The 123,727-nt window shown below is 35.0% G+C and overlaps 2 protein-coding genes and 1 long non-coding RNA gene across 16 annotated transcripts; 1 reads left to right on the top strand and 2 right to left on the bottom strand.

Annotated features, from left to right (window-relative positions):
- Positions 1–12,807: 12,807 nt before the first annotated feature.
- On the top strand, positions 12,808–121,948 carry sona (sol narae). Of its 8 annotated transcripts, none has more exons than XM_069133121.1 (18): positions 12,808–13,051; positions 13,582–14,017; positions 67,169–67,266; positions 77,332–77,395; positions 81,143–81,354; positions 86,898–86,987; positions 88,643–88,847; positions 88,995–89,124; positions 89,317–89,446; positions 92,278–92,420; positions 96,385–96,437; positions 103,457–103,583; positions 106,231–106,395; positions 107,938–108,064; positions 108,897–109,001; positions 109,540–109,691; positions 111,501–111,952; positions 115,957–121,948. In XM_069133121.1, the coding sequence occupies exons 3-18, from the start codon at positions 67,207–67,209 to the stop codon at positions 116,091–116,093; spliced, it is 2,352 nt and encodes a 783-aa protein (XP_068989222.1). In that variant the 5' UTR covers positions 12,808–13,051; positions 13,582–14,017; positions 67,169–67,206; the 3' UTR covers positions 116,094–121,948. The 8 variants fall into 8 exon arrangements, with proteins under 8 accessions (XP_068989222.1, XP_046470771.1, XP_046470769.1 ...); XM_046614815.2 differs by lacking the exon at positions 96,385–96,437 and adding an exon at positions 100,034–100,089 and having other exon boundaries at positions 12,810–13,051; positions 13,791–14,017; XM_046614813.2 differs by lacking the exon at positions 96,385–96,437 and adding an exon at positions 100,034–100,089 and having other exon boundaries at positions 12,810–13,051; positions 13,723–14,017.
- On the bottom strand, positions 25,384–28,972 carry LOC138190468 (uncharacterized). Its single transcript, XR_011176464.1, has 2 exons — positions 28,678–28,972; positions 25,384–27,965 (listed from the first exon to the last, which is right to left on the bottom strand). It is a non-coding gene; the product is annotated as an uncharacterized lncRNA (long non-coding RNA).
- LOC124213448 (homologous-pairing protein 2 homolog) lies at positions 89,153–122,791 on the bottom strand. 7 transcript variants are annotated; one of them, XM_069133124.1, is made up of 4 exons: positions 122,330–122,791; positions 118,468–118,523; positions 92,039–92,436; positions 89,153–90,721 (listed from the first exon to the last, which is right to left on the bottom strand). In XM_069133124.1, exons 3-4 carry the CDS (start codon positions 92,186–92,188, stop codon positions 90,269–90,271), a joined length of 603 nt encoding a protein of 200 aa, XP_068989225.1. In that variant the 5' UTR covers positions 92,189–92,436; positions 118,468–118,523; positions 122,330–122,791; the 3' UTR covers positions 89,153–90,268. The 7 variants fall into 7 exon arrangements, with proteins under 7 accessions (XP_068989225.1, XP_046470774.1, XP_068989230.1 ...); XM_046614818.2 differs by lacking the exon at positions 118,468–118,523; XM_069133129.1 differs by lacking the exons at positions 118,468–118,523; positions 122,330–122,791 and adding an exon at positions 98,466–98,748.
- Between the last annotated feature and the right edge of the window lie 936 nt (positions 122,792–123,727).

Below are 123,727 nucleotides of genomic sequence, written 5' to 3'. Positions count from 1 at the left end.
TCGTCTCCGCGTTTAACTGTTCTTTTAAGTGGGAAATTCTTGTCTTAGTGTATGGCGTTTGGTATCAGTGTACTCACAATCAGTTTTGCCGTTTCTCTTTACTACACTTTTAACCTCGCGTGCTTGTCTTGCGAGTCAGCATCTTCGTGCAATTGAATCTTCCCCAACGGTTTTGCAATGACATTTATTATAATGTGTTGATGATTCAGGATTATCTATTGTAACGTGGTATTTTATACCCCGTTACATGGGCAGTAATTAAGCACTCCTTCCTCCACAGGGTAACGCGAAGCACGAAGAAAGCACGTCTGAGACCTATACTCCAAAGACACGACTGGCTAACTTTAAATGACATTTATTTATTGATCTAATACCTATCTATTTTCTATTTGGAGAAATGGGAAATCATAAAAAAAAAGAAGAGGAACTAGTTTCTTCCCACGTCCACGTCGTTAGTTATGGCTCACGCTAAGAGGAAGAATAAGCGCCGTATTTCATTTTTTATTTGAGACTTTGAAAGTAATAGTCGCTATCTTGGATCCACCATCTTGAATGTTGCAAATCTAATATCAGATTCGTAATCGGCGACTCTAATAACCCCCACACATCAAGTATGAAATGAATCGGTTGATTTTTGAAATTTTGATCGTCATCTTGGATCAGCCATCTCGAATTGCGCAAATCTAACCTCAGATTCGTAATCAGCGGCCCCAAAAACCCGTCTACATCGAATATGGCATAAATCGGTTGACTTTTAGACATTTCATCTACCATCTTGAATTTCGCAAATCTAACCTCAGCTTCGTAATCAGCGACCCCATGAATGTTCACGTTTTATCGAAGTGCTGCGGCGTGAGGACAAAACCTAGAGTGGCAGACCACGTCGGACTGGTAGGTGCAATATGGGGATCCGGTACGAGGGCCATCACTACCAGGAGGTCTCCGAGGGGTAAATCACTATATAAATGTGGCGTACACCGATTATGATCACAAGGATTACACGTAATTATAAAGATTACAGATATTATAACAAGACTGCAAATATTACACCACGATTACATGGATTGCAAAGAGATTACAAAGATTCAGGAGATGACAAAGATTCAGGAGATGACAAAGATTACAGAGATTACAAAAATACTGCAAACATTACACCAATATTACATGGATTGCAAAGAGATTATAAAAATTACAAAGATTACAAAATTTCGGGAGATGACAAAGATTACAGAGAATACAAAAAAACTGCAAAAATTACACCAGGATTACATGGATTACAAAGATTACATAGATGCCAAAGATTACAAAAAATCCGGAGTTGACAAAGATTACATAGAATACAAAAAACTGTAAAGATTACAATAAGATTACATGGATTGCAGAGATTACAAAAATGACAAAGATTACAGAGATAACAAAAAGACCGCAAGGGTAACAAGATTACATGGATTCCAAAGAAATTACAAAGATTACATGGGATTCCAAAAATTACATAAATTACGAAAAGATTGCAAAGATAAAAAGATTACATGTACTACAAGTGGATTACAAGGTTACTCAGATTACTATGATTTACAAGGGATTACGATGATTTTAAAAGTAACAAAACATTCCAAAGATTACTGCACGATCACACGGATTATTAGCAGAGTACCAAGATTATGGAGATGAACTCAGAGGTTACAATAAGATTGGAATTACTGGAAATCACAAAAATTAGAAAGATTTCGATGAGCATAACGATTATGAAATTATTACAGTAAACTTCAGGAATGCCTTCTCTTTCTAGCCGTCTTGTTTCTGTGCAGAGATTGAAAGCTACGCTATTTTCGAGGCTGTTTTCTGTTTTTGCACGGTAACAAGTTAGCCGGAAGGTAAAGGCATACCTGAAATTAGTTCGTCCAATACGAGACAAAGTCCAAGTGAATAAACTCACAATTTTCTGATTCATATAGTATAAAACGACGTTTGAAAATACATTCGAATACCACAGGGAGGCGGTATAGTTATATTTTACAGGAGAGAATGGTTCTTCTATAAACTGATCATCAGAAAATAATTTCATTTCGTGTGAAAGCAAGAGAAAGATTAATTATCCTCTCAGCGTACGTCGTATTGCAGTTCCTCTTCCTCAGTCGTGCTTGCTTGTTTTAGGTGGTTCATTGAATCTTGATATTCTGGTTCTCCAGTTTTTGAACCAAAAGTGGCAATGAGTTTCCTCAACATCGCGTAGTGACAGAAATCTCGGCAGAAATAAAAACTTTCACCGTTACATTTAACCACGTGGAAACTAGAGCTCTCGCCAGCGGTATTACGGCAAAATTCGACACTTCAGCAGCGTCTGATTACAGAGATTATAAACATTACTAGAAATCACAAGAATTTTAAGTGATTGAAAAATCACAAAAACTCTCGCAAAAACTTCAAGAATTACAAGAACTATGTGTGATTACGAAAGATTACATTGATTACAAGTGATTACAAATATTACAAGGATTGTAATAACACAGGGAACACAAAAACATTGCAAAGACTGCAAAAGATTGCAAGAGATTACGAGAGATTACAAAGACAACAAGTGACTATAAATATTAAAAAGATTTCAAGGATTTCAAGGATTATAAAGATAACATAAAGAATACAAAGAGATTGCAAAGACTACAAAAGATTACAAGTGATTACGTGAGATTACAAATATTACAAAGGGATAATAGAGATCACATAAGATTACATAAGATTACATGGCGCATGTACACCTCATTACAATAGTGATTAACCCTTCGGACGTCTCGGTACGAGGGCTTTCATGAGCCACTACCGAGGTATAGCGCCAGAGAAACAGTTAGCACGGAGAAATCGTTTGTACCCATTGGTACCGACGATAATATCATTTGTACCTCATTGTACCACCGAGAAATCGTTTGTACCCATTTGTACCAACGATTATATTTATTTATTTATTCATTAGGGAAATAAATTAGGGGAAAAAAAATTGAAATAAATTAGGGAAATTATGGGAAAAAATTCGATTTTTTTTTTCAAAATAACATGGGTACAAACGAGTACAAACGATGCTTTTTACAATAGCATCAACGCAAAACATTTATCTCAACATGAGTTGCGGACCAATTTTTCTTCCCCCTATATTCTTTTTCCCCTTGAGGTACAAACGAAATTTAACGTGGTACAATCAGGTACACACCGAGTACAATCGATTGAAATTTAAAAAGATGCCTTTCCGTTTAGTGGATTGCCAACTTCACATAGGTCAAGGACCTGAGTAGCGCACGTAAGCTAGAATTTTCTTATAGAGTTTTTTTTCAGGTCTGTTTATTTGATTTCGAATCGCGAAGAGTGAATTTTGGATTATTCTTTTTTTTTTGTTTTTGTATCATCGCTGCGTAAAATATATCATTTTATTTCATTTTGTTAAATAACGTGTTGTTGTCGCTCTCTCCCCAAAAATCACCCTCCCCTCTCCGCGGTACTGAGCTACCGAGTTAATTGCCGAGGTCTCGCGAATTAACGATTTCGAGGCGTGTTAATCACGCCAGGCGCTCAACAGAATCTCGCGATATCTTTTGTAAGATCCACGTCAGCTTACATCGCGGGCCGCCGAATTATTTTGTATACGCCGCAAGTTCTCGGGCGTTTTCTCCGAGTGACCGAAGAACGGCAAAAATCCACGTCACAATACGTGTATTGGAATACTTATACAAAAAGGTCTAGTAGCGCAGGTTTTCAAAGAACGCGTTACCATATTACGCGCTTTACCGACATTAAGTAAAAAAGTAGATAGAGATGATGTCATTAGAGTTCGAGCGGGCTCCAATCTCACTACTGTTATCGAAGCTCCGTTCGCCAATATACCGAGTTATACCTTTAGTGCGATGCAAGTGTCTCGATTGTTACACTGAAGCGAATCACCGACGTGTTTTCTTAGACGTCAACTACAACCCTTTGACGTCAGTGGGGATAAAAGCTCTTTATCAGGCAGTTGCATTGGGCCGATACGATCCCCCAGAATGCTGTGGGCTTTTGGGGACGCGTAGAATCGAATACAGTTCACATTTGTTTCTGAATGTCGATACTGACAGAAGTATCAGAGAAGCACTTCGTGACGTGCCGCAAAGTTTGACATTTGCCAATGGAACGCAGTACAAACTAGCTGGGGTCATCTAATATCAAGGGCCAAATCGGATCAATTGCCTAGGACAATATATAGGCTATTGCTGGACCGGAAATCATTGTCTGAGATGTAATAATAACTGACGAAAAAATGTTACACCAATTGTAAGCCGTGACATTTCGGTAGAAATTCACGCTTGTATATATACAATACAGGACAGAGCGAACAAAAAATTTGATGCATACACGATTGATATTGATTGTGGAATACTCCAATCGAGTAAAACTGGACATATCAGATAAGATGGAATAGAAAATATACGAGTTACAGCCAAATCGAAGGATACGTAGAAAGAGTTACTCTAAAAAAATATAAAAAAAGTAGTACAAGCCAAAGTCTGAAAATTAAAATATTGAAAAAGAATTATAAAAACAAATATATATATATATAGAACTAAATGAGATAGAAATCAAAAGAGAGTTGATGTGTGGCCTACCTGTGAGTGTGAACCCACAATTGAAAGTTTGGAGAGAAATGAAAAACAAACAGAATAGAATAGACGTAAACAGGATAGTAATTAAGAAAGAGTACATGTGTGCGTATCTGTGAATGTGAATCGGAAGTTGAAAGATTGAAAGGGAAGATATTCAGTTAGAACTGAATACGACAAAAATTAAGATAGCATGCCTTTGTGCGTATATGTGTTTGTGAATTCCTGTATGAATATGGATCTCGAAATGGACATGGATTATATAACATTATATCACAAATCAACCATAGACTTATAAAGATAGACTGAGCGCTCCTATAAGAGGTACTGAAGCTTACATATAAAGGATAGAGATATGTCAGGAGTACCGCTCTCTCTTTTCAATCGGTTTCATACCGGGAGACAAGAGCGCAGTGGAAGTGAAACAGCTATAAATATAGGCGCATAATTTCGCCTTATTCTCATCTACCGCCTCGATCCCCCCCACAAATATCGTCAGAGAGAGAAAGGAGTACTCCCGGCATATTCATGTCCTTTAAATGTTTGCTTCAAGCGGCTCGTAAGAGCGCTCAGTCTATCTTTATAAGTCTATGAGTTCGACTCACAAACACCCACTGCACCTCCACGTGGTGAGATCCGGGCAACATAGGTAATTTTCTGTTTATGGGAAACACGGCTCTGGGGCCGGATTCTGAACATCAAGTGAGTTCGTGTTCATCTTTGTGAAAATGGATATTTGGAGTGTGATGTCAATCTCTTCTTTCCTGAATAGTGTATGGCTCAGGAAGTTGCGGTCTGTGCCATCTAGCGGCTAATAAATCGTTCTCTATCTGCTCGTGGTAATTGCCCACCCACTAGCACCCCGTGTGTTTTCTATTATTTTTTTGCCTGTGGTGCCGGTTTCTAACGTAACCTCGCGTTGAGCACGCAATATAACAGACTACTTATCCGAAAAATAACTCTAAAATAAGAAGTATACAGTATATTCAGCACCCAACTTTTTGAGAAGGAATAAGAGGTTAGGTATGGTTAATACAAACAAACATCAGAACATCTATTTTTTTTTCCTTTCTTAGCTATCGCCCTCTATCAACAGCATGTGCCACTTCGTAATAATATTCAACATCGATAAGCTCTGTACCACAGTCTTATAGACAGATTTCGCACTCCGGCTGTGCAACCGTGCTCGAAAATGAAGCCGATGTTGTGAATTTTCGCCGCTAGCGCTAGTGAGGGATAAGCCTACTTATCACGCAAGCGCACGGAGAAAAAGACGGCTGCCCTATATTCCTTTCATTGTTGCACACCGGCCTCGGAGATTGCAGCGCTCCGGTCTTTGATGCACAAATTGAGAAACACAGGCTTCAAGACGGACATGCTGCGTTATGTAGGAAGGGGCGTGGCGTGCCCAGACCTGTCTATAAGACCGTGCTCTGTACCGACCGTGATGTTCATTAACCATCGACTATAATAATAGTATGGAGAGCGGAAAACCGTAGAACTCACTAACTCGAACTCACTTGATGTTCAGAACCCGGCCCCTGGCTCGGGTGGCGAGCGCGCCAGGCGGCGGTTCATGGCACTACGGCCGCTTGCGGCCGAAGGATTCGGGATCTAGCGGCGAGGTAGCAGCAGCGGGTTGGTTTCGGTATTTTCGCGATTCTGGAAATCCGTTTACTTGTCACCGGCCCGACGGTCACAGTGTTGCCAACTCAGTAGTTTTTGCACTAAATCTGGTTGTTTTTATTCTGGGACGGTAGGAAAAATTCACTTTTAGTAGTTAGTAGATTTTGTCAGTGGTATGGTTGGTCATCAGTTTTTACACGTTTTAATTTCTTAATCATCAGATGACAGCATGAAAAGTAAATCTTTTTTCCTTTTTTTCTTATGGATGTTACAATTTATATCGATAATAAATATTCATGTTCTAATAACAGTAAAGTTTATTTGTTTTTTCTTTTTTTATTCGATTTTATTAGCGGTATATTGACGTCCAATGCTAATGTTATATTACCATGTATTACAAAGTAATAATTAGATCCAAATTCTATTATAGATGTTCGTTTAATACATACAAATAGGATAATTATTTTTAGGCAAATATTCGCGCACTAAATTGAAATAAAATTTTTAATACAGTCCACCAGGGGTAAGTTTAGTGGTTTTTCAGTGGAATTGATTGGTCGTCTTAGTGGGAGAGAATTCAGAGTGTTGGCAACACTGGACGATCAACCGGAAGTACCCCATAGGTTTTGTAGAGTGAGTTTGCGGCTTTAAAATTATGTTGCATAAATTAGCGTATCTTTTGATTGCGTTGACTTAGAAGCTTGAATCTTTTAACCTTCAAGGGATCGTGGTCCTTAGTATTTGATATTAATGTGAACTTGATATCCCTACTCGTTCCTGAGAACAAGGATCTTGACAGACGGACAGACAGACGGACAACCAAGTGATCGCATAAGGTTTCCGTTTTCATCTTTTGAGGTACGGAACATTGAAAACGAGTCTGTTGTTAATTACACGGAAGATTTCTATGTTATTTGATTAATAAACGTTCCAATTTGTGTCATCATATCCTGACGACGTTTTATTATTTTCTTGACCCGATGACCCTTAACATTACTACACGTGAAATACGCTATTCACAACCAGACAAGTGAAATTGACCAATGTGGGGTTGTTGGCTGATTAATGAAATAATTGACACCAGAAATCTTGGTCTGTAGTAAAAAGTATAACAAACAAGTTTATTCAATGAAAAAAGTGAAGTCACAGAATGTTGACGATTAACTAATAAGGGTACAGAAGAAAAACGATTAAAGCTAGCTAGTTTGATGCGTATGTTACGCGAGCGCGGCAAAGACTGGTGAAAATATGAAAAAGTGCAGGCTCACCCCTAAGCCGAGGCTTAGGTTGCGTCGCGCCATAAATAACGCCGCATGTGTGGAAATTCCAGACGCGGTCAAACATTTGGCTGTTAGCTGACGAGGCGACGCTTGGACACTTGAAAGTTGTGTACAATACGCCCCTCAGTCTTAAGTCTATCTTTATAGTTAGCCTCCCATTCATTGGCTTGTTCTGTTTTCTATACCGTGGACTACATACTTTCTGTAGTGCATGGGGTTTCCCTGTTGTTTCCCTGCTGTACGTCCAGTGAAAGGAATAAAACCCATATGCGGCCAATTTTCATCTCTCTCAATTTTCTACTTCGTGTAAAATAAGAGAAAGATCAGAAACTTGGATATTGGTAGCAAATGCGTTCTATTTCTTCACATAGTGAGACAAGTTTTCGGTCTAGATGAGCTACCCATGCTCCATGTCTATGGGATGTCTAATTACCAATTCGTAATGTCAAATAACTGCTGTGCACCGCTATCCATCATATAAGGGTGTTTACAAGAGGTGATGTAAGAGTGTGATAATATTCGAGTACGGACTACGGAACTCTCAATCATGAATGAGCAACCCGTAAACAGTATTGAATTATGTTTTCATGGTTTAGTAGAATGCAGTAGACACCTAACCAAGCATCGTGGCCAAGACCAGTGATGCCTGACGCAATCCTACAGTAATTCCGTAATTTTACTTATTGTTAGGTATACTCTTTTGTCATTAAACATAACAGAAGTTGTGAGCTAAAGTTGAAGCTATACATTGGTATAAGAGGCCGCAGGTAGTAGCCGAATGTGTTGAAATTCTTTTGCCTTTGAACAATGCTGACGATTTTATGGAGATGTTAAATTTCCATGATTAATTCTTAGGCTTCAGTACTCTTTTGCAATCTACATAATCCATGTAGCCACTAACTTCAGGTTCATAACTGCATGCCTGCATCTCTCATTCGAATATTTCGGAAGAAATCAGTTACGATCAGATATCATATCCCTCTTTAGGAAAAGGAATGTGAGAAATACATAAATACTTATCACATATCAAATGGATCCTGAAGGTGGTCAATTCGACAGCAATTAAACGGTCCAAACTATTTTACATACGTTCGTATTGTTACTAAAGGTGAAATCAGCCGTTATACCCCCCTTTTCTGATTTAGTAGTTATCGTAGATAAAAGAAACAGCTAAACTATCAAATGTTATACAATTAATGAGGTTGCTACGTCAACCCTTATTATTGTAAAAGAGTCCTGTTCCGGACTTTAGACCGAAAACACGTGCTGCCAATAAAAGCATTTTTCTGGCTTAATATATTTGTGCCTGTTTGATCACTTCTTTCGCTCAACGAACCCCATTATTTTCTCAGTAACGCCCGAAGCATTGCAATATTATAGATTACATAATATTTTTTTTATAAAAAGCAGTTTAGCTGGACGAAAGTAACCAATCTCATCTCAGTGTCGTAAATATAGGTTCGCGCATGCCCAGTCCATAAGTGCGTCACTTTCGGCCCTTGGGGTATAACTTTCGTCCCTACGCAGAAGACATCAACCAATTGCGTCCCGCAAATCTACCACGCAAAGCCCCGCCACTTTTCGTTCACTTGTTATGAAAACTATCGCGTATGACTGAGGCCGAAAGTTGGTGATAGCGACTCGTGTGACTGCCGCCCTTGCTTTGCTCAGGCACAAACTTCACACTCGTTGCAATCGTCAATTTTCGTCTCTTGTAACACAATATGCTTTCATGTAACGCAGGCATGTTTTATGCGTTTTCCATACCTGCGTTACCAACTTAAGGTAGTCCTTTTTGCGGAAGTAAAGAAAAAAAATCGAAATGTCCTAGTCCTTGAAACTTCTTAAATTTGTAGTCTACGCAGACGCATTTGCTATTGAAACGCGTACCCGAAAAAAAAAAGTGTGGACCGTACTTTTGTTACTTAAAGTATCGTGTGCACCACGGAGGCAAGGTCTTTTACCCCTCGACATACTTGTGATATTTAATTTCGGATCCTGTTGCAAACTCATACTCGGCATAAAAAGACCTACTTTGCCTCCTTAGGTGATACATCAGCGAAGCTTGATCATTTTTCTATTTGCTTGAAATTTAAACTCATAAACCAAGTGATTTTTACCCGGTATCGATCAATTATGTGCCACACGTATCTAGATATCATTTAAAATAAGGTCAAGAAGTGGGATTTGTCTAAAAGCTCCTGACAGTACGATCATTGTCATACATTTTTCAAAAAACTTAACGGTGAACCTAGGGAACAAAAATTGCTAAGGAAATTGCGATCCAACAAGTTACCATCTTTTTGCGCCTATAATTCGCAATTGACCATTTATTGTAATTCATAAAAATTGGTCCAACGGTTGTTAATTGCCGTTTATGGTCACAATTATGTAGTACCTTATCGCAACGCAATTTTCCATAACAAGTTTTGCTCTCTGGGTTTCTTTGATAACCGTAAAACTTTGAAAAATTTTGCCACAGAAATTGTACTGACAGGGGTTTTTGAAAAACATCACTTTTTGACATTATTTCAAACAATGTCTGAGCACATGTGGACCACGGTTGATTAAAACCGTGTGAAAATCACTCACTTCATGAAGCTTCACTACGAGTTCGAATTTCAACTCAATCAAAAAATTGAAAATCTTCATTGATGTCTTCCCTTAATGGAAACTCTGCTAAAAATTGACAACTAGCACAGAGTAGTTTGATCCGTATTTTCATCCGAAAGTGCAGTATGAAAAATAGCGCTGTGCAATGATAGTGAAGCAAACAAAATTCTGAAAGAACGGGTAATTTACAAAGATTTTTTATCAAAATATTTGTAACTTTTGTACATTAGAGATCCATCAAAACTTAATTCGGTATTGTTTGTTTATTTTTATGATATAATTATAGCAAAAGTAATCCAGGGCCTCGTTACACTTTCAAATAATCACAGTGAGCAGTTTCCTACTAAATTATTTTGAGTTTTAAATCGACGATTATGGATACTCTGAAACCCGTTAAGGCCATAAAGCAGTTACTGGTGGTTCCTCCGCTGATAAGCGTATGTAGTGGGTACTAAACATGGAACCTATGTAAAATTGCGAATAAATATCCAATTCTCACTAAAGCAACATTATTATGAATTATAAATTTAATATCAATAATATTGTGCTCATTAACCGAGGGGAAAATAACTCGCTGAATTGATGTGATGTGTCAATAGCTTTGTGAATTAACCTAATTCACCTGGATGAATGAGATTTAAATGAATTATTAAAAATTAATCGAAATAATGCGAGATAACTATTGAGAATTCACTGAGAAATACCTAAATTATGGAAAATTAGGTCAAGCGAATTAAAATGAGTTTGGATTCGTGCCGGCATTATCTGCTTAGAGTGAAAAACAATTAAATTTTAGCAAGAAAATTAGTTTGAATTGAAGAAAAGTCAGTTGAATTAACAGAAGATACAAAACAATGAATTGAAATTTTTTGAATTTCACTTGTATTAGAGTGAATTATCGAAAATTATAGAGAAAGAAATTAAAATTCATGAATTAATATGAATTAAATTGAGTTAATCACTAAAATCACGAGTTATTTCCTCCTCCCGATTAACAATGAATTAAAAAAACAATCATAACCCGTGTCGTCATGATTTACGCTTTGTTTTGTTCCTGAGAAATGAGAACTGTGGCAGCGCTGTCATTTTCTTTCTTCGTCTATATTAGTTCTCTGCTTTTCTACAGTCTGCTGACTGCATCTCTTCCCAAAGGTGTACGAAAAATTTTATTTTTAAATGGATTCATCTTCTATGCATTAAAACAAAATGTGACGAACACGTGATATGTCGACGAAAAATATAGGCGGTATATTATATACTACTAATGAATTCGAATCTGGTGCGACTTTGATGACTGGCCTTACATAAAACGACATTGTCAAATACTTATGCACTCACGACTTGTCGCGTTCCGTATACTTTTTCCTTACTTTATCATCCAAATATTACTTCAGAAGTCTGAATTACTCATATTTACTTCTTAATCGATAAAATCCTAGTATTTCAAAGTGAACATACCTGGTTTATTGTGTAAGTCTCAAGTTTGTTATCGTGCCGGTTATTCAATTAAAATTTTGAGAGAGACTGCAATGGTCGGCCATAACAACTTCCGCGTCAGAAGGTGCGGCTTCACTATTTTTCTAGATCGTTTATTGCTCTTATCTTCCCGATAACTAGTCCCGAAATTTCTTATACATGAACTATACACTACTTTTTGAATCAAGTTAGCAAAGAATAAGACATCCGGTAAGTCAATCGGTTAGTGAGAGAACCACCTTACCAACACGAATTACATTTAACGTTGACGTACCGAAATATGAATTTTAACCGTTTAAATTCACCCTGGGACGCTCAATGTCCCACCTTTTTCTTGCAGCTTTTTATTTATTAAACTACTTTTTTGGTAACAACTGCCTAGTTTTTTGGTTCCCATGGTCCCTGAAATATTTTTGAATCTGATAAAAATATTAAATTTATCAATTTATATATTGCAAAAACAGCACATGTAAACAAATATTCGAAATTTCCACTTCTCCACGAAAAAGTGCATTTCCTGCTAAACCACCATAAAAATCCGAATGCCAATTTGTACAGAACCTTAATACAAACCAAAAAATTTGACAGGATTTTTTCAAAATTTACTAGTGATTTTTGTTTGTCCACCATATTGGATCAGCCATTTTGACTTTTCGAATTTCGAGGTGAGATTCGTAGTAAGCGACCACAAAAGTCCACGCACACAAAATTTCAAGTGACTCGCATGTAAGGAATAATGTATGCATAAGAGGGTTAAACATCATCACATCGTTTGCGGTTTTAAACTCTTACAGTTTGTCAAGAACGCGAGTGGCCCTGCGCCCGTTCCGTTCGATCTGAAATAATCGGTGTAGCGTATATGTACGATATAATTCAGTTTTATAATGAGAAATTGGACGTACGGAAAGAGTGCGCACTGAGTGTAGATTCCCTAATATTCAGCCAATGAAAAGGCAAGCAAATTAGTGAAACCAGATTCAGTGCGCCCACTTTTGCTGTTGGTCGAATCCGTCATAACGTAGCGTGTACGTTACATACCTAGTGCAAGATTCGAAATTGCGCGAACGTGCCTGCGACGGCTGCGTTTCCCACCTAACCTAACCTAACCGAAGCGACTAGCCAGCATGCAACCTTCTCTCGTGCGCTGGTAACACCATCACCGGCCCCCGTAGCGCGGCAATCCTTCGGTTTTCCCCACCTTCGACGCCGTCGGTGAATGCCGCAGACGGCAGTCCGGTAGAGCCCGTTGTCGCACAAGCATTCGTTCGTTTTCATCGACGGTTTTCGGCAAAATTTTTTCCAAGTTCCTCCGCTATTTGCACATCCAACTCCGCGCCCGTTTACCTTGAAAACATAAAATAAAACCTCGCCAAAATGTCAATCGACTCCGTAACTTTACCGATTTTCGGACGCACGCCAATCGCGTGAGAACGCCTTGTAAGTGTATTCACTGGTCTTATTCAAACGCGCGCCAATACGTCGATCACATTACGATCTTTAGTCAGCAGTTCGAGCATGTTTTATATAAAAATCGGTTCATTTGAAAATCGAATGGTTTCTCGTCACTGTTTACAAAAAAATGCTTTTCCTCTGTTTGGCATGAATAAAATATAGGGATAACGAACAAAATTTTGACTGTTATGTGAGCCAGTTCTTTTTGAAGCTTTCTTTAGTGAACGTTTTTTTCTTCTATTTTCACTGTACCGTTTTTTTCTAGTTCTCGCACACTGTGTAACCAGAAAAATCTGAAGTTTATCTGTCATTATTATTTTTGCGTAATAGTTAACTGACCAACAGTTGCAGAACCAGAGGAAACTGCAGTCAATTATTGAATGTTGCGTAATCATTGAATCAGCGTTAATCTGTGATCACCGATTTGACGACGATAATTACCAATGATCGTCGCTAAATCTGCGACACGAAAGTGGCGAGAAATCTTCGATAGTAATGTTTAAAATCCGTTTCAGTGTCGCGCAGAGCGTAGATATAAACGGCGAGCGTATTTTCAAATTTAACAAAAGATAACATAATTATAGTATTTTGGAAGAGAGAGAGGGAGAGAAAGTGATGTGAAGTGCGAATTTCAGTTTCTTCGGGTAATATTATAGTGAACGAGTGATTGGATACAAAGAGGAGATAATCAATTTCTGCGCAAATATTTTGTCACTTTATATAGATAAACAAAATAAATCACGGAAAAACAAAATATAAGCAAGAAACGTTAAAGAATCTCGATTCTCGACGGCGGTTCAGTGTCATTTAAATGCCAAAATCAAGCTAACCACGAAAATGTTGAGTGTCTTTTGCGCGGAGATGTTACACGAAACATGAGGAACGGAGTGACTTCTGAATACTGCAGCGAACCCCAGCAGTTACCACCCGATAGCACAATCCATAAATGACGTAAGGACTTTTGATGTTTTAAAAAATAATTTATCCAAGCGATCAGCTCAAATAATCCAATACAGTGCATTCGATTTCGCGTCTTGACACCTGTCGTCAATGCCTCATTGATGTACCCAAGGTGCAGGGGCCATTTATCATGGTCAACTGGTATACTGGTAGTAAAATAGTATTGTTGAATATTTTTTAACTACCGTGCAAAAAGATTTTAACAATTTTTCGAAAGCTCTAATTATTCCACATCTTACTCTGGTCGCTGTCACCTTTTTCGAACACTTTTTGATATTTGATTGGCGGACAAATTTACAAAATGTTTTTAGATTTTTTCAGAGTCCCCATCAAAAATCGAAATCCACAGGCAATTTTAGATGAAAATTGAAATGAAAATTCTTTATAAAAATCTTTCCACACAACAGATACATCATAAAAATAGTCAGTGATTTTTCAGGGAAATTTCAAGCGGCTTTCTTGACAAAGTTTTGAAATATACAAAAGTTGATATTTTCGGCAAATTTTGTGCCAATATGTACATATAAAAAATTTCTACCAGATTTCCATCAAATTTTCCAAAGTCTTCAAATTACGTCAGAGTAATCAGTTAAATTAATAAAAAGTAATCAGAGTCGGTGATTCAAAATTTTTATAATCCGTCAGAATCCGATCTTGAAAATCTTCTCAAACAACATATCAGATATATTTTTCTATCTTTTCATCTCTTTAGAAATATTTACAATGTTGTATATGAAGCATTCCCAGTAAATTTGGCCACCATTTACTTCTGTGGAATTTGGCGTTCAATGATGACTTTCTGCAGATAAGTTTAGATCTCTCATTTAAAAACATTTAGAGAATACTACATCATTTTGATGTAAATATGCCTTCAATAAAGAAGACTAAAGAAATTAAGTATTTTTATGTTTTGCCATGAAAAATTAAGTCCACAAAATTGCTAAGACACATGACAAACAGTTGGCTCAAGAATTTACAGAAAACTACAATATTTTTTCACAGAGATATTTATTTATTCAATGTACAAAATTTTTCAAGGCACTTTGACTTGAAAAAAATTGTCATCACTTTCCAAACGGTGAGATCGAAATATTAGAAATAATTAAGAGAAAGTCTTATCAACAAGAGCTGCAAGAGTTGGCAAAGTTCCGCTAAAATTCAGCGTAGACATTGGAATAAGTTGCTGCAACTTCAATGAGAATACATGTATCATACAGAATCGAGGATGCGTGAATGAACAGTAACTTCATAATCGGTACTTGTATTTTTTTTTTTTCTTCAAAACTTCAGGCTTCATTAAATAATAACGCAATCCATTTCTCTGCTAACAATTAGGTGGCATAATCTACGATGCAAGTTACACCATTTACATGTTATAACAATGGAGCAATTCCGAACTAACGACGCTAAGAAGTTGAGCAGAAAACCAACACAGAAATTGAGCAAATGCTCTTGCCTTTCTTTCTTTCGTTTTTTTCCATACTCGTTACTATTTACTCTTATTTAAAACTATCGCGGTAACTTTCACTCCAGTGTTTGAAATAACGGGTGTAGGAGCACAAAAAAATTATCATTCGAGCTTATCGTGTGCATTTGTAAATACTGTGCGTCTTATGATGGAGAAAATCTGCGACAATGTACGCGATATTCGCCGTCTTGAATCTGGATATGTACTTTCGATATTGACACACCCTGCAACACGTTCGAGTTACGCGCCTTGGCGATCGCGTCGAGACATTACGTTCACCGAAGGTCGGAAGGTCACGACAAACAGAGAGACAAAGATAGAGAGAGAGAAAGAGAGAGAGATAGAGAGAGAGAGAGAGAGGCGAGGAAAAGAAATACGACGAGAAACAGATTTAGCGGATAGTAATCTGCCGGCTCTCTCTTTCTGCCAGTCGATTCGTCGTCCTTGACTATTATAACGCATGCGATTGGTCTAACACGTATCAATTGTCTAATGAGTCGATTATTATCTATCGAGGGGGAGACAAAAGCGCAAAGAAACTCTAACAAAGTCAGGAACTTTGGATCTTCGGTTTTCATGCAAAAATCCTGGAGCAAGGTCTGTTAGCTAGGAGTTAGACAATACCAGTTTCTAAGTTTTCATAACTAACCAATTAGCGCAAGAGACGGGCTTTGTTGATTGGATAGAATTCAATTGACAGAATCGCAGTTCTTAATTGTTCCAGCTCACTGTGGTGGGAAACCTAGCCTTAAAATTTTTACTTTTGTATTTTTTTTTTTTTTGCTATAGTTATTATAAAATTTTAGTAAAGTGGGTATCGTTACAACAACTGTTTAAATATTTTTAGAATTATAAATAAATGAGGTGCAACTAACTACTTGTGCGATCGTAGTAAACAGTATTACATTTTCTAACACTTGCAACGCAAAATCAATCTGTTTGGTTTATTACATTTTTTCTTTAGGCAAATAAGGCCTCAACATCAATTCATTGTTGCACCATCAAATTATCACAATAGATACAAGAAAATATAGTACAAATGACCATAATCTAGAAGAATAGTATCAGATACTAGATTTTCTGGTCACAACTACTAAACAAATTTTCATTCTTTGTCCAGGACTATACTTCTCGATTGTGGTAAAAAATGAAAATAATTAAAGTTTATGTAGTCCCCGTAACTAAAAATTTCTCTCGGTATACAAATTACACATCATGCCAAAATATTTATGTGTACTATATATGCAAGCTCTTCGCAGAAATCATTTCACTAAAGATCCGTGATTGTAAAAGCGAATGAACTGTCGATTAATAGAATGGTAAAAGTGAAAACGTTAGTATTTAATTGCATCGTACCAGCTTATAAGCTGTCTAGCTGGTATTTAGACTAATACTTGAACTAACGACATTGCAAGCGTAACTGTAAGTTATGTAGGTATTCGGTATTATACATATACGAGTAGAAATACAAACGTATTTCATTTGAAGGATAACAAATTCTGCTTTGTTATATATGTTTTATCTCTTACCTGGGCACAAAAACGAAAGCCAACAACATTTTTATTGTTTTATAAAGTTATTATTCCCTGATCAATATCTGGGTTACAGAAGAAAAAAAACTGACGGATTTCAACCCGTCTGGCTGTCTATCGTTCATTACTACACCATAGGCTAGAAACACGGAAGATAGCTTCGTGGAAATGAAAATAACATATTCTGTTGCGAGTGCGAAAAGTGGGTGATTTCCGTAGAGCGTCAAGTTCGCTCAAGTCGTGCGCTGTAATCATACGAGTCAGATTTCACCCATCTGCACTTGTGACAAACGTTACTTTTTCCAGCATTTGTGAAAGAAAGTTTGATTTGCGAAATAACAATGACGCCATTGGACATGTGTAAGATTGGATTAGGTACTTTGGGTTCAATTACACAGTGCGTAGTATTGAGTTGGTCAAGAGTGCGTATGCGCCAAAGAACCTCTTAGTGTGTAAAATATAGCATTTCCGTTGTAAGCATACGTCAACGCTATTTTACCGCGCTGTTTGGGAATGGGGGATTTTACGCACGCACCACAGGCTTTAACAATCGAACTTTGGTGGTCTTTTCCGTACTCTGAGCATCCGCATTTGCAGACCCACTCTACCGTCATAGAAACGGGTATTTCGTATGTGGGGAACGCGCGTAAAAAACACGTACAACATGCTCGCATTGTATAAAATAAATTTTCTGCACAGCTGTCGAGAAAACCACAACTCTAGCTTACCAACAATTGTAAATGACTAACGGCTCGTGTTCAAATTTCTTCTGAAAATATTGTCAGAGGCTAATTTCGATGCACACCATTGTAAGGTTGTCGGACAATCCTTTTTAAGCCAAACCACGCACTCTGTCGAAAATGTTAATATTCTAAGCTCAGCTATCCCGCAGTAGGTAGTGTAATCGTTGATTTCTGGAGAAAATACAAATTTGGTTATAAATTTGATTTGGAAAACGATACCGAAGTCGAATGACTCGACTTATCACATGCTAATCCATTAACCCTTTAATTCACGCTGGCACATTCAGAGTTCCACCTTTTCTTTTTGCGGCTTTTTATTTAATCAACTACTCTTTTGGCAACAACTGCCAAATTTTGTGCTTCCACATGGTCCCTGAAATATTTCTAAGTCTAAAAAAAATATGAATTTTATTCCTTTATCGGAAAAATATCACGTGTAAACAAATGGTGGAAATACTATTTTTCCACGAAGAAAAGCATTTTCTGCTAATCTACCATGACAATCCGAATGCCAATTTTTACACAAACATAATAAACACCAAAAAATATTACAGAATATTTCTAAAATTTTTCCTGTTCTTTTTGTTTTTCCGTCATACTGGATGAGCCATTTTGTATTTTTTAATTTCGAGTTCAGATTCGTAATCAACGATTCTATTGACTATGCATGCAAAATTTCAAGTGAATCGCATGTAAGGAAAGATATATGCATGTAAGGGTTAAAGCAGAGACTGGTCGTGATGGAAATCGTACGTACGGTTTGTCTTTTTATTCTGTAATATCACGCCGGGCCAAGGTCAGAAGTTTCGCTCTAAAGACGATGTTTGAATACAGATTAAGACCTAGCCTGGGCAAGTGGTTGACTATGCATTCCCGCGGGCACTCGACACTGTACCTAAACTCTCGTTTACGCGTTTGTAATGCAAGTGATCGGTGATCGGTGATCGGTTTCGAATACGTATAATTTAATGCATTATATAGTGTGTATGTGTGTATATATATATACACACGTATACATTTTTTATATTTTATATATATATATGTATAATATTTAAACATGTATATGTGTACATATATATTTTATACCATATTACAAGGCTATTTCACGACGAGGATATGCCTTACCGATCTAATTTCGACATACAATCAGCCTGCGCGACACCGTTACCTGCAAACTTGACTTGTACGAACCGACTGACGAGTAAAAATCGTACTTTTCACTTTTCTTTCTCTTGAAGGATGAAATTGTGTGAAACTCAAGGAAATGATTTACGTAGTATATAATTGTGCATGGATGAAAATTGAAGAAAGATCGAAAAATTGACGGAAACAGTGTGATTATACTTACAGCTGATTCCCACTACCTTTTCAGCGTAAGTAAAATCATTAGAAATATCTGTGTAATTATTAGTTGAGAAATTTCTCGTAAATATGCTATGGTTTCGGACAATTTTATGATAAAATTCTTTACCATTTCTGGAAAAGTTTTAATCGTTCTGATTGTGTATGGGAGATTTCGAAAATTCAGAGTTTCTAAAGATAACTGACGGTCTTTCAGAAATTCATTTTTTTGTTGGAAAATTTTGAATACTCCGAGTTTTCGACTTCCTGACGATTTGCGACAGAGTTCAGTTAGAGGTAGAGGCATTGGACCGATACGTATGTATGTACGTAGAAAAAAAAATTATTTTTCCGCAACTTCATTTTGTATCACTAATTGACACCGAAAGTACCGCGTCGTGAAAAACTAGATTTCTGAGGGAAATGGAAAATTAGTAGGAAACAGTTTGAACTAACTTTTCCGAAATGAATCTGAAAAAAATCTGTATATATCTGTGAAAGAATATTTTCAACAATAGAATTGAGAAAACTATTCAAAAATTCTCAAGAAATATCAAGACTGTTCCATACATCTGCCGAAATTAATTTTTCCGCCTAGATATTGATATATTTCTATAAAATTTATAAAAACCATTCGAATTTGTCAGATTGCAAAGAAAAAAAAACGAGACTCTGCCAGAACTTTACATCCTAAGAGTAGATTCGTTGACACATCTGAAAGTTTGTGAAAGTAAATCTAGCAAGAGGAACGTCCAAAATTTTTCTAAAATACGAAGCTATGAGCATCGTATTTTTTCTTCGACATTAAAAAAGATTATTATTGTAAATGACGGATGCAATTAAATTTCACCGATTCAGAACAATTGTTGCCTAGTTTCGAACCAAGGCATATAATTTATTTTAATTTTTGTTCAATAGGAAGTAGAAAAAAACGCGACCTATTTATTTTAGCTTTCTTTGCGACTTGTTACGCTATGATCAAAAAATTTTACATGCAAAGGCCCAAAGCGAAACGATGTCGCGATTTAAAAAGCTGCAGCATAAATCCGTGTTCAAAGTGTAGGCTAGGCGGAAATATGTAATCGACATTCCATGCCAATATGATCGATGCCTGATCCGCAGTATATGTATACATACATTACGCATATTTGCATGTAAATTCAATCGGTTTCCTAATTTTTACTCTCACTTCTGTTAAAATGACGGGTCTTAAATCGATATTAAATGTACGGCGAGTAAAATTTCTGGAATCAAATGTACACAAAATAACAATAGATTTCAATCTGAAAATTAATTGATACAGAGAATGGGAAAAAAATTAGTGCATTGCTGAATAACAGTTGAGAAAAAAGATATCGACGAAAATAAAAACATGAGTGTAAAAAGTATGGCTCAGATCTTGCATGGTGAGGGTCAGACGTTTGTCCTGTTGGCACAGAACGCACCATAATTATTTTAGCGATTTAGAATCATTACGCAACTCGATAATACCGGGTGCAGACTTTATTTCGCGTAATATACACAAAGGTATAGTATTGTACCTAGAACTATAAAAGAGATCACTGACACACGTAGTATACTTGGCTATGTTAACATGTGTGTGTGTGTGTGTGTGTGTTTGTGTGTGTAGGATACCTGTAAAATGTATACAAGTTGCGTACAATGGAGACTTTCATAAACCAATGCGCGTAGAAATTTATACCAGTGTTTATGTATGAGTATATTCTATATAGTACATGTACATGTTAGTGCTGATATGGTGAAAGTTGATATTTTGTAACATTGCTGCGGTCTGCTGCGTGGCATATAGCTGTATGTATGTATACGTGTATATATATATATAGTCAGTCTATTTGCAGGTAGAGGCAATCACGTATTTATATAGGTATATTATATGCAAAGCCTACAACCGACTCACTTTTGTTTCACTGGTGGATATAAAAATGGACGAAGTGGATAGAGCAGCGAAAAGAAACGAGTAAAAAAAAAAAAAAAAAAAAAAAACAAGAAAAAGCTGTCGGACACGTTTGTTCCTGCATGCACAGCATGACTTATCAATTCATTCTCTTGCCGAGATCGGTATGAGTTATAATTGTAATCGTAGTATATTTATTTCATTTTTTATATTCGTTAATTGTTTTTGTCTCACTTTTTTCATTGATATCTTATTATTCTGTACCGCAGCGCTATTTTATAACTACGGATGTAGAAAGGCTGCTGGCGCCGTTTCCCTTACGACATTTAAGATTTATCTCTGCTTCCGCCTGTTCAATGACGGTTATTTTGTGTCCGGGTCGCTCGGACGGGGGATTAAAAAAAAGTAACAGTCTTTGTCTTTATGTTGATCGGAATTCATTGCCCTGAAGTTCGGAAGATTTTTGTATTCTTCACCGATTCCAATTTACCAATAATGTGCTCAGTGAGCGATGGCCACTAAGCTGAAAATAATCGATTCATCAATTAATCAAGTCCAAAAAACAATTGAATACAAATCGATTGAATCGTTAAAAATTATTCGATTAATCGATTATTTCGTATTTTTTTGAAACGGTGCATTAACAAAATAGCGTAAATTTCAGTATTTAGTTTTGATAGCGGAAGAGTTTTTGATAATTTTTAGTTTCGTTCAAAATGTTTTAACGTTAATGTAACGATGCGTCTTTGGAAAAAGTCGTTATTTTGCGACTTTGTGATTACTTGAAATTTAGTAAACTGTTAATACGGCAACAACAAACTCAGACTTTGTAAATCCACCTTCTTCAAATATTCGAAAGGTGTAAAATAGTAATTTTGGTTCCAACGTTTCGATACATTAACGTTACTATAACTTCAGCCTCGTGATTTATTATATCAACAACCGTTGTGTTGGAAACTGACTTACCCAAAATGCATAATTTTTAGACTTCGGATTTGCCAAAAAAGTCAAGGATAAAAAAATGAAACGCTACGTTTTGTTGTTGATATTTGTATTGCGTACAAAATGGTGCTTGGCACAAAAAAAAAACGATTTTTTTGTTGAGACTTTAACCTGGAGAAATGTAGGTTTAAGGTATCGTAGACGTGTGATAAAATTAGGTCTTCTATTTACACAGGAGGTCAAGTCAAGTTAGGTTGGATCAGATTAACTGAAAAATACAACATTATTCGTAATGAGTAAATATTATTCGTGGATATGAACCAATACCGATGTCAAGAAACCAATATTCATCATTCGTAATGCCTGGTTTCTCATTACCAAAAAAAATCTCAATCTTAAGCAACTGTTACGGCAAAAGTGATGAATAAGAATGTTGGAAAATTATCAGTCTTACTTTTTTCAATCTGATTAGTATCGGCTGGTCAATTTGAAAATTGGGACAGCTGATCTTTTGCAGAATATACGAGTTGATTATTAATCCTAGGAATTTTCAAAATGATCCAAAATCGAGGAGAATAAATAAAAATCATGATAATAAACCTGAATAGAAGTGATTCGAAAAAAATTCGGGAATAGTGATTGATTTACTCAGAATTTGAATTTCCAACAGATTTATCAATTTTTCTAGAAAGCTCAAAAAAATTCTGATAATTTTGTGGAAATTTCATACAAATATACAAATTACGAAACAGAAAATTCGTTTCCGTAGGTTAGTAGAAAAGCCTTGCATGTTTCTTAGAAAATTTCGGAAAACTCTTTATATTTCTAGTTTTATTGTAAATGTTCTTTTATATGTATACATCCAAATTTTTTCAACTGCATTTGATAAAATTGAATTCCAACTGTGTGTTGAACGGTTTTAATTTCTTTCAGAAATCCATTCCAATTTTCGATAACGTTTTACGGTCAGGAAATACACAAAATCATCGTAACTCGAACGTTTTCAGATTTATGATGCAGAATGACGTTTAGAAAAATATGAATTTTTTCCAAAAGTTGGATCGATTTTCACGCACAAATCGCTCACAAATAGTGTAAAAGAAAAAAAACCAGTTTTTCAGATCTTCCAGAGTTTTATAGATTTTCGGCATGAGAAACGAAAGTTCCGATAGAATATGTATTCTTTCCAGAAACCGTCTAGAATTTTGTTGAAATACCTCGCATACTATCAAATAACTTAAATTTCCCTCTCAGAAATAATACGGAATATTCCTTCAAGTCGACCGTAAGAATAACATAATTCTAAGAAATTTCTGAAAAAAAGTGATGATAAATTTCTAAGAATTTTTTTCTGCAGGGAATTAATCGAACAGATATTATTATCCGGGACTAGTATAAGTCTTGGATTGTAGCCGCCGCCGTGTTGTCCGATCAGGGGAAAGTAAGAGCTGACTTTGAAAGGGAAGGGTGAACCGTAGTGAACTGGTGAACTTTTGCTTGCGCGGGATTGTAATAATCCGGCTGAGCTGAGAATCAACCCAGCTTCATAGTTTCTAGCTCGTACACGACGACTTTCAAGCGGCACTGCAAAGTCCTGAAAAATTCACTTAACTTTAGAGAGACTAATTATACAAGACCTAACTCTTGCGTGACGATTGTAACACAGGTTTGCAGAAGAAAAAAAAAAAAAAAAATTATTTTTCAGCTGCATAGGATGTTTTTGGTAAATATTATGTTTTCGAGTGGGCTGAATCCAAAAATAACTTCCATTTCCCTCCATCAAGTACAATATTCCTGCAAAATACAAGGTGTTTGAAAATAGAAAAAAAAGCATAACAATAATGAATAACTACCATTTTATTACAATGAACTAAACAATATTTCTTATAAAATTAGACAGACAATTTCTTTATGAAATATGTTTAACATTTCATGTTCATTCTTTTCGCCTGTGAAACCTTTTCTTCTTCTTCTCTTCGATACATCTCCGAACACGCTTCCACTTTCCATCTTCTGTTTCTCTGTTTGTATTTATTCTTGAGTCTCACGCTAATACATATTAAATTGAAGTAAGAAATCAAGTAAGAAAGTTTTGCATAGGATTTTTAGATTCAAGAATAGCATACCAGATGTTGAATTAAACGAAAGTTTCACTCTAAATGAAACTACAAACACAAGTTCAAAAAAAAAAACCTGACGTTATGGAACTTTTTGAGTATTTTTCCCCGTTTCGGTGAGTGAAAATCTATAAGAAACAGTATCAAAAACCTGTGCAGTTTTTTCGTTGCAGACCTGTGTAATCCAAGTAACTCTACGGACCCCGATGATAAAACAGTTAGCTCCTGTGTATAAGCATAGAAGATAATTGTTTTATCATCGGGGTCCGTAGAGTTACTTGGATTATAATTCTCACGCCAAAGTTAGATCTTTTATAATCAACCTCTCTAAAACTGACTAAATTTTACTAGAGGCCGTCAAAATACGCTGACAAACTCTGCAATGACTGTTTTTCTTCAGATACTGACCATTTTTCCTCATGAGATATTAAGGAGGTTCGCTGGGTAGAGAAAAATGTGGATAAAAACTTGAAATTTTCTTAACATCCTACCCAGGACTGTAAAGTACACCTGAATAATTTCAGAATTTTTGTCTACACCGTTCACTCGAAATAAGGTGATACGTGGGCTCTTATAGAAGACGTAACTAAATATTACATTTTCAATTGAAAATAATTGGTCGAAAAGAATAAAGTTGAACTAAAAATTATTGAAACTGCAGAGAACGTATTCAGAAAGTCGCATTTACATTTCGGTATCTAAAGATTTCTCTCATCTGTAGTTCTCCGTGCTCCTTGTTGATCGAATACTTTCACAGATTTAAAAAATGATTATTCAGATAATATCGCAGAGTTGTAAAAAAATTAAGTATAAGAAGTTGTATTTTTTGAAATCTCAATCCTTGTCCAAATCGATCTTGACAAGTTTATGTAACTACTACAAAATCTCGGAAATATGTTTTGTCATCCATTGATATTCAAGAAATTTTTAGAAATAATTTTATTTTCAATATTTTACTTCAAAATTTACTATGAATGTCGATATTTGTTGTTGGTGATTCCTAGTAAACAACTGAAAACTTTTTGTCACATCTATACACAGTACGTATATACGGATCGATCCACCAACTTTCCGCAGGCTATTTAGACTTGAAATTTGCATTTCGCTACAATTTGAATATATTATAGTCTACACTAAGATACTAAGATTCTCCAATTTTCAGGCCGTTAGGCCTTACCGCATATGAAAAACACGTTGATCGATGTTATCGCGTTTTGAAATTAAATTGAATTGCCTTAGAATTTTCAGCACTTCCTGTCATCAAGAAAAAAAATTGCCAGATGATTTTTGTGCAAAAGAATCTGGTCCTTCGGTGTATTGAATCCATTTTAAAGTAGATCCTCAGGAATTGCAAAAAATATTTTTTTAGTTCCAGTTCGTATATGCGAAGGTCCAAAAAAAATTGTTTCACTTTTATCAAGTCCAAAAGTACAGATTTTGGAATACATCCTAAAGTTTTTAAAGTGAGATGAAAACTGTAGCATAATTGAATCAGTTTAAATATTCCAGGAGTATAGAATATATTCCGAAAAATCTGAATCTTTGGAATATCTTCATCGATTTAATTATGATGATCCCATATTCCTTCCACTCTAAAAATTTCATGATATATTCAAAAATCTCTACTTTGTAACACAAAATTCCAACGACAAAAAGTGTAAAAATTAGAACAGTAAGATTCGTTTCAAAAACGTCATAAAATTGACTAACGTGTTTCTCGTAAGCGGTAAGTCCTAAGAACCAAAAGCTGGAGGATTTTCAAATGTTGTGTACAATAGCTATATAACATGTCCATAATTACAGCTAAATAGAGATTGTGATCCTGAAAAGCCATACATTTTAACTTTCCTAATTTGTTCGGATTACGAAAACTAATCCATGCTCTCGAAATCTTATTCAGTAAGAATTTACTGATTCCCAGTTACAAGTATACAACTGGAAAAACTCAGTGTATATACACTGGCACTCGTTCTCAGTGAAAAATTAGCGAAAAGTCATTAAATCTTATACTTAGAATTTGGAATCAGTGAATTGTCACGGATTCAAAATTACAGAGTGTAATATAAAATCAAAGAGATGTAGTTGAATATTGTGATAAGTAATCAATCGTTTTCTTTCAAAATGGTTAGAAATATTTTGCCGCAACTAGTAAACGATGAAAATACACTTCGCATCGTCTAAAATAAAGTATAAAAATTTAAAGAGAAAACCATGCGAATGTCAATGTAATTTATACAGACTGTATATCGCGCTGATGCCGGAGAATCCAGACAGACCTATGAAAGGTATAATTAGCAGTGTTACGCACTTTCTCTTGCGCAAAGCAGCTGCTGCAAGATTCCGCCATATTTAATACTTATCGTCAGATTCCGACTTACGATACGCGTCTCCTTAAGGATAAATCAGCCGGATCTCTTGAATGAAAAGTTAGAAAAACGTACAAAACGTTTTTTAAACCTTCCAGCAATGTTATTTGCGCCAATTGTGGTGAACTCTAAGAAAAATATTCTTACTATGCGATAGAAATAATTCTAAGCAAATTCGAACACAACGTTTGATATCAACGATTTTAAAAAAGATTTTATACTTAGGACATTCAAAACTATTAAAGTCCCACGTTTTTCGTCCGATTCTAATATTTTGTCGCTGATTTTATTCGCTGACCCGACCACCGCAAACTGTGCCTACAATATTCAAGAAATCCTACATTATAGTACATATGGATAAATGATGCAAATGTAATTGTTGACGAATATCTGTTGCAGTGTATTTGAAAAAATTGGTGTTTATGAACTCTGGCCGATTTCAAAATCTGTTCTCAAATTATTGTTGATCAAACGAAATTATTTACGAAGAAAGTTCGTTCATAATTACATTATTGCCTCGTTATGGTTCTTGCCAAATGTTTATACTCTCGCATGATTAAATACATATTACACATCCAAGTTTTAATGAAGTTTTCAATCGCCTGAGTAAAGTGGAAGGAAGATTCTTTGAAAGGCTTGTGCATAGATACCGTACACTGTACCTAGGTATCAGTGCCATATAAATATATAAATATATACCAGTGCACACATACTTATTGTTGCTGTTGCTGCTGCTGTTGTTTTCTTTGTTATTGTTATTCATTATAATAATAATACGATGAAAATTTTTTTTTGTTTAGAACTATCGTTCCTGCCTATGACTTATTCATTGGATGACTTTAGTCGAAAATGGATGTAGGTATATCCTGCTCACGACCTAACCAATCACAGGATACTATTCTTAGAAAAACACATTTCCGATGGTTTCCATAAATACTTCTTTCTCCAGGATTTTCATTGCTCGTCAGCTTATCGCTGTGGATCATGACGAGCGTTTACCTCCACGCCGCTTTTTGTCTTATACGTTTTTTGCACAAGCTACACAGGTACGACCAGGAGCAGTATGAGATTCCAAAAAGCACTAATCAAATATCATTTTACTGCCTTAGATCTGTGTAAACCATTCTGAATATTTTTTTTTTCGTCGAGAAGACCATTGTAGCCGCTTTGTATTGCGTGAACTTGCACTGTGCTTTAGAGACGGTTTTTTGCCAATCCATGCTTAATAAGTATTAACTTGGGTGCAAGTACTCTGCACGTTTGTGCACGTAAGCTTATTGTACTCGTCGAGCCCGAGGCAATATAGGTAGTTAGGACCGCATGACCTTTGAACGTACTGCATTAATCACAGATTACTTTCTCATTGTTAGGTTAATTTTTTTAGAACAAATTGAGAGTATTTCACCGATAGTTTTTCATCATTGTTAATTTTATAATCGATGCTGAGGTACAGATCTATGTGAAAGCTTTCATGTAGCCTGCGCCTACGGGATCTGCACATGATCTGCAGCTAACCTAAAATCAAAAATGATATCCCATTGAAAATGACACGGTCGATTTGCTATCTTACGAATCATGTCTATGCACTGTTCAACGTTTTCGTATCTCGTGCAGACTTGACTTTATGGTTTCCGAGCTATGTCTGAGTTGTAATGTCACGAGTGAATTAATATAATTCCTTCATAAGTGTTATTGATACGATCTGAATTACAGCAACGTGCCAAGCGCGTTGCCAAGCGGGGAGAAATCAAAATTTACATATCTCGTGCACTACCTCCAGTACGTGACGTTTACTGAAAGTTTTAAGCGTCGGCTCGTCGTATCGGTGTGACGCCTCATTTGCGTTCTGCCTGTCATATATATATATATATACAACAGTTGTGCATTTAGTGCTGTGCCTGGCAAACTTACAGAGACCCAGACAATACGAGAATGTTGCTCCGAATAAGGCGAGATGCAGTAAATTACAATACGGCAAAAGTATTTCATATTTTCAAAACTTAACCACTTCGCAGTCACTACAAAATTGCAAAATAGTGATTTTTTCCCCCCAATATTTTGATACGCTAACGTTATTAACTTCAGCCTCATTGCTCTGAGGAGGCTGTATGCAAATTACTTAATAGCCCAGGTTATCACGACTTTCAATTACCCTCGAGCAAATCGGTCTCCGTGTAAGTTTTGACCAGGGTTTTGACGGAAATTTTAGAGAATATATAATACTTACTGGTAGGGTCTGTGGCGAAGTTATGTGTTCAGGTCATGCAGTACTCTTACCTTTACCGACCGAGCAAACTCACCCTTTTTCTTCCTATATTAAATAAATAAACCAACGGTAAGGGTTCTTGAGCGTGCTTTGCACATTCGTAAACGGTGTTTAACTAAACTACTTATGTGGATTCACCGCCAGATACATTTTTCTCGTGTGGCGTGTCCTATCGCTGGTTTAACACTAAGACTTAATGCCGCGAGGTTATGTACCAAGCATGCTTAGCGCTTCACTTAGCTCACTCATGAACGGGATGTGCTTCCACCAAAGAATATACTATAGGTATTTAAAAGAACGTTTCCATTGCGACACGTGGTGTCAGAGATTTAGGGATAAAATTTAACGTGGTATGGCGCCACTGTTACAAGTTCAAACACAGCCCCCACTCGAAGCTGCCTGTGGCAAAAGTAGGCGGAGTTTCTGAGCAGCCGTTTGGCATCCGTACTCGGCGGAAAAATACGTGTATGCACGTGTTGTTACCTTGCGGTGAAACAACAAGAACGTGAAAGTTATACGATAGGTCAACGCAGCAATAAATTACAAGATATATGCATTTTTGTTTGCAAAAATCAAGTTACCTTCCTACGTTGGGTACTTCGAATATCCTCGCTTCTCATATTATTAAGTATTAATCATTCGTGCTCACTTGAAAAAAAATAACGAGTAAATCGTGAAACGATGAAAAATGAAGAAAACCAAAAAGTAGAGCAATTTTTTTTCGTATCTTTCGGATAGGCCCTTTTATAAGTACAGCTGCTTATCAATTTTTTGCTCAAATAACCTCAACGGTTCCTGCGGTGTATGGTTCGTAGTAGCAAGATATTTCTATAGTTAGTTTACTTGCATCCAATCAGATCATACTGTGTCCAAAAAATGATTGTACCCAAACTGTATTGTAGCGTACAAAACATGATAAAGTCGAAATTTCTAACGTGAATCGTTACTTGACAACTTTAGAATTGCGTCAGATTCAATTGATATGAATAACATAAAGCAAACTCATATTTTGTAAACTCAACTTTTTCAAAGTCATTCTAAAGTTACAAATCCATCGTTGTTTTTCCAATGTTACCTTATTTTCTCGTTACCAACTTCAACTTCGTGAGACGTTGACATTTTCTAATTTTCTATTCGTCTAATAACACGATTCCAGAACAGAACTTGCACGAATAACCATATAAATAGCATGTTTGATGAGGTACAGAAAAATGATCCGTCTACATAATGTCAAATATTGCATATTATATTAATATTGGTTGTATTATCTTACGGTGAATTTTATACATATTTATATCTAAGATCGAATGATTTGCGTTTGGAAAGCAATGAAAACTCAATCCCAGCCGATTATTTTGCCGTTTTTTGCAGCCTTTGTAGGTGCAAAAATTAATTCCTACAGTTATTTCACTCTAATAATGTAAGCTACTTCCCATTTAAACCGTATCCGGTCACATGCAAATTGACTCGTGCGTCGGTCAGGACTAAGGGTGGCTTGTTCCAACCTCCACTTAAAGTATCAAGTAGCCTACTCAGCGGGTGAATGTCTATATAGCGTTTTTCCAACTTTCAAGTAACGTAATCTGGCGGGTAAATGGCTCTACTCGGTAGGTAGTTTATAACCATCCAAAAAATACCGGCTAAAGCTGTTTCACCTCCCGATAAACGTGGGTAAAACAGTGGCGGGGGTAGAAAATTTACTTGGCCGTTAGCTGACGGATACTTTACTTGGAGGTTGGAACAACCCATCCTAGGCTAACACCCACTGATAATAAAACTCTGGATGTGATATGGAGTGCGTGTATGAAGGACAGAGAGGGTAATAGAGAGGCCGACCTTAAAGATTTTAGAAACGATCAGGTACACATGGCAACAGTAATTCTGAACCGGCTAATTTTAGGGACAAGTCATCTATGTAAATTGACAATTCGAAAATTTGGTGATTTCGAAAAATTAACGACGGAGCCAGGAATCGAACCTGGCGTCTAGAGATCCTTAGCCGGAGCGTTACTCCACTAGACCACCTAGCCGCCATGATAATTTTCAACAATTATCTTCTCGTGATTAATGATTTGCACGTCTGCATATCATTTATTAGACGGCTTTGCCCGTCTTGCGTGGCTTCTCATCAGAAGCAAGAATTCAAAAAGGGTAAACATATCATCTACACAATACATTCTTATATACAGTGCTTGAAGAGACGAAAATTCTTATTCACAAGTCATTTATGTTGGCAATGCAGAATCAACCCGCAGCGCCACTGCCGGCCGGACGCGAAATAGGCTACATCTTCGTAAACACAACGTAACCCAACATTGCAAAACTCAAATGGATGCCCCTCATTTCTTTCGCACTACGTCTGCAGGACTTTCAGACGCTACGGGTATAGTTAACCAAAGAGTATGGTAACTCTTTGTAGTTAACTAGCTCAACCGTGGTTGCGACGCTCAGATGCCGGAACTCGTCCCTTATGGTCCGCCGCTTCTCTTCTGTCTCCTGAATAGTTCTAACTATTTTTCCCTTAACCTGTAGCACACGTGATCGCTCATTCTTGTTGAACATCCCACATCAAATTTATTTATTGAACTTGCACAGACTGACGTGTCTAACGTGTCGGTTTTACCGGCATCACAAAAGGTAAAGGTACTCGCAGCGCGCGGACGAGACAGGACAGTACAGGTGACGCAAAATTTAACCGTAAAACTTTGTGTGCATGGGCTTTTGGGGTCGCTGACTACGAATCTGAAGTCGAAATTCGAAAATTCAAAACGGCAGATTCAATATGGTGGATAGACAAAAACAACAAGAAGGAAAATTATTTGGTGTATATTGAGTTTGTGTTAAAATTGGCATTTGGATTTCCATGGTATATCAGCAGAAAACAGTTTTTTCGTGGAATAGTATAAATTTCGACCATTCGTTTACATGTGCTATTTTTTTAATGAATAAATTGATAAATTTTATATTTTCTTACACTTAGAAGTATTGCAAGGACCATATGGAACCACAAAACTCGGCAGTTGTTACCAAAAAAGTAGTTTAATTAATAGAAAGCTGCAAAAAAAGGTGGGATGCTGAGCGTCCCAGCGTGAATTAAAGGGTTAAAGGTTCTAAAAGTGGGGCTACATTGACAAGCACGAGGCCAATACGTGTAATTTTGAAGGACGAGACAATTAGATTCATTATTCGTATTACACAGTAAGGGTGTTTACTATCATTTGTGTGAATAATGCTACCACATAAATGTGTTTGAATGGTTTTTTTCCTTCGTCACCTTCTGATTCAGACCCTACCGCCCGTTCCTTCTTAAAGCCTTACATCGTTTACTGCACCAGTGCATGCAATGCATGTATATGTTGCACATAAATATGTACATACGTACAACGTTATTATGCCTGCAGTCTGTTTATCAATCGTATCTCTATATGTGAATCTTTGTTGACGATAAAATTATATTAGAATATTCGCAAGGCGAACAACTATTTTAATATTCTTGTCCAAACAATAATCGCACGTTTCCTGGTAGGTACAAGCAGCTGCAGATGCAACGAGACGTATATATTTTCGGTTTAACAAGACTCAATGAAAATGCTTATAAAATTGCTCTGAATTTAGAATAAAAAACCTTTTCAAACACTGAAGCGTAGTTCTAACAAAAGTTTCAAATTGGAAATAATTTGTCTCATATATAAGATCTGAAAGAAAAAAATTAAATTATTATTTTAGCAGCATACCTTGTATATTCACTTACATTTTGATGATGTTTGACGCTTATTTAATAGTTAATGATCTATTAATATAAGAAGCATGTTTCGATTTAACCGTTTTCATAAATTTCAAACTTTTTTAGGTTGTAGTATCACTTCTTGAACTATGTAGGTATCTGCCTGAGTGATGGCGAGTGGAATATTTTTGTTATTCTTCAAAAGATGGAGAACCCGCTGCAAAGTTTGTTAGTTCGGATGCCTGTTCAACATAGAAATTTTCTAGCAGGTCGCTTATCCCGGTATGATAAAGATCTCCGAAACACATCAGACTAGCTTAGTCAACGTAATAAATAGGCTTGTCGCGATGGACCGAAGCAGTAACCAGTCAAGAGCCACTAATTATTTGTTTAAACACGCGTAAGGCGGAGAAGAATGTAAGGTACCTGACCTTGACACACGCCATCAGTCTTTGCAGTGCTGAAAAAGAATTTTTTCAATAAGCGTTGGAAAGACGAATTATTGCTTACAATTGTCGGTGTAGTAAGAAAAGACTGAAATAGCTTACGACCAGAGGCTTGGCGACGGCTACCAAACAGTCAGCGTCAGCTATACTGTAATTATGAGAATGATAATTGTTAGCTGGTTTAGGTTGGATTGGGACCTTCCGATCGGCCATTCAATAAAAAAGCAAATATTTGAAGTGTTGAAACTTTGAACTCTGTCGATGATTCACGGCTGGAACTCTCGGGACTTAAATATCATCACCGCACTGAAGGCAGATTTTCAGATTTCCAATTACATATGGCTCTTTACCGCATTGTGAAATACCTCTGGTGTGAGTCGGTATTAGATAATCTTAGAGTAAATACGGATGTAAGAATTTGTTCACATCTTACTGACCGCGTAGAGAAGTCATTTCAAACTTTAGGAAATTACAGCCTCCATTTTTAGTTCTCGCTCGCTTGAAGATTATGGCATAGCTGAAACTCATATTTTTCATATCCCCAGATCAAATTTCTGGGCTCATTTCCTTAACCACAAAGTGTGATCAGGAATGCTGTTATTTCCCGACATTACATCATTCAGGAAGAGAAAAAGTGTAAAATACGAATTTCGGAATTTGGTAGTAAAAGAGGAAGGTCTCACACTTTCTTAAAAATAAGGTTTCGTCGAAGCGACTTTGGAAATTTCCGTAGGACTCATCGTATGTTGAAATACGCGGCACAAATTTCAAAGTACATACCATGCTTGACCTACGTAAACAATGCATCATATCTTCTAAACCGCTCGATAGTTTTCGACGAAATTTCGGTGATCAGGAATCCCAGTTACTGTGATCCCCCGTTTTGAATATCGAAAAAATCATGTTGACAGTTTCCCAGTTAGTACGAGAATATCGCATCATCCTATTATACCGACAAATTCAACAAACCGAAGATTACGATTCGTAACATGACAATGTATCGAACGGAAATATTATTTTCCTAAATTAAAACTTCATATTAAATTGTAACCATTAGTCGTCAGATACACTTCTCAAACATCAACTGGAGACTTAATATTACAAATGTGGGTGTTCTTTGCCATGTAAATTGATATTTTGATTAATGTAAGCAAGAAAAAAATTTGTTGCTCACTATTCACACACTATCTTCATGAAGGAAAAAAAAACAATGTTAAAAAATGAAAAATCATATGAGGACGATATTCCATATAACGTAGACTCATCTTGTCCAAGAATCTATCTTTCAATCGAAACAAACTTTTTAGGGGGTACCACTTTGGAAAATTACAAATTATTATTTTCTGAAACACCCTGATAGATAGAATTTGTCGTGTCACGAGTGCAGAAAGTGGGCAATTTCCATTGAGTGTAAAGTTTGCAGCATGAGCCAAAGCGAACGCTGTAGTGACACGATTCAGATATCGCCCATTCGCACGTGTGACACACGCTATTTTTCCAACACTTGTAAATAAAAGTTTGAGCTGAAAAGTAACGACGGTGCCACTAAAAGCAAGTAAAATTGGGGTTCTGTGACGTACGCTTCATGACACAGTATTTAAAATTGATTTGTTCGAAAGTGTGCATGCGCCAAAGCAATAACTAGTGTGGGAAATCGAGTATTTTCATCTTGCGCAAGTGTCATAGTGGTTTTACCGCACCGTTCAGACATGGGGCACTGTAGTTTTCGAGCAGGTGTTGGAAAAACGATGGGATTTATGATCGCGCTTGTGTGATCATTGAGGAAAATTTGGAAAGTTGATGAGACGATACAAAAAAGGTAGGATTCCAAAGTAGATTAGCGCGCTATAACCTCAAATATACTGTTTCTAGGAATTCCCCGAACTTTCTTCAATGATCACACAACCATAATCTCAACTTTATCATTTCCCAAAGTTCGAAACAATTTCAATACACAGGAGAAAAACGTAGTACAAAATACGATTTGCCTACTCCGTCGATAAGTGAGGAAATTTTTACTTTTACTTATTACACCGCAAGAGTTGAATCAGTTCTGTCGTGAGTGCCTTGACTTTTCCCGATCAGCTTTGTGGAATTCACGAAATTAAAAACCAGCCGCTGCGATAAATCTACCTGCATAAAACGAGTATCGGGTTTTATTTCTGGTATCTTACGAGTCACATTATCGTGACAACTGTCGTTGCATCAATTTGGGGAAACCATATAGATCATGTTGAGCCTGCAATAAGTTTCTTCAAACGTGAATTTCTGTCATCTGCGTGATCAATTGACATAATTGTTTTCTGTTCACAATGCTGAAGGAATTAATATTTTTGAGAATTCCAGGGTTAGCGATTTTCTTCAAAAATTAAAAAAATTCGCAATGTGGTATTGCGAATCGAATAATTATCTCCAATCAAAGACCGGTTGAGCATAATATCTCTATCTGCAAGCAAACCAGCATAAATTGTATAAAAATATTCTTCAGTTTCTTACCATATTTCAACCAACACTTCTACGGTGCATGTCTGTTCAGACATGCAGTCGTTGCCAAAACTCAAAAACTTGGGAGGAATGATCCTTTAAATCTGAAGTCTGGTTTTAACCGCAAAGAGAAAAATCTCTGCGTTAGGTCTTCGGATCTTTGTTTTACGTATAATACAGAAAGGCAGTTCACTGTTGACGTATTTTTTGCTTTATTTTTTTACATAGTGTATTTCAAGTTCGTTAACTCAAGTAAATGGTTGCCCAATTTGCATACTATTTTTCTTTCGACATAAATTGCCACGCTCACTTTAACGCATTTATTATACGCGATACTGTCTCCCGGCTTGCTTTTAATCACCATATTATAATGTTTCCTTTACGTACGATAAGGATGATCGTCTTCGTCTTTCACTAATAATAATAAATGTGAGTTTCGCTGTAAAATAAATCGTGGTGCCGTCAACGAAACGAGTTTCGACAAGAAGAAAACATAAAAACGGAAATTTGACCAAAAGATTTTAGACCCCGTGAAAAAGATGGCGATCAGAAACTCGCAAAATCGTTCCATCGGCATAATTCGCGTATTACACAAACACGTGCATAAAATTATAAACCTAAAATACGCGAAGGTGAAATGGAAAAAGAACACACGTGTCTAGTTTGCCAGACAGATGAAAACAGAGTCTAAGATCAACGACTTCTCTACGAGGCAACGAACCCTTAGGGGATGCAAAAATCACACCATTGCCGACGGCGTCTTTTTTATCTTTTGCATAACTCGGTCATTTTCATAGATTTCAGAAGTAACGAGAAGCAAAATAACACGTCGCGTGACTATTCTCATAAAACAAATAAACCGTGATTCGGAAGTTCAGACTCAGTCGTTAAAGGTGAAACCGTTACACGTACCAATTGTTGTTGTAGGCCGCGTCAAAGGGTTGACCACACTTAATATCTCGCGTAACATAATGAAATCATTTGAAATCTCTGGAATTTTCCGAAATCCGTTGAAGTCCCGTGAAATTTCTTGAAACCATATGAGATCTCCTCTTGTGAAATAATCTGAAATCTTTGGTCTTTTAAATCATGGAATATGAAATCCCTGAGTTCTTCAACATTTTTTCAAATCCTATGAATTCTTCTGTAATCATCTGGATTCTCTGAAGTCTTTCAACTCACGCAAAGTTCCTGAAACTCTCAGAAATCCATTCTAGCCTAATGAAACCTTGTAAAATCGTATGAGAGAATTTGGTTTCCCTGCAATCTTCGAGGCCATGTAAAATCATTTGAAATTGTCTGTTATTTCTGAAATCCCTAAAATTTTTTGAAATCCTTTGAAATGCCATCAGATCATGTGAAATCCTACAAAATAATTTGGATTATCCTAAATCTTTGAAACGATGTGTAATCTTCTGAAATTGTGCAATCTTAAAACCTGTTGTGCACAGAAACTGATGACTAGTTAACCCCTTGGGTGTATTCGAAGCGGCGCGGGCCCGTGAAATTCAAATCTGAAGGTGTTCCTTTTGTGCTCGGTGCATGCAACCACAAGGTTTCGGGCCTCGAGCAGAAACACGAGAGATAACCATCGCGATGATCCTCGACACAATTACAGGAACCGGAGGGACATCGGAGCCGTCCTTCACGTTTCGTCGTTTCGTTTTGTCCGCTTCCAAGCGAACTGTTAGTCGTGAGATTTCTGGACATCCGCCTTTACGGCCCCGCATTTCTTTCTTTATATATTCCGGTCTTTCTCGTGGTGTAAGTATACATGGTGTGCCTAGGAGTGCTTCTTTCTCTAAAAAAGTTTCTCTCTCGCGTTGGACTGGACTTTGTAGGAAAGTTGTAGGAAATTTGTGGATCTAAAAGTTAGATTATTAGCATTTCGTTGTTTAAACAATTATTCGGGGAGATATTGATCAAAAAGTCAATAAATGAATTTTGGCAGTCGTATAAGTTGTTAATAGTTAGTGATACAAAAAAAGTTATTCAACAAAAAAGATAGGAAATATCATTATCTACAATAAAGGTCATTATTATTTTGGGCCTAGAGTGCACGGTTAAGAAGATATAGGCCGAAACGGTTTTTCTCAAAATGGCGGCACTTCCGCCCTTAAATTTTGTAAGGATTTTGTGTATTTACATTCAGTACGTCATACTGAACCTATTTATGAAAAAAAATAACTCCTGTAATTTAGTGCATTATGGACAAGAGTAACGGGTCCCCTATTGCCTGTACTAGTACCAACGGCTCGAAAATACCCTAGATCGGTAGTAATTAATGGTTGTGACATTGAAACTGCATGGGGAAAAGATGAGCGGGTCTTTTAAGTATCTGCTGACTTGTTGCGGCAATGTTACGGGATTCGTGTACCGGAGAATATACTTAATTTTTAAAACATTGAATAATTCGAATATCAGTGCGAGGTACTAAAATTAAATTACGGTAATTAAATGTTACGCAATGTGCAGGATTACTTCCGCAACACTGCACAATACACGAATACACCATTTCCACTATAAACTTTACATTCATCTTCGATTAACATTTGAAATAATCTATTTTCGATTGACACCACAAATAAAACCTGTATGTTGCACAATACATAACCGTCAAACTGTTACGACCGTTGTGTGTCGTGTACTCCACACGATGGCGTTACCGAGCAGGGTAGCGTCCGCTGGAAAAATAATTCCCTAGTAATATAGGGATTTCTTCAAACAGTTGGTACAAGATTACTCGAAGGCTTTGATCTCGAAGAAAGTGGCGCGTCGTAGGAGTTCTAGACACACCATGTATAATCACATCACGGTCTCTCTTAATCAACCGTATAGCGTGTATCCAGGGATTACGCTTCTTGGATGCGGGTCAAGGCCGTTGGTGACAAAAACTTCATGGGAATAACGATGGCAACAACCCGGAGAACCGCCGGTTGCCAGTCGAAGAAGGCTGAGTCCCCCAAACTCTGATTCCCGAAGCTTCTTGGCCATTTATTGAAAGAGCGTTATCTGCCTAATTCATTTCATAATCGGTGAGCAACTGCACGGGTATTGTTTGCTTTTTAATACGGCCGTATGTAATTATTGTTGCCTTCAAATCGGCATCAGCTATGCGCCTTCAAGGTTCTTCTTAAAATCAAAATAGGCAATTAAATTTTTCCATCGTACAGCGGCACGAATAATAAGTGTATTTTATCGGTTATTTGAAGGGGAACACATCACGCCTTAAATGGGGAACTTCGAGTGAAGGACTCTGATGATCGTTCTCTTACAATCATTTGGAGATCTTTAGTGAATGATCAACAATTACACAAAAATACATTGGCATCGATTTGATTTTTTTTCGTACCTACTCAGATTACATTTTAAATTTGATAAATAAAGCGTACATACTGGCATGTATGAGGCATTCTATGTCATCTCAACTCCACCATTTTTGATGAAACAAAAATTGAATTTATCAAATGTAACTAATTAAAAGTAAATAAAAATCTTCTCTGACGTCTTCATTTTTATTTTACCATGCAGTCATTTTTGAGTCGGGCGTAGTCAATAAAAGTTACGAGCCTACTTGTTTTCGATTCTTCGAAAAAATTCTCATAGGTTTCAACATCGGTTAATATGATGGGTCGCTACAATATTTCATCTTTTTTTTTCTACGATAAATTATGGATTTAAAAAAATCAAAGCTGAATCGTTTTTCATAAGGTTGTTTTACTTTTTTGTCAGTACGCCACTCGAGAACTAGTTTTACTTTTACCGAATCCTCACATCAACCAACAATTACACTCCAAATGCTGATTGAATTTCTCGTAATAAAATGATAGTGTGAAAAAATTTCCGTGAGACACGCAAGTCCTTCGATCTTTGAGGGGCGTCTTGAGTCTTTATAGGTTAATTCTACTGGGTCGCAGCCTCCGCGTTCTCCATTTTGTAGCAAGTAAATTCATCAGTACTCCATGTTGAAATTACCGTTGAAGAAGTGTTGGTTGAAAAAATCTTTTCACCGTTCGAATATAAAATTACGAAATCTTTCTCTCCTAGCCTACATAAATTTACAGATAGGTATATATTTAATTATTTGAATAGTTTATCGTTTTATCGCGCGTCGCTACGATGTTGGGGTTAGTTTCAATAACTTCCGAAAAGAGGCCTGATTTTCAAAGAATTCTCCATATGGCAGACTTGTTGTCACGACCGCGAAACGTGAGTATTTAAATCCACATTGCATCTATTCATATTTACATGACACTGATTTATAATACCACTGCATGCAATTGGTACAGCTTAGGTAATTATGCACCTTCGAAGATAATTATCCAAAAATCTCAGCGTTCCAAACAGTTGAAAAATATGCGCCAATTATCGAACTGCCTGCATCTTATTATTATTGCCAGGCAAAATCGGGCTCGGTGATTACCGTCCTGAAGGTCAAACCTGGTACTGGACAGAGACGAGTGTTCCTTTCTGCGGCAGCATTGATATCTCTCTGCAGCGTGTGCGCTAATTAAAGAACGTTAAATCCCGCATTGATGTCACCCGCATGTTGACTCCGTGTTCTATTTCTGCAACGATAAGACCTCTACTTTCACTTCTCAAATCTTCTTCTATTATTTTATAATATATATATTATACGTATCAGATTCGGTATATAATGATATTTTTATTAGAAACTTGACAGGTTATCGAATAAGATCAGTGTTTACATAAAATGAGGTGTTAAACTAACGAACAAACTGTTGTGAATATACAAAAAAATTACAAATTTGAAGCTGACTCAACGTTTATAGACGAATATCTCGTAATCGGTTAGAGTTAGGAAAATTCTATCTCAGTACTTTTGTACAGAGCGTGAAATCTCCTATAAAAATTTGCATTTAGATAGTTTACAAGTCGAGCTGTTTACGAGATAGAAAAAAAAAAATACAAAAATTTGTCCATTTTTTTAACGTGTTATATAAATGAAAAATGGAAAAAAGGGCACCTTTGAATATCGCTGTAAAAAAAAAAAAAAAACATATCGCCAAATACAAACCGATTCAATTAAACCTAGGAAAACCGGTTTTATCAGCAATAATCACAATAATCATTTTCAGTCCCATCATACCCTTACAGGTATGTATGTCCCGATAAACGGATATCTTTTGCAAGGTGAGCGAAGAGAAATCTCTCACAGTTTTTTTCTGGAGTTACTCAAGAAAGGTTATTACTGTGAAAAAATTCTATCTATGTCGTGCAACAAAATACAGTGACCATTTATTTTTGTGATTGGTAAATAGGGAAGAAAATAAAATAAAGATAAAATACTCTCATCGAACTTTAACCTTAGCATTAGGTTTCGGTGTGATCATAAAAATCCCTGTATAAATGATATATCCTCGTTTGAAATTAAAATAAGTAATTACTGATGCTAATGGGCACGCTTCGTTAAGTGCATTTATCACTATCGATGGAAATAAGGATAATAAAGAAAGGTTAAAAAAAGCCTATGTTAGTCTTAAAAACTCAACTTCATATATTATTAACCTGTTACTGACAGTGTCTATTTTTTGCTTTCTTAATTTTTTTTCTTGGTTAATACGGCTATGAAATTCGCGTGACAAACCGTTTGCTTCGCAGTGTTTTTTCCGCACTACGAATGTGTGGGTGTTTATGTTCTTACACAAGTTTCATGTTGTAAGGAAACCGTAGCACACAGTTTGAAATTCTATGTATAACGTATATACAACTACGTGTTCTTTGTATATCATTCGAGCTTCGTTACGAAATTGAGGAGATCCGTTGGAAATCAATACTTTTTTTCGTCACTTTATCACGAGATGATCACAAGTTGAGCGCTAAACAAACTAATATATTCGCAGGCTGCGGTGATTTTCCTATCAATATTTCATGGAAAAACTACCGAAGTTACAAAGATCAGATCAGGTACTGAGTTTTCATAAGTCTTTCTAAAATCGGAAAAAAATGCCACATACATTCGTACTGCTTCACTCTGTGACAAGTCGTTCTATTCTGCGCAAGTTTATTCCCTACGATTTCACTGATTGTGAAACACTTTTCTCCATCACGTTGACATTTTCAAATGTTTAATTTTCATGATTTAGTTTGGTAAATAATAATAGTTATATTATAATTTGGCTGTCGAAGGAAAACAAAATCTGTTTAATGTATCTACAAAAAATTATGACGTGAAGTAATTTACTAGATTATGTACAATTTCAGAAAAATTGTTTCAGTTTACTCTAATGGAAAAATCAATTTGAAAAAGTTTTTTTTTTTTTTTTTTTTAATACTTACTGGAAATTCCTTTGGTAAATAAAATAAGTCCGAAAACATTCGAAACGGATGAGAAACACAATTTGAAGACCAGGACCATGATGGACCGATTTTTTTCTATTTTTTTCCAGTGATTTTAATTTTTTTGATCAACCAAAACATTATTGAACCGGTCTAAAGATTCCTAAAAACTAGTTTAGAAATGTTTGAAGTGAAAGAATAGAAAGATTAAAGTTTTGAAAATTTGTCGAGAATTTTCAGACCGTTCAAAAAATGCTTTAATTGATCAAAAAAATTACAAGTGCTAGCAAAAAATTTTAAAAAAAAGTCGGTCCATCATGGGCCTGGTCTTGAAATGTCCAAAATGAAAAATACGGGTTTTTGAAATTTAAAAAAAAATTTTAATATATAAATAATTAACCGGTTGGATAAAGAATTTGATGTAACTCAAGGTTCTGTTTCAGAGTTAGGACAATCGTATAAAAATTTTTGAACTAAATCTAAAATGGCGAAGATCAAACATTGGTCGGGTTCGCGTGGAATTCTCCATATGCATGTATAAAGCAATCAAGAATTTTTAGGGTTGGATGATTATACTTGAAATCCATGCATTATACATGCTTATTTCAAGATTAATGGACCATACTATCTGAATGAACCATCTAAATGTACAAAGTGGTTAAAAAGGTGAACAAAAAAAAAAAATTGTTTTTGAGTTTATATTTGGATGAATAAATTTTGATTCTATACATCGAATAACAACCAAAATTTCATTTCTTAATCATAAAGTTTGCTTTTGCAAAAACATAGCTATCATAATATACATATATATAGAATAGAACGTATCTTATTATACCAGGGTTGGCACCCAAAAATATAAATTGAGTAAGAAACAAGGTGACAGACTTGGAAGATAACTTCCGAGTAAAAGATCTTTCAGCGTAGTACTGTATTGTAGATAGAATAATAATAAGAGAAAAACTATAACCGCGATAAGGAGAAAAATTTAAGAGTGTGAGAGAATGTCGGGATTGTTAAGAATTTATCGATTATAAAAATTAGAAATTAAGGTTGTGACGGGAAGAGAGAGGCAGAGAGAAAGAATGAGATTGATTGACTGACAATGATAGTTATTTTTCAAGATTAAATAAAAAAATTCAGCTTTCTGCCAAACTACCGAATGTGCATGTTGAATGACTCGACCGTGGAGAGTAACAAAAGGGAAAAACAGTACAAGCAGACAAAGAGAGAGATAGATAGATTGATAGATAGATAGATAGATGAATTGATAAATAAAAGAAAATATTTACATGCAGAAGATAAAGTAAAGCAAAGGTACAAAGATACACGGAACACTAGCCCGCAGAAAATAAAGCCCTGTACGAGGCTTGCTTGAATTCGGAAAGAGAGAGAGAGAGAGAGAGAGAGATACATCTGGCAAAGCCATACGCTAGAAACGTGTTTTTCAGAAACCTGAACGTGGAACACCTGAGGCCTATTCATTACAATATTCACTAATTCGTCGCGATGTGAGTCTGGCAGTGAATTCCTTTTTTTCACCTAGACACTTTTCGTATTTAATTATACAGCGTTTATTGCGGGGAATATTCCGTAACAGGCTGAGAAACTGAATTGAAAAGGTAATATGCTTAAGGCGTTTTGCCTCAGCGTCGACGTCACTACACGTCCATTCATTTAATTACAACAGAGATGTTATGTTTTATTTGACGAACTTTGATATTTTTGGAAAACTTTTGTCAATATTTTTCCATCCGTTTCGACAGAAGGAGAAACTTTTTTTTCAAAACTGTGTCATCATTCCCGTTTTAATGTTAAATCTTGTACAAAAATATATAAGACGTAATTTATCTCATCATTTCTGTATCTACAAAAAAACGCTCGATTGTTATTTTATGGATGTTCAAGAGTTGAAAATACCTTTTCTTTTTACCTCAAGTACGTATGAAATTATTATATTGCGTATAATACAAGCAAAAACATATACCAAAATTGTAAACAAGCGTCGATTAATAATTTTAATTCACTCTGAAACGGTAAAAATTCCACTGGATACGTACAACGTAATTTCATGCAGGCGCCTTCTTTTTTTCAAATATCAACTATTTGAAATCCAGTTTTTTCTTTTAATGGTCAATTCAACATTAAGAATCATTATACGTAGCGTATAAATAATCCGAAGCAATTTCGTATTTTTCACGCTCAATTTACAGAAACATACCAAATTACGTTCTGAATCGTTTACATAATTAATTATTTCAAAATTCGTATTCAACGTTTATGTGACAAAAATACATGTTCAATAAAAAAAAAAAAAAAAATAAATAAAATTCATTAGTGATCACGGCAGAAATGAATTGTTTGAAGTTTATTACCGTGGACGAAAGCGAAATAGCGTGAAATAAATGATTGCGTAAAATGACTCACGTTTCTTTTGCCCCCCCCCCCCCCCTGTATATGATACATCATTTTATTATTCATTTGCTTGTTTATTTATATTTAATCAATTGCGACGCTCAACGCTCTTTACTGTAAATCCCCGCAACGAATTTGCACACTTTCACTTGTCGCTCAGTACGTGCGAAACAACGAAGAATGAACTTATTGTTAGAGACATTGTAAATAGAGTGTTACGTCTAAAGATACCTAACTTACATACGTATGTTATTTATTGCGGTGAAAACCTTGAGCTATTTCATAAAGTTTCTTCATTGTTATTCGCGTGTATCGTAGGCAGCATTACCGATTAACCCTTTCGTCAAGTTTTGGTAAAAATTGGCAATTGGACATTTACGGTAGATTAGCAGAAAATACTTTTTTTCGTAAAAAAGTACAAATTTCGACCATTTGTTTACACGTGCTGTTATTGCAATAATAAATAAATAAATTCTGTATTCTCCTTGTGCCTGGAAATATTTCAGGGATCATGTGGAACCAAAAAACTCGGCAGCTGTTACTAAAAAAGTGGTTTCATAAATAAAAAGCTGCAAAAAACAAAAAGTGGAACGCTGAGCGTCCCAGGGTCAACTAAAGGGTTAAAAACTCATCTTCTATAACATTAAAGTCACATTATACATTGTACGTGTGTGAAATGTGCGCGGAGACATTTATTATAACAACAAGATCAACTACACTAAATATGCAAAATCTGCCCCAGAGAATGAAAGCAAGATAAATGATATCTCACGCTAGCATCAGCAATGTAAATATTACACATCATTGCGTGCAACTTGCGCCCATATTTTCACTCTTCTAATGTATAATGCGATATGTAGATATTACTTCCTATTTTCACTCCGATACACTAGCCTAGCCATTTTTTTCCGATAAAATCTACACGTTTGGCCGAAAAATCTGTAAATCTTGTACCAGAATAAAATAAAAAAGTCTCTTCCGAAGAACGATAATATTTTTCACCCTTTTTAACGAAAATACAACTTTCCGAAATCAAGAAAAATGAGGCAAGAAGAAATTCGTAATAGCGGTTACTAAGAAAGTGAAAGTTACAAAAAAAAAAAACAACAATTTTTAAAGTATATTTACTTTGAAAAAAATGCGATATCATCGGTACTATTACGTAGAGAAAATTGATAAATTGAATTTGAAAAAATCATCTTTCATCAAATGCAAACTTCATTTGGCTAACGATAAGCTGAAATGTATGCAAACAATTATATTCGCTGAATGGAGAAAAAATGCTTTTTAAATTATTGTTCAGTCAGCTGTAAATATCATAAAATAAAATGATCACTAATGAGAAATAAACCTTTTTTGAGAATAAGTCCATGAAATTCATGTTTATAAATAAGTAATAAATAACTTAACGAACAATCGACACATTATGATACATGGCTTCAAATTCACGGAAAAATAAATAGTGATGAAATTTTTTTGAATGAATAAAATGAGACTCTTGCGATGGAAAAAAATTAATTAGTTTAAAATTCAAAAAAAGTGAGTGATTTTTGCATTAAATTTTTGTCATATCATTTTTATGAATCTATGCTCCAACGTGTAAAAAAATCCATCTGGACATATTTCAATATCTTATTTCGCCTTGAATTTATTCATTTAAAAAATTTAAATAGGAAAATTTTGGCATATTCATAAATCGACGTAAAAATATGAAAAGAATCGCAAATGATTCTTCCGACCGATACAATGTATTTGAAGTAAACGACGCCTGTCGAAAATTCTACGCTAAAATCTTGTCCGATGTCGAAAATAATGCCCCGTATATTAAATTGATGAATATTTTCTGCCGGTAAATTAATGCCATAATTTCGTTAGACATTATTCGGCTCTTTATGATATTCTCCGTGACTTATTCCGTTGTCTAATCGAGATTTTTGAGGCATGAATGAAACAACCTTTTCAAATCTACGTTAGTCACCGTGCTTACTTACTTATCATAATGAAGCCACATAACGAACACGAGAAACAAACTACGTGGGTGATGTTACGTAATTTCTACTCTCGACTTTTCACGTGTAACGTGGGTTTCTAGTCAGGTCCATGAGAGTTTGATTCTTCTGTAGCTGTGGGAAAAATCGTCGCGTCGTAAAGTCTGATGTGACTGTAGATTGCGGTTTGTCCTTACACAACAATTCCGCCGGCGAATTTGTAGAAGTAAATTTATTCAATCCACGTATTGCCGTTCATTTTAATTTTTAGAACTAATGGACGTTAATATAACGAGAGAAAAAAGATATTTGGCCATAAAAACGGCTACGTGGAATTTTCCACGCTCTCGATAAATAGAATTTGCGCATTTTTATTGATCACGTGGACTGTATAAAACACAGGGAGGAACATTGTTGAGAAGAAAGAGAAATGTTGACTGTGAAATATTATGACATTTGCAAAAGTAAAATAGTAAAACGGTGTAATGAGACTGTAATGTAAACCAAATTTGAAATTTACGGAGTAACAAAATGAATTATAATTCTCGCGTTCAACGATTTGAAACTACAAGTCGAGTGAGGTTTAATATAGAAGTCGATCGAAATTTGATAAAACTTACTTGCTTGTCAGTGACAGGATGAAAAAATCAACTTATTGCGGCAACATCGGTTTAGTTAGATGGTGAAAATAAATACCGTTCTTCAATAAACGGATGATTTAATAAATTGAATTCTCCTTCTTGCATTCAACAATTTTACAACCGATAAAGTGACACTCGACATGAAAGTCGATCGAAATTTAAAAAATTTGTTTGCTTTTTCAGCTTAACATGGAAAAAAAATGTAACCTCTTGGAGCGAACGCCATTTTATAGTATCTAAATAGCTGAGCGAGGAAAGGAAATTTAGTTCGGTGCTATTCCGAATGCCTGCAGTCATGTAAAGTGGAAAAAGCTTGAAATGAAAATCTTCGCTTGAAATAGACTTTGGATCGCAAGCGGCTGGTTAGCCGCTGGTCCTCGGCCTACATGTATCAATAAAACATTATCCTCTACACTATGATTATTACGCCTCGAGGGGCTGATGTCACGTGCTGACACGTGCGCTTCTACATGTTTTTACATTCACTTTGATCTCGTCGAGTGCGAAATACGCGCCAGAATTTAATTCACCGAGCAAACTCTGGGCGCTGAGCGTCTGGCTGTGAGTTGCGGAAAAGAGGGGGAGAAATATCGCACCGCGCGTTTAATTAAGTACTTACCCTAAGATTTATAGTAACGTCTTTCGATATCGTAGGTCAGAGACAGAGAAACAAAAATCTCATGTTACGTTTTCTCCTCAGAACTGTAAAAGTACGTGGTGAATTCCACGCTAACTCAGCAAACGGTTGACCATGACGCTTTTCCATTCGACCAAAAATTTTTCCTACGTTAGTACGAGCCTTAACAAGATTGGAAAACAAATTTCAACAATTTTTGATCACCCGTCTTTACCCTACGATTTTTTGAACCCATCTCAAAAACCCCAAAATTGATTTTTATGAAACAAGACAAAAAACATTCGGTTTCCAAAATTAAACGTTTTCACGCAAGATTCAGAGTGGAATCTCGTTTTTTTCTATTTTTTAAATTGTTTTTTCTATTTTCAAACCCGTCAAAAATCCATTATAATGTATACCGCATCTCCGATTTGATTACTGATTTTCTTTTTATTGCTATTCTGGTTCGAAAATTTTTATCGTAGATTTTCAACAGGTATGAAAATATAAAAAAACGATTCACAAAAATAGAAAAAATGATTTTAAAAAATAGGAAAAAACGAAGTCCGACTCGGAATCTTGCGTGAAAATGTTTCATCTCGGAAACCGAACGTTTTGATTTTTTCCTGTATCATAAAAATCACTTTCTGTGTTTTTGAGATGGGTTTAAAAAATCATTGGATACGAGTGATTGAAAAAATTAGAAATTTCTTTTGTATCCTTTCCACGGGTCGTACTAACGTAGGAAAAATCCTTGGTGAAATTAAAAAATGTTATGGTCGATCGTTTACCGAATTGACGCGGAATGCCACGTATTTTATTTACAATCAAATTTTAAATATAAACTGTACAACGATGCGAAAAAAAATACAAATCCTTTTAATCGGAGTCGACTCATGTCCAGAAGAGCGAAGCCAGGTAGCAACTGCAACGATAATGTAGCTAGGTTAGATTCATCATTCTTGTCAAAATGCTTCCAACAATTACAACAACGAATAAACATTGCAACATCCTTACCGAAAAAAATGAAGCGACAAACATCTGCATTCATCTGGATCCTTCGGTACCATGACTGTCGTACTGATATTTACGCAAATTCGAGACGACTTTTTAACAGTTACCGAACAGCTGCGTGGTTGAAGAAAAAAACAGGGAGCAAGGGAGAAGGAAATTGACAATATCGATGAACCTATGTGTAAGCTAAGCTAAACATGGCGTCAAGTTCAATAATTACCTTAAGATTGTTGTCAATAATAATCACATACTTTGGTTCGTACAACTTTTACACATATAGAGGGGATACGACGACGTTTTCACGGTCCCAATCCGGTTGAGAAATCATGTGATATGATATGTCTCAACTCTTCAACACATTTTCTCAATGAGATCGAAGAGATACCGATGTATACTTCGTCTCAACTTTTCCACACAATCTGCGGTGCAATCTGAAATTCGAAGGAGCAAAGGAAAACATTTCGGCATTTCCTACCTCGTATCAGTTTCTACAGTCAACCTTGACTTCAATCACTGAGCCAAATCTTCGTGTTGTTTTAAACATGTTTACTGTTTTCAAAATATCTCTCAACAGTTTCCTACGGAATCCGTGTAATATTCCTATCGATCAAACAACCGCAAATTAATGGCACTCCGTGTGAGTTAACGGAACTTTTAAGGTTATCAATTTGTTGTTTCGAAATTTTTGTTAAAACACGTTCCTGGATAGTTTGATTTTCGAAACATGTGAAGCGTACGTAAAGTGCTCCATTTTCAAACAATTCGGTGAAAGAACTTTGGCGCATGCGCACAATCGAAGTGTTCGATCTGACACTCTAAGGCTTTTTTCGGTGCAAGCGTACTTTCGAATAACTCAATTTTACGCACTGTCAGTCGCATCTTCGTTGCTTCTTAAATCAAACTTTTTTTCACAGGTATTGAAAATATCATGTGTCGTACGTACGGGCAAAATTTGACTAGTGTGGTTACAACGCTCATCTTGGCTACACTTATCGGATTTCGTCCACTTTCCGCACTCGTAACACAATGTATTATCTCTTCCACAGCCGTTGGTCAGGAGATCAAATTTTTTTCTTATTTTCGTGTATTATTATACTGCATGGTGTTTATTGCATTTTGAATTTTTGGCTCATTGAATTAGTTATATCTGCCATGACGTTATACGTAGCTATACATTATACTACATATCATATATTTATTATAGAACACGTCGAGACCTTGCAGTACCTATAACAAAGAACAAAAATGTCTACTTTTCTGAAGATAGATGAAAAAAAATTGACAAAAATAGAACAACTTCCAGTTACAATTCTTACTAGATTATAAATCTCCGTTTAACAGAACCGTGTGATATATATTCAAATGGATATGTAATCCGCTTTTTCAAAAAAGTCCTTCCTATTACCGTGCGGTGAAATAAATTGTCAGAAACTTAAAATAAAACTCTGAAGCCAAAGTTGATGTATTCCTCGTTCCAACAATTCTCACCAACTGTTTTATTACATGCAATTCAAGATACCCTGTCTAAAGAAAAAAATCTTCCTGAAGTAATAAATTTGAAAAAACATCCACCGAACTCTCGACGTGGTTCTCTCTACTTTTGAAGAGATTAATTTCTTGTATGCGGATTGAAGCGTGAGAAGATGTGTAATTTACTGGCCTAAAATTCTCAGTAAGCAAAACTGTAAGCGTTCGTCGTTTCGATTAAGTGCTTTGAGCGAACGATCTTATGGTTCTCAGTATAGTTATCGCATAATTAATGAACCAGTGTTCTTGCTTGGAATCACAGGTTCACACATATTTGGGTTTAATTCAAACCTCGAATATATATATACATTCCGGGTATATTTCGTGTATATATATATAGATATATATACACATACATACAGGTATACGAAAAAGAAAAAAAAAAAAACAACAAACAGCAAGATCTCAAGTGGACAGGTATAATTCGTTACCGTCATGCACGAATGGAACTGGAAAGAGAGATAGAAAAAAATATTACATAAAAAGAAAATCACATGTAGCTTGAAACACTTTCGATATATCGCGTTACAAACTCAACTCACGAAACGATTCATCGTGTATGGGAAATTCCACGACAATTCGATCACGTTTCGATTTTTCATTTGAATGAAAATTGTTCAGGTCATAGCAACGCTTCTGGAAGCTCTACATTTTTTGAATTGTTTTATTTCTTGCAATCATATTAGAGTCTTGAATATTCAGCCCTTTTTACTTTATACTTTTACATTTTTGTACAGTTTTCAGCCTACGAAAGTTTTACATAAAATTAATAAAATCGGTAACACTGGCTGAAAAATGAAGAAAGTTGAATTATCACCAAACATAAAATTAAAATTGAAAACCTACAAAATCTACTCATGTTTCAAAGTGTTTTTAAACAATACGTTTCTATATCTCTAACAGTGCTCGAGAGTAAATTAACGGCTCGTAATTTGAAAATTTGAAGGAATCTTTCTTTGGGTCTTTGTCATTTTTGCAAAACATTTAATCAACTTTGACATTTGTACCAATATTAATAACGGCGTAAAACAATTAATTTTGAATACGTCGTGTTTGCTGCATCGATACAAAGAAGGAAAAGAAAATTTACATTTATTTCCTTGATTATGACTGAAAAAATTTCCTACTACGAAAGCATAACGGTATTCATTCGACAACAGAAATCAAGGAAAACAGTGAATGAATATTGAAAAATTGCTTCCTTACAATTGGATTCCCTTTTGTAGCGTTTGAAATTGAACGATTTTTTTCAGCAAGTATCTTTTACAACGAATGGCAACTGAAAATGTTTCGGTCAACGTGACGATTAAATAGGCTTGAGAGCTTATGAAACAAACCCAACCAAATACCGTAATCGTAATTGGGCAGTCGTATTTTTTTACCAACGATGAGAACCAATTCATTTCTGAAAGTAAGTTTTTCGAGGCTTAATCAGAACTTTCGCTTTTCGTTGTTATCGATCATTGACTCACTCGTTTGAAAGCGGATATCATTTGATACCCCGGATCTTGTAGATCCGAACGAAGGTGAAAAGATTGGTAAAAAGTGACGAATTATAGCTGCATGAATACCGTCACCAGCAGATGGCTAAATGCATCTGAGTATCAATTACGAGGAACATACGACCTGGTGATTCTTATAAAACTGAGGACACTTTCCGGCCACGTGATCCTTGGTAAGTCTGAAACTCCAAAAATCATGTACCGGAAACTCAAGATTACGATTATTTCTTAGGTGGGTATGACAAATTTCTACACTTTTTTATAAACTGATTATTTCTTAGTTTATTCTGATCATCAGATAATTCGAGCACTTCTAGTCTTGATAGAAGAATTTATGGAGTGTTTTTACAGGATCAGAGACCCGATCAAGAAATTGAAATTCGAGATTAATTTTGGAAAATTGACATTTGAAGGCAAATTTACAGAGACGTATTGGAAACAGTTTTGGAACATTAAAAAAGTTAAGACGTTTTAGATTTTTTCGTTAAACTCGTGCGTCCATTTCTCAAAACTGTTTGAAAAATTTCCACCAATGTTCAGTCAGAATTTATGAGTTACCAGAACTTTTTAGTTCATCGAATTATTTTACAACCTTTTTTTTCAAGTATATTCCGGACTTTTGCAATACCATTAAAGGGGTGTTGGACCTCCGTCGAATGAGACAGATCGTATTTTACAATTCTTACTCTTTACGAGTAACGAAATCTCTTCAAGCTTTGTCAAACAATAGGGTTCACGATTGTGCATGTGGGTTGGTAAAGAAAACTTCGGAAAATGAATGTTAAAGTGCAAAAAATATCTGATTAAGCTGCAGCAGTGTACCATAACGTCAAATTAATTGACAACTAGCTGTAAATACTGTAGTGTTAGCATCAAGTTTCTAACTTTTCAAAATCGATCCACGAGCACAATCATAAACCCTGTCATTTCCGAAAGTTTGAAAAGATTTCATTATTTAGAAAAGAAAGAAGTGGACCTAAAACAAGATTTGTCATATTCGACGGAGGTTGACATACCCTTAACAACGATGGCAAATGTTCGAATTTAAACTCAAATTTGTTGTTCCCAATACACGGACATCTTTACTTCGATAATTTGTTTAAAAACTAGATAAGAAAAGAAAAATTCTCGATAATTGTTCCAAGACGGGATATAATTTCAATTATGACCCCCTGGAATGAAACTACTGTACAGATTAACGACCCTAATTGTAATTGGCTGTGTTACGTCCACTGTTCAGCCCTCCAATTAACACGTTCCTCCAGCTTTTCCACATTCTTACCCTACACCCTGCATCCTATTCTTATTTTCACCCAGCTAACTCGGTCTCTACACCAGTAATCCATACTTAATGTATGCTGACAATGAGTATGGAGTTTCCATACCTGGAAAAAGTTACGAAACACATCTACAGATTGGACATTATTGGTAGGCGAAGTCACTTGAATGGAATGAAATCAAAAACTTTCGAAGATTATTATTGAGTCAGTAGTTCACCGACTCAAACTTTCTGCGTATCTATGGCTACGACATACTTTACCCATTCGCATTGCATCCAAAATTGATTTCTTTTTTTTTTTTGGTTGAAAACTCATATCTTAGATTAATAATGGTATTTGGATTAATTAACACAGCGATCCTTTATATTCATGCAATAATAGTAACAGAAATCGATCAAACCTCCATCATGAATAAGTGAAATGTTGGACTTTAAGCTGGTTTTGGTTTTATTAAAAAATTATATAAAAATGAGGTTCATATCTTTCGAAAGTGCAACGATATAACGTTAGTCAAAATACCATGTAACTGTAATAAAGTAAATAAACAACCCCCTTCCGTTCTCAATACTATAACGAACTCCATACCTGAAAAAAGTACAAGTCAGTTTCATACCAACATCCTTATTCCCATACCGTGAATTCCTCTGGAAACGGACCCTTTCATGTCACGCGGTCATCGTCTGCGACGATGTATCCGCAAACTTTACCTGAACCGAGCGTAACGGAGAAATACTCTCGTTGCAAAGTGAAAGTTGTGCATGCTCTGGTGTAGGCGGTGACCGCATGGCTTGGAAAGGCTTGTTTCAAGAGAAATTCACGGTATATTCATTCCCAAGTCGTCTTTCATTCGGCCAGCAACTAAATTCACCGCTCGCCCGAAAAACAGACCAAATCCTTGCCGTTTCCCTCCGACGAATAATTAATTTCTCCTCCACATCTTCTACGCATAATACCTTTTTTTTTTTAACAACAAGGCGATTATACACATACCAAGTAACCGCTGTGATAAAAGTCGACGAAAATCATGAGAAACATTTTTTATTACAATTATTTCAAATTCGGATTCGATTTATTTATTCACTTATTTTATTTTCATACTGAATTTTGTCCAAGGCAAAAGTAGTAAAAGATTTGTGCATTGTATTTGGACTGCCAAATTTCATTTAAAAGAAATGTGATCTGTACTCTTCGATAGAATTTTTGTCTACAAATTGTTATAAAATTTCATCAAGTAATGAAAATAAGTGATTAATTTGCCTGACCTTGATGGTGACAGTCCAAGAACTTCCAGCTGGGATGCTTTCGAGAGCCTACAGAACATTAACAAATGAAATTTTTTTATTGAAATATGTCAACAAATTGGTCAGTTCTGCGTTGAAAAAAAAAACCCCGCTGATTGAGACCAGAATCATGTAAATCCGTTCATTTCTTCTCCAGATATCGTCAAACAAAGATTGATCAACAAATAATAATAAACAATTTATCAAATGCATAGCATTGCAACTACAGCGAAATTTTTTCAGGTACGTTAATTAAAAGTTCCCGCATGTTTAATCGCCCTTGGATCAAACTTTCCCAATCTCACACAATTGGTTTATTTAGATTTCAGAAATCTTGGGCAGATTTTACGGAATAAGTAATAATGAATCAATAATTTGGTAGTCGAAGTTGTAATTACACGAAACCTATAATCACAGCTGCGAAATTGTTGTACGTTCCTACCGAGAGGTTATAAAATAATGTCGGCCTTACGACGTCTGCACGGTCTTTTTAACCAGTATGTGAAAGTCCGTTTTTTGCACACGATTTCGAGCTAATTACAGGTGTGGCAACAACAGAAAATTCATGACCCCGACGTGAGACTGTAGACAAAGACGTGGACGACGCCGTAAAGAAACCTCTGAGTTTTCTAGAAATACCTATCGAGAACCCGTCTAATTTTTCTACATCCGTTACATATCCTACACACTGAACAATAACTCATTTTCATCTTCTAAATAACAACTAAACAAATATACAATATAATAATATATAAATATCGGGATATTTAAATCGGTACATTGCTCACTATACCTAACCTAACTTTATGTTATCGTTTTAACCTATACGGAACTGAAGTTTTGATACTGAATAATATGACTTGACAATTGCGTTGCGCAATTGAAATCAAGCGTCCGTTCTTGTTACTCTGACGCAACGTCATTTTTGGGAGATTTTCAACTTCCTTCCAAAGTGCGTTAGGTAGTTTCTGGACGGCTCTTTATCGATGAAATAACCGCTAGTACCCATTGTGTAATCCGAATATACCTGTGTATTTGTGTGATTTCTTGTAACCTCAATTTTGAGTTCACGTTTCTTTTTGCTCCCTGACGAACATTTGTTTTCTCAAACTTTTGCTAAAAGTCTTAGAAATTGATTACTTCGTACCCATTTCACTGACAATGAAATTCTGTGAGTCATTTTTTAAGTTTCAAATTCGCAGAACTTTTCCGAGTTCTTCAAGAAATTTCAGAGGAAATTTAAGCGGTTTTCATTGCAGTTACGGAAACCAAAAAACCCACCACAGTTGGTACGTCACAGAAATCTTCGGCAGGGAATCAAATCACGTCCAAAAATAGAACCTTTCGAAAAACATAATTTCAGGATTCGCGAATTATTCCTATATGCATCATCACTTGTGCGTTGCGTACTAAAAAAAGTCATAATTGCTACTCACGAAACCTGACGCGAGTGCAATTTTAGTGAAAGTAAATTCAATCTAAATAACAGTTTGCTGCAAAAACTTTCCCGAATTGCCGCTGACAATCTCACTAGCATAGTTTATACCGGATATTCCACGCCAAATTGACCAACGTCTGACTCTGAACGTCCTGATAATTCTCTTCATATATGTGGCTGTATCGATAGTGATTCCATATGGTATGTACTGAAGTTACAACAAAATTGGGATTAAAAAGAGAATTTTCCGACCTTGTCGAGTTATAGAACGATCCTTTTTTCAGTTTAAAAGGTCAATTTAAAAACCAGTCAAAAATGCTTTGTCGTTACAGCCGTTTGAGGGGTCCTACATTAGAACTATAATTTATTTACGACGCAGAAAATATTATTTATACAATCGAATAACGGGTGGGGGGCAAATAAAGTATGGAGCTGAAAGAGAAACTAATGTTCTGTGCAGGGTTGTAAGTAATGCATTACTTTTTTTAATGCATTAATGTTCCAATAATTCTCCATTTTTAATGCAAATATACCCATTAGCCATTAAATTTTAATTTTTGTTGAAAATGATTTCCATTATAGAATAAAAAATTATTGGTTAATTCGTTAATTCTTCGCTAAAAATTTCACAACCCTGGTTCTGTACGCAAATTGTGTGATACTTACATTTGAATACATGGACTGAAAGCTTGAAAGCGATCAAAAACGAATCATGTCCAGTTTCAAAAGGCTAACAGCCGTCATCTATAACAACGACGATGGTCGCTCTCATTGCAATACACCGAAAATGTAACACTCTGTAAACCCAACTTACCAAGAAACGAAGAATAGTTTTCATTTGCCAGGCTATTTAGGGGCCAATGCAACGAGCAATGTTTTTCTTTTTATTCTACTAAATACATTATCTTGCTTAATCCTATTCTGGCGTCTTTTTTACCGAACGTATCTGCAATGAGCAATTAATTGTCTGTAAATTTGGCAGCAATGTAAGTATAAAATATCATTAAGGAAAAAATAATATCTTTTACTTTCAATTTTATACGAAAATTATTTTTTTAAGGTACGTGAAAGCGTGCCAAATACAAATTGATCGAAAAATTGACACGCTTTTTATTCATTTCGCTTGGCAAAAAAAGCCACTCAAAACGCTAGGATGCTACAAAAAATTGGTGATAATTTATAGATGGTTTTTCCGTCTTTTGCAGTCGCAAAGTTCAACATTCGAAAAAAAATGTTGACGGCAGTAATTAGAGGTCCAAAGATACAAATATAGGTTTTGGAACAATAGCACTGGGGAGAGAAATGTAGAAGAGCAAATGTTTAAAATCGACAGATAATTACTGTTGTAACGAACTGAACACGCACTGTACAATTATCGTTGGACTTACGACAATGACACATATTTTATACAGGGAGGAAATGTTGTCTACTTCGCAATCAGCTTCTCCTTGGCTGCGTGAGAGCAAAACCAGTTACCCTTTACTCGCGACTGCAGCCAATCGGTTTGTGTAAGGTATCTACATAACACGTGTATGTATGTATGTATGTATGTATGCATGTACTTACGTATGCGTGCAATACTCACGTGTCTCACAATCAGCGTTGTAGCTCAACATGCGACATTCATAATAACGAACCAGCACTTCTAATATCTATTCGCATTTGCAATTCGCAGTTGTTAAAACTCTTGCACACTGATATTGTGTACATGGGGCATTCCGTGCCAAAGCAACAAATTTGATACCTCGCTGTTTTTAATTTGGTTGAAACCTGACCTTCTAAAATAATCGGAAGAAAAGCAATTTTTATGTACCCGAACGAGAATGTTTGAATAGAAAAATTTTTAGAAGATTTTGACGTTTGTAACTTAACCTTTTGAGCCAAATAGTATTGTGCTGGGTCAACTTTTACAGCAAGATAGTATTCTATCGTTTTTCGGGTCACTGGTAACGAATCTGAAATCAGATATCAAAAATTTAAGATAACGGATCCAATATGGCAGTCGCCATACTGAATTTTTTCAAAATCCGATTTCAGATTCGTAACCAGCGACCCCCGAAACCAGAATTTTACCTCCGGATTCGGTCGAATTTGAAATTTTCATCCGCCATATTGGATCCACCATCTAGAATTTTCAAAATTTACCGAAAACTTATAATTTATGTAAAACATGTATATGTGTAGAGGGATAACTTCCTCGGAAATGAATTCCTTCAATTTTCAAAATTTTTTTCAGTCAATTTGGCTTTAACAATAATAATTTAGGTACCGTCGCTATAATTACTCTCGGCTATTGAAAACCTATTAGTATACTATCAGAAATAGTAAAAAACCGCAAAAAAACGTGTTGAAAACTTCTCGAAATATACAAAAAATGAATAGAAAATAGGTGATCAGAACACTTACCACTGTGACTCAAAGGGTTAAAGGGGTGCCATGGTCGATTTCGACCTTAACGTATATGTCTCCAAATATCTCACAACAAGTTCACATATTCGAAACTCAAAAAAAGGCTTATCAGTCCCGTTCTATACGCAATCCTGAACAAAAACCCTCCAATACATTTTTATTTGATGCAGAAAAGTGTTTCAAATGAAACAACAAAAAACGGGTCAAATATGATAAATAAAATGTTAGAAAAAACGACGGCATCGAAAACGGAATGCAAAAGTTGAAAAAATTTTGTGATTCGACCCACGGGTTTCGCACTATGTCCAAATTTAAAAAAAAAAGTCTCCCGACGAAATGATTTCTCTCAGATATCTGAGAAAAATTTCGAAATTCCGATGGACTTCTGAAATCATTCTGCGAAAAGTGGCACAGTTCACATTTAACGAAACCCTATGTATGCCGGTGAAAAACTTGGGTTATTCCATTTGGTAAAATGGTTAGACAAAACTCGGTTACATTATTATGCGCGAATGTGTAAATTCGTTAGTCGTTGTACCTGTATACCTTATGTTCGTTTACGTATAAAGATGTCGTGGAGTACGTACAAATCTTGATTTCCGCCCTAATATAATGTGTACACGTAGACACAATAATAAACGAACGTAATCACGCGTTTTACGGCAAACACTTGCAGACAAAAATATTGCTATGTATTGCAATGAGTCGATATGTATAAAACTCTATTCTTTTCGAATGCTAAGTACTTATACATACATATTATTTACATATTTACATAAACTATTCGTGTAAACATGTAAAAGGCAGTTGAAGAGATTGACTCGCAGCGGGTATGTACGTCAACCTGAAAATTCCCAGGACAATATTCCCTATAATTGACCAGATTTTAGTTACACTAATTTCCAAGGAGAAATCCGGAGGTTTTTGCAGACATTCATTTGTACGTTGCGTGGTGTTTTTTCATATCTTATGTATGTCGTATATGAGGAATACCACGGAGTTTCACCATTCCCGATATTCTTAATTTCTTTGAGTAGTTGCATGTATAATTAGTGGTATTCTCAAGTACAACCATCCACATTTTTTTGATTCTCGACATCACACCGTTTGACCGTTAGAAACAGATAAACTTTGAATTGTCTGGCCACTTTTAAAAATCTGTAAAAATTATTGCAAAATTGATCCCAATCACGTAAAATTTTAAGAAGATCGATCGCATTTTTTTAATTATATAATTAATTACAAGTTACTCGATGTATATAAATCGTACTTAGAGAATACTTGTTAAAATTCGATTATCAATGGGAAGATTTTAACAAGTTATGCAAATTTTATTACTAATTGTAATGTTGAGAAACTTTTTATTTGCCTAGTGAAAAATATACTTGATGATGTCGTAATTATTTCTGTAAATGCGTCGTGCCATTTCGAGTACAAAATAATGTTATCAATGCTCCAAGATATTCTGGAAAGAAATAGTATATTGTGTTACTAGGGCGGAAAGTGAGGGATTTCCGATACGTGTGAAGTTTGCCACTTAAGCCACAAAGGCGAGTGCTGCGTTCACATGAATACGAGTATGAAGTTGGTGGCACGAGCCAGAGGCAAGCGCTGTAATCTCACGAGTCAGATTTCGCCCATTCACACATGCTACTGTGAGTGTGACGCATGCTGCTTTATCCAATACCTATAAAGGGGACTTTTATTTGAGAAGCAACGAAGGTTCTACTGCGCGTAAGTTTGGTATTAGGTAACTTACGATCAATGGTGTGTCAGTGTGCGTGGTAATGAGTTATTCGAAGGTACACATGCGGCAAGGAAAGCCCTAGTATGTAAAATCGAGCAATTCAGTTGCGCGCATGCGCTTGTTTCGTTGTTTCATCACACTGTTCGGAAATGGGGTTCCTTACGTATATTCCACAGGCTTTAACAAGCTTACTTTCCGAGCAAGTGCTGAAAAAAACATTTTGTACAATGTTAACTATTTTCTCGACCTTATCTTGACAATATGTGTGGAATTCTCGGTGTCGAAGGTCAAACGATTGGAAGTCAATGTTTGACATTTCGGCCCTGAGAGGGGCCCTCCGCGGAAAACTATAAATATTTATTGTTGGATAAGGTAACATAGCTAAAGTTACAACAAGTTATTTGTCGTACGATGCACGGTTCACGAGATATTTGAGAAAACGTATTTTTCAAGATGGCGGCTGAAGCTCAACCTCCTCCTTCCGCCGACTTGAGTTTACATTCAGGGGACACCCCCGAACATTTTACAACAAGAAAATCAGTTTGGTCGAGGATTTTAGAAAAAAAAGTCCCCGGCTCTTGGCCTATTAGTTCACACGCTACTGACGTATGATACACATGCGCCCAAAGTCATCTGGACAACATACCAAGAGTGATGTAATGTTATGCTTGAGCATGTTCAACACTCGTAAGTGTGTTCAACGCAAGTAAGCGTGATCAACGCAAGTTTTTGAGGCACCTGTCTTATAGGTTAGAGAGGACCATGTCCGTCCGGGACTACGATAACGGGAACGTGTTTAAGTTGGCTATAATGTATGCACTGTTGAATCCTGTATAATATACTCGGATGCTCTTTTGATTTTCAAAACTTTCAGCAACTTGGTGGGCTGTACTGCGTTTGTTGATAAGATTTATTTTCATGTCCCCGATACATAGAATGTCCCTTACAGGCAACTACGAACAGTTTTCGACAGCATAGTCCATGGTGAGTTAGGTCAATAGATCAGTGACGGCGAGACTTTTGTGTTGGCTATTGTTAACTTTGATTGGCTCAAACTTTTTGGCTCTACTATCTCTGCCTTCACATTCGTTTGCAGGTAGTAGTTACTCGTTTATGACCAATGGAACTTATCTGTCGTGCGTTTCCTTTACCATTATTGACCGTTGCTCGGGCTTTTTCCTATTCATTAATTCTAGTCTATATTGCTATGTTTATGTTACCTGTGTTGTTGTTCTGTTATGTGATGTGATCATCCCGTTTATTGTTGAAATAAATGACATTAAACTTATTGTTAAAATTAAAATTAAAAAAGTGAAAAATTTAAGTTGCTAGTGTTTTATGAACTCGAAATTTTATGACCTACACTTGTAGAAATTTTCTTTTTTATCCTGTTACTTCCAAGTTACGCTTTGGATGATATTTCATTTTGATGAAATGGTTTTTTTTTCTTTCCATGATGGTCTTTTTATCGTTTCTTGAATTACCATGAAATTTCACTAACACTAAAATTCTGTGTCGTAAGTCTAAAAATGTGCGCAACGAGAATTCGAGGAAAAATGTAATTTTTTTTTTTAAATCAATAAGCACAAAAATGGACTACGCGAAAAAACAAAATAAAACATTGTCTCGAGAGAACGGTAAGATGATTCATTGTGTTTACAATCAAATTACCGTCATTTCGTTGTTCGAACTGCTATTTTTCTGCGCTGCCGATGAGCTTTGTTTTATTTTTGTTCTATTTTCTCTCTTTTTACCTGCTAATAATGACGTACATTGCTTATTTGATATCACATTGCAGGAACACGAGATTGTTGTAAGACAAACTTTGTTCATTAGCAATAGCAGTGATCTGCGTATTGTTTTATGTCTAGTCAGGTATTCTTCTTGTACGCTGTTCTTGTTTTTTTGTTATCTTTTTTTACCCGTCTCTCGTGCCTCTTAGAAATCAATATTAGGATTACTTTTTTGTTTTACGTTTTGTTTTACGTTTTTTTTTTTAGACATCGCTTAATTTAATCACAACTCGATTCATTACTTATAGGTAATTTATATTTATAGCTATATTGAAAACTGAAATGTGATAATATGTGAAACAAGTGGTAGTATTTTTTCCATAACCAATGGAACTTTCAGGTCTTTTTATGTTTATTTGAAGTACAGTCCGATCTCATCAAATATTGATAAAGGCAATTCCACGTCCAATTTTACAAGAATTGACTTCGTATTCTTCAAATCGAGCGACATTTTTTTTACGCAAAAAATACTTAAAAAGGGAAGACACGTGTATTTTTGTCTGTCCGGAAATTTTTGCTCCTGAAAATTACTAAATGTTTGCTGAAAAGATCGAGCGTAGGCAAATTCATTGAGATTCATTTTAAGGTCAATAGCATCGGTGCTCCTACGTATTTAGGCGAATTACGTAAAATCCCCTTCTACCACGGTTCCAATAGAACGGATATAGATTTTTTTAAATTTCGAAAATATTTCTTTTCCGTATATCCCCTCTGTAGATTATACCTGAAAAATAAAACCATCCTAAAAAAATGGCGTCTAAATAATAAAAATTTTTGAAAAATTGAAGTCGATTGTTATTAAAAAAGTAAGCACAAATTTTTGCTGGCACGTTTTAGGTATAATTAATGCGTTGTAGTGTTTTACAACTTCTGTATGAGAATTAAAAAAAAAAAAATTTACATCTCACGCGGTTCTTTAGATATCGTGGTAAAGTCCCAGAAATATAGTCTCGAGAAAATTGCGTTGAAATTTTCGATACATATTTATATTAGAACTGAGTATAGCCGTAGGTATTCAAGCAATTTGCAAATCTCCTGCACTACAGCATGCAATTTTCAAAGCATGAACTTTCGAATCACAAGTATATTATGTTGTATGTTTCGAAGTATTTAATGCTTTTAGCGGTTGTTTTTTTGTAGTATTTGTGATTATATTTAGTACTTGTGTCGCTTGTGTGAAGTAACAAATAAATTGAAATAACTGATGCAACAAAAGTTGATGACTGATCCAAATTAATAGATTTTCAACGTTTTTCCTTTAGTCTGTTTATTTTTAAGGTGACTTACACCTTCCCCATTTAAGATTTCTGTTTTCATGATGGTTCATCGTTTTGCACTAAACAAATTTCCAACCCGTGCGATGAGAAATGAATAAACAGAATTTGTCGGAATAACATGACTAGATGTGATAGTTGTTGCTTCCAATCAGTGAGCCAGATCGAGGTAAATGTGAATCTGGAAACCGATCGGAACATTACGTACCATTGTACAATCTCTCGCCAATATTAGAGACTGTCCTCTAAGCAGCAATCTCATCGCCAAGTTACATTTCATGACCATGCGCAACAACGAGTCACAAAGCGAAATACATTCGCTGCTTAATATACATATACATCTAAGCTAGAATTCAGCATTAATAAATATCAGATTACGTTGTCACGAATATCATACCACAGTGGTAATATTTTGTAAATCTAACACGATTTCCCGAACTAACATCAACAGACTAAACGCTTCATCAGAACTACAGTCCGAGGAAGTTGTCGAATTTTTCACACTCCAGTGTATGAATTAGAATATTTTCATCGCCGGCCCCTGAATGTATTTTTAATTAGGGATTGAGCTTAGATTCGATATGATAAGACTCTTTTTTAGATTACAAAGAAAACAATCATGTAGTCTTCTTCGAGTCATTCGTAGGAGAATTATTAATAATGCATACTTTGATACCTGATGAAAGGAAATACATCATACGAAGCATTCTGTTCTGCGTTATATACATTTTCTTCTTTCATGCTGAAAAGAATCGTCAGACCATTGAACTTATTTATGAGTAAAATAATTTTTCGAAGCTTAACCGATAGGTAAATCTTTTTTGCTGTGAGATCAGATATCGCTAATCGTTCGATTCACCACCTTCGTAATACGCAATCTGTGTGGCTAGAAAACCGGGATGCCATGAGAGCGTTATTAGCAAAATTGATTGATGGTTCTCTCCTTGAATCTCGTGTTCACATACATGAAACCCTTTCCTTTTCTGAGCAGGATCTCTTGCACTAGGTGCGTGGCTATGCTAAGCGGCACGACTTTAAATATCTCCGGGCCAGGCGTGAGGCAGTTTTCTCAAGAAGGATACTGGAGCTAAGCTTTTACGGATTCGCTCTTTAGATGACCTCCCGGCTGTTCAGCCTGAGCAGCCCCTTATCGGCATTCGACCTTTGCGTGTGAACAGTGGTCCTCCTTCTTTATCGTGTGAGCTTCCGTTGACTCCACCAACTGATCGTTCTGTTTCATCTGGTCGCTGTCACGGCTACTTGAAACTCTGCCACTCTAACGTTCAATTCCTGGTTGCTCGTTTTCATAACTTTGCTAGCTACTTTAGAGACTATTTTTACGACACGATGATGTATTGCAGAGGCAGGGTAGCTGTATACGTACATTCTAATCCAAGTGCTTGAGTAATCCTAAGGTTTCCTGGCCAGTATTGCCATAAGCCAGAATTTATGATATCGGATATTGCTATTCCAATTGCGTCCAAGTTACGGTTTTCCGTTGTGTACCATCTTCGTGAGATTGGGTGTTTGAGTGGATTCGAGGACACTTTTTCTGAACATGTTTACCAAAACCTTGTTATTGGTGGGGATTTTAATGCGAATCTCTTGTCATGCTCCTTCCACTCTGAGCAATTGCTGCTATTATTTACGTGTAATAATTTGTATGTCGTTACGTTTGAGCCTACGCATTACACTGAAGACTCTTATACGTGGGTGGATCTTTGTGTAGTTGACGATAGTGAGAAGATTGTATTCCAAGGGCAGTCGGGTGCTCCGTTTCTGTCAGGGCACGAATGATTTTGTGTTGGCTACCCGCTTAAGTTACCTCGTCCCGCTCCTAAGTCGTTCAGTTACCGGGACGTCAAGAAGATCGATGCGCAGGCCCTCCTTAAACCAAAACAGGACCTCTGTGCTGGGTAAGGAATTAGTCGATAGAGTTGGAATCGCCGATAAGCTTGCCTTGCTTAATACGCACTTACTTGACACCTTGGATAATCACGCCCTGTCCAAAACGTGTCACACTAAGCGTACTCCTGCCTCTTGGCTAACTGACTATATTCGGCGTCTCACGAGGGAACGTATTGATAACTTTAAAGTATTTAATAAGGCTCTGTGCTTGGTGCTGTACAATAGGTACAAAACCCTCTGAAATCACGTCCAACTGCTAACTCGGGCTACTGAGTCTACCTGTTACAACATCTCTTTTCTGCACTCACCACGCCCAGATCCTTATGGCGTGAATTGAGACATTTCGGTTTGTGTAAGCAACGCTAGGTTGTGCTTCCTGTAGATCTGACGCCTAACCGTCTTCACGCCTATTTTGCACAGACTAGTACCTCGGGTCTTCCTTGCCTTGTGGTTCCAATTGTCCTTGACTCTGAGTTTAACTGTAAACATTTTTATTTTCAACACATCACGCCTGTCTACCTTGCTGAATTAGTTCATTCATCCACTTCCAAAGCCTCCGGCTGTGATGGCATAAGTGCTAGACATCTGCGTCTTGTAATGAAATCACTGTTTCCATTTGTACTGGAAATCTGTAATTATTCGATTACTAATTCTGTTCTTCCCCTTTTATGGAAGAACCTTTGGTTCAACCGATCAACAAAACTAAGAACCCTGTCTCGTGGGATGATTTCCATTCCATTCTTATTCTGTGTGCACTTTCCAAGGGTCTTGAAACGATTATGTATTATCAGCTCGCCGGCTATCTGGAGCGCATGAATTACTTGATCCGTATAAGTTGGGTTTTCGGTGTAAATATAATATGTAGTCAGCCCTGCTCAACTAACTGGTAAGGTCAAATAAGCCATGGATTCTCGTATGGTCATTCTGTTACTTTCTGGGCTGGAATTAAATCAGGGGTTCCTCAGGAGTTTGTGCTTGGCCCGTTATTCTTTTCTATCTTTGTAAATGATCTACCGACAGTGATGTGTGATTGTGAGCACATTCTTTACACAGATGACCTTCAAATTTATTTCACGTTTTCTTCAGTGAACATTAATAAAGATGTCAGACGAGTTTTTGAGGATGTGCTGGCCATTTCTGACTGAGCTTTGAATAACTGTCTCAAAATCAACTACGACGAGACTAAGGCGCTGTTACGTGGTACTGTGAGGTTTATAAATCAGCTCAATGCCACTCCCCTACCTCCTATTATAGTCGGAAATCATTGTATAAATTATGCTAATGAAGTTAAGAGTCTTGATCTCGTGTCGATGCCTACTCTTTCCTAGAACGAACGTGTTACAAAATCTGCAATAAGATCAATACCGTGTTACATCATCTCGACTTTGATAGGACGTTGTTTTCTGTTACACTTATCCTACAGAACATGAGGCTCTATTTTATCGGGTGTTACTTATTCAACGTTTTGCACTCTGGCAGTCCTGCTTACCTGGCAGAGTCTTTTAGACCTGCGGAGTCTCGTTTGCCACGTAAACCCATCGCTTACAAGTGTTGTTCTGCCGGACGGTCTGTTATGAATGGTCATTTGTTGTTACGGCATGCTGCCTACAGAATTCTCGAAGCTGAAGTTAGTAACGTTACGGTAACGAAACATCAGGGAAATCTTCTCTATTGTTTAATTCGAGAGTAACTTTCAATGAGTTGGCTTTTCAAAATATAAATGTGTTTTGTTTAGTGTGGTTCACTAAACAGACAATCCTGAAGGTGCGAAGTACCGATCTTTCCTAAACACGCGTCGTTACAATAACGTTACTAACTTCAACCTCATTCGTATTCGCTGCCTACTGCAATTTTTGAGGTGAAAACTGTAGGGCTGTTCAAGGTCAACATATTTACCTGTTTCCTCGATCTCAAACGACGATCTTACAACGCTGTTGTCTAGCTTTATTTTCATTTTATCCGCTGGTCCATTCCTTCTGCATTTTATTTATTTATTTACGTTTACTCCTTGTTAGTTATTTTTCTCTTATCTGTCACTGCTGTGTGTATGCTTACATCTATTTCTTTGCTATTACTTCCGTTTTTTACTTTATTTTATTTTATTTCATCGTTACGTATGGTAACTCTTCATGCTGCCTTAGAGGACTTGTCCCAAGGTAAATCAATTGTAGTTAAACTGCTAATTTCTGTGTAGAACAGTGCCTCGCTATGTTATCTTTAAACTCATACAACTTTCAAGCGTATCTTATACATCTAGACTGAAAGGCAGACGATGAAAATTGTTAAGCCAACTGATGATTTTGATGAGATTAAAAATATATCAAATTTTATTCTCAGCTCTCCCCTTATTGATTGCATCGAAACAGATCTCAAATGTAAGCTCTTCCTGCCAGCTTTTTGAATAAAATTCTCAAATGTTGGAGTCAACCGTGAATGGAGAGAAATATGTGATCATATTTTCACCGTATATGCCAAGGGCATCTCTTAGCGATAACAAGACTGCTTCGACTTACGCGTAAATTTTTGTTATTGACTCTCGTACACAAACATGTATGCATAAATAATTGTTATGCGTCCATGAATTTTAAAGCTAATTGTATGTTTCTGCACATGCAGTTCCTCGTTTACAGGCATGCACAAATAAAAATCTGTTTTTTTTTCTGTTTCAGTAACTTGGCGCACCCGAATTGGGATATTTCTGTACATCATGCTTTGCACTTTAGTTTTACTATGCATGGTCAGCCAAACTCTTGCACAAGGCTACAACGTAAGTGAAAATCACTACATTTCGTAAGATATTAGATTAATTACATTATTGTATTCTTACTTTTACACTGATACTCAATAGAATGGCAAAATGCTGGTGTATGGATAAATAGATTAAAAAGTGTAACCAATCACTTAAAAAAAGATGCTTCCCAGCTGATTGTGAGAGTATCTTTCATTTACGAAATTAATGTAGGTAGTTCCTAGTTCTTGTCTAGCGATCTTAATATTGCATGAAAACAGTCTCACGATGGATTTTCGCAATCATCGTTCTTCCGGATTTCCGCAAAGTGACTCAGCTATGCACTTTTTGGCCCTTGAAGTGCGGAAAATGTGGGAATAGCAACACGTGTGAAAAAAACCACACATTTTTTTGCCGATTTTCGGGATATCAGTAACTTTCCTGAATTCCGGTACAAAAGGGCGATCCACCGTCGAAATTTGAACCTCTTCCGTTCGTTTGTATATTAAACATATCAAGAAAAATCAAATATCGTTTCAACGAAGTTTACGCTGATACGCGTAAAAGAATAAAAACTGCAAAGCTTTCTGCTGTAGCATTCTCGTTTTCCATATGATCTTGAATAGTACATTACGCAACAATGGAATAATCGACTTTATTCCCGTTTTGCGCATAGAATTTTATTCCTGACTTAACTGCGACCGCCATATTGACTCGAAAAGTGGCTACTCCATTAGCAAATAACCGGGAAGTAAAAACGTTTCTGACGTAAATGCAGGAAAAAAGTATAAGAGAATCATATGCTACTTTTGTCCCGCTCTTCAGGTCACTAAAGTGGCCACTACAGTTGAGTCAGGAATAAACTAGTTTTGTGATGTTTGGTCTAATGTCGACTCAAAACTCAATTGCATTAGGCAAGTGTTGATCAAAACATCTTAATTTATAAACTCGAGTGTAACGAATTAAAAAAAAAACAGTTTCCTCGCGCTGTAGTTTTTACTGAGCGTTTAACCGATTAGACATTGTTTTAGAAAAACAAGTCAGATTTAAAGAATATGGCCACTCTGGTATGACACTGGTGATAACATAATCAGACATTTATTAACGCTGAATTTCACCATGATCATGTAATCATGTAACGAATGTATCTCACTGCTTGACTTGTCATTTGGCACGATCATGAAATTTAGCTCACCTGCATTCAGCGACTAGCAAACAGAAAGTTTCAGATCCAACAAAGTTATTCCTACACTATGAGTTGGAACTTTTTGTCTCACGCGATTCAAGCTATAAGGTTGGCGAATAATTATTTTAACAACATTCATGATCAATATATTCTTAGAATTATAACTCCGAGTGAAAAACTGTTTGAAATATATAATGCCTTGTTTTGAGAAATCTATTTTCACATCACAAGGATGTGTAATGGCGTAACGGAGTACATCAAGATGAACCGATACCGAAACTTATTAGTGAAACTCATTTCACGAGGTTCTCATGCCAATATGGTTTTTAATAGGAATTTTTCGCGATATCAGTAATATCCTAGCGATATAAAAGCTATGTACGAGCTTTCACTGAAGTGAAATTGAACACGGACAGCGAAGGTATTTCCAAACGCGGAGTACGCAGTCGTAGGATTTAACGCCATTATCGTAGATTTTGACGAGAAAATTCTTTATTGAACTTCATGATGCGTCAAAAGATGTTTCATGATATCGCTTCAGTAAGGCGTCAAATTTGCAAATTTTCAGTATCTAAAATCAAATCTTTCTACTAAATTGTGGTAACGTCAATGGAAGAGAGAATCTTTGCGTCAGTTGATTTTAAGCAATTAAATGTTGATCTCTTCAAAGTAAAAGTGCAAACAGCGGTAAAATAATTTTACATTTGATGTTGTGCTGCTTTTTATTATCAAGTATTGTGCCATGTAACGTTTATCATCTAAATTTGTTATTTCCTGGTGTTAGATTCAGAAACGAGATGCAGTTTGAAGTTCCGGCTAATTAACTTTAATCAAAACATCAATTCTTTGACAATATTGAGATTCCACGATAAACATTTAAATGATTAATGAAACTTGGGTAGCTGGAAACTGTGCAAATTCAATGAGCTCGATCGATTAAAACTTCAGGACCATGAAGCGAGACACATAACATTGAGTGATCAATTTACGAAACATAGCCACGTGAAAAAAGCCAAACTAGCAGAGAGATTAAAGAGTATAATTATAACTGATCTTGTGGGGGCACAAGGTACGAAAAGCTTCGATCAAGCAAAGTGAGCAATACGAATTTTTACACAAATTTCTAAATTTTTCATCAGTGAACTGTTTCCATAGACTAAAAGTAATATAACTGTTTTCTTACAGCGTTAATGAAAATTTCTGAATACTGATTCGACTTGTGTAAGACGAATAATGAAAATGAAGTTCATGTGTTTGATAGTCGCGAATAAAAACTAACAAATCATTCCTGATCGTCATACACTAGTTCAAGTTATTTTTATAAGTTGTAGAACTTTCGATGAATCTAGACGCATAACTAATAGCCTTGCAAACAACAAGTACCGAAATTCATCAGAAGCACCTCCAAAAAACCTTGCACCAAGTACATCAGAGTGGAAAATAACGACAAGAATTTACTTTGCAATCTAGAAACCAGCAAAATAATTACTCACCAAGATTCATTTTTAAAAATACCTCAATAAACACTGGCGAAAATAAGTTGTCTACAAAAAAAAAAAAAAATGTTTCAATCCATACTCATTGCTAAGCACGAATACATTTGGTCTGCCAGCACATCTGGAAACAGATCCAATTCCACCAAAGTACAATGAATAACGATGCAATCCCTGGGGGCCATACGCATTCAAAAGTAGATTTCATCCAAGGCTCTACGTTTGGATCCATAAAGGATTCTCTCTGCATTCACAACGTAATGTTGAACTCTATTTATTTTTTTTTTTCTTAACTACCATTTTCATACTTTTACAAAGTTATGTGTAATCTCTCGGCTAATAGCAATGGAAATTTCTTTTTGTGATTTGGAAAAACCTATTTCCATAATGGCGTCTATATTATAAAAAGAGATTCTTCAAGGTATGAAATCTGCAACACAATAAAAAAGAAGGAGAAAAACTACGATCAACATTATGCAACGAGTGCGAAGCAGAGTCGGAGATAATTTTTTTTTTTTTTTTTCAAAATCTAACGAAGCTGCCTTCTTCTACTTTGAAACGGTATTTCGATCATTCGTTCATGTTTTGTCTTTGACTGAGAGATCCAACTTCTTATCCCGATCGAAAACTCAAAATGTGATCCCAAAATTTCGGATGGCACTGTGTACGTGTAATATGTCACGTATATGTTATAATATACAAACCCACACCGCTGTAGGAATTTCACTGCCAATGGGCAAAGTCCAGAGATAAAAGTTAACGAGATTCTTCCGACAACCGGATTCCGTCGTAGTCCGAGCTCTCGCTTACGATTAAAAACGATCTCTAGCTCTCTTATTTGAAGCCAGAAGCTCAGGTGTAATTATGTACTTTCTCAATTTTTTTTTTTTTTTTAATTGATCAACTATCGACTAAGGTTCGTCAATAGTTTCATTTGTTAGGAAAATCTGAAGCTTACGAATTAGGCATATTCGAAAACGTCGATTGAGCAATCACACAGGTCTGCAAACAAATATTTTTGTTTCAGCTGCATGAGAAGTTTTTGGTAAATATTATGTTATGATTGTGCTGAAACGAAAAATCAGTTCCATTTCCGTCCATCGCGTACAATATTCTTGCAAAATACAATATCTTTGTTTGAAAAAAGCATAACAATAATGAAAAAACGACAATTTTTTTACAATGAACTAAAAAATATTTCTTATAAAATTAAACAAACAATTTCTTTACGATATGTATTTAACATTCCATGTTCATTCTTTTCACCAATGAAACCTTGTCTTCCTCTCTTCGATACACCTCCGAACACACTTCCGCTTTCCATTTTCTGTTTCCCTGCTTGTATTTATTCTCGAGTCTCACTCTAATACATACTAAATCGAAGTAAGAAATCGCTTTTGCATAGGATTGTTAGCAACAAGAATAAGATACCAGTTTTCTAGTTAAACGGGAATTTCACTCCAAATGAAACTACAAACACTAGTTCTAGAAAAAATCTGACGCGATGAAACTTTTTGAATATTTTTTCCCGTTTCAGTGAGTAAAAATCTGTAAGAGACAGCATTAAAAAAAAAAAAAAAAAAAACCTGTCCAGTTTTTTGGTTGCAGACCTGTGTTATCAAAGTTGTTTTCACAGTACTCTAAAATGCCATTCCTATATCTCTGCAGCTTGGTGTACTGATTCTATAGGTGAAAAATATAATATAGTAAGATGCACGCCTGCTACATTCACTTTCATTTCTGGTACAGTTGTCAGAGCAGTGCTACGTATAGGTATAATACCTACTTAACAAATACCCGGGAAAGCGTAGTCTTGCAGTCTATTTTACACACGATGTGGTACTTTTAATAACGGTTCCTTACCAGCTCGGTAGTAATGGATACCTACAACTATCTACATGTACTGTTCTCATTTTTCGCAAGGATTTATACGTTCGGCATGTGTCGGGCGTACAGTCCAGTCAAAAAGCGTGGAAACCGGAGAAGTTGAGAAACACAGGCTTAGAATTAGTAACCGAATTCAGCTCTCGCTAGTTTTGTTAGTTTTGTGAGAAAACTATCTCCTTGGTTGATAGAAAAATTGAAACTGCGAACCTCTTTCGTAATTAACCCTCTAGTCACCATAGAACTGTTCTTTTTAGTCTAAAGTTAGTGAAGTTGAATCCTCCGAATGTCAGAAATGTACGAATAACGAATATGCTTGACTAGATAGGATATTTTTATTTCGGAACAAATTATAGAAGAAGCAATGTGAAAAGTGGGATCTTTTACACTTTCTTTTGTGTTATTTCTCTTATTCCTCGCTGAATTGGAAAAAATCGTATGGTTTCTTAACCTGCAGACTTCCCTCAACAAGGCTGTCAAGTATTTTAGTATCTCTGGGCTCCGGGATTCAACTACAAACACATAAATTGAATTTGTATAGTATTGTATTATACAAACATGTGAATTTTCCCGTAAATAGTTCTGCCCCTTAATTTTGGCCCACTGAACGGTTTGGTGAACTTATCGGTGAATCCGAGAACCGTGAATGAAGGTAAAAAAGAAGAAAGAAGGTTAGAACAATTACTCGCGCCTCATCGGTTCGTCAACGTTTTTTTTTTTTCAAATTCTCTTTTTTTCTAACAAATAATGTCCAGCTTTTGACGATCGGTTAAACAAAGCTGATTCGTAGTCTATTACGAATTCTCTTGTCCGTGTTTCAAGTATAATTTATAATATTGTAATAACCAAGAAGATAGGTTCTGTACTCGTCTTCGAATAACGGTTACAGAGCAGACGACATCAATCGTAGTAAATTTCCACCGTTAAATTCGAGAAATTCAAAATCATTTAAGCATTCTCTCGCTTTATTTAACTATAAAACCCAGCACACATCGTAAGATCTCGATAACCTCGGCATTTTATCGTTCTTGTGCAATGAATCGGAATCTATGGTCATGTTCTATTGCTTTACCGACCTTTTCAACCCCATTCTTCGGTATCTTTTATTTATATTTATCGAAGAGCCGCGATTTAATCACATTGCAATAAAACACATATAAATAAGTAAAGTTGTAACGTAGTTGTACTAAATAAGTAAATATACGACGCAGTTATACACAAATATTGCAAATTATTTTTCAATAAGTAATCGATTATGGATAACTAAACTATACAGATGCAAAACCATTAACACTGATATTTCTTTCGATATTTTAGAATTAAATTTGCATATTGTTTGCACAAATTTTACTCGGCTGGGGTTTTTCAACTTTGAATGAGTCGGGATCAATTAAATTGAGTTATCGAAGCTGGTGGTTTTCGAAATGACGTGAGTCTGATCTGGTCGAGTTGAATTATTATTATTATCGATATTATAGCTATTTTCGTTCGTGTTTTATCTTTTTAAACTTTACAATGTATAAAATGATTATTGCTCTGATAGTTGCAAGTTTTTTGACAAAGATGTACACGGTATAAGTGTAATTAAATTACCCATGTAATATTTGTTGTTTTTCTCATGGCTCTATTTTTTTCTTTTCCCTCGGTTTCAAAGTAAAGACGCCGCGTAAAGTCTGTCTTTTATCCATGTTTTTTTGACGTACAGGTGATAGTTTTGCGAATTTATGCGCAAACAGTACGCAGCCGCAGGAAACTGTTTATATTGCTTACCTAAAATTTTTATATTTATTTGCTGTACTATATATATACATATTTATTCACGACAGCGAAATGAGACAAGTTCCAAGTAATGTTTTGCAGACTACGCGTGGGGAAAAACAAATTTGTCGCGCAGTATTGCAAACGGTGAATAAACCACCTGAATGCTTCTAATAAATTCCTCAATAATGGGAGACGCGATGCTCAGAAACGAAATCGTAAATTACATTATATTTTCTTTAATACAGAAAGTGATAAATAAATACACACCAAAAAAAAATTTCTAGTTGTGGTTGCTGTAGCGTACTTGACTGTTTTTTTTTTTTTTTTTTTCTCCTCTTTTATTCACCAAAACCGAAAGATGTAGTTCTTCGTACGTAATGATAATTAGTTTTGTGGCAGTAACGAGAATATATATTCATACTGGGTGGTTACTCGATTGCACCACATTTTTTCGTAATTCCCACAGATATTGAAACCGCTTCCAAAACGATACCCATTTCACTACAATATTTTAGCAACTATAACTAATGAAATTTCTCACAGTACATCCACTGCATAATTCTGATATAACGTAATATAAAGACTTGGTGTATACTTTTTTTAATGAATAATTTTCTATAATCAGCGTTCAACCGCATAAGGGAATAAAAAAGAAAAGAAAAAAAGCTAACGAACGAATCGAGTCTCAATGCGAGTTAAAAATCGTGAATCGCAACTCGGCGATTACCCAGTTCGTTGGTTATTTCGCCAGCGTGCCTATTATGAAGCCATTGACTAACTGGCTGCAAGAGTTTCAACACACGTTAAGCATAATACGTACACCGATGTGTGCAAAGATTCGATTCGCTGCATTGTGCGGTGGCGTTGAGTTTCCAATCGCTTCACAGACTTCGCGGCTGTGTTTCTGTTTCAAGGTCTCTTTCAGTCATAGATTGTACAAATGAAACACCTAACCAAGTACGCAAACTAGGCACAAGTGATAGGCCAAGAGCCAGGGACTTTTTTTCTGCAATCTTCTACAGGATTGATTTTCTTGTTCGGAAAATGTTCTCGGGTGTTCCCTGAATGTAGATTCAAGTGTTAGGCGTGAGCTTCGGCCGCCATCTTGGAGAACACGTATTATCAAATATCTCCCGAACCGTAGCGTCGTACGAGAAATTCACTAACCTTTCTTGTATATGGGTAATAAAATTTTCTGCAACTTTTATACCGTCCTTTTTTCTCTATAGCGGATAGATTTTTATACATAGAGCGGCAAACTATTTCCAAAATCGATATTGCCAAACATATACGTAGTTAACGGTTGATGAAATAGTAAAAATGGCGATGATGAAATTTGTAGAACATAAAACTTCCCATACATTTTCTTTTTTTTTTTCCCCTGAAATCGCTTCAAAAGATATTTCACAAAACGTGTTTTTCAAGGTGGCGAATGAAGCCCCCCTCTTCCGACCCGTCAACTTGATTTTACATTCAGGGGACACCCCTTAAAATTTTCCAACAAGATAATCAATTCTGTAGAAGATTGCATTATGAACCTTCTTTTTCAGCACCGGCTCTTGAAATATGACTACCGCAGGTGAACGTTATTGAATCAAGTTCTGCCGGTTTTCCCTCAGGAATCCACCTACTACGTATGGCCCATTCCGCCAATTCTTAACCAGAAAACTGCTCTCAAAAAGCCAATTGGTCTGCCATTCTAACATCTTATTGTATGTATAATGTGACGAGGTGTGATACACTTGTTGCTATAAATATTAGTTTCAAAACACCGACGATGATTAAGATTTAAACCGTCGATACCTGTAATGCAAAATGGTTTTATTGTCGTTTGTAAGGTGACATTTAAAACCTTTCCATTATCAGTGCCGAATCAAGGCACGGGCCCCGATATTAAAATTTTATTTGTAACGAAATCAGTTTATATATGAAGTTTGTAAATTTAGTTTGAGCAGGTAGGCAAAAATAAAAACATAACTTCAATTTTATTTAAAAAAAAAAAATCAATTTCATCCTTAATTATCAACTTTACCGAATGAGAGCTACGTGTATTTTTCTTACAGGTCTGTTACGCTTATTTAGAAAAGTGTGATCAACCAACAATAAGCTTACATGAAAGTATACATTAAGATGGTCCTTAAAATAAGCCAGGGACAATTTTGACTGAGCCACCCTCTGAATCAGTTCAAAATAAATGAAGAAAAATCTCTTTCAAATAATAATTCTCCACGTTAGCCCTAAACGATCACGAAAAGGAGTTAGGTTGGCCATTCAAAATACATCGCTTTGTACAATATTTATAATTATTCCACTGCAGGACTAAATTTTTGCAAAAAAAAAAAAAGAAATCCGAATTTGTAATGAATTAGTGTGCATTGATGCTAATGGGTACTGGTAACCTATTAAGGTACCAACATCTTCTCAACAGGGTCGGATACCTGAGACGCAAGAGCATGGAATGATAGTGCAATGAAAATTTCTCATTTTTCTTTTACTCCAAATGATACCATGTTTTCGGACAGTATTGAGAAAAAATTGATATTATTCCCGGAAAAGTACAAATTATTTTTAACATTTTTTAGGGATTTCAAGAAATTTTAGGGTGTTTTTGAAAAAAAAAATTTTAACCTTACGGGACTTCACTTTCGAATAAAACTCCCTCGAATGAAAACCATATTTTTTAAGTTTTTCCAATTTTCCACGAACTCGATATCGAAATACAAATCGAATCAAGTTCTGGGAGCAGCTTCGGTTCTTTGCAAACTGCTCTTTTCAATGAAGATCTCAAAAGGTCCGAGTTTTCGGTTTCCTGACCAAGTTGTGCGAAAAATCAGACCAATTTATAGAGAAAGCTCATATTTTTTCAAACCTTCAATCCACATCACAAGTCCGCAAAAATCCGAGTCCTGGTACTTCTGTGTATTTTATACGGTGTCACGTTGTGAAGACCTGAGATGGATTTCTGAGAGGAAGTGGAAAGTTTTAAAAAAACAGTCGAAATTATTATTTTTTTTTTTCCTTTTTGTAATGCAGTTTGAATAAGTATGAACGCATCAGTACACGAATATTTGGAATAACACTAGGATCGTGAAAATGTTTTTAAAAATTGCCAAAAATATCAGTTTTCCTACAAATCTGCTGAAATAAAATTTTCTCACAAAGAAATTCATATATTTCTATAAAATTCTTACAGAAATCGTGCGAAATTTTTCAACAGTTTTACCCAAAAGAACTGTAAAACTATCAGAAATTCAAATTCGAAGTAAGATCGGTGAAATTTTTGAAAGGTTCTGAAAATTATTTCCGCCCCTTTCAATTGATACAAAGTCTTCGCAAAAATTCATCTCATGGTTTCTTCTGTTTTGTAACCTACTATCAACTTGCTTGAAACCCGTTCCACCTACTCCGATCCGATGTGAACCTGATGATTTACTGTGATATTTTGAAACTTCGCAAAGTTTTACTGTTTGTTTTTTAATAAACTCTGTCTGCTAAAAATTTATATCTGTTTTGAAGCAATGACTTTCAACAGAAATATATGCGATTTGGAATTTTTTTTTTTTTGCTTACCTTACGAGGTCGACGACCTGGTCTGAAATTGTGTACACGCGAGAACATGCTCTTCAACTTTCATGTATACCAAAATTGAAATATTTTCGCAGCTAAGCTAGCCTTAACAGTTCATCATTATTTTACACCCCAATGCATTTAAAATTTATTACAATCAATAAAAAAAGACAAATTTTATTTAGCTAAAATAAAATATCATTTATGTTCCAGATACACAAACACATGACAACGGAAGAGATGCTGTCAGTTTTCCACACCGAGCAACAAGATTTGGGTAATGATTTGAAATTACAGTTGAAGCGTAAATTATAAATACATGGTCAAGATTGCTTGCAGCGATTTTTTATTTTTCCTTCTTTTTTTTACGCTATTTTGTTTTCGTAAGGTGAAGCAAAATTTATTTGTAATACAACTGTCGTGAATCATTCCGATAATGAATCAATATTTACTCGTCAAATATCGCAGAACAGTTAAATAGCGAAAAGCAAAAATTTGCGCGTCGACATTTGTCAGAAATTCGTGGGAACGTTGACGACAAACTGTTAACTGACTGACAGAAAAATGTCCTATTCGTAGCTCTAAACAACGCATGTCATCTCCATCAGTCTTGCAATTTCTGCGTAATTCGTATCATTTGCAGATTGCGAGAGTATTGACCCATTAGAGTCGGCGTTGTGCAACGTGTGTTTGTTGACGAAGTATCTCGTGCCAAATCACCCAGCCTACCGTGACTCTGACGATTTGAGATTTTGTCTTGTCCATTTTTTTTTTTCGCTTACACTGTTCACAAAAACTAACATTTGAAGCATAAATTTTTCCTTGCAGTCAAATTCCTTGAAACTGGGTATATAAGGGTTTTCGAGGTCGCTGATTTCAAAAATGGGGTTAGATCTGACAAATTTACAAAATTCAAAATAATGGATCTAATAGGCGCGAATCATCAATTTTTATATTTTCAGTCCACCATAGTCAGACCACCATTTCGAATTTTGAACTTCTGATGTTGGATTGCTTTCAGCGACCCCTAAGACCCAAGATTACCGACTTCCAATTTTTCAGTCCCCGCAATTACCTTCTCACAATTATAAGTATTCTGTAAAAAGATGCATTTTCAACGCATTTGCCTCAAATGGTTTAAAAAAGTGTTAGATAAATCGATTTATAGCTCGAGGTATGAGCTTCAGTATAGTTATTGTATATTGGGCTATATCATTCAATCATTCAACAATCCTTTTTATTATGATTTGCATTTTCATGAATCGTAAAAAAATTGTCCGAGAAATTTCGTTCAATGTTCGTTAAAATTTGAAAAACGGGTTTTTAAAAAGATAAGGAGAAATGGATAATAAATGATTTTGCACCATGCAGGCGTTTGAGTTAGAAGTTAATTTTCAATAATCTCGACGCGAGTCGCCTTAAAGAGATATATCTTTGCAAAAAAACTGGTATAAACCAAATGCACCATATGCATTTTGAAGTTTATGTCTCTAGCTTCAAAATAATCATTTGAGAATTTTTTTACACACGTTTTTCACTTAATTACGTACATTTGAAACTTGGACACTTTCAACATTTGTACGGACCTTTCATTTTCGTGAACAATACGGGATAGACTTCACTCCATAAACTATCAACAAAAGTGTATAAAGCCTTCTTTAACCCTAATAGGTCACTGGAGGTGAATTTCACCCCAAACATTTGTCAAACTCCTCGTAGAATCCCTTAGTCGTGGAAATGGACCTCGTGGCACAATTCTTCATGCGAAATAAAGACCTTTTTTCGACATTTTTGGCACTTTCTTTAATTAATTTCGGTGAGGAAAACTGAGTGAAATTTTTCTGCGATCCTTAACCAATGACTAAATATTTTTTTTTTAGATTTTTAGAATTCATTTTTGAAGCAACATATTACGTTTGTGGCGAATTTCACCCCGTGTGAGCGTTATGCGATACTACTGAGGCGTGACCTACTAGAGTTAACCATTTTTTTGTGAAAATTATGCAAGAAAACTGAAAAAGAATTATTTAATTTTTGCAGAAATGCGTACAAATACTAAGACATCCAACGAAGATTGAAAGACTAAACCGAAAGTGGGATTCCGTTTTTTTTTTCAATTTTTCCAGGAGCATTAGCATTTTTTTCCCAATAAATTCGACTTAATTAGTTGAAAAAACTTTTGTTTCTTCCGTATTATGATTTAATTTTAAGAAACCTTAGAAAAGTTTGGCCGTAAAAAATACTTGTCTAAGTAAGTATGTCGAAATTATTAAGATCACAAATTTAAATCCTTCTGAAAAAAATTGAAAAATTCGGATCCCATTTTTTTATTTTAGGCTTGAAATAATCGTTTTATATCTTACAAATTGTGTAAATTGTCTAATCATCGTTTTGGTAGAGGGCTCGAATAATTTTTAGAGAAAAATTATTGAAAAAATCAATTTTTAAAAACAATTTTGTGTACTTTTTCGGGTGAGGACTGCCGTGTAATCAAACAAAATAAGAAATTTCAAAATGATCAGCGTCACAGACTGGGTTATTTTACGTAGAAAACCCAATATATTATATAAAGTATAGGTATACGAGTGGACGGCTGGAAAACAATGCGAATTTTGGGAAGTTATACCTCGACAGTCAATTATTCAATTCAATTCAATTAGGTTTGTTTTATTCGAAAGTATGTAAATTGAACAAGTAAACCATTTCGATGGGTGTCATATTTTGCAGTGCCCACATCTCAAAAACTGCTCAACCAGTTTTCTACAAATTTATGCAGTATTCATTGATAGTTTATTCTCTGTGATCTACATTTTTTCTCAGAAAAATGACCGCGACTTAAGCTGAAATTCGATTTTTCGTCCAAGACATACGAATTTTCAATTTAATTAACAAATGAAAAATTCGACACCTAAAAAGATGGGGTCATGGCAAAGAAGATAAACTATCCAAAAATACTGTTTGTAGATTTGAAGTAAATCAGTTGGCATAACCTGTCACCCAGCAAAGTAATTAAGGTCTTATTGGACGGATATTCCCAACCAAAAATCAGTTTCGGTGAGAATATTTCGTGATGAGATGAAAATCCAAAAAAGATCAACCATAACCAAATTGATAAGATAATTCGTTTTGAATAACAATAATGCCAGAAAAATGTTGACAAATTGTTCAAACAAAAATTTGTGCAACAAATCTCTAATGAGATTTTTTAAATTTCATGCAAAATGAATATATTGAGTTTTCTGAATACCTATGCATTTTTTTGGCATTTTCAGCGATTTTGAAAAACGGATCAAAGATCTGAATTTTTTTATAGGGTTTCGTAAATGATTATACATTACACTGAAGAAATTTTAGAGGTATGTAACGAATTGTTTCATAAATAGAGCGTTAGAGAATTTTGGAAAACGGAATTATTCAAAATCGCCAAAAATTCCAAAAAAATTCATAGGTATTTAGTATAACCAATAGATTCATTTTGTAGAAATCAAAAAATTTCACTAAAAATTTGTTACATAAATCTTTGTTTAAACAATTTCTTAACAACTTTGTAGCATTATTATCATTTAAAACGAATTGTCTTATTAACTTGGTTATGAATCATTTTTTTCATATTTTTAACTCTTCGCGAAGTGTTCAATATTCTCACCGAGACTCACTTTTGGTTGAGAATACCCGTCTAATAAAACCTTAAAGTTATTGCAGATAACCCTCTAATAATAAATATACTTCCTACTGATTGATGTTAGTAAGAAAAAATGTAAATAAGACGCGATCTACATAGTTTTGAATAAAACAAACCCGAATTGATTTTAATGGCTGATTGTCGAAACACGAATTTTCAAAATTCACTCACTTTTGTGAAAGACAGAGAGTATTGGAAGGGTAAATTGAATAACAAGAACGTCGAAGAAAATTACACAACTAACAAAGTTTAACTCATTATCTTGAGAAAAAAAGTAAAAAAACCAAATAAATATACAGAAAAAATAAAACTTTTTTTTTTGTTTCTCACGATCATTTTCAGTGCCTGAATACGAGGTGATACCGATTCGCCACACGTTGCCAAAGAGGAGCATCAATTCTGAGCCCGAATTGCAGCTTCAAGCTTTCGGAAAAAATTACAATCTCTCCTTAAAGCCGACACGTGGCCTTTTACCTGCGAAGGATCTGCCGATTTGGACTGTCGAGAAAAACAGTTCCCAACCAGACGGTCTTCATTACGTTGACGTATCCGAGGTACTGCTGAGAAAATATTCTAATTACACTGTTTTGTTTTTGTCCTGTTCTTCTTACAATTAGCCGGATCGAAGACTTGTATAAGTATCGTGTACAATAAAAACGAGACGTAATTTTTCATTGTAGACTAAAAGGAAAGTTATCAGACTTGAAGAAGTAACAAATCGTTGAAATTTTTAATTCGTTTCAGGAAATTTCACACTTTCAACTAGCTAACGACTTTTATGGACCTTATGGAATACTTCCTTCCATCTGCGAAATAAATAATTTTTTAATCGAATGAGTCCAATTTTCATTGCCCAGGAGGAATCGATCACTGTAATGATCGATTGAGTTGACAGCTTTTTTTTTACAGATCCAGTTAAACTTTGTCAATCCGACTGAATAATTTATCATCTTACAGTTATGAGTAAAAGTTTCTTTTGGTAAAATCAAATTTAGTCAAAGTTTGACCGTTTCACATGAATCGAATAAGTGCAAATCAAATGCTTGGTTTTCTCGGTGTATACCTACTTTTTTCAAGCTGTGCGTCAGGGTATCTCAAAAAGAGAAAGAGAAAATGTAGATTTTCCATGCATCTACCCCTCAAAACCTGAGTTCTCATAGAACAAATTACCCGCGCGTAGAGGGAGCTCTGTAGCTTAAGTGGAAGCCGCTGCTCATTATTCTCTTCCCATCAACAGCCAATTAACGTCTATGACCAACTTTCTCGAAGGAAAAATTTCATCACAGGGATTGTATTTCAAATTAAAAGAATAAAAAATCAAATAAATACTTTGTTTATTCTAAACTTGCTGATTTTTTATAATTTCTAAACGAATAAATCCAAAAAGTTTTTGCAGAGCTCCCTCTTCGCGAGGATGTTTTTTTCTATCAAACCTCAAGTCGCGAGGGGTAGGAGCATGAAAAATCAAAATTGAATTCTTTTTAAGACACCTCACTGTACATATTTCGTGATTCACAATTATAATTCACAGGTACGAAGAATGTCTGAGAATTAAACATAAACATCTGACTCTATATGTATAGTATGTATATTAGAAAGGGTTCATGATTTGAAAACATATTCATATATCACAGATGAAAGTACAAGTACAGTAATAATATACTCCATACCGTAACAGTCTCAGGCAACTGAACACTCAAATGCAGATGCACCTAGTTTTTCCTTTTTTATCTAAATCTTATCAGCGAGCAGGTTATTTACCAACTCAAACACTACAACCCCAAAAATACCTTTGATCGAGAAGTAAGAGATGGACAAGAAAGGCAAATCCCATAAGTCTTTCGCCTGGTATACTCATAGAGATATTAAAGTAAGTGTACCAGTTATTGACACGTTTAGACCCAATTATTGGCCCTTTCATTTTCCAAAATGATAAATCAACGGCACAAATTGTGAATTTCTCGATGATGTTACGGGATAAATGATTGAGATCGCGACGAGCGGCTATTGTTTTGAGGAATTCAATATCAGAGTATATAATTGATTTATTGTCAAAGATATGGAGAGTGCAATGGAAGAAAGGTGAATTTAGATGTTGGCCGAATGAAAAATTACTTAAGAGTAAGTACTTGGGGGGGAAGGATGCAAAGGACTGGTTAGTGGCAGTGGAGAAGTAGAGGGAGCATTCTGCTGATACGGTATGGAAACCGAGCGAGTGAGATGAAGGTAGCTGTAAGGGTCTGGCAAAAGAATCTAAGGTCTGGAGGACGTAACAATGACTAAAACCAATTGCTGGAGGGTTAGACGCTGCAAATTTATTTTTTGATAATTTTAGAACTACAAGCATCAAACAGATACAACAAAAAAAGGTCAATAATTGGGACAGCATCAATAACTGGTACACTAATCTTACTTGTTTCCTCAAAAACACCTCACGTGCGAAAACCATTCGCCAAATACACTAAAACGATCAATGCTTGCATAAATTTTTATTTCATCTCGAAAAACATGGGAATAGCTAGTAGGGTGGTCTTTAAAAAGATTATATTTGAGTTTCAACTGTCTCATCCCCTAAATTGGCTTCAAATAATTCAAAAATAATTCCCTCATTTTTTCAGACTTTTGTCTCAACTCAAACACGTGCTGCAAGAGAGCTGATTTCCTTATTCAAACCTTTTTAAGGGAACAGCAAATTTACCAATTCAAAATGGCGGATCCCATATGGCCGACAAACATCCCAAAAGTCACTTGGTAGCATTCTTCGATCCGCCATTTTGAATTTCAAAATTTCGATTTCAGATTCGTAATCAGCGACCAAAGAAAAATCCTCTCTATTTTAAATTTCGTCGAAGTCCGTTTGGTAGATTTACTTTTCCGTTGAATGGGTTAAATGGGAATATCAACCCTATGGCAGCACGGATTAGAGTTGAGATAAAAATCTAAAAAAAATGTATATATTAATATGACTGCCCTAATAGCTAGCCGCAAAAATACTTTCTTGATGTACAAAAAATATTAAAATCAGATTTGATGCCAAGTACATGATTCAAATCTAAGGTTTAGACGCCGCACTCCGTAAAGATTGAAATTGAAAAAAAATTGCAAAGTCTTCTTGTAGCAAACGAAATTATGAATCAATGCAATATTTAGCCATAATTTCACCGTTTCGTACTTACAATAGCTAACTAGGTATCACTCTCAAAATCGAGAGAAATCTAAGATAGAAATTCAAACGTGGAAATTTGAATTCACGATCAAACTTGCTCGATTGGAACGTCAGATACATAATATACATATTTTAATATTATATCGCGGTGCTAATGCCAACAGGGCGTATATTTCTTTTTTTTTTCATTGCCAACGTTCAGTAGACTGGTTTTCAAGCTAAATATTGACAAAAATATATACGCCCTTTTGGCTTCAAACTTAGATATACACCCTGTAAATTTTTTTTTTCAATCTTTAGCTTGAAAAGAAGTCTACGGAACGATTGGCAAACAAAAAAGCACCCTTTTGGCTTTAGATAGCTCTCTAAAGCCAAAAGGGCGTAAAATAATTATGAGCCGTTTTGGCATTAGCACCGTGATGTGTTACGTTACAGAAGTGAAAAACTATTTCGTTCACCTAGCAAAAGTAAGAGGTGTGAATTGGGAATATGAATTATGGTATTCATATATTGAGTGAACAAGATTTTTGGGCACAGGAAAGAGAACTGGACTTTTTATTTGCGAAATCTCTGTGCGTATATGTATTATATATCGAAAAGCAGTTCGGTACTTACCAATAATGTTTCGCATCTGATTCTGTATAATCATCGCGTATAGCGACGGAAAAAAAATACAGCATATGGAGAATTGTTTGTTTTTTCGAATCTTTATTTTTAAGACAGTGTATTCTAAAAAATTATCAAATTATTATTACCTATCTTCCTTATAAATCGACCGTGGAGAAACTTTTGTAAGAAATTACAATGTTTACTCAAAATTAACCTGGAATATCGATATGTTAGTCGGTACTTTGAAAACATCGGAACAAAACCTTCTGTAAAATATTGTGTCAAATCTTGGAAATTATTCGTACAGCGCGAAAGTAATTAGAATAAAATGACGAACGATTAAAGTTTGTGGAAACGAAATTATCAAAATATTTCCGACCTTCGTTAAACAAATAGTTATTCAGCACAGTATATAAATGAATTAATCTCGGTGCATAAATTATTACAAACTTCAAATTATACGTCTTGTAATTCATCCGACATTTATATTTTCCAAGGAAACGTCGACGCGTCTACGCGAAATGAATTTAAATCATCGAACTCGCAATGAATGCCAGATTTCTCTTTCCTTCCCAAGAGCTGTGACGTCACTCTGGAACATTACTTAAGCCTTTTGTATTTCTACTTCGCTTGTTTCGCGCACTCCTTCCGTCACGCATCTGGCCACGGAATTTTCACTTTTACCATTCACCGGCACGTTTCATTGCAAATACCGGCTGCCTACATCTGCACCTGGAAACTCCCGAGTCGAGGCAAAGTTGACAAAAATCACGGCATACATTACATGCTTTACGGCTTTGCTCTTTTTATTCTCCAACCGATAATAAATGTACAAACAAATGGCCTTGGGCAACGCGGAAAGTTATTAAATATCACGGTTCAAACCTTAGGCAATATATTTCATGATTATAATCGCTATTTTCGGGATTCTCTATCGCCGGTTTCACGCTTCAGGTAGAACGTTTTTACAACACTTTTGTTTTCTACCTGCGGGTGAAAATATATTTCTATGCATTATTCTTCGATGAAATTGAAAGATTATGAAAACTGTACGGCAAACTCTCGGCGTTTCTCATAATTTTCACCCAATTCCGCGGACACTGTTAGAAATTCTACAGCGATCCAAAACTCTGACACAAACTGGTCCAGAGGTTTGCTAAAATTTGACGGGTATTGCAACTTTCTTAATGCTTCAGAATTGTTTTCTAAATATATTTGAAGATTTTTCTGGACAAAATCTTTGAAACACTTTTATACGATGAATCGATTTTTTGAGGAGGAGATTTCAATCTCATTTTCTCACGAAAGTTCACTAAAAAAATTTGTTTCAATTTCAATAACTTATTTTTCATTCATTTTTGAGTAAAAAAACATGATTCTTGTCAAACTGGCTATTTTCAATTTCTCATTCAATATTTTTAATAATTCCATGGGAAATAAATAAAATTTCAAACCATGAACGGGAGTGGAACAATTTTTAATAATAGAAGTTACGGCTGTTTTACTTTAGAAAAATTGATAACAAATGGTTAACCCCTTCACTTTAAAATGAAAATGTTACCTCAAAATGCCTATATTTGAGTAAAGAAACACTGTATGGACGATTTTTAGATGTTTTGAACATGTTTCAGAAATTGAATTTTTCTCTCAATATTTGCGTTTTTCACGCAACCTGAGAATAATTCTGCAAAATAAATTAATCGGCTGCAAAAACTGATATAGTGTGTATGTCAACAAATGAGTAATTAATTAATCAATATTAAAAAGTAATATCCTTTCAGTTTTCAGTTACCTTCTAAATAAAAGAACTATAACTTATATAAAAAAAAAAAAAAAACATTCAACTTCTATTCGTGGCTTCAAATTTTCGTTGTGTAAATTTTCTGAGAAACAGATTTCTTCGCTTCTTATAAATAAGAAAAATAGGTGGTATACATGTTACGAAAGTTTTAACTGTGTGATCAATTATTTTTTCGGACGATATCTGGAGAACGAACAAACGGATTTTAGTGGTTTTTTCTCTATCTAAGGAGCTTTTCTTAGATCAAAACTTAGATTTCATCGGTCATGCAAAAAATGTTAAGGTTTTTTTTCGGATGATATCTGGAGAACGAACAAACGGATTTTAGTGGTTTTTTCTCTATCTAAGGAGCTTTTCTTAGCTCAAAACTTAGATTTCATCGGTCATGCAAAAAATGTTAAGGTTTTTAACTAAATTTAAATTCTTTCTCACTCCGACGTTCTTCACGACCAAAGAATTACCTTGCGTTTTTTTGAAATATCGATGTGGCGTCCTTTAATGAAATTTATTTCATTTTCCAGGGAAGCGTTGATATAGGCGATATTTACCAAGACAGGAGCAACATGGCGTCTATTCTCCTTCGGCGAGATGAAAATGGAAAAGTTCTCGTGGTAAGCTGCGCTCCGTATTTCTCAATTCAGTCTCGAATCGCCATTGTATCAAAAGGCAATAGTTTTATAACGCGTTTTTAATAGGTGGGGCATTATTTTTAAATTCGGACAAGATTTTGTTATCAAAATTTTTGATACGCTTCATATTTTCTTTCTTTCATGCTGTTTGTTGAAACAAGCATTTATTTTCTAAAAAATTTACCGCGATTATTGTTTATCATATTGTGAATTTTCGTAAAATTTCATGGTTAACTGTTTCTAATGAACAATTTCATTTCGTAATTTTTGTTGAACCCATGACTAAAGACGAAGAAAACATATGCTCACTTGTTTTTAGTATCTCATTTCGTTTTCAAATTATATCTGGTTGAAAAAATCGAATAAGAATTCTCCTGAAAGTTCATAACTCAGGAAAAAATTGTTATAAAAATGTCAAATAATCATGAATCGTTTTTTAAAAATATACTACAACAATTATGATTCGTCTGCTTTCTCTGCAATCTAAAAATAATATGTCGATATAGGTAATAATATCGGTTGGTTAGGACTGGAATACTGGAGATTCGGGTTGTTGGTAATAATTTACAGGGCACAGACACATTGTTAAAAGGCACTTTGATCAGTGACTCAAAGTGTCTTGACCTTTCACTTTCACTCTCTCTTTAACGCGCCTCCCGCATCTCTCAATCTCGATACCGAATCTTGATGGACTTATACACGACGACGGCGACCCAGGAAATACCGAACAACAAAGAACACTTTTCAATGTTGCATAAAGTGTTTGGTTCAACTGCAAAATCGATTACGACAGAGAAGATTCGTATTTTAGCATATCAAAGTTGAAAAGCATGTTCTCACGTGAGCGAAATTTCATAGCAGGTCATTGACCTGATAACAAATGTCGATAGCCGATATTGGATTTTAAGGTCATGTAGTATTCCTACCATTACCGACCGAGCAAACTCACCCGTGTTCTTCCTATACTAAATAAACAAATTATCGGAAATGGTTCAAATTTCAATGGTGCATCGCTCTTTTGTAGCGGGATTCAGGAGAGTTACTCAGATCACGAAAATCATCAAAGCAATGTGTGGTTTTTTGATATGTGTTACTATTCCACCACACGACCGTAAGAAGCATCTTTTATTTGCGAAATTATTGTAATTCCTACTTCTCGTTTAGCGAACCCAATATTGCATGAAAACATTCTCACAATGACTCATTTTACGCCTCATTCTTTCCGCATTTGCGCAAAGTATCTCAGCTATTCACTTTTTGGCCCCCGAAATGCGGAAAATGTGGGATTAGTAACATATGTGAAAAAACTACACATTTTTTTGACGATTTTCGGGATATGAGTAACATTCCGGGATTCAGCTACAAAGAAGCAATGCAACGTCGAAATTTGAACAATTTCCGATCATTTGTTTATTTAATATAAGAAGAACAAGGGTGAGTTTGCTCGGTCGGTAATGGTAGGAGTACTACATAACCTTAAAACCAACACGGCCGTATTTTGCGCTTTCGAGACAAACAAAAATTGCGTTCTTAAGTTACCTTAAACAAATATGGCTAAAATAATTAAATTTTTTATTTCACGTATCCACGAAATTAATGTACCTAGACATGGATGATAATTTTAAGATTATTTACAGGAAGGAAATATAGGGTCAGAATTAGTGATACGACCGTTACCAAAACGAATTTTAAAAGATGTTGTGAGAAATTCGCAAGATTCGCAGCACGGGAAATCAAAGCAGGATGACGTTACACGTACGAAAAGAAACCTAAAGCACACACATCATCACGTCATTTACAAGAGATCGCAGCCACTGCAAGACGACGATTACAGTGATTTTGGTGGGTATTTCGAGTATTTTATTATCGCCATTCTGAACATTTTTCACCTTATTTAGTAATGTTATAGTAGAAATGAATTATACGCGTTATCAATCAACGTGTCTTTGGAAATCTAATGAGCATTACATCTAATATTTTGTATTTCAGCGTTCATGGAGCCTGATCATCTGGGAAAGAGGTTTAGATCGAAACGATCGATCGGTAGTAGATCAAAGCGCGAAGCGCCATACGCCATCTTTCCGGAAATCCTGTGTATCGTAGATTACGACGGGTACAGGTAAATGAAATATTTTTACAACCGGAAATTTTGATCAAATTCACATTTAATGTACTATCAGAATTAATGGTTCATTTCATACAAAAATATGCAATTCACAAAATGAAGATATTTCATGTGAAAAATTTTCGTCACCATTTTTCCTCTCATATAATATCTGTAATTAATACTCAAGCGTTAATATTTTCTTAGGTTACACGGCGGAGATAATGTACAGATTAAAAGGTACTTCGTCTCATTCTGGAATGGAGTTGACTTGAGATACAAATTATTGAAGGGTCCAAAAATTCGCATCAGCATCGCGGGTATTATTATTTCAAGAGTAAGTTACTAATTAATCACGAATTTAGAATTTATATTTCTTTTGTTTTCCTTAAAAACTTAGAGTGACTTATTTATCAAACATATGAACATATGTGATACTCTTTCAGGTTGTCATATCACGTTAAAAAATATCTTATTTGATCATATTCTGATTCTAAATTAAACTGCTTGAAAAGAGTTTTGAATTACAAAATACATATTATAATTTTCTATTCGTTGAATAAAGGAAAGTAGGATGATTTTAGCTAATAAAAGACGAGAAAATTTTTTACGACGAATTCAACGCCATAGATTTTTTTCTACAGTTTTTGTCTTGTCTTGTCTCATTTTCGGAAATTTGCAGATATTAGAAGAATCTTTGTGGAACGGTAATCTTTACAGTTTCAAAGTAAAAAAAAAATAAAAAATAAAAAGGATAGGTGAGAATATGATATTAAAAAAATTACCAAAAATGTTACATGATAATTCATTGTCACTGAAAATCTCAAGGAAAAATGTACTGTGCGATGGTTATCGTAGCTTAAAATAAAAAAAAATAATATAAATATCGAGTCACCGACTGTCCTGCAATGTTGCGTTTATTCTATTTTTTTACTCAAAAACTGTTGAAACTATTTTTCTAAACTTTCCACACTCTACTGTGAAGTATTCAGAAATATTTGTGGGAAAAAAGTCGAGGATATTGAATTAAACGACAAAAAAAACACATTTTCAGTATTTTTTGCTAAAAATAAATATACTCCAAGTTCGTCGTGAAAAAGCGAAATAAGAGATAATAAAAATTGTAATAAGATAGCAGTATTATTTTTTTAAGTACGAATCATCCCAAATCTACAGTTTCAATGCCGATTTCTTCGTACAGGCCTTTTTTTGTCCCAGGAAATCCTTCAAGAATAGATTCAATTATTTCAGCACAGAGTCGTTTTCTCTTTGAATACTCGCGTGTATAATTTTCAATTTTTTTAAGCAAGCATGTTTTCACTTCGCCAAAATTTTCGGATCCATTTTTGCTAATTATGGTTTCCAATTCATCTTCCATTTTCTTAATTGAATTCAAAAGTCTAGTATTTTCATTTTTCGCTTCAGTAAGTGACAAGCTTGACTTCAGCGCTGCAAGTTCGGCTTCTTTTGAACGAAGCTCTCGTTCGAGTTCCAGTTTCTTCGAAGTAATTTGCGGCAAGTAAAGGTCTAGTTCCCTTTGAATTCGCATAAATTCTTCTGGCTCCTGTATTCCATCCTGAACGACGCAGTAAACTTTTTGCTTCCCATAAATCTGGAACAAGTGGAAAATAATCCATAATTGTTTTTTGAAGAAACTTACAATACTATTTTATATTTTTTATCTGATTAGAGAATAAATAGAAATTCGTCCAAAGCAAACATGAATTATTTCAGGTTTCACTCAAATCAACAGTAATGTCTATAACTGTGACAGGTGTGAAAAAATTGGATCTGTTCTGTACCAAGAATGGACAGATCTGATAAACTTTGACATGGATAAAATGCCAGAGTGTTTCCACACTGTTTGATTTATGAGTTTATGAATTTCGGAGAACATAAAGAGAAAGTATGAACATAAAACTATCACATGGATAAAACCAGAATTATAAAGAGTTACATCAAGTATTCAGCGGTGTTAATTTTTTTTAGAATAGGCACGGTTCATTGTAATTGTTGATGAAAAATTTTTCGGCGATCTCTTGAGATCCTTATGTTGAGCAAAATAAGCTCAAAAACATTAGAATTAGATGAAAAAAAACACTCGGGTTTTATCATATTGAACGTTCTAATTATAAAATCATTTCGAAAATTATTGATATCTCAGCTTTTGTCGTTCGAATGTACTCAGATTTATTTCTATTACATGGTAGGAATATTGTTTCATTTGTATTGACTATCACTGGCGCAAATAATATTACTAAAATATTTGTCAAATCGTTTTATTTGTGAGCTACAAAGATATATTTGTAAATATGAAAATAGAGAATACTGAAATTATAAACAAAAGCTTAGCTTCATTTCAAATTACTTCAAAATAATTCAAAACTCAGGAGATTAGTTTAATTTCTCTCTGCGATGTTTCATTTTATTCAGAAGATTATTTTCTAGCAAAACATTGAAACCATCTTTTTATAACGCTGTTATCGTTGAATATTTAATTTGACAACGTTGTGTCATTACTGATTGTGATCAACAGATTTCAATATTGAATAGACCATGTACTAAAAAAAATGTGAGGAAAATATTTTGTAGGAAACATTCTTCCCAACAAAATGGGGCCTCAAAGCATGGAATTGAACCAACCTATTAGATTTGAAACCATTTTAAAGCTATTAGAAATGTTGCATCGATATTCAAACGCTGGTTCGTGATTACAATATTTTGGATATGTGTATTATTGAATGCCGTTCAAAGTTTCGAATAATCAATAAACCGAATTAGCACCGTTCAGAGTTTGAGCAATCCGCAACTTAGACGAGCTCGAGTATTGTCAAACATATCTTAACTGCTTACGGATATAATAATTTGATAAATGATTTTTGGCCAATTTTTTTTTCCCACTTTTTCCTGATTACTTTGACGTACGCACCTTTTCGAATATTTTCTTACTCTCGACCAGATTGTCTAACGCCTTATGGACATTGGCTTTACTGAATTCCTGCAAATTTGATGTGATGTCGTTCGCACTGTAAGGCCTGTTCTGGACTTTGAGAAATTGGTAAACTGCGTTCGTAGCCATTTCATTGGGCGTCGCAGTAAAGCGAAGACTTGAACCGTCCGCAGCCTTGTTTTTGACTTGGCGCAATTAATGAAACTTCTTTCTTCTAGGGTAGAGACGCTACACCGTATTTGGAACAGAATCGCGTTGGTCGAGATGCTATAGATTCAGCAGCTGCCTTGACCGATATGGGGAAATACCTTTTCCGCGAGAGGCGACTTCCGGTCTACGACATTGCAGTAGCGGTTACAAAGTAAGAGTGTTCACTTCTGAAACAAAATAAACACAAAATCAATACCCGTTAATAACAAACGACAATTTTCAAGTAGTTCGTATCGATTTTTCAATCATCTTACAAAACAAATGTGCAAACAAATTTATTTGAGCGCAAAACTATTCGCATTACTATTCAACTTTCGATTCGAAATTTGATTATTAGGTATGCAAATTTATTCGAGGAATCTTTTGTTGTACTGGTTTCCACAAAGTTGAGGATGCGATTTCAACTATTCCTCAAACTGCTGAGCACGTGTTAATATTCATAATCACACGTTAAATTTGTGTGTGAAAGTATGCACGGAGAGAAAAAACTAGAGCTCAATACAAAAGAATTTGTGGGATTCACACAGGGACTATTTGCCGTTCGATCACCGCAGGCGTCTCTTGCCCATTCCCTAGGACCTCATGGGCTTAAGGTCATGTAGTACCCCTACTTTTGCCGGCCGAGCAAACTCGCCCCCTTTTCTTCCTGTATTATAAAATCAAACAAACGGAAAGGATCCAAATTTCGACGGTGCATCGCTCTTTTGTAGCTGAATCCCGGAATGTTACTCATATCCCGAAAATCGTCAAAAAAATGTGTAGTTTTTTGACACGTATTACTATTGTCACATTTCCCTCTTTTCAGGGGCCAAAAAGTGCATAGCTGAGATGCTTTGCGCAATTTCGGAAAGAATGAGGAGCAAAATGAGCCATTGTGAGACGGTTTTCATGCAATATTGAGGCCGCTATACAAGTATTACAAATTGCAATAATTTCACAAATAAAAAATGCTCTCACGGTCAGCTAGGCGCACCGCCGAGCGTTCCTTGGTTGTGGGAATAGTAACACGTGTCAAAGAACCAAACATTTTTTTACGATTCTCAGAATATGAGTAACCTTCCCGAATTCCGCTACGAAAGAGCGATGCACCTTCGAAATTTGAACCCTTTTCGTTCGTTTGTTTATTTAGCATAGAAAGAAAAACGCGGAGTTTGCTCGGTCGGCAAAGGTAGGAGTACTTCATGACCTTAATGCGCGACGTATCCTTTTTTTTCTTAAATGCACCAGCGCACATGCGAAGATCTGAACCGATTGGATTCATAGCAACGTTGCCTTTCGCTAAAACAATGAAGTTGTCCGAAGGATATTTCTAAGAGAGCCCACGGACTTTTTCCGTGAGGCTCCTTGCGATTGTGTTTCAAGCCACGCCTCTTATACTGCAGACGCTTCGCTTGAAAAGCAATCGCAACGAATCTCACGGCAAAAATCCGTGAGCTCTCTTGTAAATATCCTTCGGTTAACTCAATGGTTACAGTGCATGACAGCCTTGCTATTAGTCCAAGTGACTCTAGGGACTTTTCACGAGATTGATGTTTGTAACGATACCGTAACGAAACAGAAAAAAAATTTCCGTTTTCTCATTTTTCCAATTACAAAGATTTCAAAATATGAGTATATTTTGTTTCATTACGGTTCACTAAATTTCTAACAATTCCAAAATTGCGAAGTAATGGTTTCTCCTCAGCATAAATCGTTAGAATAACGTTACTAACTTTAACATTGTTGTTTGTCCCTATACGCCGAGCTTATTGTCCGTGGAGCCGTTCTTTGCGATGAGCGGAAGCAGCGCAGAAGCATATTCTAAAAGAAAAGCTTGCTATCGAGGTATCCAACGTTCGTTCGTTGAGGTAGTTGGGTAGCGACAGTAAAGCCATTCGATGGATAATTGTGAGCACTGTATTCCTCAAATAATAGAAAATAAATTTAGCAACGTCACGTGATTTTCTTGTATTGTAGTCTGCTTGAACCTTTAATGTTTACCTCGCTATAACCTTTATTTTTGTGAATCAAAATGTCAGATCAGTTACGATTCAATGGGAGATTTGCAAAAAAAATACTAAAAATAAAGTGTTTTAGCAATATCATGTACAACCTAACCAAAATTACAATCGTATTTTTTTTTATATTACGTTTTTAATTATTAAATGATGGTCAAAATTCGCAAAAATTTGATATATTATTCCTAAATATTCATTTTATCTTATTCAATACTTCTTCCCCGTTCTAAACATTTTCTTTTAAAACAACCAACTCGAAACTCAGTTTTTAAACCAGTCCCTATCAACACAGTATAAAATAGCTCAACTTTAATATCAAAAAACTCAGTAACTAAACGGTAAATCATTTTAAAACTTTACAGGATTATTTAGAATTACTCAAAAAATTACATAACTAATATTCACGTGAATTAAAGATTTCCAAAATTACTGCCCAACTACCTTAAGCTCTAGTTTTTTCTCTCCGTGTAGATTCCGTACAGCCACTCTTGAACAATCGCGTTCAATCCAAACACTCCATAAACAGTGCAAGCAAGCCGATATTTCATCATTTAATTTTCTGTAGGAGTAACTCATTTTTTTTCTACAGTGAAACTTCCCAATAGCAGACATCTTCGGGACTAAAAATAATATCCGTTATTGAGGATTGTCCGCTATTCAGAACAATACTAACGTGTAAATTGTGCTACTAAAGATTTTTAGACTGTCCATTGTAAAAAGGAATCCGTTGTTGAGAGGTGTCTGTTAAGAGAAGTTTCACGGTATTACCAAACGTGTAAAGAAGTCTAACACAACATCACTGATGATCAAGAATTCTTGCTTTCAATTTTTTCATTATATTATACCTGTATAGGTATACATATTGCACATACCATATAATAAATTTGCAAGTGATTAATGAATAGTTGAATACTTTTTCTGAAGGAATACACACATCAAAATTTATTTTTTTATGCAATATAAATTACAAATACAAAAATTACCTTTACAGTGAACCTTTCCGTAATCACATGCTATAGCTACATGTAATAAAAAAGTTGAGAAATAAGAGTATATAAGAAATAATAATATTATTGTTTTCGAATTAGAAAGCAAAGTAGTAAAAAAAAAGTCCGTGATGGATACACACCTCTGATTAGGTGTTTTTTAAACGTCAATCTGTGACATGAAACAAGTTAGAACAAAAGACGGAAAACTCTTGAGCAGAACATGTTGTTTTTCTAGGAAATTGCTCTTCGCAAGTCCAAGAAAGAAATGTCCAGGTGTTCTTTTCACGAAATGCTATTCAAAAATGTGATAAAACTAGAAAGAAAAAAAAATTAGCAAATCCCTCACATTTTCACAATCTGCAGGGCATGAAATATTTCAATAACTGACGATCACTTCTTGGAAATATTTGCTCTATGATCTCTGGAATATTTTTAACAATATTACTGAAATATTTTAGGAAAACATCTTGGGCTATTGTTAAAAGTTGTTTTAGAATATTTTTGAAACATTTTCTATCATATTCCAATACGTTACTCTGTAATATTGTTACAAATGTTTAAAAATGATTGTAAGGCATTTTCTTCAATCACTACCGTGAAATATTTGGCACAATTTCTATAAATATTCTGAATCATTTATTTTCTCTTTGATTCGCTAATAACGTAAGATTATCTAGTTTTCTTCTTAGATTTCTGACGAATGCGAAATTATATTGTAACATTGATGGAAATATCTTCAACTTGGTTTCTTTATATATTGTTGAAATATTGCTGTAAAATATTTGGTAATATTTCAAAAAATTATCATGTATTTGTAGGAATATTTCAAAAATAGTTCCACCAAATTAACATTTCTTGATATATTTCATGCCCCTGAATAAATGAGCGGAAGCTTATCAATTTATAATTGTTTCACCACAAAACGTTACTATTTTTTACCGTTTCCTAAATTTTTTTCAAACTTTCTATAGGTACTTAAACAATCGATTTACCAGATATCGTCCTATTTGGAAGCTTTACAATAATATATACACACTCATATTTTTTCAACCCTAATGTATAACTTGTTCGATAATTATGTATAAAATTAATAATTTCATACTTTCGATCTTTTTATTCTGAAAAACAGGTATGATATGTGCCGCCGTAGGAAAGGCGGCCGCTGCACAAAGGGAACAGCCGGTATGGTTTATTACTTAGCGATTAAGCTTTTTTCCGATCTTTAATTTATATTTTGCGGATCCGAAACATGTATATATATCGGAATTATGCTGATTAAATTTTAGATTATTTAAAATAATTTGTATATACATAAAAACAGTTAACAACCGGGTAAAATGCAATAATTATTAGATTTATCTATGAGGGCTGCCAGACGATGAATTGTGCAATTTAGTAGAAGAAAAGAAATTCGACGAAACTTATTCGTAACTTATAAATTTGATATAGCCGAAACTTGAACCACCCCGAAGATAAATCTAATTCATTCATCACAGCTTATCATATTTTATACTACTGGGCTGCAATGACACCGTACGGATCATGTAGACTAATGAAATAAACTGTCGCGTGGGCTTTGTAAGTTTAGATAGTATAATAATACAATGATATTGTATGGTGAGTTCCATGCCAAACCACCCGGTCTGTGACCCTAACCACTTCAGATTATTTTTTGAGCGTATTGCTTAGAAAAATTAGCGAGCCATGCGTTTTTACTTGAACAAATTTTGTAATTTTAATGTGGCGCAACTTTGCAAAAAATACATGCAAATAAGTGTTCAAAAAGTCATTTAGAGCTTAGAGTATCTGTCTTGAAATATTTTTTGCCTATTCAGTCTGCATCGTTCAGAAACACTTCTACGATGAGTTTCGTTACGTTTCATCAATGTTTATCATAATTATTTATGAAATGGTTTATGATGGTAAATTGAATTTTTGAATTATAAAAAATTGTAACAAAAATTACCATTCACAAATGTATAACTAAGTGTATCGAAATTTTTGAAATGTATAGTTTAAATCCCTCTGGAAAAATACAAAGAACGGGAATCCTACTTCAGTATTTTACATCATAAATTGTGTAAATCGTTTCAAAAATTAAATCATCATAGTTTTGAGATAGCTTGAATAATTTGTTAAGAAATGTTAAGGAAAATATTCTTGGTCCAGTTTTTTATTTTTTTTTAAATTTTTGTCTTTCAATTCTTGAGCTGACGACTCTGAGTAAAAAGGGAAACAAAAGGAGAGACTCACAGGCTGGATTATTTTGCATGGAATGACCTATATATCACTCAACTAATTCAACATCACTCGACTCAAATATGGGATATAACGTTAATGCCACCTGTCTTTGACCCGACAATCTACGATTGAACTAACATGTTGTAAATTAGAAAAGAAGAAGAGTTGTTACACCATTTATTCAACCATCTACAACTAATAGTGCGCTGCTGCCATTTGATTTCAAATTCGCAACATACAAGTTAACTTTGAATAATAAGAAATGTAAGGGTTAAAACCTTTTTTTTCTGAAAGCTAAAGTCAGTCATTTGATATTCTTGGCAACATTTTTCCAGGCATGATGTGTCGATAGAAACTTGATGTTTAAACATTCATACTTTGAAAAAATGTTGATCTGGAATCCTATTTTTCGCCGACACATGTCTTGAAGATTACTATTTTTGCTTTATTTAGACAAAAGAGATAGTCGTATTTAAAAGCAGAATATTAAGAAGAAAAAAATTGGAAACACATTTACGATAGTTGTAATAATTCTGTTAAAACGGAGATAAATGATTCAGTAAACCTTAGCGATAAGCACCAGCAGATAGGCAACCATTTATTTTTTCATGGCAGGAAATACCGAAAACGTAATCAGTTTCTCATTCGCTGGAAGTTGAAACTGATCGACAAGATGCACCGAATCCTCCAGTATAATTAAGAGCGTTTGAAAACAAGTTAATAGTTTACTTTTGAAGTAAAATTTATTATTCAAAAATTGCAGCATAACAGAATATTTTCTTCATTTTGCATTCTGCTATCAAAATTCACTATGTTTATGACGTTTTCACACAGAACTCGTAACTTATTATTGGAAGCAAAACTTTTAAGCCTTAAAATTTTTCATGACTAGGCCATAAAATGTTACTATATGTGGCATGCCCGTTAGGTAGATTTTTTCAGGGCAAGGATAATAATTGAAATTATTACTGAAATCATTATTCGAATCAAAAATAGTCCACGGACGCGTCCCATACAATACTTTTAACGGCACAGGCGTGAAAGAGTCGACAAATACGACACGAGATGATTGAGGTTATGGCGACGTGTTAGTTCGACGGCGTGATAGCAGTACTAGCTTTTGGCTCGCCTTCAGCTCGTACTGAGATCATAATCCTTGCTCTAAAAATACCTAGTTTAGCGGCATGCCACATAAAGTACTATTTCATGCCTCTGTATGCGCTCGTAAACCGTTTCTCGGTTCGAGCGATGTTTTCGGCATGACCCGCCTCCGTCCTACGGCTGGTGAAAACATCGGTCTAACTGGAATAGACTCAGTTTACATGTATGCAGTGTTGCCAACTCGGATTGTCGTAATCCCACTAGGGTCCTTATCAAATCCCAACAAAAACCGCTAGGCTCGTCTGGACAATTTCTCCCCAAAAATAGAGGAACTAGCTACGTTATCCGCGAAAAAAACGCACCAAACTTCAAAAACCAAACCCGACAAACCAATCAAAAGGCGTACATAAAACCCTACGAAAACGAGCATGCTAGCGTGACCAATTTCATTTTTTTGTGTTTTATGACAAGAAATGTTCTATCTGATATCAAATTGGAAAATCTGAATGTGAAATTTACAAATAATTGTTTATGCATTCGAATTTTTATGTGACCTGTTTGGGGTTTGTTCATTTGAGGTTTTGTCTGGATGTTGGGTTTGTTTATTTGAGATCATATTTGACTCGTTATTTGGGTTTATATTTGATTGTAGTTTTAGTTTATTTGGTTTCATATTTCACTGTGGGTATAGTGTATTTGCATTTGTTATTGTTCCTTTGTGTTTATTTAAATTTTTGCAGAAAAAAATGGTGTAAATATCAATCCATTATGAAAAAAAATCGAACCATCAAATTTCCCGGTAAAAATGTGAAGTTGGCGAAAACCACAAAATTACCCGCTAAAAAAGCCAAGTTGCTTTCAAAATCGCCAAATTTCCCGCCAACCGCTAAACAGGTAAATATTCTCACCAAGTTGGCAACACTGCGCATGCTACGAAAAGTACTATTCTAGCCTTTTCATTGTCAGTTAATATCGATAGTTGTAACTTGGAATAAGCGTTTTTGAAAATTGTCGATGATCGGGTTCCACAAATGGATATTACTATAAAATTTCATCGAAGCGTAATTGAAGGACAATTTTGCAGTAACGGTTATAAAATCCGATTAACACGCAGACATTGATGAGTTTAAATGATGTTTTAATTTTCAATACATTGGTCAGCTTTATGTTGTATTCACCAGGTACGATTATTGGCTAAAATAATTTTTTTTCATTATTCTCATTCCTCAGACTCTAGGCGGGCTGCCGAGATTGACGAAATTTTTTCATTACTGAAATATTTGCACTTGGAATAATTATACTGTGAATCACTATTAATATTTTTATGACTGTTGTTATTACTGTTATAATTAAATTGTCTCGTGACTTTGGGAAACGAAATATAGTCACTATACTTAATTTACAGGATAAAGAACATTTTTGTTGTTGCGTTGCAGATTAGATATGTGCAGGAGGCAATACGCGAATGACGTGTGCAATAGAGGAACTGCAGGTACGTTTCTCAATAAAAATCAAACGTCGATTGCAAATTTTCATTTTATTTTTTATCTCCGTACACGTGTTTTTCTTTTTATACTTTAATTTCGTTCAAATCATCCATTTTTTCTTATAACTTGAACGTTGTTCAATTTTCTCACTGTCAACAAATAAATTTCAACTGATTTCTTACCTTTTCCTTACTCGTTCTCTATAATGTTATACTTCTGTTTAATACACGCTACTGCAAGTGTGATTTCTGTTTAATAAATCTTTCACCTTTTCCATAATATTGCCAATTATAGTATAAATAATGCAGACGATATCCTATCGCATTTTCTACAACTGCTTCCTCGATTCTTCGCCATGAATCAATGTCATAAAATCGAAAACATTACGATTTGCAAAAATGCGCCTGCCTTTCAGCACTGCGTTATCACAGTTGTCGCGAAGAACACGGAAATGGGAAATAAATTTGCAAGTTTCAATTCTGTTTCGGAAAAAGTGACCGCAACTGAAACTTTTAGAATTATATTTACAAAAATGTTTGATCGATTGACCGTATTTTCATTTCTTTATGACACGCTCTTTTGATATTTACGATTTATAAAAATTCATGCGCGAGATGTCGACAGTTTCGGCATAATAACTTGTAATGCACATTAGATTTTCATGACAAAATCCACAAAAAGTCGATAATGAATGTATACATCAATTTCAAAATAAAAGTCCGATTAAACTTTTCTCGAAATCATTTTGTTCGAAAAACTCATCCATTTAATCGTTTCAACGGAGGAATTTTTTCAAAAAATTTGTCGATCAAAACGAATCCCGAAGAAGTTTAATTAATAAAACGGTTTGCCAAATTTCTTGTGATAAAAACTTTTTTACTAGTGTCTTGCTGTTATATGTTACTAAAATCTAGTGTAAATCATAAGTTATGGAGACCAAATTATTGAAATCGACAGTGAATTTTTTCATATCTCGATGTGGATATTGTGACCGTCAAAAAATCTAAAACAACTGATTTACTACACGGAGATTAGAAATCAATTGACTGCCCGCTCTAGACGTGAAACAAAATTGGTATTGACAGGACGGTTAAAACAATAGTTTTCAAATCGTTATAAAATATTCACATTTCACTGTATTCTACCTGCACTTATATTCTATGTACTCTATATTTCTATACTGGTTTTAATAAATGTCTCTCATCTTTGGACGCGTTTCTGATAAGGACCGTGCTTGGTAAGTTTTGAGACTGAACGTCCTCTTTATCCAAACTCGGAATGAATAATACTGAACTCAAAACACGAGGTATTCATATTTAGGAAAAAAAAAACTCGTAAATGCGTACTAACAATTGTCAGTATTTGCCGTTGGAAAAAGAATGAAATTAACTACGAAAAATGTCAATAATTAGGTAGAGTTTTTGAATGTTGGATATCTTCTCTCATTCGCGGGTAACATTGAGATCATGGGTCACTCGATATTTATCAGTCGTTACATTTGGCTGAAACGTTTTGAACTAAATTTACACATATATCTATGATTGCGCCATTTTTAGTGTACCGTTCTTTCTAATTTTCCTAAATTAGATGATTTTTTAAATATTTCTATCGAATGAAGTTTTGAAAATAATTGGTAATAGGGCAATTTTTTACAATATCAATTCAATGTCAATTATTCCCGTAAGATTTTTATTCTATCATTGAATTCAAAAAAATATTGTTTTTTGAAATGACTATTTTTTACTTATTATTTAAATTTTTTTTATAACATTGGAGAAAGTGTATAAAAATTCAGATCGTGAGTGAAATGGGAAAGAATTAATCTTGATGGAAGTCGTGACATTTTTACTTTAAGTACCCAAGTTAATAAAGATTTGGAAGAAATTTATTTTTAAAATCAATTACTCGACAAACTAGAGCCAAAAAGTGTGAATGATCTCACTTTCGTGAGGTAAAGTAAACGGTGATCCGATCTCTAAATAGTGTACAATAGGGCAGAGCGCAAAAAACAGAATTTCGAAATCAGTCTTCCTTGTACGCTGATATTAATAATATTTGTAACTATCGATAGTTTGTTATTACTACTACAACGTAATAATAATTCTGATAATAATTCGACGATTTTGAAAATCAATCTTTATTGTGTAATAATAATTAATAGATTTTGAATGTTGATCTCTTGAATTACTTCATCAAAATCAAACAGCTATAATTTCAGTGAAAAAAATCAGTCTATAATATTTGTTATTTACAATGAAGTTGTTTGAACAAATCGAGTCAAAAAAGAAAAAAATTGGCATATTATTTAATTATCTGTACAAAATAATTGACCCATGCTCTCGACATATTCCTTCGAACTTAAATTATTGTTACAAAGGTACTTGATATACAATCAAACTTGTTATTCAAAATTTTCTTCCCACACTTTTACCTTCTTACGATAAAAAACTGAAACCAGATGCATGTCGCTTGCAAAGAGGCCTGCTTCAACCAACAAAATGAAAACTTTACTTGTGTATAATAGTATATAATACGGGGAATACTTTTATATTATATACAGATAATTATTATTATATACAACGTATACGGGTCACTAATTCTGCTGCAAATAATCTTATACTATTATAATGAATAAACCTTCTCATTTAGTAGACTACAAACAATTAACAATGATAAATACCTGGCCCAAACGAGAAAACCGAGATTAATTAACGAAAACACACCTCATTTACTTTGAATACGAAAAATATTTCTATTCACTAATAAGTTGAATTATAACTCACATACTTGTGGCAAATTCATACAAGAAAAAGACTGTTGAATTTTTAAAGATATTTTTTCCAACACTTGCTTGGGAGTTTGATTTTCGAAGCATATGGAGCGTGCGTAAAGTGCCCCATTCCCAAAAAGTGCGGTATAGCAAAGTTGGCGCGTGCGCTCTTTCGGATAACTCAATTTTACGCACTGACTTTGAGCGTAAGTTATCTAACATAACCTAACCTAACCTAACCGGAATTTTACGCGCTCTCAGTGGTACTTTGGTTGGTTCTGAAATCAAACTTTCCTTCACAGGTGTTGAAAAAAATAGCACGTGTCACTATCCGCACTTGAAATAGAATATACTATGGCATATTTCGTGTAACTATTTTTTTTTCGAATCTCAGGTGATAACGTTTGGGACGGCAGCTAAAGCAATTAACAAATTTCATTGCTCTGGTATTAATTCAACATATCATGTCGAAAAAGCTTATAATAATGATAAAAAGCCCATAAACAACAACGAAATAACAAGTGATAAAAAAAACACGAATCTCAACGCAAAATGATATCCATAATTCAGTAGGGCTAATTCGATTTCTCCTTCCCGTATAGGTTTTGCATATGTTGGTGGAGCCTGCGTCGTTAACAAACGTCTTGAAAAAGTCAACTCTGTCGCGATTATCGAGGATACTGGAGGCTTCAGCGGGATTATCGTCGCAGCCCACGAAGTTGGACATTTGTAAGTTTACTTCTAGATCATCTTCGTTGTGAAAAAAACTGCGTCCCTGCGTTTTAGTGAAATCATCTGGATTTTTGATATGTTGTAGATCTTGGCATTCTTAAAAAGTCTCCGCGGACACGACCCTCTCCTATGAATAGTTTCGGCGCTAGTGACCAACAAACCTTAAAATGTTCATCCTATTTCCAGTCTTTCTTTGCGTAAGACATAATACGAAAAAAATAATTATTCCTAATGAATAAAACTTAGGCATGTAACCGGACATGATCACTTTAAATCTATGGACTCATCCCCTCCTCCAACGTCGATGAATTTACCTGTAGATGACGTTACCTGGTGGGACCTGGTGAGAATAGGTGTTTTTGGTTCACTGATGGAAAAATGGAGATCAGAGAGTGCCTCATATATACATATGTCTTTCAAAACATCGCGGACTCAATCCGAGAGGTCAAGGGTGAGACCAGGTCGAAATGGTATGGACTGCCCCATATCCACATACATATATGTATAGTTTGTACACATATACACATACATACATACATTTTATACAGGGTGAGTTTTTTATCTTGAGACATCAAAATATCTCAAGAAATACGCATTGTACAAAGAAATGTTCGAGACTAAAACTGTTTGATTTTGATAGGGAAAACTAACCCCGTAAAATTCAACCCTCCACCCCAACCCCTGAGGGCGTGAGGGGTAGTAACTTTGAAATCTTAAATGGAAACCACTATTTTTTATTGCAGATTCAAATTGTCCATGAGAAAATACACAAGTTTTATTCGAAATTTTTTTTTCGATCGGATACAGATGGCGCTGTAATTATTAAAAATCAAATTTTCCATGAAGTAGTACGTGTTAAACGGTTCCAAGAGTACGATTTGGAAACTATCGGGTTGCTTGTTTCTGAGTGATCTTTCACATCAAGTTCTCAAAATGGTGACCTTCCACTTCGATGCATTTGTTGATCCGCGCTTCGAATGATTGTACACAACTGAGAAGTGTCTCTGGTGTTATTTTCGCACAAGCATTTCTGATTCGCTGAATCATGTTCTCACGAGTCGTTGGCACTTTTTGATAAAATTCACCCTTTAAATAACCCCACAAATAAAAATCCGGTGACCTAAGGTCTGGTGATCTGGCAGGCATTTAAAAAGTTTCGAATAAAACTTGTGTATTTTCTCATAGACAATTTGAATTTGCAATAAAAAATAGTGGTTTCCATTTAAGATTTCAAAGTTGCTACTCCTCATGCCCTCAGGGGTTGGGGTGGAGGGTTGAATTTTACGGGGTTAGTTTTCCCCATCAAAATCAAACAGTTTTAGTCTCGAACATTTCTTTGTACAATGCGTATTTCTTGAGATATTTTGATGTCTCAAGATAAAAAACTCACACTGTATATACATACATACGTATACATAGGCGCTCTCTAATCTCGATTTTCTAATCCGAGAACCAAAAACACCTATTTGCACCAGGTCACACCAGTAACTTCATCTACAGGTAAAGTCATTGAGGTTGGAGGAGTGGATGAGTCCATGACCTTAGAGTGGCCTTGTCCGATTACATGCCCAAGTTTTATTTATTAGAAATGATTTTTTTGTTTCGTAGTTTCCGTGCACAAAGGAATACTGGAAATAGGATGAACATTTTAAGGTTCGGTGTTCTCTAGTACCGAAACTATTCATAAGAGAGGGCCTTTATTTAAGAAAAAAAATTTTGATCATGTTTTACGGTACTTCTAGCAACTGAATTTGTTTGTAACGTGATGGAAATTGCGTAAAAAGTACTGTTATTACGGCTTGTTTTCATTCTATGAATTCAATATTCATTAGATATTTTACGTATCATAAAAGGAAGATACGAAAAAAAAAATCAGCCTATTGGAGAGACACAGGCGTAGAGAAACTGCATTGTTTGCAAAATAGTATGTTGTGTATCAAGGAGGCAAACTCGGGTTTTTCAAGTTGCGCGTGATTTTGCAATATGAGTCGTACGTGAACCGAAGACGGATATTGCGAATACGCGAGGCGAAAAGACTGTTTCCTCCTTGTTGGACACGATTCTTTATTTGACAAGAGTATGTTACGGATTTTTTCACGAACCACGAAATTGAGGTTGGAGTCGTGTAAGTCAGATTTGTTCGCGACAGCGCATGCGCACAGTATGAAAAATTCCACTTTTAACTCCTAGAACTAAAAAGTGGTCTTTTCTGTATTCCACGCATGCGCATTCGCATTCGCATTTCATCATAGTAGGCTGAAAACGGGATTTTACATCCGTGCCAGAATCATAAAATCCCGTTTTACGTCAAGGTAGGCCGAAAAATATCGCTTGCATCACGGGCATAACACTTTACGCCGTTGATACGAAAACATCTATTGTGTACATGAGATATTTCACGCCATCTGAACCGGATATTTCTTTTTCTTTCATCGATTTTCATTTCAAAAACATTTTACCTATTATTACTATTACTTATCTTCAAATCTAATATAAAAACGCCCTAAATTTACTTGGTATTTTATTTGACTCCTTTTTTTTTTTTTTTCCAATAAAAATCTGGGTCGATTAGAAGAAATAAATATGAAAAATTCGTTGCCCGCAATGCTGACCGTTTTGACTTAATTGTAAATCTTCCCATTAGGCTTGGCGCTGTCCATGACGGTTCTCCACCACCAAGTTATCTCGGTGGTCCTGGCGCCGAAAAATGTCGTTGGGAAGACGGCTACATAATGAGTGATCTCAGACACACGGAAAAGGGTTTCAAATGGTCCCACTGCAGCGTCTCGTCTTTCCACCATTTTTTAAAGTGAGTCCTGGCAGCTTCGATGACTTGCATCGAATTCATTACCAACGAGACGACGTTATAAATATTTTTTTAATGATCGCGATATACTTTTCGTTTTCAAATTTTGTAGAATGTTTCTGAAAAACTTTGATTTTTCATCGAAAAAATAATTGAGTTACCATAAAAAGACTTTGACATATGCATAATTTAACAATTTTGACAGTGTTACATAGATTTGATGAGTACTTTATGGCGGTGTAAATAGAAAAAAAAATTACAAGTACACAAGTTAGATTTTTCAAATTATTTCTTCATATTCTATTGTATCTTCGTTCGAAGAATTGAAGAAACGAAAAATTATTTACGGCTATGGCAAGCAAAAAAATGTTTCAACTAAATCATAAGCATATTATTGAAATTCCCTAATTATATAGCAATGAGATTTTTTTGCGTTTTATGTTCGCATTACAATAAACATGGTTGAATATCTTTCTGTTCCTAGACTGTGGATTTTTGAAGGAATTAAATATTATTCGATTCAATTAACATGTTTATTAATGATCGATGCACCTGTGGTATATTTAAGGGGTAATACCACTGTAATAGTAAAAGAAAAGCACTTCTTTGACCTTTTTTTAGATGAAAGGAAAGGTAATAAAATAATAATATTTATGAAAGTTATTAGGCACGTATTTAAGTGTAATACAAAAAATTATTATCGACAAATATTTAATAATGGCGATGCTGGAGCCATTCTCGCGAGACATGTTGAATTTTACGACACGCAGTGTAGCTGGTATAAATTTGAATCTAGAAAAAAAAATACTTAATCCACATGTCTATAGCTAGAGAAATAGGTAGGAGATTTTAAAAATATTGATTTTTGTGCAATTGGCGAGTATTTGAAAGAAAATGTTCAATTTTCGACCAAAGAAAGGGCACTCATCTGCTAATTAATAATGTTTAAATTAAGTTAGCAAAAATCACCTACGTATTTCTGTCGCTATTAATATGTAGATTAATTGATTTTTGTTTTCCAGATTCAAATGTGCACCAGTTACACTGCGTGCTACATGTCTCGCGAGAATGGCTCCGATGTCGCCATTTTTGAATATTTGTTAATAATAATTTTTTTTTTATTATACTTAAATATATGTCTAATAACTCCCTCAAATATAATTATCGTATTACTTATTCTTCCATTCAAAAACAAATTGTACATTTTTTATGTTTTTACTGTGGTGTTACCACTTAAGATGTTATTCGTCCGTCTAGCTCAAACAAAATCCCACCGGAGGTCATATTACAATGCATAATATTTATTAACGAATAATAGACTTTTACATTTTTTCACATTACGCGTTTCCTTATGAGCTGACGCCAGTTGGCGGTGACCACAGAAGGTTGGTTATTTAGAGAAGACGTCCGATACATACACGTGTCTAATGTGTCCATCGGAACTTGGTAGTCTAACTATTTTGCATGCAGGTTACAACACACCGAATATTCATTTTAAGAAAACGTCAATTCTATTGAATAATAATCTATGATATTAATTTTCAGTGGGGACACAGCTACGTGTCTTTTCAACGCGCCACACGAGGACGAAGCACTGCCCAGAGTTCTTCCAGGAAAGCTGTTATCTCTTGATGCGCAATGTCGAAAAGATCGCGGCACTAGTGCATGCTTCGTGAGTGAAATACAAGGGATTTCATGTTCATACCCAATTCGCTAACCTGTGACCCCGACCATTTACTTATTTTTTTTTCTTTTTATTTTTCTCATACAGACACTGTTTGCAAAAATTAATGCGCCATTCATTCAGCTTTGCAAAAAAAAGCAGGCATAAAATGTTCAAAGTAGCATTTTCGTTTTTTCCAGATTGAATGAACTTAGGCAAAACCCCGTCTACGATGATTTCTTCGTCTTTATCTTCTTCTACTATAACTTTTGTTAGATTTCATCATAGTTTTACGAAAATTTTTTCCATAGATGGTCAATAACAAATTAGAAAGAAGGATTTTGAAAAGGGCCGTTTATACTTCAAATTGCTTCTCTTGGAAATGGGACAAAAAAAAATTTCCTGTGCAACTTTTAGAAGTCCAACTTAATTTTCACAAATTTCAACAGATGCGTTTGAGGTTTGAAGAGATAACTTTGAACGAAACTGATGTAGACCAAAAATGCGAGAAATGTCTTGAAGCATGCTTTAAGCTTCAAAATGATCTTTTGAAGAATTGTTTACATACATTATTCACAAAGTTGATCGTCTTCGAAATTACACGCTTTTTAAAGTGAATATGGAACCTTAAATTTTTATGAACAGTGTATGAAAGTCCTAGCTTTAAAAACTAAGAAAACAATTGTTGAGAAAATTTGATTCCAAACATTTTCTTTATCTCATATTCCCATCATAAAATCCTATCGTACTGAAAATGAACTTTGACACAAATATATTGTATTACTTGCCTGTTGGCGATTTCGGGGTGGAATTTCAACTACTGTAATATGTATGATTACAGAAAGATGATCGGGTGTGTGCGCAATTGTTCTGTTTTGATGCTGGTTCGGGTTATTGCGTTGCCTATCGACCAGCAGCTGAAGGATCGCCTTGTGGCGATGGGCAGGTAAGACTTGCGCTCCAATTTTCAAACAACTGATGGAGTTGAGAGAAGAAATTCAATGCAATGTGGTTGAAAATTGTAGAAAATTGAATTTGGTATTGAAAAGGAATTAATTTGCTCCAAAAAACTTGTGTGTGTAATACATAACCTAAATAACAAACACAAATCAATTTTCCAGTATGAAATACACATGTTTTTACAAAAACTTGCGAATTTAAAAATCGAAGAACTTGAAATTATTTCATCTTCCGAAACCAATGGGTACCGTGAATGATCGAAACCAAAAGTGAAACTTTCAGAATTTTTCCTCAACTGTAACGAAGACAAAACTACAAAAATGTTTGAATATTTAAAACTGAAAAAACATTGCATGAGAAAATAAGAAATTGAGTTAATAGGGGGGATTTTTGACTTATTGTACTGTAATAAAAAAAAAAACTTTGAAAAAAATTAAGAATGGTGTTTCAAAAGATAAGCTGAACAAATTAACATGATACCATTATAAAACTGTATGGTAGCGCATTTTGTTTTCTGTCCGCAGTATTGTTTAAATGGAAGATGTGTAGCAGAACATGAAAATATAATTCCTGATTACACGCAAAATGTACCGACGTATATCCGCCGAGAAAATGTCTACAATACGGAGCCCCAAAGCCGTACAATATACTCCAACTATAACACTACAGAAAACAGGTAAACCAGTGGCAATTAACAATAATTAATCTTTAGGTATACCAAAGCTTATGATAAATGAAAATGTTTTCAATCCGGTGAATATCGTGATCAAAAAAATCAGGTGAATGATAAAAACAATAGAGATGATCGTGAAATTATAAATTCATCGTTAAAACTTTTGTTTGCATCACTTGCTTGGACAGTTCAATTTTCAAAGCATGTGGGGCGTGAGTCCATTTCCAAACAGTGCGGTAAAACGAGGTTGGCACATGCACAATATTCAAATGCTCGATTTCAGAACAGAAATTTGTAAATAACTTTTGTTATTCTCATTACTTGTAGTGAAAAAAGAAGAAATTTCACGAAAATGAATCCTTTGCAGTATCCGTTATTCAAGGTTAATATTCAATTTTTGAGGTATCGCTGTCATTATTTTTTGTATAATTGGACTTGTAAGATGTCAATGTTGATATTTTAAGAGGAATCATGATGATTCCACGAATATAATGAGCGCTATAAATAAACAAAGTGTTTAAAATGCCTGTTTTTACGGAATAAATGTAATTGTAGGAAGATTATGGGTATTTAGAAAAGTGAAACCCGGTAATCTTAAGTTTTTGGGGTAGCTAGAAGTGATTCCAGTTTCAAAATTTTACAATTCAAAATAGCGAATCCAATATGGCGGACTGAAAATATAAAAATTGAACTGATTCGTTTGAAATACTCGAGGGTTTTCGAGGTCGTTGGAAACGAATTCAACATGAGAATTAAGAGGTTCAAAATGGCGAATCCAATCATATTTGGTGACCCAAAAAGACTCCTAAGTGTGCATGTTCGAGCCATTCCGATAATTTGCACATTTTTAGTCCGCCATATTGGATCCGCCATTTTGAATTTTGAAAATTTCTCAGATCTGACTCCATTTTTTAAATCAGCGACCTCGAAAACCCTTACAAGTCCAAATTCAAGGAATTTAACTGCAAAGAAAAATGTATGCTTCGAAAGGTCAACTATTAACAACAGACTACTATTGATGAATCACAAAAAAATTAACACGTTCACTGCCGATGACAACTCTTGGGTCAAACTAGAAGGTTAAAACTTAGAGTTCGACCTCTAATTGTAAGAAAAATATTATACTCACATTTTTATCGGTAGCAAATTATTTAATTTGATATTGTAAATAATTTTTATAAAATGAGTTTTGTTTCCAAAAACTTTGTGAATTATAATTTCCTTCACGACGAAACGGCACAGGAAATTTTTCAGATTCCTGGCAATAAGCTCTAAAAAACATACAAAAATTCCTACATACTGAAAAAAGCCGAAATTATTCCAAATTTGCATATCTACGTAATCGTTATAGGGTTTGAATTTTTTCAATAAACGAATCAAATAAATGACTCGAGGCTATGAACATTGCAATATTCTTCAGCCTTCTGAGATAAGAATGTCGTTGTTCAGTATGACAAGGAAAAAAATGAAACAAAATAGTGAACGCTATAGTAAAATAGATATCTCATGCTACTTTGAAATATTGCTTTATATTAATTAAAAATTGCAATATTTCTTTTATTCAAACAATGTAAACATATTCTAGTAAGGTATTTTTCTAACCTTTCAAAATATTTGATTTTTGGGAAATGAATTTCAGAAGTTATCGAAGGTTAAGTTTCACGTATTTCTCCAACACCCGCGGTATCTGTAAATCAATTTGCAAAGTTTGCGATAGTATAATTTGATGATTCTGTATATTATTTTCCATAGAATAGATGCTTATCGAAAAAAAAATTCTTATTATATACTGCAATGTTATATGCCAAACAGGTACCAGTGGGATTCAACGACACGCAGCAGTTTGCCACAAAAATATAATTTTTCACCAGAATTACCGAATGTCTATACATTCACGAGTACTAACAATCCGTTTAAATATTCCTATTTATTCACATCACCAACAACAACGACAACGACGAGACTCAGAGCACCAGAAACGCAAGCAACGCCTGAAGTGTTCTCTAAGTACACACAAAAAATCGCAGAGAATTTATTGACAGATGTTGAGTTACCGAAAAAAACGTATGGTTACTCAACTTATTCAACTATCAATTTATTCCCACCAACAAGAACAACAATAATACCGCCGGCAGTAAAGAATTACAATAGCCAAAATGATCTGAATTATCCTAATTTTACACCCTTTGAGTATAAAAATTCATTTCCGTCGACAACATTCGGCAACATTGGAGCATTTAATGGCCAGCTAATTCATAGTCGTGGTAAGATTGAATGGATTACAAAAAAATAATCATTCAAAAGGAAAACACAATACTTGTACCTAAGCATGGCAATTTCTATGACTGCAACTTTACCTACTGTATTTCTATGTACAGTAACTTGGATTGATTCTGACACATTCAATATCCCTAGAAATTCTACGACCCACGGTGTTCGATGAGCACCGTTTGCACTACCGGCGCGCGCACTGATTTCTGTTATATAACCAATAGAGATCAGTGGCCGCGCGCCTCAGGGCGTGCAGCAAACAATATAATCTGCAGCGCGCAGTCGGTAATGCAAACGGTGCTCATCCAGCACTGCGAATCGTAGAATTTCTAAGTATACCGAACGTATCAGAATCAATCCAGGTGTCTGTACCCCGCCTCAAGAATGAATGTGTTGTACCGTTTGTATCAGAAGGTAAAAAGTAGAAAAGTAATAGTCCCAAGGAATGTTATTCACACCAATGATATTGAACACGAATGAAACAACATCCCTACCATGTAGCTAATAGAAATGATTTTGAGTAAACTCGAATAATAGAAGCTCAAATACCAAGAATTTGAAAAAAAGGTTTTACTATCCGAATGTACAAAATGCTTATAATTTGGCATCTTTTATACGGTTTTAATGTTTTTGGGATTATTTTATTCATAAGCACGTTATAATATGGTTCGGATTTTTTTTTGTGATTTTCAGACAATGGGGAAGTTTCAGTAATTTTTGGCCGCTCGGTGACTCTGCAGTCAGTGTCTTGTTTGAATGCAAAATTCAAATTGGTCATTGGACTGATTTCAAAGAACGTTGCAAAACAAACTTGAAATGAGCTATATATTGCCGTTCAGTTAACAATTTTTCACCATTTTATATTGTGAAGCAAATATACAATGTAAACAATAAACATACATTTGGGGATGAAATATGTCAAAGTTATAGCACAATAGAGAAAATGTCCTTACAATAACAAAAACATACATTGTGAACGAATCAGAACTTGAATTTTGGCAAGATACTTCTTAAAAAACATATTTTCAAAGTTTAGTTGTTGAAATTGAGGACATTCCATGGCGGTGGGTAAATTTCACAATTTATGGGAACCTGGGCAGCGAGGAGAAAAACGAGCCCAAACAATTTGAGAATGACTGAAAATCACAGAGTTTAATCATTGATATAATATTCATTTTTAGATATTCTCTCTGATTCTTGATATCTTGGCTTCAGTTATTCAAATTTGCTGAGAATCATTTTTATTACATAACATGGATACTATTTCAGTGGTGTCCAATATCATTGGCACAAATAACATTGCTGAAAATTTTTTTGACTGTTAGCTTCTCTTTTCCGAACTTTCAATTCAGACGGCACGGCCGATTCATCCTCATTGTGTTTTTCCAAATTTATTATGTACTCAAATTTTTTCAACATTTCCAACAATTCTCACCTATAACATTCTGTGTGTCAGCTACTTTTGGCTACATTCTGACAAATTCAATTTTTCTCCATGCTGTAACACAACATCTATATGTATATAACAACGACATTGAACACGAATAACAATTCTTTACTCATTTCAGAAATAAAGGATCTCTAAAAAATAATAGGAAACATAATGATGCACAATCAGTGCTGTTTGTAGTTGTACGGGGCCCTGGCATTGAAATTTTATTCCCAGTGGAATCAATCATAGGATCGCGAAAGGAGGGTTGATTTCGCCATTTAAAATACATCGCTTTGTATAACATTTTTAGTAATTTCACCACAGAGTTAATATGTACCAAAAAAAAGAAATTTGAATTTGCGATTAATTAGCGAGCATCGATGCTACTGGGTATTTTACAATTTAACCATTGATTAGGTCAGCACGCTCGCAAAGTAGTAGGTGATATGCAAAAGCGTGACGAATACGAAATTGTCTTTTGTCAATTTCAACCTCCATTCCTCCCACTTCGAAATTGGTTGCAAAACTACACACTGAGGTCTGCAGTAGCAGACGAGCTTAATTATCCGTTAGTTGATTTTTCAATTTTTTTGTTCCATCTAACTTGATTGCGGTGTTTCTTTCAAGTTTCCATATGATGTTTAAATAACAAATAGCTATAAAATTTTTTTAGTGGACAAATACGTATTTCGTTCTCTTCTCCCCCCAAAAATACCGACTTTCCAGCAGGGTCGGATTTCTCAGGCCCGAGAGTGGAAAATGATAGTTGGATAGAAGTGAACAAAGCGTTCATTTTTTTGTTGGGCCACTATCGAAATGATTGTTAATCAATCTTTGCGTACACTGTTAGAAAAATTTTAAATTTATAACAAATTTACAATGCAAAGTCATATGACATTTAAAAATTAGGTATATGAAATGAGCATTTATGCCCTTGTATAGCTAAATTCATACTCGCACATAAATTTTCATACATTGATGCAAAGTTTAATACACACGATAGTGGAAATCAAAACCCACCGAGACATTTCCCAACCACCCATTGCAATGATACATTTTTTACTGAAAATTACGATATTTGTATAACCTATTCGTAATCAACAGAGTATTGAAAATACAATACAGTTTGAAATATTAACGGTGGTCGAATTAATAATATGATGCATGTAATGTGGAATATTACGATACAGGATATTCAATATTAAAAAACAAGTTATGAACTCGTTTAAGAATTTTCCAAACACGTAATGTAATAATATTGATAATCATACAATATTCGTCTGTGGTAGGAACATGCATCGCAAGCAGTCTTGTTGAAAATTTTCACTCTTAATAAATTGTTCGTTAACGCTATTGAAAATGTTCGTAAATTTGCCACGTATTTACTGAATTTGAATTACTCAGCATTCTCATTAAACTTGCAATCAATTTTTGTAATTTTGTTTCTTGCTTACGAAAACGCAAAAGCGTAATATGAATTTATTAAATTGTCGTGGTATTGATAATTTATATTGATTTTCATGTACTTGCAACTTGAAATTCCTTACTGTCTAAACAGTAACTCTTGAATAATTATTTTTTAAAACCTACATGCACACGTCTTCGCTGTTATTCATCGGAGAGATTAGAATAGTGTTTGCATAGTGAAAATATGTGGCGTGCAGTTTGGAAGAATAATAGTGACCCTGACCCTACTTTTCAATTGAGCGCAAGAAAATCGCTAATTCCGTACCGGACAATAATTTCTTGAGCAAAAACTATTGCTGATTATTTTTAACGAAGTTGAGAACTATGATTATTTATGATTCAAATCTGACTACTTTTACACAATTCGAAAACTTTCGAAGATCTGGTGGGGCTTGACAGAGGGTTTTGACAGTTTTGATCAAGAACTCGAAATACAAAGTGAGTTTTGGAAAAATTCAAATTTCTGCCCAAGTTTTTCAAATTTAACTGAAGCGACAGATAAATGATACTAATATTTCTGCAATTTTATAAAAATAATTTGCGAGACATTTGGCAAAAGTTTTGAACCATTTTAAAAAGTTGATATTCTTCAGAAATTGTTGTCGAATTCTCTACGAATGTCTGAAAACTTCCTATAATATTTCGATGAAATCATGGAACATGTTGACGATACGTGAAAGTAATCATAAGTCCAATTTCATTTGACGACCAAAACCGTAAATAATAAACAATTAGCCACGAGTTTTTAATTCTAATTTTTCCAACACGTTTGCAATCTTCATCTAAACTCTTATTAGTATTATGTAATTTCAACTACTTTACTGAATTAAGGGAAAATGAAAATATCAGCGTTATACAGAAGACTCAATAAACGCTGTATCCAATATCAGACTATATTAACATATGTATCACTCTTCATTTCTGTTCTTACTTTACTGTTTATTTCAGCCATTTCACCACGAGACAGTGAAGGCGTTCTTCTCCATTCAACTTATTGCTTACACCATATATTGAAATGAGTTTAATGAGTATTCATACGCAGCTGCGATCTAGTAAATGTGTATAAATGAAAAATGAATATCATTTCAATTATTTCAGAAACAAGCGGCGATGAATGCATAGACTCGGGAGGTGACTGCGCAGAGTTGATCGGCAGGCTGCGGACTTGGCTGTGCCATTTGCAATCTGTGAAAAAACGTTGCTGTGCATCACTAAAAGTTCTTTGTGCTACTTAAGAGCGAAGATTCGATACTCATCGACAATTGATTTTTGTTTTTTCCTTTGGTTTTTTTTTTTTTTTTTTTTTGTTTTAAATTATGTTGACAAAACCTATTGAATAATATGTCTATTTTTAATTCGTAATTCGTTTCAAAAAAATAAAACTAAATTATAGCATGCAATCTCAAGGGTGAATCAGATTTTCCACCACTCCTACGAGTGTGATAGTATTTATTTCTGTGTATAATAATATGTAATTTTTTTATAAAAAAAAAAGTCTTGTTAAATTTAATCATATACAAGATATTGTATACAGGTTTATTCATTCTTTCCTGAAAACCAGCGATATGCCAATGTGGAAATTGGTAGAGATTCGTGGTACTTTAGATCAAAGCCCGTCCTAGGATTGACTGGCGTAGCTGTCACGTGGTTCGAACCAAAGCCACACGTCGTACGGATGTTGAGTTTCCTAGCCGTGCGGTCATTATAGCTGCGACAATGCTACGACAATGACCGCCCGGCTAGGGAACTTAAGTTCATGTAACACTCCTGTCTGTACCGACCGAGCAAACTCACCATTTCTCTTACTATAAATAAATAAACAAACGAACGGAAAAGGTTCAAATTTCGATGGTGCATCAATTTTTTGTAGCGGATTCCGGAAAGTTACTCATATCTCGAAAATCATCAAATAAATGTGTGGCTTTTTGTTACGCGTTGCTATTCCCACATTTCCCGCATTTCAGGGGCCAAAAAATGCATAGTTCAGATACTTTACGCAATTCCGGACAGAATGAAGAGTAAAATGAGGCCATCGTGAGACTGTTTTCATGCAATATTGAGGTCGCTAGACGAGAACTAGGAATTACAATAATTTCGATGGTAAAAATTGCTAAGCTGATCGTGACAGCATCGTTTACTTACGAAATTACTGTAATTCCTAGTTCTCGTCTGGCGACCTCGATATCACATGAAAACAGTCTCACGATGGCTCATTTTACTCCTTATTCTTCACGGAATTGCGCAAAATATCGCCGCTACGCACTTTTTCGCCTCTGAAATGCGGAAAATGTGGGATTAGTAACGCGTGTCAAAAAAATACACATTTTTTCGATTTTCGGAATATGAGTAAGTTTCCTGAATTTCGCTACAAAAGAGCGATGCACCGTCGAAATTTGAACCCTTCCACAGATTTATTTATTTGATATAGGAAGAAAAAGAGTGAGTTTGTTCGGTCGGTAAAGCAAGGGGTGCTACATGACCTTAACGGTCGACGTCTGGCTCTGACTTGAACCTCGTGACAAACGCGTCGGTCAATCCTGGGACACACTTACGATCCCAACTACCACGAATCCCTATCCGTTTCTACATTGATACATCGCTTGATGCTCAGTAAACAATGAATGTGTATGTTACTTTATTTATAGATACATGTAATTCATATCCTGATATATACGAGAGACCGGTGCAAAGTGGGTACCTCAGCAAAGAAAAATTCTTCGAAAATTTTTGATTTTTGGTTTTAATTAAGAATCTTTTACATATATCGTGAAATTTTTTATAATCTCGACCATTTTGTACTCCAGTGAGGCCCACTCAATATTCGTGTTATTTTAACATTATGTCAATTTAATATTTGTTCTCCCGTATTAACATTTAATTTGTAATTTTTATATTTCTGTGATTCAATAACATGAGTTGAAAATTTGGAAATACACGCAAAAGTTCGAGTAAACCTTCTGGAACATCCTTTTTCTGAACGTTCAATAGCATTTATCCAGATGTGACGACTCCTTTTGGACCAGGTGATCTTTTGCACTGGTCGAGGTACGAAGGAATTGTTTCATGAAATAAGGAAAAGACTTTATATTGAATAACGTTATCAACAAATTTTGGATGTTTTTTTTTTTTTTTACTGAGCTGCCTACTTTGCCCTGGTCTCCCTTACATATATTCAAAGAATCTAAATATCTACTAGACACATTCGCAGGTGATGGGATTTAAAGAGAAGAACGTCAATAGGGAAGTTTCGTGTAAAAAAATTCTACTTTTTATGTGTGCATAAAGTAGAGTATATATAAATTATTGTAATTTTTTTTCATTTCCGTTAACAATAATGTTTGCAAAAGTTAAATGCAATTGAATTTCGCTGTTTTCGCTGTATATTATATGTGTAGATGTACTTTAGCAAGGGTGAAGTCACATAGTACCTTTTTTATCTTGCTGTATCAGCTACAACTTTGTTACAAATGAAAAAAGAAAAATCGTGTTCTAGTTTTTTTTTTCTCAACTACTAAAATATCAAATAAAAAACTTTCATGAAGCTTCCCCATTTAGGCTTCTTATTAAGCGCTGACATGTATGAATGATGAAAATAAAAATAAAACTGACCAATTTTCAATGTTGACCGGCTCTCCGTGGAAAGTTATGCAGTGTTGTGAACGTATCTGAGAATGTATCAGTATTAAAGTTGCGCGTATATGTAATTACTACAGTGGAACATTATGAAACGAGACTGAAGCTAACAGCCAGAATTAGCAGCCAAACGTTCTAATGTTCTTTCGCATAAGGTAGTGAAGTCTGAAAGACCAAATTTTGTGACATACCGTAAACCCCTAATGCTTTTATAGAATTACCAGAATAAAACTGAACTGCATTTTTCTATTTCCAAAAAATTTGACACGTTGCGCTGCTAACTCTGGCTACTAGCTCAGCTTCATCATTACGTGGGAAAGATTTAAGTTCTTTCATGAAGTATCTTAATAAACTTGAATATTTCATTCGTATCAAAGATTGTCTCATCGTCAGCAACTAATGAGTGTAAAACTGAATAACTCATTGTATATGTACCTGGATTTTCAATGTGTGACTATTCTGGGTTGTAAAAATTATACATAGTGCTCCTTTGTAATTTGGATATAGAACTGAGTTGGCCAAATTTCATTTGAAATTATTCACCGGTTACGAAAGAATTTATAGTATTAAAAGACTAACAACGTTAGACCGTTTTTGACCAGTTGACTTTGAACATTTCATGCAGAAAGGGTTACACAATTATTATGATATAAACAATTCTTTATTGTTGCTGAAAACAATCACCCAATGAAAAAGATAATGAATTAGTTTTAAATTAGACATTTTGATAGTTGAAAGTTTATATACCAAATACAACGGTTTGTTGGTGTCTGTTGATATACCCCAAAGGTGTAATCCCTGGTGAAAAATATTCACATATTTTTTTTTTTGTTTTGCATATTTCTACGAAATATATTATGTTTTTTCTTATAGTTCTGCCGAAAATTTTGCATTATTTTTGGAGAAGTTAGAATTATTCTAATGTCTGAATAATTTCAAAAAATTCTGCAAAGTCTCTGAAAAGAAATCAGATTTTCTCCACACTTCTTTTTTTTTTTTTATTGAAAATCTGGAAAACTCTCAGTTTTCGTCAGTCTAACTATTTTTGACCAAATAGATTCAAGGTAAAAGAAAGACCCATTTCTAGAAAAAAAATAATATTTCTTAGAAATTCATCTGTATCCCAAAGCTGAAAAATCGAAATTCTGCCGTTTCTGTGTATTTTCTAACAATACGGCATTATGAAAAACTGGGATAGGTTTCTTACAATATTAGAAATTATATAGGAAACATTAAAAATTAAGTTTTCTGAAATGCAGCTGCAAGCATATGCATATAACTGTGAAAGAGAATTTTCAATCACACTAAAATTATGAAAACTTTCGAACAATATTTTGAAATAATTATCAAAATTCTTGCTCAAATCTGCCGAAATGATTTTCAGAAGTAAGTGAATTTTATTCACTTAACAGTTACCTATTTTATGAACAATTGAACATTCAAGTGTAAGAAAATTTGTTAAAAGGACATAGGAGTGTGTGGAAATCAGCCTGTTTGGAGAGTTTAACAAAAAACTAGAAGTCAATTGTATATAATTTAATTTTATTCATATATTTGGGAATTTTCGTTTGAATGTTTTACGGAAAGATCAGCGAGATGTCTGACAGCGTTTCTAAGCACCTTAAAAATTACCTGTAGCATTAGTAAACTTGAAAACGGTAGGGAAGTATTTTCTGAAACCCTGAATTAAAACATGATCATGTGTTCAAACGAATTTACAGTTTTCAATGACAGAAGTGCATTAATTTTATTAGCATTGTACTATAATTGAATACCGTAATACATATGTAAGAATAATGCCGTATACACAGATGTAGATTGGACTAGTTAAAAAAAATCGACTATTTTTCTTTTCCAGTGTGACATGTTTAACCTTTAGCGGTCACATGGGATAACTCATTACCCCACGCTAAAAAACCTGGTTGTACAAGACATATATATGGGTGTTTTAAGACTTCTAACCAATTGTTTCATGTTTGTTGAAGAGTTCTTCAACGTTTCTAATGATTTTTATCGGTCAATTTATAGATGGCTGTCTAAAAACTGGTCATATATGTGAAAAGTCAGCAAAAATGGCTTTTATCAGCAAAAAAATTCATAACTCTGCCATTTTTCAATATTACAGGCTAAAATTTTAGGATTGTCCGCACAACAATACCACTACCATCAAAAAATAACAGTATCCGCCGATCATTCAAAAAGTATATTTATTTTGCAAAATTACTGGAGGGGCTAATAATTTCACTAGTTACCCTGTGTGGCCGCTAAGGGTTAATAGTCATAGAAAGAGGAAATAAAACGCCTGTTATAATTTGAGCCCTTAATATTAATATTTAGTAGTTCCTGAACGCGATTTTCTATTTAGTTAACATGAGAAAATAATTTGAGTTATTTCTGAATTTTTTAGCTCACTACCGAGACAATGCACATCAATGTCTGATATATATATTTTTGTAGGGAATTTAATGCTCTACAAAAAGTGCTGATGCAATTTTTTTATAACTCAACTCTTTCAAAATTTGTTCAAGGTTAAAGTTGAAATTATGTAAAACTTTACTTTTTTCGAGATTAACAGCGAAAATATTAAACTTATCACAAAATATTTGTTTTTTGCTTTTGTAAAACATTTCAATAGCTGTAAAATCATGTCATTCGATTGATTTCCAACTTAAGTAAATTTATTTTATAATTATTACGAGTAATAATGTGTAATATATGTAACTCCACTTTAAAAGCACCTTTCCTAGCAAAAAATATATTTGCTCAAGTTGAAAATTAATTGAATATCATGATTTGATATCGACTGAAATACTATACAAAACAAATCTACAGTATTTTGTGGTATATCTGGTAATTTTGCTGTTAATCTCGAATAAAGTGAATTTTTAGAATAGTTTCAACTTTAACCTTAAATAAATTTTAAAAGAGTTTAGTCATCAAAAAATTATACAAGCCCGTTTTTGTAGAGCAATAAATTCCACAAAAAATATGCATTAGACATTTATGTACCTTGCTTTGTTACTGCCCTACAAAATTTAGAAATAACTAAAATTATTTTCTCATGTTAACTAAATGGAAAATGAAAAATTGCATTCAGGAATCAGTAAATATTAATATTAAGGGATAAAATCATAACAGGCATCTTATTTCCCCTTCCTATAACTATTAACCTTCAAAGAGCCAGCCTGGCTCTTTTAGGTGTCAGTATATAACTCGGAAACTCTGCCGGACATATTGACTATTTATATACATAAATGAAACCTCTAAAAAATATCGAATTTCAAGGGAACAATGCTAGCCCTCTAACGGTTAAACATGTGACATTGAAAAAAAAATTTTCGATTTTGTTTTAACCAGTCTAATGTAGGTAGTAATGTAAAAGCAATAAATAAAGCAACATAGTGTCGTATACATATAAGTGAGTAAAATGAATAAAATTAAACAATTTCATGTTCAATCTGTTCGTTATTATTTTCAATCAATCAGTTTAAAATCAATATCAATAACTGTAGAATCACTGGTACGCACCAATTTGCAACCAATGAAATAGCGCTTGAAATTGCTACATAAGTCGGTAATGTTTTGAAAAAACTTGCCTCCTTTGTCGCAAGTTCACAACATGCGACACAAGTTCCGAAAATTAATCAATTTTTGTTATTGCTCTACGCGATTTTCTCAACATTTGAGTATCGTCAGTTGTGAGTAATATTTCTAAATGTTTCCTGTTACTGCTCGCTAATTTAGAAGGCGAGTTTAGTAATGATTAGGTTATAATAGGTTAGGTTACCTCAGGTTAGAGCAGTAGTGCATACTTTACGATCGTATAATTAGTACTAACCTGAGTTCGTGATCCTACTACTGAATGAGTAGGTTAGATTGTCCAGCCCACATTGCTTTTTAAACTTATTCCAACATATTATTCACTCATCAAATGCCTGCAGTATGTTATAGGTATAACAAATAATAACAGCAATTTAAGTTTTCCCCGCTTTTTGTCACGGTCTTACATACAGGTCTGGCAACAAAGCCAATTTTCTACAGAGCGGCGTGGTTCTCTTCCTGTACGTGGTTTTTAGTGTTTGAAATAGCCATGTCGCGGCACTGCTATCTAGGGATGTACGTGGGGTAGGGATGGTAGGGATCGTAGGGATGAAAATGTGCCTATAATAATATTATTATTACGTTGGCGCTGCATTGCTCACGCGTTGATTATCCATCTCTCGATCACAACGCCGGCCTGGCGGCCACAAAGTGAGATAAATAACCGGCCGTGAAATGAACCACCCCCACTACCTTCGTTGCCAGACCAGTATGTAAGACCGTGCTTTTTATTCACTGCCGCGTGCACCCGGTGCACCGCGGAGGTGCTACTACAGCCAGGGTGGTGACCAGGGCCTAGAAGCCGGCTGGTTCGCTGTTTAGTACTGCTTTCAACCACGGCACGCTGTTTAGCGCTACAGCCGCGGGCAATTTGCAAGGTCCCTAGATTAGGAAGGTCAAGACACGCGTGTTCCAGTTTTTCTCACTATAACGTGGGCAAAAATGTTCTATGCGCGTTCGCCCAAAAAATATGAAACTTACATTACCGCATTAACCAGTTTTGACCAAGAAGGCTAGAGAACAGGTGACCGAACTCCTATTGTAATGCGAGTTTGAGGTGGGCCCATATATGACCGCCGACTGGCGTTGCTGCTAACCGTAAGGTACATGCGCACTCCGATACTGCGCACCTTTACATTCGTTCTGTTTCTAGCCCGCATCGCCCGCGTCACGCGCGTCGTGCATACACGGAACCTTAAATCGTACGAGCAAGCAAGAACGAAGCGAAAGAAGAGAAGGGAGACCACGGGGGTGTGACGTCGGAACGGTACCTGGCGGAAATTTCACCAATCTTGTATCTCTTTTGCGCTTCCAAGTTCGTGAATAGCTCTGACTCTGTCCTAGCGAATTTTCAGTATTGTCAGTCAATTTACGAACACGGACTAAGTAGACCTCTCCCTCACTAGCGCTAGCGGCGAAAATTCACAACATCGGCTTAATTTTCGAGCACGGTTTTACAGCCGGAGTGCCCAGACCTGTCTATAAGCCCGTGGTTTTGACCAATCTTGCTCAATTTTTTGAGGTTAAGCATTAACGAGTTACGCTCTTAGTGCCCTGACGTTCACGAAATAAATAAAAGCACGTATATATTTTGAGGTTAACCATTGTGACAAGTCAGGAATCAGAACCACAGCGG

This window comes from Neodiprion pinetum, chromosome 2 (genome assembly GCF_021155775.2).
Source record: "Neodiprion pinetum isolate iyNeoPine1 chromosome 2, iyNeoPine1.2, whole genome shotgun sequence".
Taxonomy (NCBI): domain Eukaryota; kingdom Metazoa; phylum Arthropoda; class Insecta; order Hymenoptera; family Diprionidae; genus Neodiprion; species Neodiprion pinetum.
This window is presented reverse-complemented; position numbering and strand designations above follow the sequence as displayed.

What these genes read in the sequence shown, in the direction of transcription:
- LOC124213448 (XM_069133124.1), bottom strand. Translation starts at nt 92,188, where the DNA reads ATGGCTACGAACGCAGTTTACCAATTTCTCAAAGTCCAGAACAGGCCT. An exon ending in GTAAGAAAATATTCGAAAAG is followed by an intron (nt 90,722 to 92,038) that starts GTGCGTACGTCA and finishes CACTTGTTCCAG; the next exon opens with ATTTATGGGAAGCAAAAAGT.
- sona (XM_046614815.2), top strand. Translation starts at nt 67,207, where the DNA reads ATGCTTTGCACTTTAGTTTTACTATGCATGGTCAGCCAAACTCTTGCA. An exon ending in CACCGAGCAACAAGATTTGG is followed by an intron (nt 77,396 to 81,142) that starts GTAATGATTTGA and finishes GATCATTTTCAG; the next exon opens with TGCCTGAATACGAGGTGATA. An exon ending in AAAATGGAAAAGTTCTCGTG is followed by an intron (nt 86,988 to 88,642) that starts GTAAGCTGCGCT and finishes GATTATTTACAG; the next exon opens with GAAGGAAATATAGGGTCAGA.